Consider the following 144,179-nt stretch of genomic DNA (forward strand, 5'->3'; position numbering starts at 1 on the left):
AGAAAGGCAATCAGAAAGGAAAACAGACAGACAGGGCTTTTCTACACAAGGCTTTTTTCCTGCAGCTCTCTCTCACCTTCTTCTGGATTCTTTGCAAGATTTTTTTTTTTTTTTACTGCCAGATTTATTTTTATTGCATAACACTACCTGCCATTTGCACTGATGAGTGGAGCCTGGCTGGATGTTATCAGATGCCAGTAGCATTGTACACCCACTGTCCACCTCTTCTGGGGTAGTCCCTCCCCACTCCTGGCATGAACTTTTCCACTTCAACTTCCTTGCCTCCCCTTGTCACATCGGCTGGCTTCAGCTCTGATCTCTACAACGGCAACTTCTATATACAATCCACAGTACTTTTGCGACTTCAAAAGCCTACTCTTCCCCCGCCCCCATGTGTGCAAGACCGTATTGTTCTTTTAAAAGCAAGCAGTAGCATTTTTCTCGTTTGAGAAAATGACAGAGGGGATTGAGTGGAAAGGGGTTGCATGCGTCCGTATATGCCTGCATCATGTAGGGGGCACAGCAATCCCCGCCCTTCCCACTGCTGCCCATCTGCTGAGGCAACTCTGAGTCATGGAGCTGACCACGGGTTGGCTTCATTTCGCTCCTGTCATTCGCATGCTGCCAATTTGCTCCCTTGCTCCCGCCTGCCTGCCTTCCACCTCCATAGCCGATTTGCCTGGAAGCAGCAACTGCAGAGCGGAGTGAAGCATCAGCTATTGTAAAGCACTGCTGGGCCCACAAGGGGAAATTCTTTGGGAGGACGTGGTAGGCTTAGGTGGTAGAGGTGGGAGCAGGCAAGAAGGAGAAATGGAGGAGAAATAGAGGAGGAGGGGAAAGCAGCTGCAGCTGAAGTGCCTGATGGGGGAGGCGGTGGACGGACACTCCCACCGCTTCCCCATTGTTGACATCACACCCACACAGAGCAGATCTAAGTGCAATGGCAGAAGTCCATGGGCAGGCAGTTGCGGCGCCATTGCGCAACTGCAGAAAATACCATATTTCCCCCATTCAGAAATAACATGGGGTAAAGGTAGGGGGATATGGATCGGTGGCTGAAGGACAACGATGTCATGTAAAATACATGGAAAATATCACGATGGAAGAACGACGATCACACACACACACAAAAGCATGTGAAGAAGCCCACCATCAGACAGACAGACAGAAAGACACTTCTCTATTTCTTTAGCAATTCCTATATTTAAACACTTCACCCAGCACAGTTGATCCAGCTTAAATCTGGCTCCAGCCCCTGCATTGTACCATAAGAGATATTTGCTCACTTAGAACAAGGATAGACAACCTCGTACCTTCCTGCTGGACTACAACTCTCATCATCCAGTACCATTGGCCACATTGGCTGAGGCTTATGGGAGTTGTAGTCTAAAACATCCACAAGTTGCCCTTGTTTTAGAATATGGCAAGAAGTTGTAGGTCAGTGGAATAACACATACTTTGCACTTATAAGATTGTAGATTCAACCCACAACATCCATAGCTAAAAGATCTGAGGTAATAGAACTCAGAAGATCCTTGTCTGAGGCCTAGGAAAGCCACTACTCTCAGAATAGTCTATGCATGCTGAATGGACTAACTGTTTGATTTGGAATGAACTTCATACATTCAGTAACACTGCTGCTTGATAACAAGAGTCAGTTTGCAAATTTTGATCAGCCATCTTACAAGACTTTGGAGCACACAGTATAAGATAGCAACATTTTCCCATTTTAATTTGTTGCCAACATATTTCCACCTAAGAAGGGGGAGAGGGGGGCAGTTGTAGAATGCCTTTCTAGCAATTGCAAGGATTTATTTATAGATATAATTTCTCAAAAGACTGTTCCATGTGTAAGAATGGAATTGCTAGAAAACGTTGGCAATTATTTTGCAAGCTGTGGTTCTCCCTTGCATGGCACTACAGCTTATTTGCATACTGTATGATTGAAAATGAAACTCTGACACACAGAATTTCACAAATATCAAGTGGGGGGGGGGAACTGCTAACAGATACAACAAATAAATACTGCCACTTATAGATCAAAGACAGTGTTGCAACTGCTAACAGTTGCAATGGGTTAAAGCTGCATTTGAATTTTTGATATTCACATTTAATTTATTTATTTATTTTAAAAAACCCAACCTATTTTTAGCATATAGATAGCAGAGAAAGGATAATCTTGGTAAACCACATAATGGGCTGATTCCAAAGGTGACTTTTCACATGTCTTTTCACATCTTCTGCTCAGAGTTCTTTGGATCCAGGGTAATCTTACCTTCTCTTCCCCGAATACTTATTCCATCCACCAGCTTCTCCATTTAGGCCTCTAATATGGTAAAAAATAATAATCACATTTTCTACCAGCATCACTTAAAGACCGCCCCCCACTGAAAACAAATGGCAACATTACATCAAATGTGAATTCACATATGCAAGGAACACAGTCCGCTGGCCTTTTGCATCTTCCCCACTGCCTCCAATGCGCACTGCCCTGCACGAAGGTGTTTTTCTGCATCTGATCACCTCTTCCCAACCAACAGATGACTTCCTGTGAGCTCAGAGCTGAGATCCTGAGGCAGCCATGCATGCCAAAGGGCCAAACAAGATGTGATGTTAATTGTGTGGATACAATAAACGTGCACATTGTTATGCAAATATCACCTGCCTGGAAGCTTAAACAGAAGGTGGGTGATGGGAGGGAGCAGTTTGATGCTTTCTCTCCTTAAAAAACACCTCCTCTCTGGCCATAGCTAGACGGGGCTTTATCCTGGGGTGATCCCTGGGATTGTCCCTGTGCATCCACATGATGCACAGGGGATCCCGGGATCAGGGAGGGATCATGCCTCCGTTGCCCCAGGGTCTCGCCCTCCCCTTCAGCCCTGGTTTTTCCGCAGTCCCAGGCTGAGCCCGAGACCATAGAATGTGTGGCTGGATGCCGCGGGTTGACCCGGCTCCACGCAATTCTTTGTGAGGAGCTGGGAGCCGTGCATTATTATTATTATTATTATTATTATTATTATTATTATTATTAATTTATTTATATAGCACCATCAATGTACATGGTGCTGTACAGAGTAAAACAGTAAATAGCAATACCCTGCCACATAGGCTTACAATCTGCGCCCATTGGGGGTAGGGTGAGGGGAGTGGGGAAAGTAATTTAAATTTAAAAAAAACCCACTTACCTTATGCTCACGAGCGTTCATGCTCTGCTGGCCCTTTAAGTTTTTTTTTTTAAAAAAATGGCGGGCGCGATGCCTCTCCTTCTGAGGTTGTCGCGCGTTGCGTGTAAACAAAGGAGGGATCTCGCGTTAAATACAATGCGAGATCTTCCCTCCTCTGTCGCGGGCCATCAGGTAGGTCTAGCTAAGGCCTCTGAAGCTGCTACGGGCATTTCAAGGGAAGCTAATGGTGGCTTCTCTTGAAATGGTGCCAATGTTGCTTTGTTTTCAACATCTGCTCAAGACATGTTTTTATTTATACAAACTTTTCCTGAATGACCAGCCACAGTTTTTCATTGGTACAACTTGATTTCAAATAGTTTGATTCTTTTGGCTTGAGATTCTTTTTCTGTACTTTTCTCTTCTTTAGATATAGCGTGGTTTGTAAATTTTATAAATCAATCAATGCAAATAGCAACTTCAGAGAGACCATTTTTGTCAGATCATGGCAGGGGGTGGGAGTGGGACACAGAAATAGAGTGAGTTAAATTTCCCATCCCTACCATCCATGAATGCTGCTGTTTGCATACAAAAGTCACTTGTTCACGTCCACGCAATTAACCCTATTCATAAAACAGAAGGATTCATCTATATCAGATGGTTTTTGAACTATCGTTAGGGTAAAAACTCCAACCAGAAGGGAGGGAACAGGAAAACCAGACAAGTCCAGATGCAGTGACCATTTCTTTATTGAACTACACATGTAGGAGGAAACTCACCCTCGATGGATCAAAGACGAGGTTCTCTACCCATCATCCACAACCAACATCTTTTATAACATTCCATGCCCCTCCTGATGATCTCAAGGCTCATCCCTCCTCCCATCCGTTATTGATTGCAGTGTTATACATTTTCCATAAATGAAACTATTTCTAACAGCTAACAATACATAATATTGTGACAACTATTTTATTTTATTTTATTTATTTATTACATTTTTATACCGCCCAATAGCTGAAGCTCTCTGGGCGGTTCACAAAAATTAAAACCATCATAAAACAACCAACAAGTTAAAAACACAAATACAAAATACAATATAAAAAGCGCAACCAGGATAAAAACCACGCAGCAAAATTGATATAAGGTTAAAATACAGAGTTAAAACAGTATAATTTAAATTTAAGTTAAAATTAAGTGTTAAAATACTGAGTGAATAAAAAGGTCTTCAGCTGGCGACGAAAGAAGTACAGTGTAGGCGCCAGGCGGACCTCTCTGGGGAGATCATTCCACAACCGGGGTGCCACAGCGGAGAAAGCCCTCCTCCTAGTAGCCACCTGCCTCACTTCCTTTGGCAGGGGCTCACGGAGAAGGGCCCCTGTAGATGATCTTAAGATCCGGGTAGGTACATATGGGAGGAGGCGTTCCCTCAAATAACCTGGCCCCAAACCGTTTAGGGCTTTAAATGTCAATACCAGCACTTTGAATCGGGCCCGGACCTGGACTGGCAGCCAATGAAGTTGTAAAAGGACTGGCGTAATGTGATCTCGCCAGCCAGTCCCTGTTAGTAAACGGGCTGCCCTGTTTTGTACCAGCTGAAGCTTCCGGACCGTTTTCAAAGGCAGCCCCACGTATAACGCATTGCAGTAATCCAAACGAGAGGTTATCAGAGCATGGATAACTGTAGCTAGGCTATCACTGTCCAGATAAGGGCGCAGTTGGTATATCAGCCTAAGCTGATAAAAGGTGCTCTTTGCCACTGAGTTCACCTGTGCCTCAAGTGACAGTTCTGGATCCAAGAGCACCCCCAAACTACGGACCTGATCCTTTAGGGAGAGTGCAACCCCGTCCAGGACAGGGCAAACATCACCTCGCCGGACAAATGAACCACCCGCTAACAGTACCTCCGTCTTGTCTGGATTGAGTCTCAGTTTGTTAGCCCTCATCCAGTCCATTACCGTGCCCAGGCACTGGTTCAGAACAGTCACTGCCTCACCTGGGTTTGATGAAAAGGAAAGGTAGAGCTGGGTATCATCTGCATATTGATGACACCTCAGTCCACATCTCCGGATAACCTCCCCCAGCGGCTTCATGTATATGTTAAACAGCATAGGCATATGTTAAACTATGCCCTGTTTATGTAACGTACTGTACCAGATAATCCCCCCATGCAAGGGCGGGCGAAGCTAACTTTGCTGACCATTGTGGTGGTTTTCATGAGAACAAGGAGCAAGTGCGCCAAGGTGTCTGGCAGAATGAAGGCTTGAATCTGGGGTCCAATTGTGGTATAGGAAGCTGCTACATTTGACCGGGAAGATTAGGGGCATTTCCTGCGGGTGTAGGAAGTTCAAAGCAAGCTTGAGCAACTGGCTAACTGCATTCTGATGACTCTTTATTAATTAAAGGGGGAAGGGAAGGGTCTGGTGGCAGAAGCTTGAGTGCTTGGTGTACACTTTCCCCCCAGAAAGGGGGGCTTTTGACCACCTCAACACTATAATGAAGCATCTTCATATATGAAGTGTGCATTTTATTTCGTGCCTCTTCTATAAAACTTTTAACATGGGATTAGCAACTGAACTTGATCACAAAGGAGTAATCACACAATGGATTTTTCCACTGCATTTAATATACCATTCTAGCAAGTTCCTAAATTTTTGCGAAGGTGATGCGTTGTGAAAGAATTAAAATTCTCCACTGATATCTAGTAAACATAATTTGTAAACTGACTTTCTTCTGTTATTTAAATAGGATCCACCTCTATAACATCTTCTGCATGTATAAAGAATAGCAGAAACTGTTATGATAGTATCTGTTCAATGGGCCTTACTTAAGTGTGCATAGGATTTCAACCTTAGGGTACAATCCTATGCATGTTTAGACAGAAAAAGGTCCTGCAACTCCCAGCATTGTCCAGCCAGTATTATTGGCTGAAAAATGCTGGCAGTAGTAGGACTTTTTTTCTGTCTAAACATGCATAGGATTGCATCTTTAATGGCCTAACATCTGATATCATTACACACAGTTTTGGATCCATCATTTCACATTTCCAGACAGCTAGCTAAAGAAAGGGGGTGTATAGCTTAGTGGTAGAGCATATGGAAGGTCCCATGCTTGGCCTCTCAAGGTGGGACTCAAAACAACCCTCCTTAAACCCTTGAGAGTCACTGCCAACAATACTGCGCTAGATGGACCAATAGTCAGATTCAATAAATAGCAGCTTCCTGTGTTCCTAGTACCAAACAATGTGACATTGCCAAAATGGGGGGGAATCAAGATGGGTTAAACTAATGTTAAAAGATTTAATTGTAGCTCTACAGTGTCATATTTTGAGAAGGGATTTCACAAAAATGTGTTAGTTATGCTCGATGGATGGTTATCAGGGAATTTTCCATTTCAATAAGTGGATGGATGCTGGTTATAAACTTCTACACTCGGTGGTGAAATGACATGATCTTGTTATGTTTTGCTTCCGTTAATTACACAATAGAGGTGTTTTCAGGCAATGCATGATTTATCATGCCACTCCAGGAAGAGACTGGACAAATATTTCCATGACTCCTCCCCATCCCCATTGGCTATGCTGGCTGGGGTTGATGGGAGTTAAGCCAAAACATCTAGAGAGCAACATATTCCCAATCCTGCTCTGTAACATTAACTGAGTGAAGGATCTCTCTCCATGTTGGGCAAGGGGTACTGATAAAGTATAATATAACTATGCTACTTTCCCTGCCCACCCCCAGCATAGATTTGGCATTTATTTATTATTTAGCTATTTAAAAGATTTGTAAACTGCCTTTTAGGGTAAACCTTCCTAGGGTGGTATGCAACACAATTTAAGACCTCAAAACACAATAAAACCACCATGTGTACCATTTTGGTGGAAAAGCAAGACATAGTTTCAATAAACAGAAATAATGGAAATAAAACGATAACAACCAGATTTTTAAAATAAATTAAATAAATCATAATTAGCAGTTAAAACAAGAGAGCACCACATACAGAATGGCACCCAATAAAGTCCTGACTCATAGGTGTGTGTACAGGGTGTGCCAGGTGTGCCCAGGCACATTCTAATGTCTCTGGAGCCTCCAGAAAGTGTATATTTCTCCTCGCCTTGCTAATAGCAGCTGCGCACTGCTCCAATCAGGACCTTAAAAGTAAAAAAATAAAAATTCCCTGGGTGCACACCTTAATGAAATTTATGGTGCATGCCTATGTACTGATTCAATTATAGGCCAAACTAAACAGGCAAGTCTTTTGGGTCCACTTGAAGGCTTGTCATGACTAGGGGTGTGCAAACCAGAAAAACATGAGCTTGTCAAAGTTCTCCGAATTCCATCTCAAAATTCATTCTAACTCAAGTCTCTATAAAATTGTGAGGTTTATTTTTCTTTTCACATGAAAATCTGTATATTATAGTTTCATGCACATCAATTATGCACATCTTTGAAATGTACTCAATCTTTACCCATTGATTAAAGCATAGTGTGCACATTCCCCCCCCCCAAAAAAAATAAGTACGCATGCTTTCAAATTCATTTTGGGGTGGTTGGGTGGGTCTGTGAATCACTTGGCAAACTCAGAAAGGTACGGACCTCGACCACAGATTGCAACTGAGAATGTGTTCATCCACAAGGTACACACTGGGTAAATCTTGATCAAAAATGAATTAAAATGAATTTTTTTATGATGGGGCCTGGCGGACATCAAATGGAACAGAGTTCTAGAGTTGTAGGGTGGGAGGCGGTGCCAAGAGGGCCCTGTCATTTTATTCATAGTCTGGGTGCAGCTTATTGATATGACAATGAGTTCTCTAGGATACTAATGGTGCAACAACCCCAATCCTGGGGCCATAGTAAGGCTCTACACCTGTTTGAACATTGTGGAGAGAGGGCAGGGAAAGGAGTCTTGCTGCAGGAGGTATAAGTCTGCTAAGGCGGAAAACTTAATCACCCCTTTAACTCCCACTCACTTCAAACATGCACATACACACACACAAGCAACGATAAAAATCAAAACTAGATGGGATTTTCAAAAAATGAAACTCATTTTTTGAAATGGAAAAGAATTAGGATCTGACATGCACATACACTTGCCTTACATCCCGGAAAACCAGGAATGTCCCTGATTTCAGGGAATTCTGAAATGTCCCAGCCAGTTGGTCAAGAATCCCAGATTCCTGGTCCAGCCACCTGGCTCCATCTCTCAGGCCTTCAGCACCATCTTCCCACCCTTCAAGCAGCCACAGAGGGAGGCAAAGATGTGCTTTTTCCATTCTGCAAACAAACTGCAAAGTCCCAGTTGAGCCCACTAAGACTACGGAGCCCATCATGCTTTGCGCTGCAAGAAAAAGTCACACCGGGTGGCAAGGAGTTCCTAACCCATGCAGAGCCAACCCTATCCTGACCCCTTCCTTCCTAAAAACAACTAGCAAGGTGCTACTTTAATTTGTTGCAAGAGGGAGCACTCACAATCGCCCACTTGCTATCCCCACCTATCAGTGCTGTGCTCGAGCAGCCGCTCTCCCACCCAGCGCAGTTTGTTCACCACCACCGCTGCCATCCAGATGCAATCAAATGCCCAGCAAATATTACCCAAGAAACCCATCTCTGTTTGCATGGGCTCCAGCAGCGGCTGTTGCTGCTACTACTTCTGCTGCAGCAGAAGTACTGGATGACATGGACAACGTCATCTGAGTCTTTTGCATACTATGCATGGCGACGGCGTGTTATAAAGCTGGTGTGATGGCCACACAGAGAGATCTGTTGAGTTTAAACAGTTGAGTATTTTCTTCTGGTCTGCCCCCAGTGCATTTCATGTTAACAACGACTCTCTTGCAATGAATGCTCTGTCGTGAGGCATTTTGGGAGTTGCAGTCTTTTTTCTTCAAGGGCACTGGATCCCCCCCCCCTTTTCCCATTTTGTAGTGGTCAGTGGGAACTTGCAGCAAAAATAAATAAATTTGTCCCGGTTTTGTGGATTCAGAATATGGCAACCCTACATGCACAAGAAGATAGACGTTTTGTTTTGTTTTTAAAGGAATATACACACACATTCCAGCCTCGGAATGCTTAGCTTTCGTCACTACACTTGGTTGAAGAAGTAAGATTTGCAAGAGGTGTGTGTGCAAGGGAGGGGAGGAGAATGTTTCCATTTTATTTATTTTTATTTATTTATTTATTTATTTATTTCATTTTTATACCGCCCAATAGCCGAAGCTCTCTGGGCGGTTCACAAAAATTAAAACCATAATAAAACAACCAACAGCCTAAAAACACAAATACAAAATACAGTATAAAAAGCACAACCAGGATAAAACCACGCAGCAAAATTGATATAAGATTAAAATACAGAGTTAGAACAGTTAAATTTAAATTTAAGTTAAAATTAAGTGTTAAAATACTGAGAGAATAAAAATAGGACTTAGTCTCTCCCTGCTATTTCTCCCTAGAATTAATAATTTCCACTAGAGATCATAATGAAATGAGAGGAATCAGGGCAGATTCCAGAACCTTTATAAAATGGCATTTCTCTGAAGACAACTCATATGTTTGAAATAACAATTTTGTGTGGACATCAGATGCAGTTTCAATACAAATGTACAGTAAAAACATAAAAGTGACAGCTGCATCTAAATAATGGGTGGGGTGGGGGGGAACCCACATGTGACAAACTGGTTACACAACAAATAGAAGATAGTCAACCTGCACTGTAACGATGCTCTCTGTCTTGCCATCACAAAGAAATACCCTCTGCTCTGTAAAATTATGTATATTACACTTGGAGAACCTGCAAGGTGTGATACTGTGCTCCAGCAATCTGTATTAAATTAACTCAAACCATTTTGGTGACAATTGAAATAACTAAGTAAGCAACAAAATTTAGGAAATATAAAGTTGGCGGCGCTGTATACATTTTTCAAATTTATCGATATTAATTGTAGTATATTGTTTAAGCTGCCTGCAATGAGATGCAAAGCCTCATTTAGCTTTTGCCCAGAAAGAAAATACCATTGAAAGTAATTCATGCACAAACTGAAGACAAACATATTAGTCAGCAAAATATTCAGAAACTCATCAGAACCAATTACAGAAATTGTAATGCTTTCGGTCTTGCTAACTAAACAAACCGCATAGGTCAGTGGTTTTTAGATGGTGTATAGTTCTCCCCCTCCCCCAGACATTGATAATTGGTGATATACTTGGCGGCCTCAGATTCCACAGCAGTTGGACGAAGAACATTAGTACATGGAACTGCTATTTCTAATGTTTAGATCTCTTTGTCAAGTCTAGCAACGAAGATTAGGCCAGTCTTTCACGTACACCCTCTATGCTTATTTACACAAAGAATGTCTCCTCCGAGCTCTGTGATTCAAACTAATTGAGAAGACTATGTATATGTGTATATATATTTATGTTTCTTGCCAATGTTCTCATATGGGCTTGAGGATAACATTTGGCATCACGTGCCTTTTCAAATGGCATATACTGTTAGGGAGCAATAAACGATATTAATTATGTCATTTGTGTTGGAAAATACAGACTGAACCTTAAAAGAAGTAGCTCTGACTCTGCTCCTGAAGAAATTGTCCGTTGGTCCAAATGATTTTGGCCAATTATCAATAGACTGCAGTTCTCCCCTTCTTGGGCAATATGCTTGAGTGAGTGAAGGTGACAGTCCAAATCCACATATTTCTGGAGGACATTGGTTATGTGCATTCATTTCAGTTGGCCTTCTGGCCCAATTTTGGGACTCCCTTGATGACCTCTATAGAATACCTGCACTGCGAGAGAGCCTGGAGGCAGTGCAGTGATGAAAGAAAAATAGAGAGAGCAGAAGATGAGAGGTGGGGGAGGATAGTAGACTTTGGTGTGTGTGGTCTCCAGACACCAAACCAGGAGATCAAGGGTTAAGTGTGGATGAAAAGATGGTGTAGTCTTTAACTCCAGGATATGAGGAGAAAGGTGTTGGCTAGGAGGAAGAAGGAGAGCAGAGAGGAAAAGAAAGATGACTGCAGGAAGAGAAGAATGGGAAAGTGCAAGACTGAGGCCCTGGACCAAGAGTAGAATTCTTGGCAAAGATGAGCAGGTGTCATCACTAGTGGAGCTAAAGTAAAGAGACATAGCTGGCATGAGAAGAGGCATAGACAGCTACTCATGGAGTAGCCAAAGATGAAAGTAAAAGAAACCAGGTGCCATGTCATGCCTCCCTGGAGGACTCTTCCTCATCTGATGAAGAGAGCTTACCAGAACAGGATCCAGAGGGGCAGATCCAGGAGATACCATGCCAACCTCACAATGAGCAGCCATGTGTCTCTGGAGAACATCTGAACAGGAGCAGCCCTTCCAGTTCCTGGTCTGGTAAGCTCTCTTTGTCAGATGAGGAAGAGTCTTCTTAGGGAGGCGTGACATGCCAGACTGCCCAGGCTTCGAGAGAACCTCAACACTCTAAACAGTGGCACCACTAGGGCTCGACTAGAGGGTGGAGGCCTGAGCCCTGGAGCTCTTAGGGCTCCCAAATACATACCACACATAGTGCTTGACTCATCTCCCGTACCCATGCTCCCCCCCATTGGTGTTCCACTTGCTCTGCCCCCTGGGCTTCACTCAATCCCCCTACAACCAGGGCTCACAGCCAGAGGCACCTTTCTCTCTCTTCTCTTCCCCCTTCCCCAGTTTTTAAAACAAGCCAAGCATCTTCCGAAGGAAGCTGCAGTCTCCCAAGGCATCTTAGGCCATAGCTAGACCTAAGGTTTATCCCAGGATCATCCCGGGTTCGTTCCTACCTGAGCACTGGATGCCCTGTGTGGCACTTAGATGAACAGGTTTGACCCCAGGACAATCCTGGGATAAACCTTAGGTCTAGCTACGGCCTTAGTTTCTCCAGATGGCCATGTGGTCTCATAGGCACACTGGAGAAATGAACTTGCTGAGCACAACTGCAATTTACTCTGCACGTGCCCCACCTGGGCCCCTCCTACAAGGTGCCCCACAAGGTGCTGGAAAAGGAGGAAAAGAGAAAGAGCACCAGTGTCTGGGGCGGGGGAAGAAAGGTTTCACAAGGCTCCATCTGGTTCCTCATGCTATTAAAAGGTGCACAAAGAGTTGGAATGAGTTGACTGAATTGTTCTCATGATGGGGCTACATTCTCCCTTAAGGGCCAGGCTCCTGGCTTGGGGATACTCTAAGGCCTTAGCTAGACCTAAGGTTTATCCCGGGATCGTCCCAGAGTCAACCCTGTTCATGTAAATGACACACAGGGGATCCCAGGAGCAGGCAGGAACAACCCTGGGATGATCCCGGGATATACCTTAGGTCTAGCTAAGGCCTTAGATTCAACTTTGCCTATAGACACCCAATTGGTGACTGCGGCATGGAGTGCCTTCAGCCAGTTTAGCCAGCTGGCCCTGTCCTGAAGAGACATAATCTTGCCTAAGAAACACCCAGGTTAGACTGCTGCAATGGTAAACTTGCTATGGAGATTTTCCCCTCTAGCAAGATTTTTAAACCAACACATGCTCGTTTCTGGGAGAAAGAAATCTTGCTACTGATTTCATCCTTCCATGAATTAATTACCTAAGCAAACATCCAGACTCAAATGCTTGCTTCACCATGATGCTCACTGCGTGCCATTGGACAAATAACTGGTTTTTTTCTGGCTTAACCTGTCTCTAACCAGCCTAAACTACCACAGGTGAGAAAAAACTACATCATGACCCATGAAGACGTTCCCTCATTCTTTGGAATAAGCTGGGAGAGAAATCTATATCAATCAGTAAACAGAGATGAAGGTATATATTTTATGTATTTTATTGGTGTAAGCTTTTCCCAGCCTGGTACCTTCCAGAGGGTTTGGTATACAGTTCTCAGAGTCATGCTGGCTGGGGCTGATGGAAGTCGAAGTCCAACGCATGTGGAGGTCTGCAATGAATAAACATTACAAAAACGCCATACATCTCCAGCGTTTTCTTTCTCATTCTAAGGAAACCAAACTGTAGCACTGCATGTGGACTTCTTGCCATTCGGGGAAGTAAGGAGCACTTCACGATGTCTTCCTTTGCGCCATTCCTCTTCTTCCTCTGCAATCTCTTGAACAAAAGACATCTTATTCATACTTAATACATTACGCAGGCGAGGCGGGCAGGGGGAGATCCCTGTTGAGAAAACAAGTTGAGGACATTACCATGGCAACAACAACAGCACCAGTGAGGGCACCATGGCTACACGTGAATCTCATTGTAATGAAGGCGACGGGGGAAACGAACAGAGCTGTTTTCCGGAGAGCCTAGTTCTTCAGACGGAGGAGTGGGAAAACACTTATTGATAAGGCAGCTGGTCTAGTTCTTGCTGAAGTTTTCTGTTCTGAATCAGAGAAATGGGGCAATTTGCTCAGTCCTAATATGTACCAAGGGGATACTTTAAAGCTAGTGGGAGAATGTTAAAGTGAAAACTTTAATCTGAGCAGAAAAGGGGGAAAAGAAAGAATAATATTGCCTGTTGTGAAGCCCGTGCCTTCTAAGGTGGAAAGCTAGAAGGCAGAAAGGACAAAAAGTAAAAGAGCACAAATGTTGGCTTAATGTAGTTGGCTTAATGTAGCAATAGAAAACTGGCAGGCTTGGGTGGTGGGGAGGTGGGCAACCATCAGGTTTTCTATTGGGCTTCCATCATAGACCCCAATGATGCTGACCTCTGAAGCTGGCCCTGCAAGTCCACCACTCTTATGGCTACTCCCACTTTGCTAAAGTTGTGCATAAAATCCCTGCCTGTGTGGTTTGGGGAGCTTGTGTTGTTCTAAATCAGGGATGGGCAGAAGGTAGATCTCCAGCTGTTTTGCATTTCGACTCCCATAAGCCCCTCCTAGCAGGGCCAATGATCAGGAATGCTGGGAGTCAAAGTCTAAAACATCTGGAGATCTACTTTCTGCCGCTCCCTGTTCCAAATGGCTCATTTGTGAATACTGGCAAAAGTGAGCAGGCAGCTGACATGCACAAGGGGAGAATTTCCCAAAGTCACTGTTGAAGTTCACACACTATGGAGCAGAGAGTTAAAACACACTTCACCTGTAGCCTGGAATGGTTGAGGTAAACATAAAGTGGGGATTTCTGCAGAGGGATTCTCTACATTGAAACAAAAGTCCGACACCCTTGCGGGGCTTCACCTTCCAGAGTCTTTGCAGGGTCACGATCAGCACAATTCACATGCTTCATTTCCCTTCCCCACTATTTCTTTCATGAGCAAGTTTCATGTTTCATTTATGCAGCAAGTAGATGGCATTGTGATATTGCACGATTCCATAAGTACACAACATCTTTGATGGCGGTTTATATTTATTATCACATTTTTGGCCATTCATAAAATGGTGGAATAAAGCTTTAAAACGACAGGAGCGGCAGTGGAGGTTGACAATGTCATGAAAAGGACCCACAAACTTCCCTGAGTGAACAATCACAAGAACACAATAAATGCCTTGGGTAGAAATGGCCACAGCCTCTAGTCTGTTGCATTCAGACTAGAATGGAGGAAAGGTCAAAACTGTCTCTGTGTTGAGGTAAACTGCTGAGGTGCATAAGTAAACAGGAGTGTTCTGCCAAAAGCTTCACACTGGGAGGGGTGGGGGAGTGATATGAAGAGCCACTTTGCCTTTTTCTCTGCTCTTCATGTGAAAAAACTGTCTTCTAAAAGGTGCTTTTTGCAATAGTATTCCCCATTTATCCCAATGTGGGATTTTCTCCTAGAAGGATTTTCTTCAGGAAAAGGCTTAATTCCCTCTCCGTGTCGTCTGTGATCCCGTTCCCCTGCCCCAGTTTATGCAACTTTCTTAAAACTTGAATAACAGATGCAAAGATATATTCAACAACATGTTTAGTTTGCTCCTAAATAATAACCTATTCTTATGAAAACTGCCCCTTTGAATTTTATGGATGTTTTTAATGTGGATCTGTTCAGAACAGGAGCTAGTATTAAGGTATACCTTTATGACAGGCGGTCCCATCCTGGCAGAGATGGGATTTGAACCTGGGGCTCAGCCTAACACTCTATTGACTCTTGGGCTGGGTTTACACGACACACTATGCCATGGTGGGTAACTTCTGGGAATGACCCATGAGGGGTTAGCGTTTCCCTGCCCATGGGGGGTTAAGTTCCCTCATTAAGTTACACCGGTAGTCCACACTATACCAAAGGGTTTAGGCGCTCTGCAGTGGCTTGCCATGTTGTCTGGCGAGCATGCCTGGCTAATAGGGACCTACTACAGAGAGGCGCACCTAGAGCAGCTGAAAACGCCACCATCGCTTTGCTCCACTTGACAGATCTCTATGGCTGAGATCAGCCAAGTGGCAGCTGGCACAGCCACTGGAACCCTTTTCCGCCTCAGAGGCTGCATGGCCTGGAGAACTCCAGCGGGTGGGTTGGGGGTGCTTCAGGAGGAGTGTGTGAACTTGTGTGTGCTTGGGCAGTCTGGTGTCAGGAGGGTGGCCCATTCTTACGGTAGCCTTCTCCGCAGGGTGGCTTCAGAGACCCCTTGACCCTCATGTGATCCAAACACACTCAATCTCTCTGAAGCCAAGGCAGGGAGAAAGAGGGGTCTAGTATTCTTTCCACGATATATGGTGGAGCTTCAGGGCCCTTTCTCCCCACCCTTCTCCATGACTATCCAAAGACGTTTGTATGGTTGTGGTGGTGGTGGGCATACAAATGTCCAAATATATGAAAAATATGCAGAATTGTAACAGGCTGTTGTTGTTGTTTTTAAAGCCTTTTTGGTCCAGAATGGGACACAAAATTGTAACTTTTTTTTTCTTGTTTAAAGAAGTGTAGAGTACCTCAAACTTCAGAGATACTAAGGTGTTTTGATTCTGGGTTGTCTTAAACCAACTGCATTTGCTCATGCCTGCAAAACGCGAGGGATTTCTTGGATTTGGATTTGCTGTTGTTATTAATGGTGTATTCGATTTTTTTAAAAAATAATAATCCCAGTAAAAACAGTAAAACCTTCCCCCTTCCTGCGCTTTCCCCGCCCCCAGCACTCCATTCCCTCCCCTTTGGGTTCCCCCCTGAATTCTTTATATCATCCTGTTTTTAAAGAAAAAAAGGCTTTATATATATATATATAAGTAAAATCATTTAGCAAAAATAGGACAAATAGTCACATAGAAAATAAATAAAATGTTTGTATCACGTACAGTACATCTTTTTGCTGGCCTACAATGGTTTTGTGGGAGATAATATTACTCTGCAGAATTTCTGAATTCAGCGTATCCAGTCTTGGCTGAGCCTTCTCTCATGGTAGATGAGGATAAAAGTAAACCAGAGTTCAGTCCAAACAACCTGTTGGTGTTGGATTTTTCTACCACGTTGTACCCTCTTCTTTGCAGGGGTAATCCGTATGTGTGTGACTTTTCCTATACTTTTGCTTCGGTAGCAAAACACGAAATCAGGAGCCTGTGCACTTTTTTAAGGAAACCGCTTAGCAAAATTCTCATTCTCTGTCAGATATTGAAATAACTCAGGTAGCACATTTTAAAGGCATAAGTAATTGGATAATTTTCATTATGGCCCAAGTTTGTTTTGCTGTTCCACTATTCTCATAATTCTGGCCAAATATTCTAGCACATGTAATGCTTAATGGCAAAATAAAACATCTTCATAGACTAAGAACTTTTACACATGATTGGCCAGAGCAACTGATTAATAACTTTTACAGCTAGTTATGAAAATGAGATTACAATACTTGTAAAATTAACACTGCATTTCTAATTCTTCTGCCTGTGGACAATTTGCACAACAAGCAATTCAGCCGTTCATAATTAACTAGCACATTTCAGTCTCCAGTTTAATTTTCAGTGGTGCATCTTTCTGATTCATATATTAAAGCTGTACCATTAAACCAAGCACTGAAGTTGTATTTATTTGTATTATTCTCCCCCCCCCCCACTTCCCCTTAATGGTTTGGCAAAATTTATAAAATAATTTCTGCTACTGCTTCTAAAATGAAGAACAGGAACACCGCTGCTTTTTACAACAGCTTGAATAAATAATTTCCACTGATGTGTTGAAGTGCTACTTCTAGAGACACAGATCATATGATGTTTTATGGCTCAATGCTATGAATCCGTAACTTGAGAATCTATATCAGGTTGGATCACATGTTTGGTATACAACTCTGTGCAACCAGTCTAATCAGCCCCACTCTCCATACTGGCTGTTACATTACAGTGCTCATTCATAGAGTTTGTCAGGAGGTGCAGAGGAGCTTCCACAATACATTTACAGTGCAATCCTGTACAGATCTACTCAGAAGTAACTCCTCCAATTCCTATTCTCTCTTCTTCTTCTTCTTCTTCACTAATGTTGATCCATCGGACTCTACTGATGTTGTCTTCAAAACTCCCCACATTCCTTTATAGTTATATCCATATTTGCCTCATCCTAACTGGCATGATTTTATATATTAATATAAGAAACCAAGCTGCAGGTAAGAAAAGAGCCTTTTCTTAGAAGCTAAGAAAGTACAAGAGATGGTGTGTACCTTCTGGGGTAATACACATTTAAAATGTTCTTAAATATTTGATTTAGGAACTGGAGATGGTTGCCTAAGACTGAAACTATTCTATATATTTTTAAACGGACTATAAATTGTTTCCACTTGCATGAGCTGATGCAGTTAAGCGTCTTAACCATTTGCACATTTAAGCATCCTATCGCAACTGTTGAAATCATTATGCTGTGTTTGCTCACATCTTCCAAAGCTGCACCCCTTTCCAGTTTCTGTTGCAATTATACTATTTTCTCTGTTTTTATGTGTAGAACAACCTTCTCTGTAGTGGATGTGGTCATTTAATTAGCACTATGTTGATGATACATGGAATTTGCAACAAAAATACTATTTCTGGATGTGTGTTTCCATGCTCTAACGAAGTAGGTCAGTGGACAGATGAAGGCAATTGCACTACAGGAACCTTGATCTCTTTGGTCATCTTGGCATGCAGATAGTACATGCCTGACATGAAATTGGCTTCCAGAAGGATCATATCTTCCATATTGGGGGTTAGAAAACCTTACCAATCTACTGCAAATCACCTAGATAACTATAGGTAGTTGCAGTCTAACTTCTACCAACGCCCTGATAGTGCTGCCTTCCCCAACCTGGTGCCCTCCAGATGTGTTGGACTACAACTCCCATAATTCCTAGCCAGCATGGCATTAAGGCTGCTCTAGAAATTAGTATTGATTGTGGAAATGAGAGAAGGTAGGATTTGCACCCCTGCTCTGCACACGAATAGCCAGGAAGTCTCATGCCCTTGTTTGAAGGGAGAAAGTTGTCTCAACAGGAATTACGTTGCCTGTGAAAACTAGCAGCGAATTTCCAGCGCGACTTTTAAGCAACTGTGGCGTTCAAAAAGGAGGCGGGGGAAGAGATTTCCTCCCTCAATAGCGCCTTGCTACTACCAGGAAATGCGGTTTCGTTCCTACCTCTTCCAACAGAGATAGGAACAGACTACAGCCCAAACCTCTGCACATTTCCTCAAAAGAAAATCCCACAGATGGGGCGTTCTCCCCAGTAAGTCGCACCCTCCAGTCACACACCGTTGCAGTCCGCATTGGCATCTACGATGCCTTGTTTATTGGCATCGACTTGCTCGTTGGCAGTCTAACATCGAAATGGCTTTCTTTCATTTTAATTCCCCATGCAAAGTATTCCTCAGTTCACCACCACCACCTCCACCGTACAGATGGTGAGATGCAACGCCGCTTTGCACCCATAGGCAATCCTGGCTCAAACTGTTGATTGCTCCGTGTTCTCAGCACGCCACCTGTGTACGTCTTTACTCTACTTTTCTATCTCTGCGGATTTACTTATTGGCGACTGCAAAGGCGAACTCCGAATTAGCCGTTGTTCTAACTACAATTGGCAGGATGCGTACTACTAGCGCCCACTCACAAAGATTGAGACGCACAACCTTACACTCAATTAATACTTCCGCTATGAGTTGCACGTGGGGCAACCGATGCCAAGAAATAAGGAAGCGTAGGGGTAGAACTGGTTAGAGCGGGTGCTTCACATTCGGCATTATGTTCCTACCCGGCCTATGGCAGCGCTCAAACAGAAACCCGAATTGCGCGGTGCGCGTAACTCTTCTCTTCTACCTCTATGGAACTCCTCCTCCGTCCTAAGACATCACTTGGCGTCGTAGCCTAGACAGTAGAGGCTGGTGGCTCCGATATCAGTGGGGCTGTGAATCCGCGCTGAGTTTCAGTAAGAACTAGCCAGAACTCTAAAGGAGCTATCTAAGGTGCTGAACTCAAACTGAAAATAGATTCAGCATCTTGAATAGTTCCATTAGGACTCTATTTAAAACCGAGAGCGGATTCATAGCCCCACCGATATCGGAGCCACCAGCCTCCACTGATCCTAGAGTTAAGAAAAGCCCTTTGAGACCTCCTGAACTACACGCTGATCGTCAATTGAACGTAGCCATGTGCGGGGCAAACAGGAGAGAGAGAAGAGGGGATGTTTAAAGTAGCTCCTTCCGTTATATTTGCACGAGAGTTGGTTCTATTGAATTTTATAGGGCTTACTTATGAGAAAGCATGCCTAGCATGGCCCTGTTGGTGCGTTATGCTCTCACGCCAAATATGGCTGCTCCAGAAGTGTAGAGCTACGATGTATCCTCTATCTCTTTGGACGAAGGCACTTTCTTGTCCGTCTAGGAGAGAAAGGCAGACAAGTGCAGCTCCCGGTGAATGCCGGGACAGCCTTACGTTGGCCTTCGCGCAGGGCACGCCGGGATCATGAGGAAGGCTGCGGGTGGCGGCGCTGCTGCTGCTGAGGGAGGAGTTGCACGCAGCCGTCGTCGCGGGGCGTTTGGCTGCTTCCGGGCTGGGGGAGCGCGAAGCCGGCTGTTATTCACGCGAAGCCGCCCGCGATGTATCACAGCAGCACTCAGAGGCGACGCTGGACTTTCCGCAGCGAAGAGGAGTTGAGCCGGCGCCGGGCCGACGCCAACCGCAAGTTCCGCTGCAAAGCGGTGGCCAATGGCAAGGTAGGGGCGGGGGCTGCCCGAATGCCAGGCCGGAGCGTGGAGCGCCCGCTGGGCTCGCTCGCCAGGGTCCAGCCCGGTCTGAAGGCCAGGTCGGGCTCGCCGAGTGGCTTCCCCGCAGCAGAACTCTGCCTCGGCGCTGTCCTCCTGCTGCTGCGCCGTTAACAGGCCTCTTCCTCCTCCTCCGCCAGGTCCAACAGACCGACCCGTTTCTTCTGGAGCCGCGCGACGAGCTGACAATTTGCAAATACTACGAGAAAAGGTTATTGGATTTCTGCTCTGTATTCAAGCCGACAATGCCCAGATCTGTGGTGGTGAGTTGCTTATGCTGGGTTCTCCAACATTTGTTTTAGAGAAAGCCGTGCCTTGGTATTTTTCCTGTTTTGATAGGGGGGGGGGGATACTTATCCTTACTTTCCCCCTTACTTTTTTTTAACTTTGTTTTATTTAATTAGAACTTATAATCAACAAATACAATAACAGTCAATGACCTATTAGTTAGAACGAGTTGGGTGGATGCAGAAGCTCCAAATTAAAGTAATTGCTCACAAGGTGGGCAAAAGCATGGCATTAACCAGGTCATTAACCAACTTTGAATCTTTGTGTCTTTCCTTTTTAAATCTTACTCTGCTTTCTGGGGCCGTCACTTCTGAACATATAAGAAGAGCTCTGCTGGATCAGGCCAAACACCTTCCCTTTGCACAGTAGCTACCAGATCTGCCTATGGGAAGCACACAAGCAGGACATGAGTATAAGAGCACCCTCTCACTCATGGGTCCCCAGAACAACTGATATGGAGAGGTATACTGCGTCTCATCCTGGGGGGGTGGGGGTAGCAACATAGTATGTATGTTGCCACCTCCTACATGCATACTATGTATGTTGTATGTATGTACTATGTATGTACTACATAATACTACATAGTATGTACTATGTATGTTGCCATCTAGTCATACATGACTAGATACATAGTATGTATCTAGTCATGTATGACTAGAGCCCCTCAGAGCCTTAGCCTCCATGAATTTGTCTAATCTGCCTTTAAACCCATCAAAGTTGAATTCTACTTTTTAACTATGCGCTGTGTGCAGAAATGCTTTTACTTCTCTCTCTGAGTGAAATCTCTCATACTTTAGCTTCATTGGATGACCATCATTGATTGTAAGAAATATTATATGAGAGGAAGAAAAACTGCTTTGCATCTGCTTTTCCCACACAGTGCATGATTCTATATCTCTCTGACATGTTCTTCCTTACCCCTTTTCTAAGCTTGTAACCTGTTCCTCATAGAGGAGTTGTTCCAGTCCTTTCATTTGTCCTTTTTCTGCGCCGGCTCTACAAAATTCTTGAGATGCGACCAGACCTGTATAGAGTATTCCAAGTGGGATTGCACCACAGGCATTGTGAGACTGTCTGTTCTGTTTCCAGTTCTTTTTCTAATGATCTCAAACATGAAATTCCATGAAATTTGCTTTATCCATAGTAGCTGCAGACTGGATTGATGTTACCCACCACTCTTGCCACTTTACCTTGTCAGTCACTGCCAGCTCAGGCCACATCAGTGTGCATGTGGCTAGATTTTTTTTTACCTCAGTGTGCATCATGTTAAATTGTTTACACTGAATCACGTTTGCCATTTTAATGCCCATTTCTGCAATTTGGAGAGATCCTTCTGGAACTCTTCACAGTCCATTTTTGTTTTAACCGACCTAAATGATTTGATGCCATCAGCAAACCTGGCCACCTCACTGCTTGCTCCTAACTCTAAATAATTTAAGAAAAAGTTGAAAAGCCTTGGTCCCAGTAAAGATTCTTGGGATCCCATTGCAAAAACTTGTTGCTTTCTGTTCTTTTACCAGTTATTGATCCATGAGAGGACCTCTCCTTTTAACCCAAGGCTACTGCATTTGGTCAGGAGTCTCTTGTGAGGGACTGGGTCAAAAGCATTTTGGAAGTCCAAGCAAACAATGTCTACTGGATCCCCCCTATCTACATGCTTGTTGACACTCTCAAAGAACTCAGAAAGGTTACCAGGACTTACCTTTACAGAAGTCCTATTCAAGAAGACTTGTCTTTGTTTATGCTTGATAATCTTATCTTTAATAATGTTTTCCACCAGTTTACCTGGAATAAATATTAAGCTAACCAGCCTGTAACTTTCTGGTTCCCCTTTTTAAAAAAATGATGCTACATTGGCATCATTTCCAGTCCTCTGGGATATGGTACAAACATGTTACATATTTTTGTTAGAAAATCAGCAATTCCACATTTGAGTTTTTTTAGAACTCTCAGACTGATACTGTTTGGATCTGGTTGATTGTTTATTTTCAGTTTGTCAGTAAGGTCTATAAGTTCGTCGCTTGTTTCCACTATTTGTTTCAGTTCCTCAGACTTCCTTACTGTGTCAGTTTAAGCACAGGTATCTACATCTTTTACAGTGAAGACAGCTGCGAAGAATTCATCCATCCATTAGTCCGCCCACTTCTCTAGTTGGTTTCTTCTGCTGTATTTAAAGGATGTTGTATTGCTGGTTATAATGTTGCTAGCGATATGCTCCTCAGAATCCTTCTTTGCTTATTGTCTGCTTACATTTCTTTTTTTGTGCAATTTTGTGTACTTTTTTATCCTCCTTATTTGGACAACACTTCCATTTTCTGACAGAAGTCTTCTTTTCTGTAATAGCATCCTTGATACTGCTCATTAAACATTCTGATGACCACTTATATTTAGTGCCACCTAGACTGACCTGCATTACACACTAGCTGGTCTTCTTCTATGGTGATATTGTGGCTTTCTGGATGTAGAATCCTGGATTTGAATTTCTCACCAGTTAGTAATAATGTTTATATACAATGATGCAAAAAGGCTTCTGAGCATGTGCAGAATACCTTTTCTTTACAACTGAAGAACTGTTGTCTGCCTAGAGGCACACAAAGTTAAAGGGTATGGATGAGCATTCTAGGGCAGATGGGATTATCCCCATGCAGGCTAAGTTCTGCCACTTCTTGCCCTCTAACTATCTTCCTTACCAGCATTTTGTACGGTGGAAGCCAGGGATAGTGAGCACATATGGCAACTCCAGTCATATGGTTGAAAACTTGGGGGAAGAATTTCACTGTTTGGGGAAAGAATTCCACAAATTCAGTGGGAATTTCACAAACTCAGCCCGGCAGAGCTGGGTACTTCCCAAGGAGAGATCAATTTCAGGCAAGTAGCAAAGAGGCATAAAACAGTTCCTCTAAACCAGTAGCAGCAAGCGTCGTTGCAGCAGAAGCCCAGGAGGTGGGTATTGGAAATGGTAACTGGGATCAGGAAGGCTAATTCTTGTCATCCTGTTGATCTCCACCAAAGGAGACCTCAGCTCTTCTGGGATCCAGTGATGCACAACATGGAATTCCATGCCACCAGCTCTGGAGAAATACAGATGTGAAGAATCCAACATATATGAGATCACAACAAAATATGTGTGCCTTTCTTGCACTTGACACTTCTCAGCAGTATGCCAGTTTTAAGTCAGAGAAGGGCGAGAACACTGATGCAAATATGCTGCTTAGAGAAGATATTCTAGCCACTATTTCCTCTCAGATTGTCTCCTTTAATAAATAGCATTTTGGATATTTATGGAGATTGGGTAGATTAGCTAGCACTCCAATTGGCAATGGCCCAAGTCTTTCCCTCCTCTGCTTGTTCCTTCCCATCATGTCTTGCAGAAACTTCCTATTTGGTTCTGTTAAACTCAGATTTTCTTCTGAATAAACATGCCTAGGCTTGATCTGCACATTACTTAGGTTTCCATTGAATTTCCTGATGTGTCCTGCATTATTTATTTATTTACGTATCATATTGACAGCAGTGAATAACAAGTGCTGTCACATGAACCAACTTTCTGACTTTAGTTTCCTTTTAGGGATCGGCCTGTATGTACTTCAAACGTTTTTACCTCAATAACTCAGTGATGGAGTATCATCCTCGCATAATTATGTGAGTAACTGATACCTTTTGTGTCTTCAATTAAATGTTTGCTAATAGTTTGCAGATTTTAAGTACTACAAGGCACTAATCAGGACTGATTTTCATTTTAGAGGGGAAATGTTTCGGTTTAGGATTTAGGTGAGAGTGTGCTACATATACTTTCAAAACATGCACACACACACACACACACACACTAACTGGCTTGGAACTAAGTGTCTTTTCTGTTTATTTTCAAGGTTGACGTGTGCATTCTTGGCATGTAAAGTTGATGAATTTAATGTGTCTAGTGCACAGTTTGTTGGTAATCTTCGTGAAAGCCCAGTTGGACAGGAAAAGGCTCTGGAACAGATCTTGGAATATGAATTGTTACTTATTCAGCAACTGAACTTCCATCTTATAGTGCACAACCCTTACAGACCATTTGAAGGCTTCTTGATTGATCTGAAGGTATTATTATTATTATTTTGCTTAACAAACATACTTTGGAGTATACCTGAGAGCGCGCCTTCTCCCTTACCAACCTGCCCGGTCACTGAGGTCATCCGAGGGCCTACTCCTGGTGGTTCCACCTAGATCCATCCTCTGATTGGAATCCACCAGGGGAAGAGCCTTCAGCATGGTGGCGCCCCTCCTGTGGAGTTCCCTGCCTCTGGAGGTCAGGCAGGCTCCAACCTTGTACTCCTTTCGGCGCCTCCTGAAAACATCTTTATTCCAAGAAGCCTTTCTTTAACATGCAGCCTTGGATTTCTGATTTTTGCTTCTTTCAAATGTTTTAACTGTTTTATTCTGTTTTTATTTTCATTTTACCTTGTACACTGCTCTGAAATTTTTCAATGGGGAGCGGTATATAAATATTCTAAATAAATAAATAAATAAACTATTGTAAAGGGTTGAAATAAGAATGAACATTATGCTGCTAAGTTAATTTTTTTGAGGTAAAGTATTTTTTGGTTGCTACAATATGTAAGAACTAAGGAGCTTTTCTAGTATTCACAGTCTGTCAGTTCAATGGGCCTTTATTTTGCCTGGCTTTGTAAATCTTTAGACATGTTTCTCAGCTAGTTTTCAATATAAACAAAAATTACTAAGTGGTGCATATACATTTAAGTGGCAAAATGAAAATCAGTGAATTAACACATCTATCATAAAAGGCAGAATTGTCTGTGCTCCCTTTTTGTGGTGTTGCTTAGCTGTATTGAGCAGCATGGACATAACTCATGCTTCTTTCATGAAGGCATGGTTTTTAACACCATCCTTATTGAAGATTGAAGTAAGGGTTATGGGTGGTATGGAGAAGAGAAAAATGTTATTGCAGCTCTCTGCTGTAGTTCCTTCTCTGCCACCTGCCCTAAGCCAGGGATGCAGAATTGTTTTGTAGTGGGAGGCTGGATTGTCCCACACCCCATGGGCTGGACAATGTCTTGTCAGGAGCGTATCCCTGTCTCATGTCACCCCCTTTTTCTTTGTTGGTGTCATATGTGGCAGAAGTTCTGGCACAAATACTGACTAGCAGCACATGAAAGATTGTGTTTCCCATTGTCTATTTGTGTTGTAACCTCAGTTTTAAGAATGAGGTAGAAGACAGTGTCAGATGACAATCCTATGGCTCCTACGAGGGTATCCCAGCCACCATAGGAAACGTAGGATCTTGGACTGAGAGGTCTGATCTCGGTTCCATGCCCCCATCCTCCACAGCCCGTGTGGAAAGTTTTGCAGCACTCACTTCCATAAAGTCAGAGCTCTGGGTGGATCAGGGAATATGGCATGGGTGAATTGCAGGTAACCTTGGATCCAAAGTTCTCTAGGTTCCTGAATAAAACTCCCAACATGGAGGAAAATGTATGCCACCAAACACAATGGGAGGCAAATCGTTTGAACACTCAAGACAGATGGGAGAATTTCTGCCCTGCCAATATTTTGGGTCACTCCAACCTTGGAATGTTCTGACTAGGGAGGTAGGATTACCCTGTCTGTTTATTAGATCGTTGGCATCATTAAAACTTTGGTAATGTACATTCTAGATGGTGTTGATGTGGGTTGGAAGGGTGATGATAGATAGGTTTACTTGATCCTTCTGCCTAAGGTCTGTTATCATTTTAGCCTATTTTAAAACAAAAGGCTCATCTACACCTTAGGGGGTAGCAGGAGGGAGGATCACGGACTTCCTTGCTTCCGCGATCCTCCCCAGTGTCTGTACGGCCATGTGACATCCTGGAAGGGAAGAGGGATGTCGCAGGCACCATTTTTTTTGAGGAGGAGTTGCGCATGGCAAAAAAGTAATGAACTCCTGCCAAACTCCATGCCCAAGCTCCCCGCCATCCCAGGGATGGTGTAATTGCTTCCCACCCCCACCCCAGTGGGCATGGAGGCACCCCACCCAGCTCCATGCCTGTTTGACGACCTGGGAGGCTGTGCCACACCAGCTACAGTCCTCAGGGTTGTCCCAGGACTGCGGAAAAACTGGGACATTCCCGGTTTCAGTTATCCTGTGGATTGTCTGTGGTCTTCCCCGGTTGATCCCAGGATCCCCTGTGCGGCATTTTGGACACACAGGGATGACCTAGAGATAACCCTGGGATAACTGCCTGGTGTAGACATGCCTAAAAATAATATTCAGTTGAAGCCTGTCCTGAATTCTGAAAGACACAGCAAAATGCAATGTGAAAGCGTTAACTTTTGGATGCTTATTTTCTAGACTCGTTATCCATTGCTTGAGAATCCTGAGACATTGAGGAAGACAGCAGATGACTTCCTCAATCGGGTCGCTTTGACAGATGCTTGCCTTCTCTATACACCTTCTCAGATAGCTCTCACTGCCATCTTGTCCAGTGCATCTAGGGCAGGAATTAATATGGAAAGGTAGATAATATTCTGAATATTTAAGATACAGTTGTTATGCGTAGTTGTGCCAAGTCTATATAAGGAACTAGCCATTTTTAGGCAGCTGTGGAAGGGTGTATCTGTTGTCCTAATAAGACATTGCCAGAACACAGATGAAGAGTTGCTTGCAAGTTACTGTTCTTCAAGAATTATCCACATAAATTCCTCCCTGAGTAGCCAACCTGATCAGCCGCTTACATACAGCTGTGTGTGGCACTGCTCAGAGAATAATCATTGTATATTGCATCCCTGTATTTGACTATCTGAGTAACTGCATGTAGGGTTTTTGAAAGTATTATATCTTTTGTTCCTTCATTTTGTCATATGTCAGATGCTGCCTGTAAAATGATTGCTTCTGCAGCGTTGTAAAATGTCTGTCTTACATTATCAAAATAAGTGAATGTTTCTAGACTACTACTTCATGTCAGAATGCCATTGTTTTTGCTTTTGGAAGGTTATGGTTGATTCATTGAGGGGTATAGGGTTTTGGAAATGAAAGAAATTGCTGTAGAGAGTTCTAATCATCATTAGTTTAACATTTTTGACATTGGCTTTTGTCTTGTATTGTTACTTTTTATAGTGTGTGCATATGTGTGTGTTGTTTTTCAACACAGTTGAAAAAAACCTTTTCCATCGCCTACCATGATACATTAGCTAAATTGAATTCTCTTTATGGGGTGTATGTTAATTTAAATGTTCTTCATAGCTCTTGTTCACTTCTCTTTGCATCCAGACAGTGGCATTGGGATCTAATTTTCACAATCTTTTGACAGTTACTTGTCAGAAAGCCTAATGCTGAAAGAGAACAAAGCTTCCCTCTCTCAGTTACTGGATGGGATGAAATGTAAGTAAAGATGCTGAGAACTAGGCAGTGTGTACTAGGCAGATGCATTTTTAAGTGTGCTGCATACTACAGAAGAACAGCCTTTGGAAAAGGCTTGATAGCCATTTGAAAGAATGTAGAGGCATTAGTTTTTGATGTTTCTAAATGATCACTAGGATGCATGTTGGGGGGAAAAATCACTTGTCCCCAGCTGATGACAAAAGAATCCCTAGTGTATGTCATTTATCTCTCCCACTACCCAAGCTACATGCATAAAAAGACAAAGCAATGGAAAGATGTCTTAGTGCAATGATATTCCTACTTGTAGTAAATTAGGCTCTAAATTTGCAAAATAAGGTTGTTTTACTAAGATGTTTTGCCTCTTAATTAAGTTTCCAGTGTTTCCAGTTAATGGAGATTATAGAAATGATTGGAAGGAACTAACAAGTTCATCTCTGGCCACCTAAGGACAGTCCCAACTTGCACATAATCCCACCCAGTGTCAGCCACAACCAGAGAGCAGGTGTATAATTGAAAAGATCTATAGAGGAAACAATTTCCAGTAACTCAAGCCAGTGGTTGTCTACCTAAACAAGAGGTTCTATTTTGGCGGTAATTTATATTTCTAGGCCACATTTCCAATCCATGGCCTAAAAATACTTAAAATCCAAATTGGCAATCAAAATAAGTAAAAAATGTCCAATGCAGAGCATCAACAAAACAGTCTCCATCTGTAAGTGGATGTACAGCAGGAATTCAGTATGTGTGCACTTGCAGTGTTTCTCCATTTTACTGAAGGAGAAACTTGTAGACTGCTACCTTGTCTACTAGGGGGGATAACGTAAAGCTGCCTTGAAGATATTATATTTTGACAAAGGGCATAATGGGCACATTGGCATGAGATGCAGTCCCACAATGGGTATGCACAGAGGATTGGGTCCACCACCCACAGTGTAGCTTGTTTCTCTCCCCTTCCCCCCTCCCCCCAGTTGGTTCCACCTGGCATCCCAGGGGACTTGGCGGCCGAACCCGTCTTGTCCGCTGCCAAGCTCTCCTGTCCCCACTCAGATTGTGATTATGGCTGAAGCCGCCCCCCCCCCCCCCGCCCTCCTTCCCGGGCTTTTTCACATTTTCCCAGACCTATTTTATGTGTGCAAATGGCCCCTTTATCTGTGGAGACTGGTGGCTTCAACTTCAGTGGGGATGTGAATCCTAAGTTTCAGTCAGAATTAGCTACAACTCTAAAGGAGCTGTTCCAAGGTGCTGAATCTATTTTGGGGGTTGTGTTCAGCACCATGGATCACTCCTTTAGAATTCTGATGAGTTCTGGCTGAAACCCAGAATGGATTCACAGCCCCACCGAAATCAGAACCACCAGTCTCCACAGCCCTTTATTTAATTTTTTTATTATTACTTTGGTTATTCGTAGTTGCACAATGGCAGGTATCCAAAAATATAGGGGCTTGCCTTTGCTCCTTGTTTGTATTTCAAGCATGCAAGGGAGCACTCAAAGCAACACTATAACAAGGCTCTTTTAGCAACCTTGCAGAGTTGACATGTGGGGGGTGAAGATTACCCCCTTCCCACTGGCTGATTTTATGGTTTGCTGATTTTGATCTGTTTTTAGAGTTTAGTCATTTTGTGCTGTGTTTTCTGACGTTTTTAATGCTGTAAACCACCCTGAGCATTTAATCTGGGTTCATGTGGTAGGATAATTTTCTTTTTTAAAAAAAAGTATTAGGAGAAAGTTAGAAAACATGCCTTAAAATTAAGGTCGATACTAATTTACAGTTCGCTACCATTTTTGCTTTCATGTCAGTGGGTACTGTCTAGTGGAGTCCTTTCATTCACTGAAGGCTTTTTTTTTTAATTCATTGGAAGCTTCTGCAAATGGAATGGGGGAGGGAGGCTGTTTTTTCTTATTCCCTTTTTTCCCTGTAGCTGCATGCACCCAAATTCTGCCCTAAAAGGATGGGGGACCTCTGGAACAGTGTGGCAGGTGTTGTGGGTGTCTGCAAGAGCAATGGGGAATTGCCAAAAATCACTCCCACCTCTCATTGATAGCTTTGCTAGATCAAAGAGCCTTCTATGAATGGAAGAACAGCACTGGATAGAACCCAGTGACTTCTAGATTAAGTGGCTCCTAAATTTTCAATGAAGTAAGGATGAAGCCTTTAAGTTAAAAACAAAACAAATTTTGGGCACTGTTATTTGGCACCATAAGGGAGTAGAAGAGGTTATTTGATTCCCTCTCCCTAGCCTCCATTTTGCAGGACGCACAAAAAAATGTCAAAATAATTGCACTCATTTTTTCAGTAAATTGGTGCTTACTAGACTGTCCTTGATATGGCTTTTATGCTTGCATCAAAGACAGCAAAGCCTTCAGTTGATTTATATTTTGAAGGCTTGATATGCAAAATGTGCCTTGTCTTTGACAGTTTCCCTGGGACAGTAGTGCTAACTCTGCATTATCCATTAGCCTCAAGAAAATCCAAAAACATAATGTGAACATCTAGTTCAGTATAGTTCTTCACTTCACACTTACGCTATGTCTTGACATTACTTAGAATAAATCCTCTGATATAAGATGACAGCTAAGGGTCTTACAAGTGTAATCTTAGCTTCTGTAAAGGGGCAAAGAGTGTTACGTGGCAAATTTAAGCCAAGACTTTGTCTGGAAAACTATTTGAAAGAAGTTGGAGCACTTCTCAGTTGTCTAATGCTTGCTCTGACAAGAGGACTGGCTTTTAATTTGATTGAAAACCTACTATCTGCACTACACTGTGGCTTCTTGAGATCTGGACTATGTACGCTTTTGTCAGATGAGAGAAAACGAGGGCAACCCTTGAAATATGTCTTACCCACTATTACAAGGGGCTTAATCCACCTGCGAGAGGAAGGCTCTTTTTGCTCAGTCAGCATTAGCCGTTTTCATCACTGCCTTCTTTCCTACCTTTGCACCAGTAATCCTGTGTGCTGGGGGCTACAGCTGGTGAAATATAGTATAGTTTGGATAAAGCATTCCTCAGCTTTATTGGATCTTGGAGCAATTAAAGTTCTTCAGATTAGATCCCACTTAGCCGAATATACAGTGTTTCTACTGTTGCACCATAAAACTCCCAAGCCACCTATCTTTTTTGCCAGGTCTGTGGAATTAAAACAGGTTGGGTTTCACAAAATGGACTGGAATGCACAGTGCCATACCTAACCTATAGGGCTTGAGCAGGAGGGTGGGCATGGGATCCAGGATACCTGTATTTCTGGAGTTTTCTTGGGTCTACTCTTGCATCTCTGAAGATGAACATATCTCACAGGGATTCTAATTATAGTATTTTGATAAGCTTTTTTATTTCTCTTACACAGGCATGAAAAATTTGGTTAAAAAATATGAACTACCACATCCAGAAGAGGTTGGTGTTCTAAAACAGAAGTTAGAGAAATGTCACAGCCCAGAACTTGCTCTTAATACTAATGTGTAAGTAGCAATTTAAAGATGCACAATGACTTCCTCAATGTTAGCTTGAAATGATGGGCAACATATCTTGCAAGAAGACCACTAGATATAACTGATGTTTTAAAAGTCTGACTTCTTGAAAATGCTGTGCAAAACCTTATGATAAAGTCCCTTAATCTATCAGAAGCTTGAAACCGGGGCCTAGGCCAGGTGCTGATCAATATTTTACTCTTAGACAGGTTTTGGCTTGCATGCAAAGAACTGAGTGGATGGAGAAACTGTATTAGTGCCGTTCTGTGAGCGGGAGAGGCGTTTCACTAGCAGAACGGTACCTTTGGATTTAAGTCATTTTCTGTACCTGAAAAATCCCACCTTTACAGATCTTTTGGGCATAAGTTTTTGGAGACTGGAGTTCACTTCATCAGATACATGAAGTGTGTTATCCTTACTTGCAGGAGTACGTGCACATATGGGTTGTAGAATGGGGGCAGGAAATGTAAAGTCTAGCTCAGATGGAAATGATTGATAAAATTATATAGTCCTTTATATAGTAATTTTATAGTAAAATTATATAGTAATTATATAGTTTCATTACTTTAAAGGTTAAATGTATGCAATGTGCTCACTTTGCATGCATATAATATCTACCTATAGAGCTGAAAATATGTATGTGTGTTTGTACTTCCTGATGAGGTAGAAGCTTGAAATTTTCAACACTGATAGGTCTTCGTGTAGAAAGTCTAAAAAAAACTTAAATCAAGGTGGGTTTTTTTGCAATTTAACTGTTTTTTAATTATTTAAAACATAGCTTAGGCTGATGCCTGCAACTCCCAGCAACTGAAGGCATGCTGGGAGGTATAAGGCATAACAAAGACCTCAGTGGATTGCGCATGGCCATATGGGTGATTTTGGGAGATTTCTGTAATGGATACAGAGCCCAGCATGCCTTTGCCAGAGCTGCCCACATCAGTGAGAGGAGGGAATCACCCACCAAAGGCATGGTGGGAGGCGTAGACATTTCAAAGATTTTAGTGGATCATGCATGGTCACATGGGCGATCCCCTGCGCAGCTCTCACGGCTGCTGCCAGCTGATAGTTGGTTGCCCAGCTGTGACTGCTGCCCGCTACCACTGCCTTAGGAGCCAGGCCGAGGAGAGAAAACGGAACTGAGGAAGCAGGTGCCGGCTGCCAGCCCACAGGCGGCCAATCTCAATGGCGCAATTATGGATGGCAGAGCAGCAGTGGCAGGGCAAGCCGCTGTGGAGAGAGGCGGTGGTCCTGGTCTGATGCAGAGACCTACCTGCTTAGTGTCAGTAGTGGGGGCTGATGGCAGCGGTGGCGGCAGCAAGCGTGGAGACGTTGGAACAGGTGAGGGAGAAGGACATGAGGACTGAGGGGATGGGAGCACTTTTCTGGGACCCAAGCAATACCGGTTATATCAGCTAGTTTTTACTGTAATTGCCACAAAGTGATGCATATTACATTGCATCTGATTAGTTTAAATTGCACCCTTCGCCTACCCATGTGTATATGCCTTCCAACTGAGGATAACACTTCAGGCATCTCATGAAATGGACTCCAGTCCCAGTAAAGCTATTCAGATGTTTAAATTGCCACAAGATTCTTGGTTTGATAGAAAATCGTTCCGTTTATCAATTGCTTTAAGTTCCTCTGGTGTTGCATTTAAACAGTTCATTTCAAATGCCAGTGAAATCCTTGTTGCTTTGTTAAGATTCTCTTCCAATTTCCTTTAATATAAAAAATGAAGGGATTGAAGAAAAATAATTTCGAGCTGGAACAATACTAGAACCTGAGGTCATCCCATGAAGCTGATTGATGGGAGATTCAGGACAAATAAAAGGAAGGACTTCTTCACCTAGTTAAGAACCTGTGAATTCCATAGCATAGTTAAGCTATGGAATTCACAGCCACAAGATGTAGAAATGGCCACCAATTTAGATGGCTTTAAAAGGGGGATGCAGGAGAAGGCTATCAAGGGCTACTAGTCGTAATGGCTATCTGCTACTTCCAGTATCCGAGGCAGTAAGCCTATATGCACCAGTTGCTGGGGAACATGGGTGGGAGGTTGCTGTTGCACTGTGTCCTGCTTGTGGTTCCCTGATGGACAGCTGGTTGGCCACTGTGAACAGAGTGCTAGACTGGATGGACATCCCTGGTCTGATCCAGCATGGCTCTTCTTATGTTCTAAAACACGTGATCTAACTTTTCTGAATTATGAACTTGATGTTAGAAAGAAGAGAAAAGGCTATGAAGAGGATGAATACATTACAAAGAAATCCAAAATGGAGGTTAGTAGATTTTTATATGCTTTTTCTTTTGAAGAGCTGTCACCCAATTAAAGAAATTTTAATTGAACTAAATGGATTAATCGAATCGACACTTAATTATAAATCTGCATATAAAATATTTCTAAAGAAAACCACACACACGCAGTACTACTCTTTTAGAGTAAGGAATCCTAGTTAAAGGCTTAATCTTGGTTAATCTTTTTTTTAAAAAAAACCATTTTGATCGAGAGATTTACTGAACCATGTAGCACTTCTGCCCCTGCTTGTGTTGGTCAGTTCTCTGACCATCTGTACTGGTTGCCGTGGCTCATACAAATTGGAACATGGGTGTCAATACTGAAACTGGAATTCATAAGCAGCCTTTGTGCTTTTCACTAGTATTTTCCCCTGGCCCCTGCACGCCACTGCACTGCTGTGTCAAGATAAACGTTAGGGTCACCTTGCAGCCTGTTTGCGTGGCATCTTGTGTGAATTCTTTGGCTCAGAGGCATCATAGAGGCTAATGCAGACGTGTCAGTAACCAACTCAAACCTTCTGGTTATGCAGCGGATCAAGGTTTCACTTAACTTGTGAATGACATTGCTTACACCATTGCAGGCAGTAATACACAAAATTCAGCTGTTTTTTATAAAATTTACTAAAGGCTCACATCATCTGTTTATATAATATGCAGCAGTCTGTTTTTGGAGTCTGCTGAGAATCCTAAAGTGGGAAATTTCTTCTTCGAGCACAACACCTTATGTTCGTGTCTATTCTGCCTTAAATCCAAGTCTCAGTGCAAGAAATTACTTGAATCTTGAGGTATAATAACAAGGGCAAATGGAGAAGCTTAAAGTGTTTTAAGCTTTTTGTAAACCGCCCAGAGAGCTTCGGCTATTGGGCGGTATAGAAATGCAATAAATAAATAAATAAATGCTGCATGAATGCTATTAGATATTTGTACTTTGGCACACTGGTTCTATCTTCCATCACCCAAACTTAGTTTATGGATGACATGTGCCAAAACCTGTAAGGCAAAGCAGGACATGAACTAGTCTAAACCGTCAGAGGATGTTGTTAACATGCCCACACCCATCTTTTAGCATTTGCTATATGAAAATATGAAGTTGTTCTATTGGTCCATTCCAAACAGAAATAGTTTTCTGTGTTCTGAAGTGAAGCACTTCCAAGTCCTCTCTGATCTCCTTTTAACTGAAGATGCCTTGTTCTGAACTTGGTTGGAACCGGATGCATATACTATAGCCTCCCCGTTTACTTTATACAGTATTGAAGCTCCCTTCTTTTCATTTTTTTCTAGTCATGCCTTAATTGAAATTACACATGCATTTTTCACATAGGAATGACAACATATATAGAACTTGCTTTCCTTTTTCAAAATAGGCTAGTTTGGATTCTTGTTACGTCTAGAGCAATGTGTGTTAAAGCTGGTATGATTTACTCCCTTCCTTTTTTCTAGTGAATTGCACATCCTTATTCCAATTAACCAGTTTACTAGAGAAATTCTATTTATACAACGTAAAAGAAAAAAATCTTGTGCTGTTAACTAATTGGATAAAATAATGTCATGTTCGTGTTGTGGTAGTCTGGGTCTGTTTCTTTTGCTGCTTATTTTCTTTGTCCTCCCTCTATTTTAGGATGAATGGACAGATGAGGATTTCATAGATTGACTTTACAGTTTACAGTTGAAATTCTGAATACTTAAAATGGAATGTAGAGCCTGAGAACATGTTGCAGAACTTCCTCCTTGCTGTGAAAAATAAGATATTGCTAATGTAATAAATAGTTACTTTTCAAAGTGACTAGAATACTTGAAATTATTTAAATGTGTGTGACATTCTACTGCTGGTCAAGAACCATGACTGCTCATTTAGGTGTTAATCAGTAATAACTTCAGCTTTTTCTGAAATACAGAAATGGCTGTAAACCAAAAACTGCTAAAGCCATGTCAGACAAGGCATGGCTGTCCTTAAAAGTCTCTACAAAAATGCCCTGCAGTACGACCACAATCCATAGATTGAGTAAAGGTTAATATAGATGTACAGCTTTATAACTTGTATAAGAGGAAAGAGTCATGTTTATTATTCTGATTACTAAGTCAGAATTGGTCAGGATCTTCATAGTGCCCTGTCAGGCAAGCTGCCAAAGATGAAATCATCACTGTACCATTAAGGCTATTAAGGAATTATTTTCACACAGTGCCACAGAATGGTTCCCTCCTCACCTTCTGGTTGGCTTGCAGTCAGATAAGACAATCCCAATTGTTTATAATCCTAGCCAGTATGTACAACCAGTAATCTACCCAGAGTTGTTTCTGATTATTGAGGAGGAAGGCTCGCCTTCTAAATGATCCTCTTGAGCTTAGAAGGGGTACCTTGGCCTATTTTTCAGACTGTGCTGGAAATCCTTATTTGCAGGAGCGGGTTGTGGGCAATGATTGTATTCTAACCTGTGGAAATAATTGGATACATCTTCAATAAGTTTGAGGACAGCAGAATCTGATTTTCATCAACAGCCGTCCTCTACCAGTTGTTTCAGAAGAAGGGGTGTCACAGCAAGGCTCCTTCCAGTGCTTGTCTAAGACCAATGGCCAGTAAGTTCCTCCACTTCTGCAACTCTCCTCCACTGGCTACTTTACCTGACAATTACATAATATCTAAAAATTCTTATTTTCCTCTTCCCTTTCTGCCCCTCCTTTTTATACTGCATCTATTTGAGTGTAAGCCAGTTTAGATTACGAACTGTTTTGAGTACATGCACAGAAAGGCTATAAATGTATCAGAAACCCCACCCACCCCCTCCCAGCAGCATTCAAATTTAGATTATAGTTCTCTCGCGCCTTGAGATCAACATCTCTGAATTTTTCTAATAGTGACTGTTTCAGGCAGAAGAGTGACAGAGCTAACTGTGCTTTGTGTAGAGGAGTTTATGTAAAGAAAAAGGGGCGGGGAAGACGTAAGCCTGAACTGGATCCAGGATAATTCTAGTTCATAAAAAATGAGCTAATCCTACCCCAGTTCCCCAACCACTATAAGATACGGTGTCTCAAAGTGGATATTCACTGATTAAGAATGCCAGTGTAGAACTAAAATCCAAAATATGCCGTTGACCACTGCCTTAAGACCAACCAAAATGCCACAAATAGTTAACTTTGAAGTTTCCAAAGTCTTTATCAGGCTTGGTGGTAAAAACAATAACCAAGGAATGGGGGAAGAACAGAAAAGTCGAACATTAGGCTAGATGTTGTGACAATGAGGTCTGCAGTTTAACATGGAAATTATAGAATGTATCAGGTTACCCTCAGCATTCTGGGACCACAGCAATGGCTGACACCCCCATTTCTGAAAGCAAAGGCTAGCTACAACTCATATGTGTTACTCTGGGCAAGACTAGGTAGGCAGAGAGCAGAAGCAAAGCCAGAGATTAATTTTAAGTGGTCCATTAGGTAAAAAGTAAAGAGAAGCCAAACTAATATTTAGTGGTTGAAGGGAATAAAACCTTCAGAATGCAAAGAAAATAATTTTCCTCTAGTGGTGGGATCTGCATTGCAGCAGTGTGGGGGTAAGGTGTTTCCAGCCTCAGTGGTGCAATGGATCACAACATATATTGCTGAGGCCAACAGGATGCTGGCCAGATACACTTCTTGTAGGAGCTCATATCTATGGCAGTCCAGGCTAAAAGATAGTGGAAGCTGCCTTATGCCAAGTCAGACTGTTAGGTTCATCTAGCTTTTTATTGTCCACGGACTGGCAGTGGCTCTGCTGGAGATGCCAGGGACTGAACCGGAGACTTTCTGCCTGCAAAGCATGTGCGCTACTGCCATTCCCAGCTAGTGGTGTTTCAGTACTGTATCCAACTGGTTTAACCACTGAAGGGGTTTGATTGGTCTGCGAGGGGAAGAGTAGTCTGGGAAGGAAATGTGTGTGGAGGAAAGAATTCCAGTCCATACATAGAATAACCAGTCTGGATCACTTCTCAGGGAAGAGAAGAACTTGAAGGTTAAGATAAACTCTTCTCCAGTCCTTACCTATAAAAGCACTGCATGTTTGTTCGTTAATAATGAAGTTTGAGTCATTACACAGAAACAGCCATATGTATGCTATAAAAGTGTTTAATGAATGCATGCATGCCTGATACAATAATCAATAAATTTACTGAATTCAAATTATTTACTATTGTAAACATTTTACAAAAAAGCTTTGTGATTTATCTGGATATACAGTCCTTGATGGAAAAATTATTCAAAATAAATGGCACATTTAAAAAAACAAAGCTGACAAAACCCAGTCTGCATATTCTTTCAGTACAACTCTAAACAAGAGGAATAGAATGGTATAAAAAGTGTACAGCAAAGGTTTCCTATCAAAGTCTGGAAGCTGTAAATACAAATTAAAATGGTTGAACAGTCCTAGTAGTTGTTGTAACCAGTCAAATTACAGTAAGAAGTGATTTCTATCCAGTTATACTTTGCTGTCAAAACATTTCCTTGGCAGTTGACTATAGTTTTTCCAAAAGATAGCAAGACTTTGGCAACCGGAAGTGTTGAAATAAAATTAAAGTTCAAGAGACAGTCACAGCATTTTCTTTGTGGAAGGTGATCTGTACACCAAGGCTCAGAGGTTGTGAAAATTGGTTCCAAGTGGAAGAAAGTGCAAGTGTCCTGCACAGATAGCTTAAAGCTGCTGGTACAGCCAGTCACCAACAGGTTCTTTGTTTTTGTTTTTTTTGCATAGTTCACACATCACTGGAAATGTGAAATGTGTGTGCTATTTTTGGCAAGAGCAAGGAGGAAGTGATATTGGTGAAAGTTGTGTAGGATCATGCAGAAAGCTGCTACCTGATGTTGTTAGACACTGAATACTGATTTTGCTTTTGTTGAAGCAGTTCTGTAATTGCCAGCAGCTTCTTTAGCACATGCTGTTAAAAAAAAGTAGATAATTAAGGCAATAGCAACACCTTCCTATATATAATTTAAAATAACTGCAGTTTTCTTGATCCCTAGCTTTTCTGGAAGCTTTAAAGGATCAAATCATGTATTTGCTTTACGTCTTTAGAATGCTTTTGAATTGTGACTATGAAATGAATGTAAAAGCCATATTGTGTGTCTTAAATTTACCAGAATGCAATTGGCTCCATAGCTTTAATAAATTTAAAGTATAGTTAAAATTTGCAATTTATTATGAAAACATATATAGAGGTAAGTCTGGCAGTGTCTTATGCATAATGGATATAATTTGAGTAACTGCACTTGAGATGCAGTAGGTTGGATCGAACCCTTGCTGTTCCACAAACAGAAGGGCATGTTCCATTCATGAAAGCAAGTCAGATCCAGTGGAAGCTCCAGCTTGAGGAAGGGTGGTAAAAGGTGGATTTTGCCAATTTTCCCTTTCCCCAGTGCTGTTCAAGGGTCTTCCGAACCCTTCAGAGCAGATTTTCAGGGGAGGGGGAAATTGGCAAAATTTGCATCCTCCCTCTGCCACCCACAGGATCGTCCAGTAGCAGAGTTCCACTCTGGGCAAGTCTGGATCCAAGTCACTATCTACAATATGCTTTTCCAGTATGCTGTTTTACAGAAGCTCTTACATGCAAAACAGCTTCTTAAATATTGAAAGGGAAATACTAATTCTAAAAATAAGTTAAGAATTCCAAGCGCAAAATGTACAGTCAAACCTGTGAATATAACTACTTAAAGCATATCCCAGGGTAAGTAAAATCTCTACCAAAATTGGATGAATAATGAGTTAAGATAACATGATTTGGCAACGCATAATAGTTGAGCAATTTTTCATAAGCTAGATCTAGAAACGTCTGGTATTAAATTTGATATAGGCCCAAACCAAAATGATGAATCGGAAAGTAGATTTTTCTTTATATACTTAGTGTTAAGCACCAATTGCAGACATCTGAAATGTATAGATGTAGCTGTGTGGTGGAGGTGCTGGGAGACAGGCTCCAACTTTCCGAACCTCCATTTAGATAGAGACTGAAAAGCAGAGTCTCTGTCGTAAACATCATACTCTCAAGGCATGAAAATGCACCAGATCAAAACAAAGTAAATCCTACTTTTGTGATCTCTGAAAGGTGAATTTGTCACCTCTATGACAGGTCTTACCTGCATTGCCCCTCGCTCATTACTGAGTGTTCGAAGCTCGTCTGAATGTGCCACACAAATCTCATGGAGGGCAGCTAGATCACGTGACAAGTCAGTTCTGGAGGGCTCTGTAGTTTCTGGAAGTTCAGGTATATTCTTGAACAAGAAGTATAAAAATGTTTAGAACCATCTTTCATTAAACAGTACAAAAGAAATAATGCCACTTTTTTTTTACCATCTACAGCAAGCATTTCCTACTTCCTACCATAACTTGTCGTTTCTGCCCATACAGACAATGCGTACAGCGACTAACACTCTTTTCCCACAGGAAATGTAAAGTCTGAATGGCAGATTGAATGCTTGTTTTGAATACATAAGAAGCACAGGGGTGAAAATTATCTTAACTGAACTTCAAAATGGCAGTTGTGGCAGGAAGAGAGAGCTGACCAAGTGGCTGATATGCAGTGTTACATGAAAGAGATCACCCAGGAGTTAACCCTTCACATCATGCCATCCTTCGATCAGAGTGAATATTCTACTTTTTCAATACACGTAGGTTGAATTGGGATTCTCACCTACATCAGTGATAGCATAGTGATTAGATTATGTGCCTTATGTGCTTTGGAAGGGGTACATATCTAGACAACAAGAACAGTGCAATCAAAGAGCTGAGAAGGAGGTGGAATACACAGAAATAGCAAAGATAGGAATAAGCAGACAGCAGAACCGTAAGAACCACTGAATGTTACTACTTGGTGGCATTGGAGAGCTACAAAGGCCCTCTTACAATTATTTGTAATTTCTTAAGTGGTTAACTAGGATATATGTTTACAAAATGAAGACAGATGGTAGAAAAGTGTTCTTACCCCAAGTTCATCTAAAAACATGATCATCCGGTGTTTGTTACTCTTGATAAAAGGATTTACACCTTCCATATAGGGCTCCTAAAATTAAAGTTACTGAGTTGATAAGTGAAGCATGTGATGGGTTTTGATGTGTACATTAATAAGTGCCAGAACTGCTTCTACTATATTAAGGTATTTTACATCCCTTTCCCACAGTGCTCATGCTAAAACCAATTATCAATGTTTTAAGTAACAATAATAAAGAAGATCAAAGCTTCCACCAAAAAGTTAAATCCTGTCCTAAAGGCTTGGTGAAATATAAATGTCTTACAGCTTTTCTAAAATGACAACAATGCCGATACTTTTCTAACCCCCTCTGTGGAGAAGTTCCAAAGGTTTGAGGCTACTTCTAAAACAGCCCAGTCCCAGCACTGCCATTCAAACCTGCCTGTCATGTAGAAGGAACAGACAGGCCAAGTGACTGGACGTCAACTGCAGAGGGTTCATATGGGGAGTGGTGCTCCTTCAGGCAGGACAGTTCCAGACTATTGGTCCGGATATTGGGCGGTACAGAAATGTAATGTAATTAATTAATTAATAAATAAATATTTAATGGCTAAAACCAGCACTTTGAATTTGGCATGGAACAGGTTTACGATCTACCTGAAGCCAAGCATACATAATGAGGCATTCAAGTAATTATCAAGCAAAGTCCCAAACACAACACATTGCAGTGATCAAGCCTGGAAGTAGTGGGATCATATTTTTATCTATTTGGCTTTTATTCGCTCTTATTTTTGAAATTCCAGAACAGCTGTCTATTAAAAACCTAAGTCCCACCCCCCCCACACCAAAAAAAAATTCATGTCTGGTATTAGTTACTATTTCAAAGTATGAGCATTGACCTATTGTACAGCTGTTAACCTATTTCTTCGATTCTAAGATGCACTTTTTTCCCATATAAACATCTCTAAAAATGGGGTGCGTCTTAGAATCGCGGGTGTGTTTTAGGGTTTTTTTTTCAGTTGGTGGTACTGAAATTAGTGTGCGTCTTACAATCGATGGTGTCTTACAATTTAAGAAATACGGTATCATACTACACTATGTTCCTTGTTCTCTCCGGTAGCTGTCGCTCTTCTCCAGTCAGCCAGGAAGAAGAGCAACTACTTCTAGAAAGCACAAGGACAGCAGCTGGTACAGCAGGTGTGGCAGATTCTCTCAATCTCTTTGCCAGGAATGGGGGTACAACGAAGGCTCAAATCTATTGTCTGTACTTGTTTGACTAACATTGAGGGAGACACAGTTGCTTCATACCAAGTCAAACCATGGTCCATCTAGCCCAGTAGTGTCTACTCCAACTGGCGGTGATGTCTTTCTTACTCAACTGCTTGAAATCCTTTTCACTGGTGATGCCAGGGACTGAATTTGGGACCTTTTGTATGCAAGGCATATGCTCTACTACTTGTCCTATGGCAACTCCGCTTATTTCATAGGCCAGTACAGGGGACAGGGACTGGATTACAAACGATCCCTCATTGAGAGCATAACATGTGATTTAACCTCAACTTCACACATGCTTAAAGACACATATTTACCTTAGCTCCAAACTCAACTAGATTTGCCAAATTCTGCACAGACTTGGCGACCAGCGTCAGTGTTCTTGCAGCAGTAGGAGAAGGAGAATCTGAGATAAACAGTTTGAAAATTACAATGATATTACATTACAGTACAGTAGTTGATAGCAAGCCAATCTAGCGCAGAACATATATGTAAGCAGTGAGATTGCAAACTGGGCATCTAGGAAACATACAGTGGGCTTGTAGCAACACAGCCTTCCCTTTGAAGAGTTAGAGTGAAAAATTCTTCTTAAACATTAAAGAGGCCCAAGTGTACAGTGAACCCCCTAGCAGGTACTTGTTAAGTTCTAACCTCCCAAGTTAGATTACTGCAATGCACTCTATGTGGGGCTGCCTTTGAAAACCATTCAGAAGATGCAGCTTGTGCAAAATTCAGTTGCCAGATTGGTATCAGGGACAAGAAGGTCTGAAAACATTACACCGAATCTGGTCCACTTGCAATGGCTGCCTGTAAGTTTCCAAGCCTGATTCAAGGTGCTGGTATTGACCTATAAAGATATACACAGCTCAGGACCACAATTCCTGATGGAGCACCTCTCCTGGCATTAACCTACTCGAACACTACACTCATCATCTAAGGCCCTCTTCCAGGTGCCTCTTTGGAGGGTGGCTCAGAAGGCGGCAACAACGCAGAGAGCTCTCTCGGTGGCAGCCTCCTGATTATGGAATGAACTCTCCAGTGAGGCCTGGCTAGGGCCAACGTTATCTTAGGTGCCAAGTTAAGACTTTCCTTTACTCTCAGGCATTTGGAAGCAGCATATAAAGTTTATAATCAGGTCATGGGTTTTCTTATTGTGGAGGTAGTCTGATGTCTGTTTATATATTGTATATAAACTCTTCTGTATTATGTACAATATTCTACTTAAGGCTTTTAATCTCTGTAAACTGCTCAGAGAGCTTTGGCTATTAGGCAGTATAGAAATGTAATAAATGAAATACAAATATTAAGACTGCTATATCTGGGTGTTTCTTATATATGGATACTTTTTACTTTCTGGTATCTGAGTCACTGCATCAAGTTGAATTAATATTTACATTTTATCGAACTAACTGCACAAAGCTATGCTTAAAAATATTTTTTAAAAAATTCAGTCACTGCAAACAAGAGCCACAGGGAGGTTTAGCAGTGAGTTGAGGAACATAGCTGATGGGCCATGTGAGGCCCAACCCCTCCATTATACTTCTTCTCCAAGCCTCCCAACAATGAACACTTTCCATCTATACCAAGCAACCAAAACTTATTATTTCTGTATCAAGGGCTAAATACACATATCTTGTTATCCTAACGGTAAGTATTCAACACTAAAGCACTTACCTGAGATGATATTAAACATTCTTGGATTTAGAATGGCTGGGCAGATCAGCCGAAGGAAAACAAAGCCACTGAAAGAGGGAAAACAACAACATGTCTTGATTCAGTATTTGCACGAAAACAAAAATATTCATGAAAATATATTTTTCAAGATACCACTAATTAATAAGAATTTCATACTGATCTCATAGCTGTCCTCATATGTTGGTGATATCTCCTTTTCCATCTGAAAATGTGGCAAACAGAGGACTGCCTCTACCTACTTGGCAGGACAATACTAAAAGGCCCAACAAATGTACAGAAAAGCCATGTTTGGTCATCACTTTAGTCAATGATGGCTTGAAAAACTATGCACAGTAGCTTATTTTGGAAGCAGTCCATGATGTCCTCCACATGATTGGGCTGATAAGCTGCTCTGCCCCACTGCAGTCTTACTGCCTGAGCAGTGGTACTATTTCATCATTCAGAACATCACAGCCGGTGGTGCAAGGAGTGAAATCATAGTGTGCACCAATCATACGAGTGGAAAACCTGAGAGCACCAAAAAGAGGGTGGATGCTGTAGACTCTTGGAAGCCAACAGGATTGGGACTAAACATCATACAGGGTCTGCCCTGGTCTGGAGGCACCCTATTCACCTTCCAAACCCTGCGCACTTACACACAGAGAAGGGAAAATCCAAGGTGCATCCCAAAATAAACCTCTGTAAGGTTGCAGGATCAGGACCAAACTTCATCTGCAGCCTCCCCTAGTCAGCCATTTGCTCCTTCACAGTTTCATACTCTGCAATATAGGAACTGTTTTTTTTCCTTTTTACAATATATCAGTATAGCATATTAGCACTATGTGAGGGAACCACTGTTTCACCCATTCACTGCTTTGCAGTTGCACTCTTCAGCAACTGGGCAAGTGGCATTTTAAAAAACAAAACTGTATTTCAATATAGCACATTAGCACTATATGGAGCTGTTTTTTTCTCTATCCATTAGAGAGTTGTGCTGAAGGAATCTGAACCACTCTTGCTGCACAACTATGGAAGCCAGCAATTTAACCACGGTGCCTGACAGATGACATGATAGCTCATGGTGGGTTAAAAGATCCCTAGTGCAGACTGTTGGTTATGACAGCGTTATTTCAAGCAAATAAGCCAGTGGGTTAAAAAAAAATCCACCAGACAACACAATAACTATGTATTAAATGATCCATGATGGTTATCACATCGTCCAAACCCAGTCATTGACAGCTCTTTCAGGACAGAGTAGTTTGATAATCAATCATCAAGGACTATGTTTTCTATCCATTCAGTTTATTAAATGAATAGTACAATGATAATCTGTAATCTCTATCCACCCAAAAACTCAGTTTACTATTTATTTATTTATTTATTTATTTAGAATATTTCTATACCGCTCCCCATTGAAAAATTTCAGAGCGGTGTACAAGGTAAAATGAAAATAAAAACAGAATAAAACAGTTAAAACAAAATTTAAAAAGAAGCAAAAATCAGAAATCCAAGGCTGCATGTTAAAGAAAGGCTTCTTGGAATAAAGACGTTTTCAGGAGGCGCCAAAAGGAGTACAAGGTCAGAGCCTGCCTGACCTCCAGAGGCAGCTGCATGCACTGTAGTAAATTCACACCTTGACAAATAGTCAAATCTACCTATCCTGTCTTCTGGGGTAAGAATCAAATAGTTAGAACCCACCAAGTTTAATAATCTCCTATTTGTGCCTTCCTGACACTTAATATCTTCTGATGAGGCCCTGCTTCAGATTCCATTTTATAAGGAGGCTAAATTAGCCTTCCACCAAGAGCAGGGCCTTTTCTGCTGCTGCTGCCTGACTGCTGTAGAATTCTTCTAAGGTTGTACCACCTTCTCCCTGTTGGCTTTTTGAAGACAAGTAATTAAAACTTAAGTCTTTGTTTTTCTACACTGTTTTTATTGTATTGGTATGTGTGTGTATGTTTTGTTTAATACTTTAGTGTTTCATTTTAATTTTGTATATTGCTGTGAAATATGTTTATGAACAATGGTATCTATTCTATGTTAGTTGTGAAAGCTTTAATCTCTAAAGCATATAGTTAGAAATCAGTCAAACCAGCTATGAAAATACATCATTACTTCAAAGCTGAGCATTTTAAGCTACTGTATCTAAAGAAAAAAACAAAAACAAGGAAACCTTACCTAACCACTCTTGTTCTCATGGTTGTATTAGCTGGCCACTTGTTCTGAACAGATTTTTGTAAACATCCATAAATATACCTCAATGTCCTGTCAAAAACAATACAGTAAAAAAACCTTAGTAAACTAAAATAATGTAATTTATAATTATTATTTGTTATGAGTAGCACATGAAGCCATCCTGAACTCAAAAATTTGAGGTGAATTTAATATCACAGATATTATTCATTCTGTGAAATGAAAGCATCACTTTGAATTAGGAGTTTTAGTCAGAAACAGAAAAAAATAATTAAATGAAAGACAATGAAGACTCTTGTGTCACCTTAAAGAATAACAAATGTCTTCTGGCATAAGCTTTCATGGATACTGCATCTGATAAAGTGGACAGTGTCCATAAAAAGCCTATGCCCAAATATATTTGTTAGTCTTTAAAATGACACAAGACTCTTTGTTGTTTCTTCTGCAGCCAACTAATATGTATATCCCTCTAAAAATTAATGAAAGGACACATCTGAATTCACAACCATGTCGAAGACATGTATTAGCAAAGTACTCAAGCTTACACAAGTTCTACTTCATATGTATCAATGCACTAACAGAAAGGCGTAGCACTATAGCAGCTATGTATGGGGAAATGTAATTTTAGAAAGACTTTAGGTCATGCTTTACTAAATGCATCACTTGAACTTCCATATATCTTTTAAAAATTCTAAATAGCTTGTGAGAGTGAGAGGTATAATCAGGATCGAAACAACAGTACATATGGAGAGGGGTTATCTGTTTATTCCCTGCTGCAGCCTTGCTAAACATTGCTCCTCAAAAGCTGTTATTAACCCTGGGAAGGAAACTCCCACTGGCTTATTACTGTGTGTTGTTTGGCCCTTAATTTATGCATGTTATAATAAGAAAAAGTTTTTGTGTGTGTGCTTATGTAGAATAATTGAATTAACTTCCAACCCATCAGACAAGCAAAAATTGCCTCCCTTTTTACACCAGTGGAAGATTTCTGACCAGAATCCAAAGTAGAATAAAATTCTGGTCCAACTTAATTTCATTGATATACACTTGTATATTCAGAATATTGGGATGGATCCAGATTTAGGCTCATGCAATTGGATGGTGGAAGCAGACTTCAAGTCCCATCCTCCCCATGGCAGCCCCTCCCGAACCCTGAAAATGTTACATACAGTGTTGGGGGATCCTGGTGAATGGGGTGAACTTTGATGGAGAGAGAACTCCCCCAAAATTTGGCAGAAGCACCTTCTGTGAGCAGTGCACTTCCGTCCACAGAAGAAAGATCTTGGACTCAATCAATTGTGAAGATCTGGCCAAACAATAAAGCTTGTTTTGAAGTAATTGTATCAGGACAACAAGTGAGTATAGTGTATAGATCTAGGATGGAACTGGAAAAAAGCAGGGAGTTCTAAATAGTTGTTTAAATGTTGTTGATGAACTTACGGAGGCAATATTTCTGCAGCCATGAATATTTTCTCCACCAGCTCTGAAAGAATGCTCAGCAAATGTGCTAAATTAGTATTTACATCTTCATTTTTTTCTAACTTTGAAGGATTTAACTGGAAAAAAACATTAGTAAGCTGAAATAAGATTTATATTCAAAATATAACCAGCAAAATGTATCCAAAGTAAGAAGAAACTTCTCTAAGGTTAGGGCCATTGGCAGCACATTGGATTCCAGGATTAAGTGAGGTTCAGGGGACTTCTATGCTATCATTCGGACTGCCCCAAAGCCTCTTCAGTGTGGTCTGGCATGTCTGTAACACCTAGTAAGGCCTGAAAACAGAGTGATATCCACTAAACCCTTTTGCTGATGGAAGGGCATCCTTCAAGGGAAAAGGGATGGGGGGGTGACCTCTTCCATAGCTCCCCGCACACCCTCAAACTCTGTTCCAGAGGGATGGAGGACGCCCCTCCGCCCCGGGGCAGGTTTTGTGGAAAGGAAGGAACAGGGGATTGCAGGGGAGAGGAGATAAAACTCCCGTTGTACAAGCAGAAATCTGTTCATACAACATTAGATTTCACCCTTAGATGCCTCATTCCTATGTTTAGCCAAATATATTTCTTAATAGACTACTAATTAAGTGTAATCTCCATTTTATTTCAAACATTTCTAACATTTTCAACATCAACATAGAAAGCTGACAAAAAAGATACAAGATCATCGTAACCACCCAATTCAAAGGAGCAGTATTACAGCAAACAGAGTATTGGGTTTACAAGAGGAATCCAGGTTTAAATCCATTCTCAGCCATGAAACTTCCTGAGCAGCCTGACCTACCTCCTAGGGTTACACTGTGGCTAAAATGCTGCTCTAAGAACAGGATATACATGTCACAAAGAATTTGCCCCCACAAAAATGAAAGTGGTCATGATGTAGTTAAGTTAGACATAGCTTTACCTCACAAGACTGCTTGCTTTCCATTATCTTTAAAATAGAGTCCTTCAGAGCATGGTGAACAAAACGCGTGGCTGTAGCTTTCATATACTGCTCCATAAGTGTACTTGCCAGTGTGGTTGCACGGAATAATGTAGTAGCTTCATCTGCACAAAAACAAGTAGTAAAACTGGATGTAATCAAGGCTGTGCCTCTCCACTCATTCTGTTGTGCCCATGGGACTGACCACTGGCTCAATAGGAAGTTAGCCGTTCCTAAAGCAACCCCCAAAACTAACCAAAACGCTCATTTCCAGAACAGGATAAGTCAGTGCAGCTCCCTTCTGTGAGCTCTGCTGACCTGCTGCCTTCCAGAAATTAGTATTTCAGCTTGTTTCTAGTTTCTTTAGGAACTGTTAGCTTCCCATGGCACTAGTGCTGGGTTCCACTGGTGTGCTGGCAGCATTGGATACTGCCGTAAGCTTGCAGTTCTTTTAAGTTTTAAGAGTGGCTAATAGTGAAAAATAATTTTTGGAAGCAAGAGTGTGGGTGTTTAGAATGGAGAAGGGGATGGCCAGAAAAATAACTTTCAGTAATCTAAATTAATATATTCATACTGTACCTTCCATGCATATTTCTCTGTCATTTAGTGTTCGTAACAATAATGCTTCCAGTTTTTCATGAAGAAAAATCTTCAATAAAATGCTAGCCAACAACGTTCGATCCTGTCCACACACGTGTGATAAGGCATAGACCACATGCAGCTCTTTTTGCAGTATCAACTGAAAAACATAGATGGCAAAGCTCTAAGTTGACAATAATTATGGAAATAGTCCAACAGCTTACCGTGAAATAAGTGTGCCATTGTTTCCAGAAGTATCGAAGTATTTTTATTTTTCAGGACTATGTAATTTATTTGGGACACAAATCCCCATTGCTTATCTCCTATGTGCCATATTTAAATTAATGACAGCTGTACAAGAACACTGGTACTTTAGAAGACCAAAATACCCTAACCTTCATATACTGACAGGCAAGTTTTTAAGTGTTAATACTTTTTCAAGGCACTTTCAATATATAATTAAAATATATTAACACAATACCTCTTTAAATTCACTGTACTCTTCTTCTGGCATTATTTTCTCCATAGAATACCGTGCTCGGACACGCAAAGAGCCTGGTTCAATACCTTTTAGAGGTATATGTGAACTGAGCTGAAACCATTCATCTGTTGCCTGTCCTTTCTGTAGTCGGCTCAGTTGGCATCGCATAAACACTTGAAATAAAAAGATTCATAGCTGAGTTAATCTTCAATTAAATCACTTCTATCCTTTATTCAGATTCAGAATATTGCATTGGTTAAGAATTCACTATTAAACTAAAAGTTTAAACAAGTGACAACACAAAAGAATCATTCCTTTCTATCCACAATAAAATAGCTTTCATTTTAAACAGGAAACGTTAAAAGTCTTGAAACTATGACTTGATAATTTGTTGAACTAATTAATCCATTATCCTGTAGGATACAGAACAGATAGTATACTTTAACAAGTATTCCACCATTCCCTCCAACCTTCTCAAAATACAGAAAAATACAAGAGGGCTATGAGTCAGAACTAAAAACCTAAGAATGACTGATGAAATAAAAACAATTTATCTGACAGTGCAAGCCAAAGGCGTTGCCAGGCACTTAGAAGATCTGGGGCGCAGACTTAAAAGACACAAATCTGCATACAATGTGCACATGCCAATTTTTAACATACAAATTTATAAATAATAAGTAGGGTTTAAATTTCCCAGAAGGCAAGGTCAGATATTTCCCAACCAATTCACCCCTAATAAAATCAATTGTTCAATTAATTGGCATCTAACCCAAATCAGTGGTTTCTCTTCAATTTGCAATGGCTATGAACAGGAATGGGGGGGGGGGGAATGTACAAGAGTAGTTGGTAGGGAATTTTCATGAGCCGTTTTACACACATCCTAAAAACGGAAACTTGGCACAAAACTGCAGTTTCAAAAGTTTAGCAGATCACTAATGCTAAAGCAAACCAAAAATCAATGACCTTGTCACCCACAATTAGTTTTCCAGTTCTCACCAAATTTAATCAATACCCCTTTGATTAAGTACCCCCAAATAAAATAGTGGTGTATGATTTGTGGGTGTGTCAAAATGCTGGACAGGTCGTGGGAGAAGTGAAGGACGAAGCTTCTAAATGACATGCGCCAATGAAAGTGGGTGTGGGGTAGAGAAGAAAAATGGCTCTCAGGTAAAACCAAGGTAATTATCTAAGCATGAGAAGAATCTATCCATATAACTTAAGACCCCCCATTTGTTTTGTTTTACAACTAGGAATGTCAGAGAAATATGCAATGGAACAAAATGAGTTTGGATTTTTATGAATCTGACCCACGATTCCACAGCAGACTGCCCTCTCCCCTATCGAGCAGATTCTGCAGAGGTGCAACATGGTTTTTTAACATTAGGGAATTATGCACAAATTTCTAAATAGAAAAATAGGCCAAAAAAGCCCTGGTCAAAAATGTGTATTTCCCCATAGGCTAAAGCATGAAAATGCACATTTTGGGGGAATTTCCAGAAATGCAAATTTGCGCAAATTCTAAAATAATATATATCTGATTTTGTCAATAGGCAGACGATGGAATGAAAGGTGCCTGACAGACCACAAAACAGACAGGACAGATTTTACACAATCCCTACTTACAACTCCCATGATCCCTCACTACTGGCTATGCTGACTAGGACTAATGGGAGTTCTTCAATCCTTTATGTGGAGGGTCAGAAATTGCTCCTCCCTGATTTCTAGTAATGAGCAATCTAAAGGCTCCCTGAGCAGTCCATCAAATATTTTCTGGTGGTATCTGGACCCTCTTTGACGAAATACTTGATAGAACAATGCAAGCGCTTCTAAGAACTTGAAAAATACAGCAATATTTTTTTCCTCATGTTTTAAAAAGTGTGACAAATCTGTAAAAAAAGAAATATGTGCTACTATTTTCATGTTATTTTTCTTTCAAAAAGAAAACTTACATATATCTGGATCTTTACTCTTCTTTGTTTTGTTACTAAGACTTATTTCAAATCTATTGATATCAGATGAAAGATCACTAGGAAAAAATACAGAAAAATATCTGATTCACATTTGTATTCCTATTTTGATACTGTAAAATAAAATAATACAAGAGGAATTGTATTTCTTTTAAATTTAGGGCCTTGCTAGACCTACCTGAGAATCCATGTGGGAGGAGGGGCCAGCCCACGCTGGAAGTAGCGCTGGCTGTTGCTCCTTTCCAAACGTCAGACGCGATAGGCTGCACAGAAGTCCCGTCGCGTCTGCCATTTTCTTTTAGGTTTAAAGGAGCCAGATGTGCAGGAGCGCACCACAGAGTCAGGTAAGTTTTTTTTAAAAAAAGGGTTCCCCGCTCCCCCCGGGTTCCGATTCCCCCCCCCCGGCTTCGTTTTCCGTTCCCCCTTGGTTCCGATTCCCCCCATCCCCCGCGATCTCTGATTTCCCCCCCCCAATCTCCGATTCCCCCCATCCCCCGCGATATCCGATTCCCCCCATCCCCCCCTGGCTCCGGTTTTCCCTCCATCCCCCCCCCCCGGCTCCAGTTTCTCCCCTATCTCCCCACCCTGCCCTGATGGTTGCAGCGCTCCTGTGGAGCGCTGCACGCTGCATTTCCTGGCTACTCACGAGTAATTGTGGTAGCCAGGAAAAGCGGCGGAACGGGCTACACACCCGCAGTTTTGAGCCACAACTGGTGCCGGTTATCCCGGGCCAAGGGAGGGTTACCCCTGCCTGAGCCCGTGATCCCGTGTGTGTCATCCGGACACACAGGGACGAGCCCGGGCCTCGCACTGGGCTAAACCCTGGTCTAGCAATGGCCTTAGTTTCATCATATAAAGCCAAAAATGAAAGGCAGTCACTTGCTATTCAATTGTACAATTGCACACTCATTTCAAAGTAATTATTTAAAAATGTTAATTTACTATTGGTAAAAACAAGGGAAGCTGAAAATACATTCTGTATTTATATTCTTAAGTGTAACAGCACAAGACTTACTCAAACACAAATTCCTCTGACCACACAGGATTCTGTCCTTCTCGCACATGTGTTTTTGCTACCTGTACACTGTTCAGATAGATATTACAATAAGGACTAGTAAAATGCTTTGCTGGAAGTGTATGGGCTTCTTCAACATGTAGTATGAGACTGCTGACCTAGAAAAAATACAGAAAATAGATTTTTAAACATTGTTTTACATACCCCTAAAGTATAATGAGACCAGGGATGTATTTTGCCTGCTTTTATAAACCTGAACTGTCTTCTCCAGCCAAAAATGAAGCCAGTCTCATGTTTCTGCTGAAAAATGAATAGTTTGAATGAAAACATACATCCGTCTACTGTGGACAAGTCTCTTAAGAGTCATGATAGTATCAATGTAGTCCCCAGATTAGGTGGTTTTTTTAAAAAAATAAAGTAAAATAATAAAAATAACACATGTAACATTCCATACCTCCACAAATTTAAATAGTTCTGCTCATCAGCCTCAAAATTAACTTATCTTTAATTTCAGTGTTGTAAATTACACATGGTTGCCTTAAAATATGAACTACATTTTGTGGATAGAGAAGAATCTCCAGTGCCTCAACCACTGACAAGGATCTCTTAAGGAGAACACCTTTTTTAAAAATGGCCTATGGCCTAGTTCTCACTGAGATGGAAGATCTTTATGTGGGCTGTTCCACTTCAGACTATAGGTAGATCACATGACTGAGTGTTTGTACATTCAAAAAGATCCACCAGATAGAAAACTATGTCTGAAAGAAGGGTTCCAAGCTTAGTCTTTTCCCAAATATGCTAGTTTTCTATATGGATTTGTATAGAGAAGTCTTTAGTCATGCAAGCCCCCACCTGCAATCTGAAGTCCTAAATACAGGCTTACAATTTGTAGAACTAGGCCTATTACATCTGTGCATATAAACTCAGATTATTACTTTCAAATGTTAGTTTTCATTTAAAAAGCAACAACCTGCATCTCTAAATCACAGAGAGTTTACCCAGAGAAATCTGCCCATATTTTTAGTCAAGTATTTTTTTTAATCTTACTAAAGTTAATGTCCAAATGTTAACTGCTAATCAAATCGTTTGTCATTGTTATCTATTGACGCAGCATTTTGTGTATACCCATTGTTAACTTTAATAATGAAGTGAATTGATTACACTTTCAGTTTCCTATCTTTTATATCATGATTCTACATACCAGGACTAGCATCCATTATATGCTTTTGTAATTATGGCACCATCCATATATATATATATATATATATATATAATATATATATATATAAATATAATATAATATATATATATATATATATATACACACACACACACACACACACACACACACACACACACATATGGCAGCCATTACATTTAAATAAGTGCCAGTGCAGCATCATAAGCATTTAGGTGATCCCTTACAATTAGCATTTAGGCACATCCCTTACAATTTGGCTGTTGGTCAGTACCAGATTTATAACCTATATTCTGTGACCTAATTACAGTAAGATGAAGCAATGCCCATCCTAATCAAGAAATGAGCATTTCTAATCATTTCCGGTTCCTATTTGAAGCACTAAATCTCCACGGTACACGTGATGGTTCACACTGAAGCTTGGGAGGTGTTGGATACCGCCCAGTCTCTATGTTTACAACAACTATTACTTTATAGCATTTTTAGTTCACTATCTAAACTAGCGTGGTAATAAAAATGTCACAATTTTAACAACATACATTACCTGACGTAGACGTTTATTAGATGTTCCTGGACTAGTTTTTCGTAAATTGCAAAATGTCTGCAAAGATTTCATCCAGTCCTAAAAAGTAATAGACTCTCTCATCAGTAGTTTCCATTAATTGACAGTGCAAACCTATACATGTCTACTTAAAATTAAGCCATATTAAGTTTCAAGTTAAGTGTGTATAAGATTGTAGTCTACACCAGTTATTAAATTGTGTCTAGTTATTTAACACATTTCAAACCCATTTACTTTTTTGTTTTAATATGTCTCATTTTCATTCTCTCTTTAATGAAACTGCTCTCATGAAGTTTCTTTGAATAAAGGAGACCATATATTTTCAGTTGCACTACATGGCTTCCCCTCAAAAGTGAACTTTCTGTGAGATTATTTTAGCTCCATCAGAAACTACAATGTGCAGGATTACTTTTGGGGAAAACATGATAAAAACATAATGCGTTAAGATTTTAAAGCCCTGATTCTTTATGGCACCACACAAAGGCTTGGATCCAAAAGTGGAATTGCGCAAGTGGAAAGCACTATGTGCAGAGGTGGAGGTCCTCTGTTTCTACTGTTTGCCCTCACCTACTGCAGCCCCTCGGGGCGGGTGGGGAGCAAGTGGGGTTGCAACATGAAGGTGGAGGTGGAAAAGCTCTGTTCTGTATACAAAAATTTATTCACAGAAGTTTAGATTCAAAACATTATATCTAGTGAGGACTTAAAATAATATAAACTGGAAAGTTTATCTTAGTACATAAAAAGTAAGTCAACATATTATTTAGGACAATATATCATGTTGATGTCTTAAGAGTGTTAATTTAAGGGAGAGGAAAAAAACTTACCTGTGCTTGTTCTGGAGTTTCTCCTGCAAAGTAAAAGATGTAATGCTCTTCACTAAAGTGCTGAACTACTATCTGAAAACAGTTTGGCCTATTTAAAGATAAGAAAAAAGAAAAGAAAAGAATATTATTAACAGAATGGCAAGTGCATCTTATTCTTATGGCACACAGCTGTCTTCTAAAAAATGCATATATGTGCAGCATTAATACTCTACTGCTGCAAACCTACACAGTTATTCGAGAGTAAGCACCATTGAAGTCAATGAGACTTCCAACTAAATATGCATAGAACTCTCATGTTCTAAAAGTAATTTTAAATCAAGCACATCTTGTAAATTTGCGACCAGTTGATTACCAAGCTATTAGCTCCACAGGTATATGTATCAGTTCAGCAAGAATCTCATATATATATATATTCTTGTTACTGTTAGCTGAGCAGAGCAAGTGCATGAAGTCAAACCATTCTGCATTCTCTAGATGTTACAGATAATCTGAAAAAAATGAACATAACTGCCTGCTCAATGTGCACAGCTTCTGAGTTATGCAAGATATCCAACTAACAAGAGATTATTTCACACACTTCGTGCTATGTACATTAAGCAGCCATTGTGTGCAATATTGATGACCAGCGTGTCTTACAACAGGGATGGGCAACTTGTAGGCCCCCAAAAATCTGGAGGGCCACAACTTGCATCAGCCCTAACCAGCATAGCCAATGGTGAGTAATGATAGGAGTTGTAGGGCCACAAGTTGTCAAAGCCTGTATTAGAGGTTATGCATACTACCAGGCAGTACCGTATTTCTTCGATTTTAGACGCCATCGATTCTAAGACACACCCCATTTTTAGAGACGTTTGAGAAAAAAGGGCATCTTAGAATCAAAGAAATACTTCCCTCACCGCCCAGCCAACCTCCCCCCCCCGCGCTTTCTTCTAATGGCTGTGTCCTTTTCTTTTTTCCCTCTGTGAGAGAAGAAACTGCCGTTTGCGCGGGAAGAAGGGGGGGCGTTGAAACAAAGAGTAAACTTAACTCTCCAGTCCCGCTCTTCACTTGTCTGTGCACCAGGGGACGACGACACGCGAGTAAGTCCCATGGAAATCGATGAGACTTACGAATAAATTTGCCTAACAAAAAACCAGGCGCTTACCCAACCAGCTCCTCGCTCGCATGGCTCGAGGCTGCTGCAGGAGCTTCCTCTTTTCCTCTTACCGTATTGCTTCGATTCTAAGACACCATCGATTCTAAGACGCAGTCCATTTTTAGAGCTCTTTATTTAGGGAAAAAAGTGCGTCTTAGAATCGAAGAAATACGGTATATTAAATCCCCTCTCCATTGCCCCAATATCTCCATAATGCACAATTGATGTTTTTTATACACATTCTTCTGAACTCACCTTAACTCTATCGCTTTATCCCAGTTTGTGAATGTTGGTGCTGACTGAAAGAAACCACACTGTTTGCACATCACAAGGAATGCTGATTTGGGATAATGTAAAAACACTGATAGTGTACAATCCCCAAGCCTTCCTAGCCATTTTTTTGGGGAGAAGATTTTGGGAAATCAAGACACTTTCAAAAAGCCACCTCGTATATTGACACACCAACCCCTAATATAAGGCCTAAAGTTAGCACATTTATAGTTTATGTACAACTAGTGTTTTGTTTAATTCTGAGGAACAGACAAAGGATATATTTTTAAAGTCTAAATGTTTCAATGGATTTTCACAGAATACTGATACTGAAACATTTTCAAATTTCAGAGAATATGAGAGATTGAGGAGAGAGTACTCTGGCTTTAAGAAAACTATTTTCCTAAATAATCTAAAAAACTAAACACAGCAAATAGCATCCTTTCATATTAGCAACATCTACGTGATATGTAAGTGAAGGTAGAGGGTACATTTTATACACAAAAATCTGAAACCACGTCACTGAAAAGGATGACAGGAATGTATTGGGGGGGAAAACCTCTCCAAAGATTAAACAAAGTTTATTTGCATGCACGGCTGGCATAAGGAAGGTGTTACGTGTTCGGACTTAAGGCCTTACTTTTTTTCAGCTTCATGGAATCTGAAGATTCCATAGATTTGTAAGGGATCTCATAGGCCACTTAGCCCACTCCCAAGCCAATGCAGAAAATCCACTGCTACAGCTTCAGTTATAGGTGGCCATCCAGCCTCTGGGTGAGTGTCTCAAAGGAAAATCTACCACCTTCTGAAGCAGTCTGTTCTGATGTGAAAAGCTTGTCTAGTTGAAATTCCTCTTATAATTTGAACCAATTGGTTTGTTCCAACCCTCTGGAACAATAAATCTGTGCCATCATTTATGATCCATCATCACCTCTGTGATAACCCTTCAGATATATGAAAATAGCTATCATATAACCTATCATATAATTAAATATAGTAGCTATTACCTTACCTGCCAAACAGACTATCATGAACACCATAGACAGAACATACACTAAGATCTATCAGTCCTTTGGGTTTAGTGGCACGTTTTTCACTTTCAAAATAAATAAGTTGAGCATCATTCCCCTCTAAAATAAAGTACAAGTTCTTCCATCGCTTTCCTTTACCTGAAAAACAACCATACATATTTGGTGAAAGACGAATGAAGTTGTCGATTCCACTCATTTCTTCCCAACATTAAGTTTATACTTTTTCCTGCATCAGTCTGCAGTTTAAGTATTTTCGTGCACATTTCTCCTATTATATGCATTTTATATGCACTTTTCCAAATATATGCATATTTTGTAGATGGTTTTTCCCTATGTCAATGCCACTGTGTGCACTTTCCCTTAATATAGACATTTTCTCAACTGCATCACAAAATTTGAAAAAGCTCAAATACCACAATGTAACTGTGCTCCAGTTTCTATGTAGGTTCAGGAAGTGTGAATTTGATTGGAATTGCAATAAAAATTCTCACCCATCCCTAATCACTGGCTGTCAAATTCAGATTTCTAAGACTTAGGGGATGAAGTTGCTAGACTATTATACGTTTTGCTCTATTACCATATAAAACCCAATACAGTTGAAAGCAATCCAATTTGCTTTATCATACTAATCAGAATAATGTGTGTTCATATTACCAATACCAATTCAAAATGAATTGCAACAATTCAGAACACTGCATAAAACAAGCATGTGGTCAATTTCAAATTTAGCTCCTCATAGGGAGAACTGTATGGGGCAGGGGTGGGGAGAGAAGAGATGTCTTATCTTCCTGGTAGTTTTGTTGGTATTATGGCTTTGCCTGTAGGTAAGATTTCAGGCTGTGTTTCAGTAAACAGAAGACAAATCACAGGTTGACTGTAGAAGAATGTTGTCTATCCTGCATGTGCCTGTGTGTGAGACAGACACGCACACACATTACTAGACGTGCATGAAAGTGATTAGAGCTCTTTGCCACAGGGCTCCTCAAGCATAGCAAAATTCGTTCAGGCGGCAGAAATCCACAGCTATTCCAAGCAAACTCAGTTGTGCACTATACTTACTTTTTTTCAGAAGATACCCTTTTTTAACAATGTTTTTATAGAATGCATCCTTAGTTTTACGACGAATTGTATTGTAAATTTCTTTTCCATCCACTGCATCATTAAGCACCTGTCCTTGATGCTGGCAGAGGAAACAAGCATACATTAGTTTTCCAATTTGAAATGCAAACATTTGCAATTACTACAGCAGCATCTGTATACATTTTGCATCACTTAAAAACAGGATTTTTTTTTTAGTCATCCACCCCACACCATCAAACTACAAGATCAAAATAGCATTGAACTGAAGACTGCATGAGCCTATCCAGATCCAAAGAACTTCCTCCGAGACTGTTCCATGGGTCCCTCTGCCATCAAAGAAAGGCAAGACTCAAGATAAGGGAATTTTCAGAGGTGGCATCCTGCCTTTGGAATGCTCTTCCCAAAGAGGCTCATCTAGAATTGACAGTGTTATCATTTTGGGGGCAGGCGTTTTAGGTATCTTATATAATACGGCAGTGTAAGCGTGATTGATTTTGCTCATTTTTGTTTTATAATGAGACTTGAGCAGTGCCAATGTGCAGAATATTTTTGAAGAAGTTCAGATCTTGAGCTTTAATAGCAACTATTTTACTCCACACCAAACAGGCAGAGCAGCCCCTCCACCAGTGGGATGAACAGCCCTGCTCAGCCAATCAGTGTGGCGGAAAGGCAGGCCCTGTGTGCAGCTGCCTCATTTTGTCTGTCGCTGCTAGCAGGGAGGAGGAAGGTGACAGAGGCAGCCAATCCATGGGCACCTGTTTCGTGGGAGCTTTATTGTACTTTTGCAAACCTTGGGGTTTGCAAAAATCTGCTGATACCTCTCCCCTTGTGTGTGGATTATACCGTTTTGGCTACATCACTGGTGCTTTGAGAATGAGTTGACAGATTACTGTTTTACAGATTTTATTGTTTTAAAATTTAGATCTGGGAGCTGCCCTCCGGGATTGAAAAGTGGGATAAAAATGCATGAAATAAAATAAAAAAGGGCCATGAAATCAAAATATAGTTACAGATAATAGGGATTTAAGTGGTCTGAGAAATAAAATAATCTTTATTGTGACAGCAATCAGCTTTACCATTGATAACATTAATATCAATCTATGAGATTCTCTAAAACCAGATCACCATACAATATCTACTTTTATCAACATGCATGCAATTGTGAGGCCAAATACATATCCTCAACTGTGGATTATAAATCAACAGACATGATCTGCCCTCCTGTTTGTACAAATCCCCCTTTGACATTATCTCTCTCAATTACAAGTGATTTATTGTTAAGATTAGATTGCATGCAATGACTCACCTGCATTGGAACAGGATCTTTAAGATAGTATCCTTCAACAATTTGTTCTTTTCTATAGTGCTCAATGATGTCAGCAATACTGTTAAAAACAATAACAACCAGGGATTTCTGAATAAATTTTACGCTACTTTATAAAACTGAACATGAAATGACAATCCTAAACTTAGATACATTTAATAAAGAAATACAATCACTGCAAGAATGTGCGTTTAGACTGATATACCTAAAAGTGTTTTTGCCCAAAATGTAAAACTCCAATTCTGAAAAACATATTTGTCTTGATATATCCAAATTCAGACCAAAAAACATGAGAATCCAAAATATCAACACTAAGAACATAGGCCTAAATCCAACAAAAAAAGCATGCCTATATCTGTATTGGATTTAGGTCCCAGTAACTCTAATATAGGTTGAACCAAATTTAGTCAACACATAGAGTAGGCCCACTAAAAGTAACAGAATGTTTTAATCATCATTGACTCGTCACATTGATTTTAATATGTCTCATCTAATTATATCCAAGTGTGGATCCAAACCATTGACAGAGTTTAAAGGAATATTCAGAAGTTCAAACTGACACCATTTCCCCCCATGTTTAAGTAAAGGGAAAAAATATCCCCACCTTTCCAGCCAGGCTGAAAACTAATTTTATTACAGTATTTTTCCAAATTTCCCTGCAACTGGGGAAGAGGAATAGTTGTCACTTTAGCATGCAAAGCAATTTATTTCTAGGAGAGTGGGAATATGAAACAGAGAAACCCCTTAAGAGATTATGCAAACTGCACTTTGAAATCATCGAGTTATCATGTAAACTTTATTCAATTAGCTTAGTTATTTTACAGGTGGGGAAATTACATTCTAATTACCATATATGACTAGGTTCCACAGGATTGGAAAAGTTATGGAAGAAACCTGATATTCTATACATTTTATTTATTGATATGTTATTCTTATCAGCCTAGTTCACTCGTCACAATGTCCTAGAATTTTTTCAACTCTGACTTGTCAAGGAAGAGACAAGCCAGAGTTCCTGGTTCACACATGACAAAGCATCCCTGGTTGTTTAGCAATAGCCCAGAATTTTTTTAAAAAATCAGGGTTGTTCTGACATATGAACTCGGCTATTGAAACACATTTGAATAAAGTTAGTGAGCATAACCAACAAACGCCCCAAAAGTCTGTTTTTACATTTTCAATATCAACCTAACATGTAATAAAACTTGTAACAGATTTTAAAAGTACATTGAACAGAAATGTTAACAAAGCATACATAGCAAGACTCTTGTGGCTCAAGTGACACTTTCACAAATTTGTTATCCATATTCACAAAAATAATAACAGATGGATTGTCATTTTGGGAAGTCAGAAGGTAATTCAAAAGCTGCTTCCAATACTTCTACAGACTTCGCTCAATAAAAATAATATATTTTAATACCCCACAATGCCCTAGAGGGAAATTACATTGTGGTAAATTAAAATGGTGGCTAAAAAATAGAAGAGGGGTCCAAGAAAGGCATCAGTCATGCACCCTAGTAGTTTATAGAATAACAGGTGCCAACACCAGCCTTTCCCTCCTCCCCCTCCAAAGCAAGCTAGTAACTGTTGGCTTACTTAAAAGGCTGCTATAAAGCATTTGAGCATAACTCTGAGAAAAGTGCTACATTGCGGGCGCCAGTGGTAGGGGCCAGTTACACATGCACTACCACCAGCAGACCTGGGGCACCAAGACAAGAATCCTATTGAATCCAACCCAATGTTCCTATGAAATGCTAAATACTGCTATTTTAGATTTAAGAGTTTTATTTTACCTATTCGTAAAGAAACTGTAAACTGAACTTTACAAGCTCAGATTATACACACAAATGAAGCAGACAATTACAAATGTGATGAACATGTGAAAACACAAAACTGCAAAACAGAGTTCGGAGGGGAGTGGCTTATGGCTGGAGGACAAATAGCGAAACTGTATTTAAACTTGCTGTAATCCACACCCCCCCCAGAAAAGTCAGAAAGAAACTTTTAATTAAAAAATGTGAAAATACAAAGCAACATCTTGCCATGAAGCTTTCAGATAACAAACTTCAATGAATGCTGAAAAAAAATCATAATTTTCACAAATCTACCGGTCATTAGCCTTTTAAAAAAATGAGCATTCCCCCAACCTAAAGAACAAACAAACAAAACACCTGTGGATATAACTCAATATAGATTGCATCGGTATATAATCTCCATGCTGTGTCTTATAAAACTTTAAATAAAGCTAAATAACCTATCTATTGCAAGAATATATTCCCAGTGCATTTTCTGAGGTGGAGGGTTTGAATTACATGGTAAATGTGCTAAAGTGGCAGGAATTGAACTGGATCTAAAAGGTTTTTTTCCATAGTCTCCTGGCTAGCACTAATTCTTGCAAAATGTAGCCCAGAAAGCTATTTCTAGCCTTTCACAGCAAATCATGCTTCCTACTGGTAGGGAAACAATCCCTATGTTGAAGTTACCAGCTAACAGCTAACAGAAGAGATGATGCCATCAGGAAAGTTAGCAATTAGCATGTGTTTGGCTCTACTATACAGTAAAGAGAACTTTTGGAAGAAGAATTTAAAGCTGACACAGTGTTTAATGAAGTTTCACAGTATATTAAATTAGTAAGGCAGGAATAGTAAGTTGGATTGAAGCAAGTGAAAATTGATTCAAAGAGTTAACAGGAATTTATCTGCATTTGCAGAGCAACTGATTTGTAATATGAAGTACTATGAAAAGGCAAATATAGTAGTTGGGATCTGTAGTACCCAAGAGGTTGCCACTGCCCAGTGATCTTTGACTTAAAAAGAATTAGAATAGTAGATTCTACCACAAACTCCCTTTGAAACTCTTAATTTTAACAGCAGTTTACTATGTGACAGAGGTCTTGCTCCAGAAGCATAAGTTCAAAGCCTGGTGTAGACTAGGAACCCATCTTCTTGTTAACAAGACAGAGGCTTGTCTAGACTTCACTAGGGTTGGTGACCCAAGAGGAGATAGTCCAGGTATAAATAAACGTGAATAAGCTTATGTTGGTGATGAGCCATCACTGATATCATGTGGGCTGAGACCAGGCCAAATGGCAAGGCCATTTATTAGTAGTCTGGTTTTTGGTAAGCAAACCAGAGGTATCCTTTGTTGCCAGGCAACAAGCATATGCAAGTAGGCCTCCATGAGGCCAATGGAGATGAGATATTAATCCACGTGGAGGGCCTCCTTTATTGTATGGAAGCTTTCCATCCAAAAGGTGTGGTACGTCACAATGTTGTTGAGATACTTCAGTTCTTCGGAACAATAAAGTTCAAGTAGAACCCTGATATTTTGTCAATGGCAGGGAGAAATTTGACGGCTCCTATCTCAAGCAAATGCTGCATGATTTCCCTAACAATTTCTTGCTTGGTTTGAGAACTGGAGGCTTGGGAAAGCAAAACCTTTCCTTTGGTTTGCACAGGGACTCTGCAGAATAGCCCTACTTGACAAGATTGACACCCCAGAGGTCTGTGAACACCCAGGTTGTTAGGAAGCACCGGAGTCTCCCTCCTAAATAAGAGATTAATGGTGTCAGAATTGTTGACTGTCATCTTTGATGGGCTGGAATGCTATGGGTCTGAAGAAGCCAGTAGAGCAAATTCTAGTCTGGTTGGTTTGGAATTCCTGTAATCCCTAGGATGAAAGAAACTCTGGAATGCATTCATTAGTTTGAACGGCAAGATAGATCTGTCTAAAAGACCTTTCCTTGTCTTTCTTGTATGGAGGAGGTATGATCTTTTTGTATCTAGTCTCCACTATAACATCTTTGACTGTCTCCTCCCAAAAAATGTGTGTACCCTTGAAGGGCACTGTGGCTTAAGTTTCTCCTGGAAGAAGCATCCACATTCCAATGCTTCAACAAAGTAAACTTCTGTTGACCATAATGGCTACTATGGATCTAGATGCAAACAAAATGGTATCCACAAAGTAGTATATTTTAATCAATTTAACAACCTTACTGGAAGGATGGAGAGGGGGAAATAATGGCTTCGATCCACAGTTGACTGAGTGAAACTCTACTTATCCAATGGGGCTTTCCAACTCCCTCTCCCACTGCAGCTTCCTATGCTCCCAAGAACTGCTCCTGAGGGTCAGGGGAAGATGGGCATAAGAAGCTGCATCTAGAGGGTGTTGGATCCTGGAATGGATCCTGGTTATGTTTTCCATTGATTTGTTAATTGCTGAGGATCTGGAAGAACAGAAGACTCAGCAGAAACTTAAAGGTCAACTCTACACCTGGACATTGAGTGTCATAATTGAATAATTGTCTAACTGATTGTCTTCAATTAAGGGTTGCAAGGAGTTGCATCATTGTACAGGTTGTCTATAAAAGTAAATGTGTTTTCATGTTCACCCTACTTCCATGTCCCTTACCCACTTGATGTGAGCTGTATTGACTGACCGTTTGTAAGTATTTGTATCTGTACTGCCATAACTAAATTATATATTTATTTGCCAGTAAAAGGTTTATTTTAACCTACATGAATCTTTGTCTTAATTAACGTCTTTGCTGACTTGGCTGAGAACCGCTGCAATCTCTGCTAGTCTCTGGAAGGCCCAGACAGAGACTTAACACAAAAGGTTATGTGCCAGAAACCCAGTCTGTGCCATAACTCAACAGAGGGGACAATTAGCGGAAGCTGGGGGAGGGGCGCTTTGCATACCCAGAAGTCCCTTTCCGCCCATGCAATGTAAGCCAACGTTTTCAATATCTGATAAAGACACTATCACTGGTGAGAAAAAAGTTAAGACTTGAGTTCCATAATGATATGTAACAACACCTTCAGGTTCATAAATAACTGAAGTCCCCGGATATCTATACAGCATAATTCAAACAGGATACAGCAGAGAATGTTTTATTTCTTTTTCTTTTCTTTTTTACCCTTCTCTCACTAAGGGTATGTCTACACCAGGGGAGGATCTCGCTATATGGTGATCACGAGATCCTCCCCCTCAGTCCACATGCGGCATGCAGCTCCCTGGAAGGAAGGAGGACGTTGCGGACGTCTTTTTTTTTTTTTTTTTTAAGATGAGCACACGAACACTCCAATGAAAAGGTAATCTTATTTTTTTAAAAAAAACAAATCTGCTTCCCCCACCCTACCCCCAATGGGCAGAGAGCGCCTGAGGAGTTCCGTGCCCAGTTCCCGGCTCCTCACGTTTACTCACGAGGAGCCAGGACAGCTGCCCACACCTCCCACGGTCTTGGGACGATCCCGAGACCGCGGGAAAAACCAGGCTAAAAGCCATCCTGTAATCCCGGGGAAATGGAGGGATCATTCCTCCCTGCCCCTGGGATCCCCTGTGCTTCATGTGGATGCACAGAGATGATCCCGGAGCAATCCCTGGGATAAAGCATGGTCGACATACCCTAAGTCAACTTACAAATCCAATCCTATGGAAAATAGGGGTTTTATTGAATAATGAAACAAAATGTCAGAATCCTGTTCCATACATGTCAAGGTTTTCAAATGGAAGACTTCTACTGCTATACTCCTAATAAACTAGACAACTAGAGAATGGGCAAAAGACAGTTTACCTTTACAAAGGCTGAAATTGCTGCTAGCTGGATTTTCAATGAGGATGTCTGGAGGCCAGACAGATTTAATGAAGAAGGTACTCAAGTAGCTTGTATGTGGTTTATGCAAAAGGATCCAATTGTTTAGCCTCATATCATCTTCCACTTGAAGTCCTATGACAGTCCAATGAACTTCTCAGCTAGGAGAACTTGATACTTTCTTAGTCACACCAGCTGCAGGATCTCTAACCACTCAGAAGCCAAGCTGGAAGCGAGAGAAATTCTCGGTTGGGATGGATATAAATTCCCTGGTTCAGGTTTGGCAAATTCCATCATCTGTGGGTTAGGGAAATGTCCATCTTCTTTGGAAGAGGGAGCTAACTCATCACTACTAAGAAGAGCTGATCAAACACATTAAGGTCTAGATTGTCATGTCTTTTAGAACTTGAAAGTAAGATTTATTTAAAGGTAATCGTATCAGTGAGAAACACTATCCATCCAAAATTTCCTCTCATGCTTAAAGTTAAATTCTATACCCAGAAGGTATTTCTGTTATCCACTAAGCAAGTTCAATGTGTGTGTTTTTTAAAGAAACATGGGGCTATTTTTTCCTAGCATATCTGCTCTTATGTCAGACCAAGCCTTTTCATATTCCTAAAAATCTCAGAAAGAACATATATCCTTGTTTATTTTTTAAGACACATACACAGTTTCTATTTCGCCTGTTCCATACATGTTGAATTCTGAATCTCTAGAATTCATGATTAAGAACCATCTGCAAATTCAGTGTTCGAATTTCAAAGCAACAGCATATATCAACCCAACAACACAGAACACAGCTTATAAATAGGCCTTAATATTCTAGAACATACCTGTTATAGTACCTGCCCCCCATCATAAACTGGTTGTTTGGCGTTGGGCATATTTTAAAACGCTGTATATTCTCACTGGTTCGGAAGTAGAGAGAGTAATCTCCAGGTGTATTATCAGAAGGTCTCACAAGAAAACTTGACACCTGACCAACTAATAGCAAAAGAATAAAGAAAAAGCACTTCACTCCTCACTTTATTTAATTTTACTATCGCAGTGTTAGTCTAATAGCTTTATTCAACTCATCTGGAATTTGTCAGGTACAAAGGGAAATTCAGACAAGTGCAAAAAGTCAATGACTTCATTCACACAACACAATATGCCAGGGTGGGTTGTGAGCCATGTTTGTTTCCGAGTGGCTTGTTCTTTTGTTCAAACTTGGCCAGAATGGCTTGTTCGTGGTTGACAAACTATGCTGCCAGATTCAGACAACATGGCACACTTCTCATCATGGCTTATTGTATTGTGCAAACCCAGTCATTCTATCTGTTAATCAATGCCATTCACGAATCCTTCCTAAAAGAGCCCAAGCTAACTCTATATGAAAATTATTCCTCCAACATCCTCCAACATGTACTGTAAGTTAGAAATAAAACCTTTGCTGACAGAATATACTTTTATAGTAGACCATGCAAACAATTACTAGAATACATGGCTTTTTACTTGCATTAGGCAGGGTTTTTTTTAATCACTTTATGCCCCATAATAAAAACTCTTAACATCCCCCCACTACAAATCAAGTAGTATAGTCAATACAAAAGTAGTGTATAGATACTATATTCTATTAATTATATTTACACAAGTACCTGTCATCAGCAAATTGTAAGCCTCTTGTTTGGAGATTTTCCCATGGAACCATCTTAAATATGAGGAATTAGAAAATATTACAACACATACCAGTTTGCTTTAGACAATATTATATATCACCTAGGAATGACTGAAGCATCTATATTTTACAGCTCAAAGTTCACAAAGAGATAGATCTAGCACACAAATATTTGGATTCAGATCACTTTTATGGTATAATTTTGTTTACGAAACCATGATTTACAGAATTTAAGTAATAACCATTTTCTGTCACACCGGCTGGATTAAATTTCAGCAAAACATTTGGTAGGCAACAATGCAAAAGCTGTAATTCTTTCCCATATGAAATAGAACTAAAATTGCTTTCAGCATCTTGCTCTACCACTGAACTGTTCAGGAAATATTTCAAAACCACAGGCATATCTCCACTGCTCTTCTTTTATCCAGATTAAAATAACCCATTCATATCAAAGGATTTGTGTTCTAGACATTTTATCATCTTCATAGAAATCCTCTCAATTTGTCCACGTACATTTTAAATACTGTGGCCAATGCTGAACAGAGCAATAAAGTTAAGACTTACCAGCTCAGATTAGAGTGGTACGTTTCCTTCACAATTTTTGGAAACAATTCTCTTTGCACTCTAAAAGTAACACTGGACTTTTGTGACACATATCTTTTTATAGTATCTTACTTTCTATGTATATCACTTAACACCTTAATATTAGGACAGAATATCCGTTCTGTTCCCTGGAACTTCAGCCTTAGCATATTAAGAATTCTAGAATTTGAATTCTAGAAAGTACACTTACATTTTTCCTTCATGTGGATCTTCTTCTCGTCCCTAATGAAAACAAGCCACAAAAATTGCAAACATGACAAAGCCATACAAGTAAACAAACAATAAAGCATTTATAAACTAAGCAGAACTAAAATAATTTTGAAACTTGAACCATTTGAGTTATCTGAAATTAACAGTGCAATCCTAGGCATATTTTCATCAAGCACTGTATTTGATGGGGCTTATGCCAGGGAAGTGTTCACAGCATTACAGCCAGAGACACGCAAATATTTTACGTCTGCCCCAGAAAACAAACCACACAGCTAAGAAAGGATTGCTTTTGTCTTCCGCAACAACTATAAATATGGTCTAATGTTTATCGATCCAATAACAGTGAGATCATGGCCTAACTTTATTGACTCAATAACAGCATGCCAAGCCTTACATAGCAGGATTATGCCAACATTGTGTGCTGGGAAATAAAATGCAATTGGCTCAGCCACAAAGGTAAAGAAAGACTTCATTTGAAAATGTAAAATATATTGGGGCACTCAATTGTAACCCCTCACCCAAACTAGCCCTTCATATCTGCATTCTATCTTATAGGAATGTAGAAAACTACTTCACCCTGGAAGCAGTGACAATATAGACCTTTTTAATAGTACCCAAATGGTAATGATGAGCAGTACCTTACTGAATTTTTTTGTACTTTACTGACCCCCTACTGAAGGGTTTTTTAACACACCTATAACACACAAAACAAGCTCAATTTTTCAGGATTTCTTTACAAAAATTTCAGACAATCCACACTGTAGTAACTATTTTGGTTACACTGATTCAGTTCATAGCGTCAATTTGCATGCACAGCCAAGCCATGCTTTCACATTACAGAAATGAGCCCTGCATTCATATGCACTCTGCTTAGTTATTTCCTGATTTGTGGCAAACCACAGATTATTGTTACATCTGAACCAGAAAACTATAGTTTTCACCAGCTCTGAAAACCGGAATTCCTAGCTTGTATAGGTAACAGAAATTGTAATTTATTGGTTAGAACGCATAGATGGAACTAGCTTACTAAGCAAATTTTGCAAGGGGACATTTTGTGAACACAAAGCTATGTGTTCACATCTGAACTAATCCACAGCTAGGAATGAAGAAGAAATCTGTATCATTTGCTTTCAATGACTAATGAAAAATTGGAAAATTAGTTGCATTTGTTTAGGTTACCTGCCTATTTTATATTTTTACTGTTATTTTTAAAATTTCAGTGCCTAAATACTCCTTGATTAGCATAACTTACCACTTCTTCCACTAGGTCTTCTACTATAAGGCCTTGCTCATCTGTACGTAGGTTTGTAACCCACATCCATCCATCTTCTAATTCATTGTGGACAATAAACATATCTCCTTTGAGGAAGCTGCAGGTAATTAAGGTTATGAAACAGATTCTATTTAGACCAAAAGGCTGACAAGCTGTGTTATACAATTATCATCCTGATAAAACTTCTTCTATGTCCCTGGAAATCAACTGCACTTTAAAAAAATGCACCATCTACCACCAACTGCCCTGCAGGAAGTCCTGATTACTTAATATATGCTGTTATTTATTGTGTTCTTGGGGGGGGGGGGGAGTAATGTTACATGTAAACTGGCTTGTTCAAATTATCACATTCTGAAGTGTATTTCATAAGTTTTTTTAAAAAAATGAAGAGATGCTAAGACAAAATGAGATATATTACAGCATTGATTCCTACATGGATTTTTTTTTATCAGTGAACCTCATCTTTGTATACGTGAAAATTTGTGGCTAGCACTTAGGACCATCAGTTCTAGCATTTTTGTTGCAGCAGTGGCAAGTGAGATGACTCTGAAGAGTCCTATACCAATTTAATGGCCAACACATTTATTGTTGCATTAGCTTTTGTGGACCAAAGACCATTTCCTCAAGGGAGTGAAATGTTATCCTCAATTGGTAGGCATATAAATGCACATGGATTCAGAGAGAAAAAATGTGAACAGAGGGCCCAAAAAGTTTGACACATTTCTAGTGTAGAGCCAAATAGATCTTAGCTTCTACACACTTGTATCTCTATAAAAGCACGGCAGATGTACCACTACCCTGTCCATGTCATGGCCTTTTATGTTCATTTGTTTATGTCTTTCCTCTGTACACATTTATTCACACACAAGATTCAGTGTGACATTTCATACATCTGATGAAGACCACAAAAGGTTGCACTTCAGCAACTTCCCCAACCTGGTACCTTCCAGATGTGTTGTGGAAGACTGCATTACAGTAAATGTGTTAGCCTTTAAAATACCACAGGAGACTTCTGTTGTTGTTTAGGGTGCCCATATGAAAAGGAGGACAGGGCTCCTGTACCCTTAACATTTATATTGAAAAAGGAATTTCAGCAGGTGTCATCTGTATGCATGCAGCACATGGTGAAATTTCCTCTTCATCACAACAGTTAAAGCTCCAGCAGCCCTGTCCTCTTTCTATCTGGTCAAGAGGACAGGGCTCCTGCACCTTTAACTGTTGCAATGAAGAGGGAATTTCACAAGGTGCTGCATGCATACAAATGACACCTGTGGTCCTCCTTTTCATATGGTCACCCTATATGTTGTTACTACAGACTACCGCTCTAGAACTAGAGAAGTTTGATGTTCACAAGCAGAACATTACAGAGACAGCCATTCTGTTTTGTCTTCAGTATGCAATATTTAAAATATGCCACTTCATTCCCGATATCTCATTCAAATATCCTAACTACTAATCTTTTATAGATCTCCATAACATTGCCTAATCCTTTTGAAAGGCATATGAACTGTTAGCTATCACCACAAATTATACACAATGTTAATAATGTACTATGTGAAGTACTTGGCTTCACCTTTTCTGACCCTATCGCTAATCAACTTTATTAGGTGCTGCCAAATTCTATTATTTTGAGATTACCCATCTGTAATTTCATAAAATTCTTTCATGTCCTTCTTCATCATTTTTTTAAAAAATCCACAGCGTCAAGCTTCCAGGAACCTCTTTTTGTCTTTATAGCACTAAGCTCATTCTTAAATTAACAATAAAACCATAGCTCAAAACCTTTTTACAAGGGCCATATTCAAGCACCAGGTGTAGTGGATGAAGGGGAATAGTTGGCTGTAACTGACAGCTTGATTTTGCCAACATTCTTAAATCATAAGCCTGCCTTTTAAAATAGTTTCAGTGGCTAACAGGGCAATACTATATACATCTATTCAAACATAAATACAACCAAATTCAATAGAGCTTACTCCCAGGTACTGATATATTTTAGGAACTATCCTGGGTTATTAACAGTACAATCCTAAGCATGTCTACTCAGAAGTAAGTCCCACTAGCTCAATAACTCTTACTGCCAGTAAAGTGTAAAGGACTGTAGCCTTAAGCCTAAACTGGACCTTACACTGCTCTAAATTTTATGATAATACACCATTTCCACTAGTTAGGCAGAGTTCTCTCCGCACTTTATCATCAACCACCTTGCTATTTATTTTTATATTCTTCACCAAGGTGCTAGGTCCTAGGGCTTATTTTCTGCCCCCAAAAGCAATCCTTACATTGAAACAGAAAAACTATGAAAACCATGAAATTCAACCAGTTCTCAAACCACTTAAAAGAGAAAAAACAGCTCACCATTCTCAATAACTCTAATATAAATATTACCAAATGTGTTCTTAAACACAAACGTAGCTTATTGTTGCACCCATTATCACCACATGCAGTATTGATAATTCTTACAAACTATACCTTATTTCATCCGTTTCTGGCACTTTAGTGTATGGTAGAATAGCTCGGACTCTCCTGCGGTCCTCAACTGGCTATAAAAAACAAAAATGGTCTGCTATTAGGCAAGACTTCAAATCTTGACTGCAATGTGAGCAATGTGGGTTCAAGACAAAGGATCCAATACACTAGACTAGATCCTGAATATGTACAGCTGATTTATAGACAAGCGCTCCCTAGACTACTGATTCCTTTAGTAAGACAGTATCTAAAGTCAGCTAGAGGTTAAATGTTTTTTAAAGTCACAATATTTGTTGACAATATTTTGTCAAAGTCAACAGAAAGACGAAATGCTCATTCAGCCTTCAGAAGTGTAAAACATTTATCAGAACTAAAAAAAAGCTCAAATCCAAACTAACAATGAAACAAGAAAAATTGAATTTCTTTCGAGCTTTGATCATATTAAGCAGCTTCCTGGGTTAAGTCTTTTGTAACTCAAGCAAACAAAATATTTGCATTATTTGTGTTATATACTCCCATGAATTAGTTCAAGTAGTAGCCAGCATATTCACTAGCCTCATGGACAAATTATTTTGCCATATGAAAATAAGCAGAGTACTGCATTTAGCTACTTCACTACAGCGTATTTTATATTACTAGGGGGGTTCAAACTGGGGTACCACAGAAGTCCCACCAATATGAAGTTTAAACTTTATTAGAAGGGCAAATGTGATCTATTGTGACTCCCATTTTACTATTTTCCACTTGTTGATGTGGTCAAAGTACCCAAGAGACAGCAGTAAAAGCACAGGGAACTATAGCACCATATGGCTTCTTCTTTATTAATGCTAGTATCAGGCACAGTGGGCCTTTCCACTCTTTCAGTCCCATAACATTCCAATGGAGTGAGATGAAGTGATAGGAGAGGAAGGCCCTGAGCTGTAATCCTGTTGAGATCTTAGAGGTTCTCTACAATGCCTGTCTTCTCACAGAGGGAGAGACAGGAAGGGAGGGGAGCTGATCCCCAATGCTGTTTGGCCCCAGCAGGATGAAGCTTTTCCTCCTCTGCTTCCTATCTTCATCCATGCAGGAAGGGAAGCAAGCAGATTTGTTTCAGAACTTTCTGAACCGAGTATTTAATCTTATTTTTCCTACCATGCAGGATGAATCATAGCACCAGAATATTTTTCTAGCACAGCAAAAGAAGGATTTTTTGAAAGCAGTCATGTCCATCACTGAATATTTCTATAGTACCCAGTTACCTGCTAATATATACAAAGCCACTGTACATTCCTTGTGATGTAAAGTTTATAGAAATGTTGAAGCCATGGGGAGAAAAAACAAGATTTCCCCCCCAAAAAAATGCAGGTTTGGGGGAAAATGGAAAAATATGCAAAACTTTTTTTAGCGCTCTTCAGAGATCTACAGTCATTTTGTTACTTTAGAAACAAAAAAAGTATTACATGTAACTAGGTTTTCCCAAAACATTAACGTTAAAAATAAACACTTAAAAGTAAATTCAGCAAAATTTGTAATTACTGTCTGAATGAACTATACTTTTAAGTTTAATATACTAAACATGATGGTTTGCTCATAAAATTAAGTTACATGTAATACATTTTAGCTTATTTCATGTCTGATCAGAGGAAACACCTAAATCATCCTAGAAGCCAGAAGAACCAGGAAATACTAGAGGCAGTCAAAGACTGGTCTATGCAACTGTTCACGAATAATTGGTTGGGGTAGAATTTAGGCAAATCTGGTCTGAAGGAATCACTACTAATAGTTAAATAAACTATGGAAGACTCTTACCTATTAGGAGTGGTAACCAAGCATATTTAAGTTAAGGATTTTTGAGCAATCTCAAACTGTTATTTGAAGAGTGATAAGTAATTCCCATTAATAAACCTATTACTTTTTGTTCTTTTTGAAAGGTTGTCTCTGGTGGTGATGTCAATCCCATGCCTACACCACCGGAACCAGGCTACTGTGCTTTTTTTTAACGATTTATTTTGTTGACAACAGTTAGTTTTTATCACTGAGGAAGCATTTTACAAAAGTAAGGTCTAATTATCAACTTTATTAAAGACCATAGCAACGAGTTTCACAGACCCAAACCTCAAAGGTCTTTTAAAAAAGAAACTAAGAAACACAGGTGGGATAATCCACACATTGTTCTATTGCTTGTAGTGGAGGTGGCAGATAACCCACAATGTTTGTTTTACATGCAGGTTTTAGAACTACTTTCAATGACTGCTACAGCGTCTAATCAGAACAGGCCCAGAAACAGAAGACTCTATACACCCAAACCCTAAATCCGTCAAGAATGCACATTTTCTTCACATATATTTTGACTCTTGTCATTATTGTAAAACTGAGCATGACTTGGAGCACTAAATGTCTATCAGTAAAAGACACATTAGATCAATTTAATAAGGAATGGAATAACTACGTTAAGAATCTTATAGATACGATTAAAAATCCATCTTCCCCTCTGGCTTCCAAAGTTCCAGAATTGTTAGATCTCTAGTCTTATGTAAAGGTCTTCCTATTTCATACTTTTTAGGAATTCGTTGGATGGAGGGGAGGCCATGCAGCAATATAAGAACACCTTGTCATTAACACTTTATTCTAAAATGAAGTACTTTATAATCCAAAATTATATTTTGGGGTGTGGGGGTGTGTATGTGTGTGAAAACCTGATTCTTGGGGGGAAACTCTCTCCTCCACCTCCCATTTTTCCTGTGTGTTTTTTTTCCTGGGCCTTCATTCCTATACACATTTTTAGAGCAAAATGGGTGTATTTGTAAACATTTCAGGAAAAAGCCAAACATTCCTTTAAAAAAAACAAAACACATACCTCTGGAGGTGCTACAGGAGACATCAACTTTTCCCCCTTAAGCAAACAAGATACATGGCTGTAATAACCTATTAGGTCAGAAAGTGAAGAAAACCGTCGTCCGCCAATGTAATAGTCACCACACATTGCAATAATCCTGGGAGAGAAATTTTTAACGGTCACTGTTAGTAGAATATTTAATAAGTTTACACAAATAAATTCAAAAATATATACTTTCACACTGCTTCAGTCTTTGTTGAACAGTAAGTTTTGAAAATGTTAAAGCAATGTCCCCAACCTGGTGCCCTCCAGATGTGCCCACCATCATCCCTGACAGTATTCCAAAACATCAGGGGATGTGAGGAGAATTCTGCTTTAAAGCATACATCTAACACTATGGCCCAGTTCACACACAATGACAACCCAAGGTTGTCTTTTTTAAAATATGACTTGTTTGAACGAGCCAATGTGAACAAGCCAACATGCTACTCACCACAGCTTGGCTCCTCCTGCCAGTGGAGCAGCAAAACAACCCAGGGACACACTATCCCTGAGTTGTTTATCATGACTTAAAAACTTGGAACTCTGGTTTATCTGAGGAGGGTTGTATTGTTTAGCTGTTCCCACTGGTAGGAGGAGCCAAGCAGGAGCGCTCGAGCTATGGTAACAAGTATGCCAGCTTGTTCATGACAACCCAGTTTTTTGTTGTTTTTTAAAGCCTTAGGCTGTTACTGCATATGAACCCGCCCTACACATGCATGCATTCAGAAACTTAAGAGTGAGATAGGTGTCTGTGTGTATACAAAGCTATATTAAAGTTTACTTAATGGTTCCATGTAGCAGAGAATAGATATGAAAGAACCCCATGCTAAAATTCTGAACCCTTATCTGGAACAACCCCTCCCTCCTCATAAAGAATCCCTTTACTTCCACCTACAGATACACAAAATTAATACATGGTAGGAAACCTCAGAAAAAGTGGAGAGCTTTCCTTCCTCAAAATTTGACAACTATTTTAAGGAGTTACAAGCCTCATTTTGATAAGATTTAATACACTTAAGCTTAAGAATTTAATTCATCCACTACACCTAGCACTATTTACCTATTTATCTGAGGCATTCAACAACTACCATTAGCAAACAGATCAAGTTGTGGTTTTCATACTGTGTTTCTTAGAACCCTTGCCCATCTACTAATCTTTCCCTGCAGTGCATATGCAGACCATGGTGGATGTGTCAGGCTTGCAACCAGTTACTGTTGGTTAACTATGGAGAGTAAGAATTGCACCCAGGAAATCAGATGAGTCCCTATCCTCCCATCTAGCCTTAAAAAAAAAAAAAAACTACTACTACTTAGATGGCTAGAAAGCTACTGATCAAAGATTCTCCCACCTCTTTCTAGAAGGTGGGGAAAGAACAACTCTTGAGCCCAACCTCCAGAATACAGGTATACATTCAAGACAGAGAGAAGAGACAGCTGTGGAGCATGTGGATAGTGCCTAGGCAGTTGCCAGTCTCCAAACAGCTGGAGCAGCCTTGCCTGATTCTCTCCCTATTTGCAAATTAAGGCTAGAAAGCCCAAGCTCCCTAATCTGAAATTACAGAGAGTGCCAAGCAGGGCCACCATGGTTGCTTAGATATTAGCAGCCACTCAAACATCTCACAGTTTGGTCCACATATATGTTTTCCCCCTCTGCAGATAGAGGAAAACGATGGCTACAGAGCACACAGCAGGACTACTAGTCCAGAGGAGACGTCTCAGGCTACTAGAACATTTCATCAGAGTAATAATTTATTATTTATTTATTTATTTATTGCATTTCTATACCTCCCAATAGCCGGAGCTCTCTGGGTGGTAATAAGGGATAGGAAAGGGGCAAAGCCCTAGCAAATGAAACATGATGAGCAATCAACCCTTGCAATATTATTTGAATTGCTTATGTATTTTCCAGGACACATTCTCAGTTCTTTCAGGGAATCAATGAGGTCCTGTGGACCTGACCCATGCATGAACTGAACATGTATCCTCAAACATGCTCCAGAATTCTCCACCATACATAGAGATTCCTTGGCAATCAATATGCAAAGAGTCTTCTGAAAGACAAAAACATGAAAAACACCAAGTTAAATGCATCACATCACTGTCCTCCAATACAGCTTCCTCCCCTCCCACTAGTACAACTATTGCACTCATTGCCTTCCCCCTCTCCATGTTGCTTCCTCTGCTGATTCTGTCCTCTGAAGTCTTGAATCAGGAAAAACAAAAGTCTCCAAATGACACATAGAGGCTTTGCTAAGCTTCAAAAGTGTATCTGTATAAACAATCAGCTTTTTCAAAAACATATCATATAAAATACTCACCTAAAGTGATTAACAACATTGGTTTTACTAAGAAATGAAAGCACAAATGATCCAGGCCTTCGATCACTCTCTCGAATAAGGTAACTTCCAGATTTCCCTGCTTGTCGAAGGCGTTCTTCTGCAATAGTTCTGTCAAGCTTTCCATGATACCACCTGGAAAACAAAGCATAAAGACATTGTATGTTAACTTCAACCCATTTGATAAAATGAAAGCATGTGAGCATGGAGTGGTTTAAATCTCCTATAGCCATCAGATACCGCAGCATAGTCACAAGTGTTTAAAGAGACGGGGGGTGGGGGGCTTAACTGAAGGCCTTGCAGAAGGCCTGCAGTGACTGCTATTACAATAAGCCAACTTTCCAGTGCTTTATGTTCTTTTTGGTAGTCATGAACAGAAGCAGCAGCACAGCAATGACTTATCCAAATAGCAGCAGAGAGGCTACAACTCTGTAAAATTCAGTAGGCCTTCAGTGTATAGCTATGTGTTGCATAATACTGAAGAGATGGCTGCTGTCAGCCTTCATGGTATTAATTCCTTGTTGATCACCAGTCTCCGCCCTGGTGATCAGTACTGTGAATGGTGTCAGGCATTATACTCATTACTGACCTAGAATCCTGCACAGACTCAGGAGATGGATGCAGGTATCAAGCTGGGGGAACTGCATACATAATTTTACTGTAAAAACTTCTAGAAACAAATTCTTCTGTGGGAAAATGTTCCTGCAAGCATACACAGGTAGAATATAAGGTGACCTGCCTCACACCTGGCCAAACCCACACTTCAGCTTGTGGGGCATAAACCCAACACCAGCTGGAACTATGAGACCAAATAGTAAAGAAGTGGTATTTGTTGCACTGCCTAGTAAGGCCACTGGCCACATACCACCACGGTGACATAAGTGCTAAACACTTAAACTATTTCTTCTGTGGCTGATAGAACTGGATATCTTTCTTGTACCTCCTCCAATCCGTTTCCACAGAGCTGGCCCATGACCTGATGATGGCAAGAATTAAGAATATGCACTGATCACCCATTGCTTGCCTCATTCTTGCCAAGCCCAGGTATAGTTTTGAAAGCCACTTGCTTTCATGGAAAATGTTTTCTATTTAAAAGTTAGAATTAAATATGTAGTGGGGGTGATTGTTTATCCTCATGACCGCCAATCCAAAGATCTCAGACACAGCCATATGCTATGTAATATAAAAAAGATGCTGCTGTGTTCGGCCTTCATAGCATCAATTACTTGTTGGAGGGCAAATGGTGTCATGCACTATGTTCGCTTTATTGCACTAGAATCCTGAAAGATGCACATGCTCAGGTGATGAACGGATCAAGCTGGGGGAACTGCATGCATAATTTTAGTGCAGGAAGGCTCTCTTCCAGAAACAAATCCAGCTGTAGAAAGATATTCCTGCATTGCAAGCAGATCACCACTGTTTGATAAGGCTGCTGATGTTTTGCAGAAGAATCTATAGCCAATGTAACAAGAAGTGTATGACGCTCCTTAAGAACTGGGATGGTAAGCAAGATTCATCACTCTGAAGTCAGTTCCCTGGCCATTGCCTTCTCTCTATTTTAATTTCTTTTAAAACCAAAAATATATAGGCTTAGGCCCTTTTTGGAGAGGGGCAATAATTAACTAAAATACCTTAAGAAAAATACTCAGGCTGGCTGGTCTATTTCTCTAAACTAATAATAAAAAACACAAAATCCTGATGAATTGGTGGTGAATTGGTTATATTTATATGTTTCTTAATGAAACATTTATATGTTTCATTAATCTTACTTCGGCATAATTTTGGCTAACAATAAATGAAAAAGTGGAACAGACCATGGAAGTAGGTCACACTTTGCAAACATGGCAGTAAACTGTTCTAATGAATATCCTGAGGAAACTCCTGTAGATAATACACCTCTAGAAAACAGGATACACACTAAAATGCCAGCCTTTGAAACAGTTCCGTATTTTTCTTGGGGTGGAGGTAAGCAAGTGGCAGCTTGATTCCTGGTAGATCAAAGTTATACTATAGTGCTCAAAAGCTACAAAGAAAATGATCTTGTAACTGTTTTTCCTCAGACCTATACCCTTCTCCCCAAACACTTTTTTGTAACATTGCTTTTGGGTAGCGTGTTGGCAGATGAAAAGATCTGGAGATCTCAAAAGTTTACACATTTCTTGTGTTCTTTAGGTTGGCCTAATAATGATTTTATACTGTTTGTTTTATACTTTGAATGGTTTTAGATTTTGTGAACCGCCCAGGGAGCTTCGACTATTGGGCGGTATAAAAATGCAATAAATAAATAAATATCAACACAGGTACCTTTATTTTGTTTTAGCTTGGAAAGAGGTCCTTCAGTGGTATTTATGTCCAAGCAAAGTACCATTCCAAACCTATCAACAGGAATTTAGGTGCAAATCTTATAAAAGTATTGGAATTTGATAGATGTTTAAATATGTTTTCTTATCATTATGTGGAGTGGAAAATTTCCTGATGTAATATTTTTCTGAAGATTTTAGAAATGTGTTTCATAAAATTAATTAGTAACATAAGAAATGGATACAATACCCATCAAAACATGCAACTGGAACAGATACAATACAGTCAAATTTAAAATCAGAAGTTGTAATTAACTTTTTCAGACAACTATCCTTAGGAAACACAAGGTGGGTTTGTATGTCACAACAACCCAGTTTGTTTTTTGTAAACAAGCAGGAATAAATGAGGGTGCTGGCTTCTACCACCCAATCATTCCTGCTAAAGGTAGGCAGAGCTAAGCAACTCAGGGATACTAAGTCCCCGAGTTGTTCAGCATGCTGTTTGGAACAGGAATTCAGGGTTGTTTGGGGAGAGACAGCCCAGAGTTAGAACAATCAGGCAGTGGGAACAAGCACACTCATTCACAACAATCCAGTTTTTTCCAAAACTGGATTGTTGTGACATGCAAACCATGTAATAGTGCCCTGGTTTGCCATACTTTAGGACTGTGCACTCAATCTATTTAGGCCAGTGAACAATTTTCTGGAAAATCCATATCAATGCATACTTGATTCCACAAATCTGGCTGCTACTGATGACCACCCCTGTTGATGTACACTCAGTTTTCCACAAATTTCAGGACCACAAGAGGGTTCCCTACCCTACCCTACCCCACCCCCAAGCCTTCTACCAAATGCAGGTAACTTGAGGAAAGAGCTATCAACTTCTCATATGCTAAATTCTGAAGCAGCAGCACAAGAGACTTTCACCCCATTTTCTCTCTCTGAAATCTGGCACAAAGAGAGAGGAAAGGACACTTCCTTCCTCAAGTGCTGTGACTGGGCATGACAAGGACAAGTGTTGTGTCTCACTTCAGACTGGGCTTTGGAGAAGGCAGAACAGCACAAGTCTCCCTTGCTGCTCTGAAGTCCAGTGTAAAGATAAAGAAGACCACTCCATTCCACCAAGATCTCTGCACATGGCAGAAGACTTGGGGAAAGGATCAGGTCAATGGCAATAATAAATAATTGTTGAACAGTAAAGCTAAGTTAAATTTTGTAAACTCCTGATCTCCCTTTTCTCTTAATTGACCAGGTTGGAGCATGCTGTTACACTTGGGGTCAGTTATTTCACCTCTTCCTTCAAACAACTGGAACACACTATGCATGCTTACTGGAGCAAGCTTACTTTTGAGGATTGCACAGGATTGCTCTGTAAATTTCATAAATATGCCAAATAGTACCATTTTATATAACACATTATGATATATTTTACATGGTTAAAACAGCAATGTAGCTAGGCTATCTCTGTCCAGATAAGGGCGTAGTTGGTATATCAACCTAAGCTGATAAAAGGTGCTCTTTGCCACTGAGTTCACCTGTGCCTCAAGTGACAGTTCTGGATCCAAGAGCACCCACAAACTACAGACCCGATCCTTTAGGGAGAGTGCAACCCCGTCCAGGACAGGGCAAACTTCACCTCGCCGGACAGATGAACCACCCGCTAACAGTATCTCCGTCTTGTCTGGATTGAGTCTCAGTTTGTTAGCCCTCATCCAGTCCATTACCGTGCCCAGGCATTGGTTCAGAACAGTCACTGCCTCACCTGGATTTGATGAAAAGGAAAGGTAGAGCTGGGTATTATCCGCATATTGATGACACCTCAGTCCACATTTCCGGATAACCTCCCCCAGTGGCTTCATGTATATGTTAAACAGCATAGGGGATAAGATAGAGCCCTGCGGAACCCCATGGCTTAGGAGCCACGGCACAGAGCAATAATCCCCCAGCACCACCTTCTGGAATCGGCCATCCAAGTAGGAGCAGAACCACTGCAGCGCAGTACCTCCAACTCCCAGCTCAGACAACCTATCCAGAAGGATACCATGGTCAATGGTATCGAAGGCCGCTGAGAGGTCCAGGAGAACCAACAGGGTCGCACTCCCCCTGTCTCTCTCCCGACAGAGGTCATCCCACAGGGCGACCAAGGCAGTTTCCATTCCAAAACCAGCCCTGAAACTCGATTGAAATGGATCTAGATAATCCGTTTCATTCAAGAGTGCCTGGAGTTGTCCTGCAACCACCCGCTCAAGCACCTTGCCCAGGAAGGGGATATTAGCCACCGGCCTGTAGTTGTTAACATCCTCCGGGTCCAGGTTAGGCTTCTTCAGGAGTGGTCTAATTACTGCCTCTTTTAAAGAGGCCGGCACCACTCCCTCTCTCAAGGAGGCATTTACAACCTCCTGGACCCAGCCGGCGATCCCCTCCTTATTTGATGTAATGAGCCACGAAGGGCAAGGGTCAAGCACACAGGTGGTCGACCGGACGTGGCCAAGCACCTTGTCCACATCCTCGGGCCTCACTAATTGAAACTCATCCAATAAAGCTGAACCGGACGGCGCTCTGAACGCCTCTACTAGTGGAGCTGCATTAAGTGTGCAGTACATTGATGGTGCTATATAAATAAATAATAATAATAAAAATAATAATAATAAGTGTGGTGTCCAATTCATGACGAATCTGAGCGACTTTATCTTCAAAGTGCCGTGCAAACTCGTCACAACATGCTACCGAGGGTTCAACTATCTCTCGCCCTGGCCCAGAGTGTAACAGGCCACGAACCAATACTGTTTTAAAAAACGGAGGGGGAGAAATGCCTAGTACACTTATATTACATATGACTCAGGAGGTGTCAATCACTTTACAGTAATATTTTTCAAATCCTCTGCACAAAGGGAATCAAACAAATTTACTTTTTCTGATGGGGGAGAAGATAGAGTTTAGATAAAAGCCTCATTAGTCAGTGTGTCTACAAACACTAGTTTTCAGGGCTTTCTAAATCTATTACTTGCTCAACAAAGTAAGAATATCTCTGCTGTGGAAAAGCATTATTTTCTCACAATGCTCTGGAAAACATCTAAAAGTTTTCAATAATTTAAACAAGACCTTCTTATGGTACAATAATAAAACAAATTAAACATGTAATGTAATAACCTTAAACACACCAACTACTGAGGTAAGATTCAGTCACTTTATATTACAGGTTTAAAAGCCTGCCCCTCATAATTTAACTTAAATTTAAAAAGGATTCACAGTGATTAACTTAGAATTTATTCACACAAGTTTGTAGCATATACAGTATTTGAGAATCTTCAGTTCTTGCCAAACAGCCTTCACTACTCCCTTATTAAATTACTTCTGAAGGACATTAGCAAGTAGTGGCATGCCCTAGGCAGGTGAGGAAGGGCATTTAAAACAAAGATGTTGAAACAAACACTTGACTCTGGAATCATGGTTCCCCAGAACACTGATTATTTTGCAAACAGATATGTTTTATCCTTGTGCTTAGTAAATTACGGAGTGAATTGGAGTGTATAAGAGAAGAGAGGAAGCACAAAAGCCAAGTCTTCCGCTGACATCTTTGCACAGTTTGCTGCTACATCTGAAGGGGGCAAGTTGAGGGAGAAATAGGCGGGGGAGCCCAAGGCTCAGATCAAACCATGGTTTGTTATTATTTATTTATGGCCCCGTTTGAATAGTTATATACAAAACTAAAGAAAAGATGTATTATTACTGCCCGATACCCTATGTGTTTCAAACAAAACTTTATTTCATTTCTATTTCATGCATGGTCCCCAAATACAAAAGACCACTGTCAATCTGCCACCTGGGATTATATTTATGGGGCTGCCCTAAACGAAGATCACATTTCACTTAACGGCATGTACTTTCTAGCTATAACTTATTACTCGTATATAAGATGACAAGCAGCAATTGAAGCAGCCTGAGAATTTGCTTATTCCACATCAAAGACTAAACTCATGCTACAATAGACCTATTATTAGACAATATGTTAACCATATAACTGAATCAACATGTCTGATACATTCTTTTAAGTAGCCATAGGGCCCTCCACGACAGTTCCTTATACCACAGTCATGATCAAAATCACCCCTCACCCCCCTAAAAAAACCTGCTATACCCCAAGAAGGGAAACTGCCGTTGGAGCCAATGACAACTTCCCTCCCACGGACAGCAACGTGTGGGCGGGGTGAATTTCACCGGGGTGATTTTCACCATTGGGGCAAATAGCTACACTCCTCCTCCTCCTCCAATGCTGTAATCTTGATTGGGAGCTGCAGCTAGGTGGTGTGTGGTTTTTTTGGCATGGTTCTCATGTAACAAGCCAGAATATAGGTTGTTGCTGAATTGTGGGTTGTCATTAAATGTGAATCATGCACTATGAATTAACTATGGGTTGTTAACCACGAACAACCCAAAGTTCACAATCCAACAACAAACTATGGGTTCTCTTCCTGATGTGGTCATGGTTAGCAACCCATAGTTAAACCATACTGCAGGATTCACACATAACGACAAGCCATGATTCACCCCATGCTGAGTTGTCATTACATGCAAACCAAGTCATTACATACAGTCATATAGTAATAGTTTGGCCCTTAGTCCCTTGTGCATTCACACTGGTTTGTTCTGGTTTTCCTTTTCTTGTTTTCATTTCCAGATGAAATCCTGTCTCATATGATACTTCCAATCAAGCCAATAAAATAAGCTGCTCCAGCATCAACATAGGCACAATTATCACCAATGATTAAAGTGTTGGCAGAACTGTTTCATGCTGAGAAGTAACACAAGCGTACTTCAAACTTCATATAAACATAAAACATTAAAAAGTTAATTTGAATTCAAGCATGAATATCACATCAAATCTAAAACTGAACATTAGTTACCCATTCCTAATAAGCTATCAAAGTCTAAAAATACTAATATTTTAGTCAAGATTGTACTGTGGCTACATCCTAGGATCAGTTTGCAAATCTCACTTGCGTTTAAAAGCATGTATTAAAACACACACAGTTTATTTCAGTTTTACATACTCCCACATATATACAAAGTAAGTTCCAGTAAAACCAAGGAGATATCCTTATGCAAATATGAATCAAGGCTTAGAAAGGAAGTGTTAGCCTTGGACTTCCTTTTTTAAACACTGACTGCTCTACAATTTTGGAGCAGAGATAAATTTAACACTCAATCCTTGCAGATCTCAAAAGTATTTGCTTCAGATATTTTATTAGTATAATGGACTGGAACAAACTTTGTCATTCCACCAGCAGAGGGTCCCCCAATTCTCTGGAGCAGAAAGCTGCAAGCAATACTCCAGCAGTATCCATTTCACTAGTGGAACTATGAAGTTGGATCTAACCCAATATTAGAACATTAAGATTCCCATATGTATAGAAACCATATATTACCACAAATATTTGTGCAACTTTGTATGGTTCACTCTAAAGAGACTAAAGAAGTACTGCAAAGGGAAAACACGATACATCTTTAAAACTTAACACTACTAAGATCAATGAAAGTTGGGGTGAGAAAACTGTCATTTTCTATATACATCATGCATTATTTAAGGAACATGTTTTTCTGTGAAGTACTTTTTAAAAGTCTCTTAATAACCACATATAATTTATACCATCAAACACTGAAAACCTACAAATGGTCTTCCCATATATATTGAATGTACTGTACCACTGTTCTACAGAGAATCTTATTTCTCCCCAGGAAAAAAAATCAGAAAAATACACCTTTACCTACTAAAGGACATTTTTACTCTACCAATATAGAAAGCTGAATCTAACTCCAAAGACATCCCAGTGATTTGTTTTGGACTTCTTCAGATTATATGTATTATACAAGGATCGTAGTATTGTTTGTTTTTATTTATATCCCACCCATTACAAAGCACTTGGGGTAACTTATATGTAAAAACAAGACAAAAATATACAGTAGAATATATGAAGAAAGAATTACATAATTTTGCAAAGATAAATAACCAGTTTAGTACATATAGAATCATAGAATAGCAGAGTTGGAAGGGGCCTACAAGACCATCGAGTCCAACCCCCTGCTCAATGCAGGAATCCACCCTAAAGCATCCCTGACAGATGGTTGTCCAGCTGCCTCTTGAAAGCCTCTAGTGTGGGAGAGCCCACAACCTCCCTAGGTAACTGATTCCATTGTCGTACTGCTCTAACAGTCAGGAAGTTTTTCCTGATGTCCAGCTGGAATCTGGCTTCCTTTAACTTGAGCCCGTTATTCCGTGTCCTGCACTTGGGGAGGATCGAGAAGAGATCCTGGCCCTCCTCTGTGTGACAACCTTTTAAGTATCTGAAGAGTTTTCCACTATAGGGTGGCATCCAAGACTAGACCTTTTCCTACCTGCAGAAAGGGAGATCTGCGACATCCTATAGCCCCCAGGAATTGTAACATTACAGCTTTAAAAAGATCTCATTTCTTAGAGCCATGTTTACCAATCCTGTCTACAGTTTAACTGAATATCCAATACAAAAAATCCAGAAGCCCATATTATGGCCTAAAAGCCTCCTCTTAACATAGCAGGAAGTTCTTCAAAAAGCCTGTTGCTAAGGCCGAAACAGGTTACCCACTACACTACACACCCACAAGGTTGTGTTTATCTATTTCTGCCATCACACCTATTAAGTTCCTATTTCCTGATATTTAGTATTTAATTCTGGAGAGTTTATTCCAAATGGAAATAATAAAGCCACATACATGAATGCATTATTATGTTGCATACATAATGACTAGTTGAGCCCTGGGGCAAATAAATATCTCCTTGCTAGAGGATGGGGGTGTTTCCATTCACCTTGAAAAAGGTGGTTGTACAGCCACTACTGGAGAACACAACACATTGGACCCAAAGGATCAAACTGTATGGAAATGTTTTTAGATCTAACCTTAGCTTTGGGAGCCAAATTGCCTCTGTGGCTCAGACATCTCACCAGGCAAGGCTAGTGAGACAGCTATGATCCCTCCTAGATAAATCAAGCCTAGCCACAAATTATCTAAGCTCTCATAACATCTCATCTAGACTACTGCAATGCCCTGTATGTGGGACAGCCCCTGATGTCTATTTGGAACCTACAGTTAGTAACATAGGATTGCATTTTGAAGCAACTGCAGCTGAGTGCGTGAAGCACACTGTAGTGCTGGTTTTAACCTTTAAAGCCCTAAATGGCTTGGAAGCCGGATACCTAAAGGATCACAGCCTGTCCAGACATCGTCTGAGTCCCTTCTCCAAGTACCTCCATCATCAAAAGACCTAACCTTGGAATTCCCTCTCCAAGGAGGTTTACTTAGCACTATCGCTGTTGTTGTTGTTGTTTTTTGCACCAAAACCAACAAAACCAACCACTATTTCTTTGTCCAGACATTTCAGATCTGTTGGTCTTAGATATTGATGCCAGAATTTTGCTGCTGCTCTGCTTCACTGTGTTTTACTGTACTGCTTATTCTACATTTGAATAAATTTGTTGAAAGCCACTTAGCTGGCTGAAGAGCAGTTAATAGATAATTAACACACACACTATCCATGTAACCTGCAGCACAGTTAATAAGAATAATGAATTTATTTCTTACCCGCCTCTCCCTTTGGATCGAGGTGGGGAACAACATTAGTACAGAATCAATACATCTTAAAGATTCTTGATTTTACATTGATCTGGATAGGCCTGCCGGAAAAGGCTAGTCTTTAAAGCTGCTTTAAAACCACACATAGAGTTAATTTTACGAATCTTCTTCGGCAGCCCATTCCACAATCTGGGGGTGATAGAAGAAAAGGTCCTCTGGGAAACTGATGTCAGCCTAGTTTTAACTGACTGAAGTAAGTTCACCCCAGAGGACCTGAGTGTGCGGGACAGACTGTTTGACCAACATGTTCCCCAAAACACATGAATGGAGATCATGTGGCCCTTCAGAGATTCTTGGATGGCAACTCCCATCATCCCTCACTATGTGGGCTAGGGCTGCAAGAGTTGTAGTACAACAGCATCTGACGGCCATACATTCCCAAAACCTGCCATAGTGGAATGCCACTAGAAGAGGCCATCATTACTAAAGATTCCCTTTCCACACTTCATAAGAGAGCTTTTATGCAAAAAGAACATAGAAAGCTGGAGTTTATGGGAATTAGCAGACTTGCAGTAATTCACTTCCTATAGTAGTTCAGGACACTATATAGAACTGCACTCCATCTCTTTGCAGAGAAAGTTCAGATATATTTTCCCTCTATGGAGGTACACCTACCAAGCAAGTGTCATGAACAGGCTTTGATGTATGACTATGTTAATTCTCTGTTGAGTATTAACAAGCAACCAGCCTTCTTTCAACTCTGAAGCTGCAGAGGTGAGTGGGGATTGTCCCCTCAGCTGCATGGTGATCTTCTTTTCAGCTCCAAGGTTGGGAGGAAGGATGGGGGTGATTGGAGAGTTTAATGGCCAAGGTGCCTTGAGTGTTTTAAATATACAAGGTCAAACCACCAAACCATGCACGCCACCCTTTCCTGCTGCAAAGTGTGACAGGGGCTTATCCAGCTACTGCTCAGCAGCACTCAATAGTGCAGCCCAACATTGGCTGAAGTCAGCACTCTCTCACCATTCTTTCAGGTGGACTTAAGCCACTATTCAGCAGTGTGATTCCAAATTCTGTGCTGAGCAGTGGCTAAAACCAGCACATGCTCCCTGCTTTTCTCTCCTGTAGGAAAGATGTGGGGGGGGGGGAGAGAGAATCTCCCTTGGCTGCTACTGGGCAGTCTCTATCAAGCAGGTAAAGGGGACAGAAAGGAACCTGGCAACAATATTAGTCTTCACTAACTTATCCAGCCAGAAAATTGCAGACTTCTGGTCATGAATAGAATTTTGCTTACTCTAACTAAGGACTACTTCCTGAAAAAAATCTAGGTGGTTTTTCATACTAACGTAAGCATTTTCTACAGTTACACCTCTGTGTAGAAAACATACCAGGATCAACACATTTTGTTCTACGGAAAAGTATCATCTCTAGGGCCTCTATGCCACATAAAGTCAAATGCTAGTTTGACTATATTAAAATAACTTACACTCCTGATTTCCACATGACACTCACAAACCTTAATTCTATGCATGTTTTCTCTGAAATAAATCCTACTAAATTCAATGTGACAATCTTCCAAGCAAACAGGCCTGCCACCTAAAACACAATGAAACCCCACCTTCTACCATACAGCATTTGAATCACCTCCCTTATGAATACTTCTGAATAGTTGTTGGGTGCGAAGAGGTTAACTAACCATGCAAAACTATCTTCTGTGCCTCTTTCAAACGAAGTTACTGTATTCCCATTTATTTATTTATTTAAAAAACCAAGCATTTATTTATAATACATTTGAGCTTTGATTGTGAGAAAAGTGTCTGGTAAGAAGTGGTAGGTCAAGATTCCCAAGAAGATTTTGCTATGACCTGAGGTGAGTCCCCCACCACTATTTTTATTGCTTTTTAAAGAGAAGACACTTAAAACAGTGAAGGCTGACCAGATAGCAATAAAAGCCAGCATTCCTTTGTATTTAACATCTATGTCAAAGAGGTTTGAATAGATGCAAGGTTGTTTACATCTTACATGATGAGTAACACCTGCAAAAGTTCTTTCTTTAGCTTGACCAACTCAGTGGCAAGAGCATATGCTCTGCAGCAGAAGAAAGTCCCAGATTCAATCCCTGGCATCTCCAAATAGGGCAGGGAAAGGTAGGAAACCCTGCAGATCTTGAAGGGGTAGGGTAAATAAAACTCCTACGTGGTAAATAAAAGTCGCATTCACACTCAGAAACACCTCACACTGAGGTTTAGAATTACTGAGAAGTCCTGAACACACACAAAATGCTGAAGCTTGCTAAGAGAAAATGGTAGCTTGGTTTGCGAAAAATATGGCCCAGCTTTTGCAAAATACATACTTCGGGACGCTTTGGAGGAAAAGCTTTCAGATTTGTGCCGAGGAAGGTTTTAAGAAGCTTTTATTTAAAACGAGGGAAACTTAATCCCGGGTTCTCCATTTTTTCCCCAGGCAGGCAGGTAGGTAGCTGCCTAAACCAATTAAGGCTTCTTCCAACGGGATGCGGGAGGAGAAAGAGGCGGGCGCAAAGAAACTTTCACGAGTTGCCCGGAGTTTGACACACACCCAGCATTCCCACTGGGTGCGGTGCTGGAATGGGAAGCCGGGGCGCCGGGACAGAACCAGCCGGGTCCCCATGGCAGGGATGAATGGGGGCGGGTAGGTCGGAGGCGATACTCACTGGTTGGTGGGGGGCGCATTCAAAGGGATGGCCACCTCCTCCTCTTCGTATTCGGGCCCGTCCAGCGAGTCGCCTTCATCCACTGTGCTCAGCCCCCCGGCCGGAAGCGGTGGTTGAGGAGGCGGCGGCAGCGGGGGGAAAACCCCCGCGGCAGTGAAGGTGCCGCCGCCGCCGCCGCCCGCCTCGGGAAGCGGGAGGGCCGGCGGCGACGGGCCCTTGGACATCTCCGCAGGGGCAGGCCTGGTGGAGCCCAGCGACTGGAACCCGGGCACGGGGGAGCCCCCCAAAAGGACCGCAGCGGTGGCGCTTTTGCTGCTGCTGCTCCGGGCGTTGGCGGCTGGAGGGCTGTGTCCCTCCGGCTCCCCGGCCGCTCCCGAGCCGCCCTCTTCGCCTCCAGCCTCGGCCGCCGCCATCATGCTGCTCCGGTTCGCCCCACCCCTTCCCCGCCCCTACTGGGGCAGAGCGCGGCCGGGAGGAGGCGACAAAGAGACGGAGGGGAGAGAAGGAGCGATTTCGCCCGCCTTTACCTCAGCGGGGAAGGAGGAGCCTAGGTGGACCCGCCGCCTGAGGCGGTGAATGGGAACAATGGGGGAGAGCGAGAGAGAGCGAGAGCCGCCCAGAGGCTCAGTCAGTTCCCGTGTGGTGAGGTAACCCGGTGGCGAGCGTGACGCTTCACCGCCTTCCTTCTCTCCCCTCCCTCTCTGCCGAGTCGCCTCCTCAGCAGCAGCTTCACGCGTTTCCTCAGTCAGTCTCGCTTGAGCTCAGGTTGGCTGCTGGTGAAGAAGCGGCACCTCCCACTCCCTTCTTTCTCTACTGCTGCTGCTGCTGCCGCCGCCCTCCCCCTTTTTCACCCCTGCCTCCTCGGGGTGCGCATGCGCATTCCGTCTGCCGCCGACGCCTACCACACACCCCCCTCCCCAAAATCAACCTTCTGAGGAGGTGATTCCGTTAGGTAGGAGCCGTGCTAAAAGGCGGTTAAACCTGCATCATGTTGGCGCCAGCGCCCCACCACCGGCTTACTAAGGCCTAGCCACGGTTCTCGTCCCCAAATGCCACAGCCGGAAGGCAAGAACTGGTGGCGGTGGACGTGTGTTGCAGGAAAAGACTACAATGCGTCTTAACGCTTCCCTGGGAGTAAATCCCATTGAACCCAGTGGGATGGACTTCTAAGTGTGCTAGGGGTAGGATTGCACTATTCAGGATGCAACAGGATCGTAAACCCCTCGGATGCCTGGAGTGGGATTTAGTCCACAACATCTTATTCCACAATATACATATATCTGTTAAGTCTTTAAGATGCCACACGTCTTTGTTGCAACTAAGCTCAGATGAAACAGAGAATTCTGAGGGGGGTGGCAGATGACATCAGCGACCCTGCTAATCAAGAAGTGCCTGTGCAGTGTAGGATTTTGAAAGGGCGGGGTGGGGGCTTCCGCACTGCTTCTGTCTTGTTTCTTACCTTTTTTAAAAAAAAAGTCTGTTAAGATGGAAAAGATAAAATAACTGCACAATGTCTTTTGATTGGTAATGCCAGTAGCCTTCCACCCAGAGGCACCCTCAGTATTCATCTCCATTCAGTAAGGGGGGAAATATAACTTTATAAGTGTTGCACTTTAAAAGGATGGGTCTTTGCTGGCTGTTTGGAGCAGTTTAGCAGTTTCTTTTCCTAGACTATGGCCTATCTACAAACAAACAAAACAACCTATCCTGAAAATCTCAGCATTGTAACTGTTGGTGCAAAGAAAGCTTGCTTCTTCCTTCTCCACATTTTCTTGGCCTAATATACAGTTGCAATTTCTAGGGTGGCATTTATTTTCAAGGAGTTGTATCCAATAATGGCTTGCACTAGTTGAAAGCACTTTCACTTCAGTAACACACGGCACCTGATTTTTCCCAATTCCCCCACTGCAGCCCCTGTGTCTCCTGAAAAGTTGTTTCTAATTGTTGGGATCTTATGGAACAGTGCAAGATATTGCCTGGAGGGTTCCAGTATGTAGGGTGACTAGCAAAAATCCTGTGTCTTGCCATGTGCAAGCAGAAACACTTTCCACTAGTGCAAAACCACTATTGATACATACATCTTTTATATTAGTAGCCACAGCATTCCAGCCATTGGGCCTGAAGTCAGGGCAGCCTATGTGCCCATAGGTCTCATCTCCAGAGGCAAAGAGATTAGCCTAAATAATTATAACACAGTTGCTTCAAAATTAGATCAAACCCCATGAATAGTTTGGATTGTTATGTTAAAAAGGAAGAAAGGGCTCCTGTATCTTTAATGGTTGTATAGAAAAGGGAATTTCAGCAGGTGTCATTTGTATGCATGCAGCTGCTGCAGCCCTGCCCTCTTTTGTAGCTAGTCACTCCAGATACAAAAAGTATAGAAATCAGGAAAGTTTTATAGCATCCCTAACCTATGATGGATATACAATGCAATTTAAAGCTGTGGTTTGCAAATATTGGCATCTCCTGGAAGAAATCTCACAATACAGAAGTAATCCTGCACGTAGTTTGAGAATGAAATTGATTCATTGTACTTTAAAGGCTCCTCTACCTTTGGTATCTTCTAGTATTGGTTATAGAAAGATTACTGGTAATTACTCCTGGGGCCATTGCAGCGTATGGCCCCAGGAGTAATTACCAGTATTTAATTGTAATTAAGCAATTTTGGGTCCAATGTTTAGACAGAAAAAAAGTCCAAAACTCCCAGCATTCACCAGCCAGCAGGACTTTTTTCTGTCTAAACATGCATAGGATTGCACGGTTACAAACCCTTCTGCTAATTAGTATCACTGCATTAAGAAGATTGAATTGCAATGCTAAATGAGTAATCTATGCTATTAAATGTCCTTGCAATATTAAAAGAAAGAAATCTTATGGATACATGCTTTAAAGACAGTGCATCTTCATGGACTACATGTAAATGGATGCCAGTCTTGTATTGTACATACAACTTGCCATTGTTTTATTTTCATCTTTGCTAAGTGTTAATTTATGGTTCTACACTTGTTTGAGGAAACAAAATCATTGTATTAATTGTGAAGAGCAGTTAACTTTATCCCTTATTTATTTATTTATTTAACTACATTTATATACCGCCCCACAGCCAAAGCTCTCTGGGCAGTTCACAAAAGCTAAAAACAGTAAACATTAAAAGCATACAAAATTTAAAAACCATCAGAGATATAAAAACAGCAGCATATTTAAAGCTTAAGAGTTTGTGTCTAGGGCTCTGAGAACAACTTAAACCAGTAATAGTTAATTACGAATAATCCTTCCAAATTTATTTGATAACACACCTGCATTGAGATTTGGTTTACAGTATCAGTGTCTAAGCCCTCTTTGGGAGTTACTTCTTGTGTTTGTTTTCAAACAAAATGTTTTGAACAAAGCTGTTTTGTTAATCTTGATTTTGGTAAATGTCTGCCACAGGCACAATGGATTTATCATCTTGGTAAGAATGCCATAAGCTTTTTTTATTTTTGGTCAGTCTCTGGGTTCTTTATATTAATTTTTACATCATGGTCTAGTTATATGGTAGACATACCTAGGAGTTCACCATTGAAATTTAACTTACAGGGCAATCCTGTGCATGTTTAAACAGAAAAAAGTCCTAAAACTCCCAGCATTCCCCAGGGAGTGGTAGGGCTTTTGGTAAGTTGTAGGACATTTTTCCTGTCTAAATATGCATAGGATTGCACTCTTAGGGTTTTTTAAAATATATTTTGCAGAATTTAGGAACGAATGTCCACTCCACTGTTTCTTATATGGGTTGAATGGTGTTGATCTCAGTTTCTGTATATTAACTACTGGTAAATATATAGTAAATTATGTATTTATTTGACTATTAGGTATGCCAGCTTGCTTTTCAGATTATAATTATTATTATTATTATTTACATTTATATACCTCCCCATATCCGAAGCTCTCTGGGTGGTTTACGGGTTCCATGTAGGAATGTGAATCTTAGCTCAGCAATGCTTATAATGATTGTTCGTTATTTATTTATTTATTTATTGAATTTATATACCACCCTATAGCCGAAGGTCTCTGAGTGGTTTACAAAAGTTAAAAACAGTAAACATTAAAAACAAATATACAAAGTTTAAAAACAAATATACAAAGTTCATTACTTCTGCATCACTAAAGCTATGGGCCAATAAGCCAAATATTTGTAGCTTTATTTAGATGCAGCAATTTATAAAATTATATTTAATAGCTGTACATTCTGATGAATAAGTTGTGGTTTACAACAAGTTTATTTTGTATCGTGTTTGTACTCTGACTCCTGAATACCTGAGTGATACAGTCATACAAAGGAAAGCATGAAAACATGTTCACATGTGCAAAGCAAACTGTGGTACTTAGGTGGCTACAATACATTAATGTGGTTCTTTCTTCACTGCCTCCTTATTGTGTGATAGATGCTGTCAACCTAAGTAGTGTTAGATTTTATGACAGATGTCAGATTAGGTTAGTTGGTGCTCTGCTTAGTCAACAAAGTAGTTCTCAGTTTACAAAAGCAGCAGGAGTGGATTTAGCAAGTGCTGAGTAAAATGCATAGGATGGTGAGCTACAAATTCATCTAGCATTATGGTTATATCACACACGCAAGGTGACATTTAATGTTTTCCCAGTATCAACATCTGTTATTAAATAGAAGAGAGGATTGATATACATAGAATATGCAGGAATACCATCTTTGAATATCCCTGCTTCTTTTGAATTCAGTGATGACAACTGTGTGTAAGCTCTGCATGATAAATATCCAGAAGAAACTGGAAGTTCCTCTATATGGAGGTGGACTAGATAGCTACTTATAGAATGTCCAGACTTAGAGCCAGCATCAAGGGGTACCGGCCAAGGGCCCACAGCTCACCAGGGACTCACTGACAAGACCCCTAGAGATGCTCCTCTTCATTGCTGCAACCTGCATGTTCACCTGCCTCTTGCTGTGGCCCAGACAATGGTGGTGATGAGAAGATGCCACTGTCTATTTGTTCACTGGCTGTCTTCCTGTCAAGCAAGCGAGTAGTAGTATTGATGAGAAAGAGGATGAGGAGCAATAGGAGCTGGTGAAAATGTTGGTGAGAAGGTAAACACACTGCGTGGGTGTCTTGCCCAAGGACCCTCAAAATACTGGAGCTGGCACACCCCAGGCCTCTTCTGTGCATATTTAGATATAATTAGCTTAGTAAACTTTCATTGTCAATAATGCTGTAGAGACTAAATTTTGAAGTGTTTGTTTCTACTTTCAGACAATTAAAAGAAACTTGAAAATATGTATTTTAAACTTCGATACACTGTTATAGAAGTTTAAAATACTGGAAATAACACTCACTAAACACAGGCCTTACTTCTGAGATGATATGCATAGGATTGCGCTGTGAGAAACTCTTTGTGAAAACTGCAAAGGAACTATAATTGTAAGTACACAACAGTGTGCACACACCATTGTCCATAAGTACAACAGCTCTTCCCTCTTCCCATTGTAACTCAGTAGAACATAAAAAGTTACTTGTGGATTCAGCTGAGGAGGTTGTTGAAGGAAATCTTTTCAAGATGCTGATATATAGACCTGGTGTGTGCACATGCTCACACATACATATCCATTGGTGACATGCAACTCATAGACTTTTCTCAGAAAGAGTATGGCTAATAATGCTCCATAACAAACACTGATACTCCGTAAGTAGCACTCTTGGAAATTCATGGTACCTTTGCACATTAGACTATGGAAGCTTTTGAGACTCCATAATTTATATATATATATATATATATATATATATATATATATATATCCCAACAGTTCCTACTTTTCCTGTTTTTCCCCTAACTTTGGCCAGTCTCTTTCAAGAGCTGTCTTTAGAATGTGTAAAATATCTCTGAATTGCCTGTTAAGCCATGCCTTGATCTTTAACAATATAAACACTCTGATTTACGAAGATGCATTATATGCCTTTAGGCTTATTTTTCTTTTCTTCCTTTGGTTTCATGTAAAATATTAATGCACAGAGCATTATATTTAATCGTACTCCCACAGTGCCATTAAACTTTTAAAGCACCAAACACTTGTGAGATGTTATTAATTATGTTACACTTAAGTTGTGGTCCATTTACTGTTCTCCAGAGATCCAAAATGGCTGTTGTCACATGACTTCCAATATATAATGTAGAGTGTCTGAATAGTCAATTCAGGTGGAGCAAAACTACAGTATAGCTGGGAATGAATTCTTCATGAGAAGCTATTTTAAGATACAATATGCCAGGGCTGCCTCAATCTGTAATGTCGGCTTTACAGACCGAACTTTGGAAATATAAGAGAAAGTAAAACGAAAAATATAACAAACATGGAAAATTGCAAAAGAAATACTAGAAAGTATATAATGCAGGAATACCAGAGTTTGAAAAGCTAAACAATATAAAATGACTTCCTGAATATTGTGACTAATATGTGCATTAGACCACTTATTGGATAGGATTCAAATAACTGCGACTGCCTTAGGTTTGAAAGAAGACCATTTCGCATGACTCTGACACCCTGCTTTTGAAAGTGAGAACAATTTCAAAAGCAGATTGGGATAAGGTATGGGGTTTTGTGCCTCAAGAATAAGTACCTTCTAGGATTCCACATGTTAATCTGTAGCCCTCTCACTCAGATATTATACAATATTTAATTGCTCTCCCTTATTTTCACCGCCCCACCCCAGTTTTTGTCATTGCCATTTCCAAAAACCTTTCAGATATTTATGGGTACTTACTTTCTGTAGAATGCTGATGGAAGTAGATAGATCCCAAAGAAGAGAGAAGTTTAATTACCAGACACGAAGGTGATATTCTTATTGTCTTGGCACACAAGCAAAAGGAGAATGCTTCTTTCCAAATACCACTGTGTGACAGCTGTGACTGTCCTTAATGAGTGTTTTAGTTAAAATAGACAGAAACTGGGAAGGCTTAAATGGGCATGATACCAAGAAAACAGACTAACCAGGCAGATGGTGTATCTTTCCTAGGGGTGGGGTGGAGAACTGTGAAAGAGTCAAATCACAGCAATTAACAGAAAATAAAGAGACATGTGAGAACGCTTATTATACTTTTGCAAAAGGCTCTTGCTTTCCATCATCCTACATATTTATATGCATGCATGTGTAATTGTATCTGTCAGACAGGTTGAATGCTTTGGGGTATGTAAGCTACGTTTGTCATTCAGAACCAATTTTTATCTTTCATTTGAAGTCTGATTCTGTGTTCCTCAACATAATATAAATTCTACACTGTGATGTGTATTTAGAATGAAATAGAGGAAAATTTTGAAAAGTGAACACTTTTTGCCAATCAAATAACACCTGACCTCTTTTAAAATAATATTTAAATGTTGTTCTGACCTGGCTTTCCAATTTCACTTTTACATTCAACGCAAAATACTTGTTTCTACATTCAGAGGGGTATCTACTCCAGCCCCAAGTCAATCATGTCAGATGACGCATGCCCCTCTCCATAGCTAGCGCGGCACATCTTGCCCTAAATCCGTTTTCTCCCAAACTTATTTTGTGATGGATTTTCCTAAACTTATTTTGTGACAGATTTGACCGTCCATGTGACTACAGCTGGCTTTGGCCTGGGCTGGTGGAAGCTGTGCTGATTGGCTGAAGGGAAAGTTGCATGGGCTGTGGGCTAAACATGGCTACTCAGAAGTAACTCATTGCCTTCCATTCGACTTTGCCGAGTACAGGAGGGGAGAGGGGAGAGGAGCCAGCCCTGCTGCTTTGAAACTGCACTGTTATGAATGTGGGTTCAATCGCTGCCTTTCAACATAGACAACTCCAGAATCTACCATGACACTCATCTTTGCTCCCCGCTCCCTCATCTCTTATAGCTTTCTGAAGGTCTTATAGAAATTTGGAGTTGTGAAATTCATGCCAAATGTGTTTTGTTTAAAAGACTGCATGATTCAAAAATTGTATGACATGGCATTCCTGCTGATTAAAGACAGGAGAAATTCAAATAGTGTCTTAATTCATTGGCACTTCACACAGGCAGTGCGTTCTTTTAATAGCAGTTAACTGCCTCACATTTAAAAATAACGTTAATTATGTCTGACATTTAAATTGCATCTTAGATTACTGATTTTGCCAACCTGGGCCTGTTACAAACTCTCATTTGTTTTCAGAATTCTGTTTCCACCAAAATACTTCTGCAAAGTTGAAACTCTCTTGAAATTATAAACATTGCTGCTAAATATTTCATGCCTTACATATAAATGACAAAAGTGGCATTGGAATAATCTAAAACACTTCACTCTAAGTTTATAGTTGTGAAATGAATGCCAACAGCAATGACTTGAGCATAATCTAAAACTGAACTAGCTAGAGAACTCTGTACTACTTCCTAGAAGAGACCTGTAGTCTCCAGTTGTTTTATTTTAATATTCATTTATTACATTTATATTCCTCCTTTTTTCCCCTTGCAAGGAACCCAGCAACTTACATCCATTGTATCCTCATTACAACCCTGTGAGGTAGGTTGGGCTGAGAATCAGTGACTGGTCCAAAATCACCCAGTGAGCTCCCAGTCCAACACTCTAACCACTACCCCACTCTGGCTCTAACACATGGCACATGCAGCTTGGTAATGACTTCTATCGTTCCAATGGGACAAAATAGTCCAGATTAATCTGTTGGTTAGGGAGCCAGTTTATAGAAGTAGCTTCTGAAACCCAGACCTCTTTAGCTCTCAACTCACCATTCATTACCACTGATTACAAAACTTTTACACCAGTCCTGCCATCCCTTACCGGAGAACAAAATTCCATATCTTATTAATCCTTATAAAAACCCTGTGAGGTGGGTCACATTTATCCCCATTTTACAGGTGGAAAGTAGAGGCCAAGATAATGATATTCTTACACAAGTCTCTAAGGTCTAAACTCAATTTCCAATTCTGGATTATGCACAATTTATAATTAATCACATGTGGCCATCATTGTATATGTTGGTTACTTATGTGATGTTCACAGTATTATAAACAATTAGCTTCTTTCACTAATGGTTAACATGGTTTAATTCCTGTTCTGTGCAGGAGATATATAGCCAAGGCAAGCCTGTAAAACTAAGCAGATATAAATCTGGTTAGGCTCTGGTTTGGGGCCAACTGTGCAAGATGTATATAGACTTCTTGCCTGTGTATCAACTAGACTTTTGTGCACACACACACCCAAGCCACCCTCAAGTTTATGTTCTGGATTTTAAAAATAGATAGATAGATAGATAGATAGATAGATAGATAGATAGATAGATAGATATGAGATAATTGCAGTAAAGTGTATGGGATGAAGAAGCTTAAGATGAGGCAGTGTTGAATCAAGCATCACAAAAAGTAAAGTTGCTGTGAGCATGATCTTCGTTTCTTTGTAAAACTGGATCTTTAGCTACTCAAACCGCAAGCCTTTGCATGCATTGAATTTAATTACAATTTGTACAATTGTTTCTAAATAAGCTTTCCAAAAGAACATGATCTCTTGCAAACATGTTTCTAAAGACAAAGAAAGATTTAGATATTTTCAAAGGAAACTATTATTTTTGTTATTGCATTTATATCCCACCTTTTTTCCTCCAAGGAACCCAAGGCGGCATACATAATCTTCTCCACTTTATCCTCACAATGACAGCCTTGTGAGCTAGGTTGGGCTGAGAGTCTGTGACTGGCCCAAAGATACCCAGTGGGTTTCCGTGGCTGAGTGGGGACTAGAACCTGGATCTCCAGGATCCTAGCCCAGAACTTTAGCCACTACACCACACTGGCTCTCAATTGAAGGTAGATATCTTTTTGTAGTTTTTCAGCTGGACCATAGTGGTAGAGCACACACTTTGCATGCAGAAGGACCCAGATTTAATCCCTAGCATCTCCAGGTAGGGCTCGGAAAGAATCCTGCCTGAAACACTTGAAGAGTCTTTGCAAGATGTATGCGTGATTGGCTTACTTATTTGAATGTAAGCAAACATGGCCCCTATTCCGATGGGAACCATAGCAGAAAGTGGCTCAGGAAACCATAAGAACCGTGAGCTCACCAGATGAACCCAAGTCATATTGTATTCTCTTTAAATATCTAATGGAACAATCACGTTGGATACAATCGCTGCATGAATATCATAGCCTGCTGATATATTAGTAACCTAACACTAAACAAGCACTGAATGTCTAAAGCCTCATTAGGCATTGAGAGCTCTGCATCCAGATTATCCGCTGCACACACCTGTGCAAGGGAAAGATCCTCAGGTCCCAACATTTAGCAGTAGTTTTGTCCCTGCTGCTGTGCTCATCTAGACCCCTCTCTCATATATCTTCTTCCCAGTTGGAAGGGAAGTAAAGAAAATCCCTTCTTCTGTTCAGTATGCCTACCAATCCCTGGATTTCATCAGAGTACGAGCCACATCCTACTAAATTCAATTACAGGAACTAGCCAATTGATTTTTAAAGTGTTGGCTTGCTTCCTAACTTTAGCTGTGACATGAGCTCTGAAAGGAAACAGTCTATTTGATCAGATACATGATGAGGACAAAGAACGTGGTATTTACTCCCATGGAAGTACAGTGGTGTACTTGAAATATATATATATATATATATATATATATATATATATATATACACACACACACACACCACGTATAACGTTTAAAGGCAGTTTTATGTGGGGAATGACCTGCAAAGTTCAAAGGATGGGGCGAAACTGCTTGCATTTTCTAAAATTCAAGAAACCAGGTATTAATTATTGAAACGTTCTTAGATGTGTCTTTACATCTAATCTTTTAGCTGGCAGGTCATGTCCCTTCTCGTAAAACATCATTCTGTTCTCTCTCCCTGTGTCCAAGAGCAGTAATCATGAGGACGACATAAGTCATATGAATTCACTGTTGAAGGAAATGAAAACGAGTGGAGCCTTGGGCATTTCATTCACAGTCTGTGTCTTTCATTCTCCCATCAATGCATTGAGGTGACAATTGGTAAAGTCATCGTAGGTGTACTTTGAGCATGGGTATATAGCTCTTGACATTTGCACTGTTTAAAATTTCACTTTCTCTAACTCACAGGATGAAAAATAATAAAAAAAGATACATAAGAAATGAAACAAGTCATTTCATAGTTTTACATCTTTATTGAGGGTGCAATAACATATTGTACAACCATAGCCAGAGTAAGGCATTATTTTTTCAAGTAATTCCAACATGTAAGTGGGGATCGTGGGTGCACTAAGTAGTTCTGCCCCCCCCCCCATGTGGTGTGCATCAAGTAGCCCCTTCCCTGCCATCCATGCATGCAGTGGAAACACATGCAGGGAGGGAGCCTTTGCTGAATGTGCAAAGGCTTCCACTTGACCTGGAACTCTGCTCGATCAGGCATCCAGGTTGTGTGAAAGCTGTATGGAATTGGCATGGCCCTGCTCTCTGTTCGCATGTTGGAATTACTTGAAAAAAATAATGATTGAGTAGGACTCTTTGGCCCATTCTACACTTAAGGATTATCCCAGGAAAATGGAGGGATCGTCCCTGCCTGCTCCCGGGATCCCCTGTGTGGATGCAGAGGGATGATCCCGGGGGGTGGGGGGGGTGGAATGCAGGTGTAGAAATGGCCCTTGTTTCTTTTGTGAAGTGGAATGAATAGTAAACTTGATTCTGCCTGAGAATTGCGAATATATGCTATAAATCACCTAGAGCTTTTCTACATGAGGCATTTATTGTGAACTATTTATGGTTCCTTAGACCAGTGGTCTTCAACTGGTGGGTCGCAACCCAAAAGTAGGTCACGAGAGCAGTTCAAACAGCTTTGAGACAAAGTTGTTGCCACCTTCTTGTGAAAGTGGGCCCCATGTTGCAGGATGAGAGTCCCAACGTGATCTTGGGTCTGCACCAGTTGAAGACCACTGCTTTAGACAATGTTGTGATCCTCCACTTTTGCTTCTGTTTTTTTATGAGCATTTTTCTAGGTTTTTTTTTTTTTTTTTTTTTTTTTTTTTTTAAGAGTGGAATGCCAAACCTCAAGCCCATAGACCAAATTCATGAATCCTTTTTATGATCACTTATTGTTCTCAGCTTGCATGTGTGTATGGGGGTTGGAGGGTTTGATTTATTCTAAAAGGATGAAATGTTTTGTTACCAGCAGCAAAAACTATCACCTAAATCTATCATCTAAAATATGCTGGTATTTATTTATTTATACCCCATCCTTCTACCCAAAGAAAATAACAAAAAAAGAATGTCACACAAAGCAGCTTTAGGGTATTTGGGGCCTGCCCCTTTCACCTTCATCCCCACCTACCACAAGAATGTGGCCCACAAGAGCTTCTCTGCAATTGAATTCAGCTTCCCAGCTGAAAGAAGTTTGACACCCCTGGCTTAGAGTATACCTTGAGAGCCGAACTAATCATTCTGCTGATAGGCTTACTTACTTGAGTGTAAGCACACATAGCCCCAATTTGGATCAGAACCATGGAAATTCAGGAAGGGGGATTTAAGCTTTCACAGCTCACGTTTCCATTCCAAGCCCTCCCAGCGCCACTGATTCCAAGGAAGATTTTTTTTCTTCTTTTTAAGCTCCCAAGTAGAATTTCAAGATGTAAATGGGACAAGGGGGAAGCTTAAATCTCTCCCTCCCAGAGCACCATGGTCCTGATTCGAATCAGGGGCATGCATGTTTACACTAAAGTAAATAATCCAATCATGCATATTTCCACTGTGTGTGATTGGACAAACATTTAGTTTGATCCTCCTGACTTAGAGTATTGTTTACCATTGTGTGTCCAAATAAATATTAGCTTAGATGGGGGCGGGAGACCTGGGTATAGTCTTCTTTTTGCTCTCAAGAACCCTTCTTCCTAGCACAATTGTAGATTTTGTCAGAGGAATGTACATAATTATCAGTTCCCTGGATTTATCCTCACAACAGCCCTGTGAGGTAGGTTTGGGTGAGATATAGTGACTATCCCAGGTCACTCAATGGGGATTTGCGCTTTGGTCTGTCTCTCCAACCCTAGTCCAACATACTAACTACTGCACAGTACTGTTCAAGGAGATGGAAGTACTGATAACACAAGTATGCAGATCAACTTCCTTTGCTACCATATAGGACATTGCAACAGATCAAGTGATTTATTAGACTGGGTTTGGTAGAAAAGAAAGTAGTTAATCTTGCTAGTCTACATACCTAAGGATCAGATGAGTTCGGTCAAAAATTATTCATCCTTCTTGATATCAGGTGTCATTTATGATCAGGAAGACTCTGTGTTTATATGTGTGGAGTGTAATAACTGAATGTGCTATAGAAGTGCATACAGTCAGTCAAATAAGCAATGTATAGTGAGCCCTAAGTCACAAAGCAGTGCTGTCCCATTTTCTGCAACAGCTATATGAAATATTGTTGATATTTACAATGTATTTAGGGGGGGAACCCTAAGTTCTTTTATTTTTTGCTATGCTCTCCTTTATAGTAACAAGATTTTTTTTAATCCCAGTTATATTTTGATATGATGTTACAAGTGCATTTTATAAAAACTAATTCCTGTTAGCACAGAATCAATATTAAATCTACCCTAAAACAATATTTGGTGTATGCTTGGTTTGAAGTGTTTATTTGAAATCTGAATCCAAAAGCTTCCTAAATACCTGAACTATAGATTGATAACACTCAGCAAAGGCCAAATCTGTAACCCAATTAGGTGTCAACTGCAAAGGATATGAGCGATGATGTTTATTGCTACATTCGGGCCTTCCATCTCATCTGGTTCCTTTTCTCCTCTCTTGTTAAGAAGGACCAAAACTTAATGTTCAGTTTTGCTAAGTGCATAGTAGTGAAATGGTTGTATATGTTGAACTAATTAAAAAAACTGGGTTTTTGTTTGTTGGGTTTTGTTTGTTTGTTTGTTTGTTTGTTTACAGATCTCCACCTCTGGGTGACTGTCGAAACTTACCTGCAGAGGAAAATATTGGTCTTGTGGACCAGCTACTGGTTCTTTAAGCATCTCTCCTGGGGAAAGTTGTTGTTGGCCCCGTTCAGACAACGCGCTAAACCATGCTGCTTAACCACAGAACAGTTAATGCATTCCGTTAACCATTTTGGGGTTAAGCAGCATGGTTTAGCGTGTTGTCTGAATGGGGCCGTTGTGTTGTTGTTGCATTTTACCCTGCTGTGTTGAGTTGGGTTCTGGTTCTGCCAGGTCCAAGTCATCGATCAGGTTCTTTTGGTTATCAAGATGAAACAAGCCACATGTGCAAAAAGATGACAGTCTATTGATAGAAAATGGATGCAGAACACATACATGCAAAGGAATTTAGCATCTCTTTCCAGCTAATCTAGTTCTCATAGCTGGGGTGTCTATGGGGGAGGGGGGAATGAAGCCGTCCCGTTAAGCCTAAGCAGGTTCTCCAGGCCGGTAGCACGTGCAGTTCCTCTTGAAGCAAAGCCAGAGCGTGAGGCCTGTGCATTGGATTTTATAGGCTCCTCTGCTCAGGAGCTGACAGACTGCATCCCTCCCCACTCTCAGAAGGAGCAGTGGGGGCTCCCTCTTGGAGGTTTCCAAAGCGTCGAAGCTGGGAAACTAATTGCCTTCCTTGGTGCCTCATTAGGAGTGAAAACCTCCCAGCTCATTTAGAGATAAAACTATGAGAAAAGGGTGACATAACTGAGAGTCCCATCCAGGGAATGAGGCTTGCTCTTGTCAGCTAAAGCCTGCTAAAATCTACTCAACATGTTAAGCTAGACAGGACTCTCAGCAGTGTTTTGGAACGCTGTGAAGTCCATATTTCTGCTTACTAACAAACTCACTACACCTGCTCTCCAGCCAAAAGAAGGCTCCTAGAGCAACTTACCAAGAGGCTCACATCCTAAAAGGCATGGCACAAAATGAAAAGGGATTGGGAGGGAGGGGAGAAAACAAACACCAAACTCAGGCACTAGTTCTTGGTTACAAAGTTCTTAGACGTTTTCCTTCTTGCAGGAAAGAGGGAAGCAAGCTTCCAGCATCTGCTCCTACTCTGACCAACGGATAAGACCAGGCTGGTCTTTCTCTTGTCAAAATGTTCTTCTTGGTAGGCAGGGGGGAAAGTCTCCCACAGGGCCTTTGTCCCCCATCCTTTGCCAGAAGCCAAAATGTGCTGCCCTTCAGTTCTGCAGTCCCAGAACAACTCTACCAAATCTACCTTCACCCTCACATATCCCCAGTACAAATATTTATGCTCATTCATTTCTCCTCTGCAGAATGGGGAAATGCCAGCAGATTCCTATCTATTATTTCAACTTGGTTTTAGAGTAAGTGCTTTCAATGAGCAGGCAATTCTAAATCCCCCTGGGATTGTATTCAGCATTTTAAATATTTAACTATGTTCTCATTTCAAATATTCAGTGCACTTTTGCCAATAAAAATATGAATTCCGAGAATAGTGAGAAGAAATTGATTCCCAGTTCAGATTCTTCCTCCACCCCCTATTCATTTAATGCACAGTCCGATGGTGAATTCTCTTGCAAAAACCCTTGAGAAATGAAGAGGAGCAATATGCAGCAATACTGTTCTGCACACAGATGAGAACTTTTTTTTGGCTACAGAAGCCACATGTTAACACATAAGTTGGCCTACAAACAGTAACAAAAGGTACCTTGCACATAATATCGTTTTCTAAAATAAACATCATTCAATCTATATATTATACTGGGAAGAAATGAGACAATCAAGGTTCAGGCTACAGCCGTGCCAAAATTTTTGGCACAGCCTTTTTCACTGAAATTTTTTGGGGGTCAGAGCCAACTCAGCTTTGTGCTCAGTCTTTTGGGCAGGTCACATCATTTACAGACCCTGCAAGCTGGAAATGATGAGCACACGATAAATCCCTTGTGTAGAAAAGCCCAAAGTGAGGATGTAGCCACCTTTCAGAGTCCCATTGACCAAGGCAGGCCACTATCTTCCCATCACTGCCACCATCCCTCTCAATTGACACAGTCATGATGCAGAGAAGAGGTAGGCAACCCTTTTGGGTCATGAGCACATTTGGCCATTTGAAGAACTGTCCTGGTTACCATCACAAAATGGATGGTAATGAGGCTGCAGAAGTGAGGTGGCCCAGTTTTGGCTCAGACAGATTTATCAAGAGCACATTCCTATGCATGTTTAGACAGAAAAAAAGTCCTCCATCTCCCAGCATTCCCCAACCTGTCATGTCTGTCTAAACATCTAATATATACAGAGGGCCCAAAGAACACAACTACAAGATATACATACAGTACCCTACACTCTACTCTTTTCATCGCCAAATGAAGACCTTTTTATTCTCTCAGTATTTTAACATTTAATTTTAACTTAAATTTAAATTTTACTGTTCTAACTGTATTTTAATCTTATATCAATTTTGCTGCGTGGTTTTATCCTGGTTTTTCTATTTATACTCTATTTTGTATTTGTGCTTTTAACCTGTTGGTTGTTTTATTATGGTTTTGATTTTTGTGAACCGCCCAGAGAGCTTAGGCTATTGGGTGGTATAAAAATGTAATAAATAAATAAATAAATAATTCAAGGATGGACAGTGATAATTAAACTTGTTTATTCACAGATATGATTGTTGTAGCTGATGCATCCCCTGCATGACGAAATAACATGGTCATCAATGGCAAACTGCTGGTTGGCTAACAAAACTGTACATGAAAATTACTCCTAATACAATGATCTCCACATTTTTATAATAATAATTTCTAATGCATGATGTACATAAATTGAAACCACAGTCACAGTTTATAGTTCAATACTGTGGTGGTGATGACATTGTTATAGTAACCTTATAAACTATGTTTATAATATGAGGTTCTGTTTATTGTTTTCTTTTTCTTATCAGCATTGTAAACTTTATTGTGTTTTTGTTTTCTTGTTCTTATCAGGGTTATAATTTTTTAACAGGCCCCCGGTTTGTTTGTCCTGTTTGCGCAGTAGCTTTTTTTTAAAAAAAAAAAACGCAACGACGAATCGGCTGAAACCCATAGAATATTGTGGGGTTAATAAAAGTTTTATTAAAGTGCCAGGTGCCTACGCATTTCAAACGCGGTTGCGTTCTTCCTCTTCCTTGCGTCTCTTTTCCCTATATATCTCACTTCTTTCTGTATCATGCTAGCCTAGCAGCTTCTGCAGACAACTGCACTAACGTTATAAAGCCCTGAGGAAGAACGCAAACACGTTCGAAACACATAGGCACCTGGCACTTTAATAAAACTTTTACTAATAATATTATTGTAGAAGATTACTTGGTTCCACCCTTGCCTTTGGCTATTTTTTACTCCCCTACGGGGTTTTCCTTGCTTTTGCACCAATAATAATTTGGGGACGTGGGAAGAGAGGACAATGGTTTTTAAAAGAACTTTGTGGTATGTCTCAGTTCTCCCTGAATTACAGAAGCCTCTTGAACAGTCATTTCAACTGCTTGCAGAGTCATTAACACACCACCTGGCAGTCTCCATGAGGTTTTTCAAAGTTCATTGTGCTGCTCTTTCTACAACTGTTAGCAGTTAAAGAACTATTGCTTTACTTAGCTGTAAGGAGCCTCTTTAAGAATGGCAAGTCTGGGAGGCCACAACCATTGACCCTATTCAGATGACACGCTAAGCCACGGTGGTTAAGCATTTTGAGTTAAACATTATGGCTTAGCATGTTATGTGAACCATTCCTAACCATGGTGGCTATATAACCACAGTTTAAACACATTCGCTAATCGTTTGCTGCAAAAGGGTTAACTGCCTAACTATGGCTTAGTGTGTTGCCTGAACAGGCCCATTGAATAGTTGAGCAACTAATGGCCCAGTTACGCCCTATTGAATATTTGGACCTCTCCAGAATTGTGTAATTGTTGCAGCCCAAAACAATACTATTGTGACTGTGCAAATAATCTTGCACGTCTATCCTCCACGTGGAGGCACTGTTTCTCAGAAACAGAATCGCCATGTGAGTGGAGCCTTACTGAGACCCCGCCAGGAGTCTTTTGCACTTCCAAGGTGTCCTTCTTGTTCTCCAGATGGAAATGGGCTGGATTCTGATGCTGTGGGAGTCCTGAGGGTGTCAAAAGAGTGCCAGATTTCAATGGGACTGTGTATTCATTCTGGGCCAGGCCAGGCCAGGCCTACTATTAGTGTTATGGAAAAATAACTGATTTTCCACTACTCCCTTTGCCCATCTCTTCTCTCCCGTCCTTCTTCCAAGATCCCTCATTTCCCTTTCCCAAAATGCCATCCTTGGGTGATTTCTAAGTAATTTAGATGAGTAGAATAGACCCTCTAGTCCCAGGTAGGAGAGGAAAGTCCCATTTACCTATTTGGGTAAGGTCACTTACTCAGGTGTAAAGGACGAGCCCTAGCCGCTGGTTAAATCGCCAGGCGCTTGCTTGCGCAGCTGGCATACACCCACACCCCTCTTATTTCCCTTCCCCACAGCTCAGCGGGAAACCAGGGAGAGAAATAAGAGGTGGGAAGCTCGCCCATCAAAAGGAATGTCAGGCGCCATCTTGAGGGCTGGGGGCTTCTTCACCTTCCTTTCCACACGATCCGGCGGGAAGGTGAAGCGGGGAGGTTTCTGCCACATAGGCAAGGTGGGACAGGAATGTCCCAGGGGACATTGCGAAGTGGGGGGGGGGAAACCGGGGAGGGAGTGGTGGACAGGGATTAGTTAAAGACAATGGAATACGTGACAGGAAGGTCCCAGGATTCATTACTAAGGGAATCATGTGATAATGGAGTTTTGCAAGGTCAACAGGGTCTCTCCCCATCTGGGCATGTCAAGGAAACAGGGAGGAGGATCAGCTGTGACGATTTGAGCTAGCAACCAATTATTTGTGTACAATGTTTTCCCCTGTATAAAATGAAACGTAAACTTCTGTTCTGGGCCTTTTCCTTTACATTGGCAAGGGAAAGGGACCTTTGTACAAAGAGATTTTTGGTACCTGAGGTGGAAAATAAACTTTCCTTTTGAAACTGCATCCGGATGCCTTTTTATTTGTAATCCACAATTTTTCTAACATTAGGCAGAGTGAGGTGGTTGCCTCAGGTAACAGATAATGGGAGGCAGCAGCTGGGTGTTAGGTGAGAAATCTCTGTGCTCCATGGCCTGCCCCCCTCCCCGATCACTAAGTTAGCCCAGTCCAATTCTCTTGTGTACATGGAATAGGAGGGGGGTGCCATCTTGTTCTTCACCTCAGGCAGTAAAATGTCTTTGGCTGTACCTGATTCTGGGTTTCAGTCAGAACCTGCTAGAACTCTGAAGGAGCTATCCAAAGTGATGAACCCTATCCCTAACTTCAGCATGTTGGATACCTCCTTTAGCATTCTGGCTGGTTCTGATTGAAACCGAGAATGGACCACAGACCCACTAAAATTAGAGTCACCAGACTCCACTGCATGAAAGACAAAAAGTGTGTGTACTTATTTATTTATTACATTTTTAATCTGCCCAATAACTAATGTTCTCTGAGCAGATTACAAACAGGTTTTTTTTTTTAAAAAAACACCTAAAATACCATATATGTATTTATTTACTGCAGAGTTTCATTTCTTGATTGTGCAGGGAGGCATATCTCAGTGGTAGAGCACCTGCTTTGCCTGCACTTGTTCTTGGTCCAGTCCCTGGAATTACCAGTTAAAGTATTTAAGGTGGTAGGACCTCATCCAGAGACCTTAGAGAGCTATTATCAGATATAGTAGAAAATGCTGGGCTAAAGGGTTTAAGGAGCAAGGAAGCAGCAAGAGAACTGAGGTGGCATGGATTGGGAGAGACAAACCAATGGGCAGTGGCCATAGTTGGAAGGAGAAGGAAAAGATGGCCCTGCTCAGAGAAGAGGCCCACCGGGAGCATCTTACCCAAAGGTGTCCCAAAACTGGAATTTACACTGATGCACAGCATGACAATGGGAATTTCCCAGGGGCTGGGTCCAGATTTCAGGGGCTGGAGCATCTCCCCTATGAGGGAAAGTTACATCAACTGGGATTGTTTAGCTTGGAAAAGAGGAGGCTAAGGGGAGACATGATAGAGGTGTACAAAAGTATGCATGGTATGGAGAATGTGGCTAGGGAGACCTTTTTCTCCCTCTCTCAAAATACTAGAACCCGGGGTCATCCCATGAAGCTGATTGGTGGGAGATCCAGGGCAAATAAAAGGAAGTACTTCTTCACACAGCACGTAATTAAATTATGGAAGTCACGACTGCAAGATGTACTGATGGCCACCAATCTGGATGGCTTTAAAGGGGGGTTGGATAAATTCCTGGAGGCAAAGGCTATCAATGGCTACTAGCCTGATAGTTGTGTGCTGTCTCCAGTATTTGAGGCAGTAAGCCTGTGTGCACCAGTTGCTGGGGAACATGAGTGGGAGGGTGCTGTTGCACCATGTCCTGCTTGTTCATCCCTGGCCAATGGCTAGTTGGTCACTGTGTGAACATCTTACCCAGAGTGCTGGACTAGATGGACCCTTGGTTTGATCCAGCATGACACTTCTTATGTTCTTAAGATGCCTTCTTGACCTCGCATACCACTCTAGTGGGGCTCCCTAGTAAACGTCCCAGTTGGTGGTGGGCAGAGGTCCCTTTTTCTTTGCTTCCCCCCCCCCACCATTTTTACTAGCAGTAGACATGCTCTGAAGCAAAGCACCGGCTGAGGATTCAGCTACTCGTCATCATCTTTCCCCAGAATAATGTCTGGACTCTAGCATAGTGGGGCCTAGAGGCCTCCTGGTCAAATGAAGATGGTAGACGGCTTCAGGCTTGGCCAGTGCCTCGAAAGAGCTTTTCTTCATGAGTTTGTTAATCACTGTAACAATTAAAATGGGAAAACTCTCTTAAAAACAGAGGCAAAACTGGAGGATCATGACATCTCCTAAAGAACCTGTAAACAACTGTTAGTAAGGAATCACAAGTGCACAATAAATGTGTTGTGTAGAAAAGCTCTGAGTGTTGTTGTTTTCTTTTGTTTTGGGTTTTTTAGGAAAGAAAAAGTGATGTCAGTAACTGTTGTCCACCACAGTGAGCCTTTTGGGGGCCCAGTATTTGCCCAACCATGCTAGCTGCTGGTGCCAAGCCTCATCTGTCGAATAGGCATACTTCTGATTTCTCATAATGGATTATGGCGAAGCTGGATTAGAATTGTAATGCACTATTTTTTTTAAGCACACATAAGGATTATGGAATGATGTTACTGTGAAGTAGTTAAAGGCCTTAAGCCATGATTGGTTTTCAGAATTCCCAACCTTCTGATCTGGAAGTCTTTTCCCAAACATCTATGAAGTCTCAAACCTGAAGAGTACGTATTATGATGAATCCTACATGTAAGAATGAAAAAATATGGAAACCGAAAAAGCAGCCAGAAAAAGACACTGAGTAGTATCCAGCATTAATTCCTACTCAAGAGTAGACCCATTGAAATAAATGGGCCTTAAGCTAGTCAAACTTAAGCCTCATTCATTTCAATGGGTCTACTCTGAGTAGGACTAACATGCGATACTACTCACTCTTGTCAAAGGCAGTGTTTGGCATTGTAAAGAGAATAGCCAGACATGCCCTCAATGAGATCGCATTCTAAATTCATGGTATCCTTTAAAAATGTCCAGCAAATATTGTATGTTAGGCTTCACTGCCTTAAAATATTTAAATAGAAGCACCTGTGTAAAGGACATCAGAGAATGTCAACCATGAGAACTTCGCTGCATAAAAACGAAGTGGATTAAGGGCAGAGAATTTTCTATTATTAATGAAATAGGTTGCTCTGAGGAAATGTAAATTGACAAGAGTAATAGCAAAGTCATGAATTAAACAGTGGCTTAAAAGCAGGAGTCACCCAGCTCTACAACGCACGACGCCTTGCTACTAAAGTTTATTCACCTGGGAGTTTTAAGACAATGATCACTGATTTAAAAGAGGATGAAATCAGGAGAAAATTATCTCATACTGAAGAAGCATTATGGGAAGTGACATCCAGAACACTGCTACAATATCAACTTGAGAAATTGGACCTGGAGAGGTCTTTTCTTGACACGTTGATTAACTTAAATGACTATTAGTTTTAATTCATAAGAGATTCTTCACCTCCCTAAATCTGGATGACACACTATGTTAGTGTTCCTCACTGGGTAATATTCATTCATAACATTCTTATTTAATAATATAGGAGTAAATTTAACCCTGTATAAAATCTTGGCTCATTACCATATCTGGTGCTTTCAGAATGGTGCATTTTATTGCACCACAAGTCTATTTTATGCATCAGAATTTTAGGCAACAACCTCTTGGATGTGCAAGGAACCTCTTTTTGTGTGTATATATTAGGAACGACAGAGTTATAAAACAATGTAACCGCCCAGAGAGCCCTGGCTATGGGAGCGGTATATAAGTGTAATAAAATAAATAAATAAATAAATGTTTTAGCAAGGGTGAGCTCTACACTACAACAGATTCTTCTGCACACAAATCCTCTTTGATATGAGGCCCTGGGTAACCTAAAGGTGTTGAGAAGACAGGACACCACATCCAGCAGCTGCAGCTGCATACACCCCTCAACAAAAGGTCAGAATTGCCAGCCCTTATGTGTGGCATGGAATATCGGATTCAAAACACCATTCTCCTTCTGGGTGATCAATGTTGACAAAAACTACAATGCTGACCCTGTGTTCAGTTGTTAGACTCTCACATAACAGTAGTTCAGAGACACACATGGCAAAATTTTGATGGTATATACATTTCCCCCTATATGGAGACTGGAAGAATATACGTTATGCCCACTGCCCATCATGGAGGTGGAAGGACATCCCTATGGCAAGTTCTTTCCATACTTGCTGTTATGTTTAAGTATCCTCACCATGTGACACAGACTCACCACGTTCCTTCTCCATTTCCACCAGCGACAGCCAGTTGCATGGAGTGGGCTTGCGATGAGACTGTGTTGACATGGTGACTACTTCTGGGCACAGGTGGGAGAAGAAAACCCAGACTACTGAGTTCGATCCCAGCGGAAGCTGGTTTCAGGCAGCCGGCTCGGGTCGACTCAGCCTTCCATCCTCCCGAGGTCGGTAAAATGAGTACCCAGTTAGCTGGGGGAAAGGTAATCACGGCCGGGGAAGGCAACGGCAAACCACCCCGCTATAAGGCCTGCCAAGAAAACGTCAGCGAAAGCTGGCGTCCCTCCAAGAGTCAGTAATGACTCAGTGCTTGCACGAGAGGTTCCTTTCCTTTCCTCAGGCTAATTAAGTCAACTGGAAAAAAAAGAAAAGTGGGATGGTTTTCGTCTGAAAAGAAGTGGGATGGTGTACCATGCCATCTCACTCCACTTCGAACACTGCCTAGGCATGATGACAGGTGCACAACCATGCCTACCATGGCAATGTGTTACCTATGAAGTGGGCCTCAATGCCTCCCCACCCCAATTTTTATTGTTTTTTAAAAAGCTTTTATAGGATCACACGTCTCTGTTGCTTCATATTTTTGCAGACTGAGAAGATGAGGGGGAATTCAACTGTCTTTTTATTATTAAAGATCCACAATTCAGTTTGTGAGACCTTTATGGATAGGGAGGAAATGAACTAAACATTAGTTGGATATATACAAGCATCTATTAGTCTACACTACACAGTGGAGGTTGGTGGCTGTGATTTCAGTGGGGCTGTGATTCCATTCTGGGTTTCAGTCAGAACCAGCCAGAACTCTAAAGGAAATATCCAGGGTACTGACCTCTATTCCCAAAATGGGTTCAGCAACTTGGATAGCCCCTTTAGAGTTCTGGCTGGTTCGGATTGAAACCCTGAATGGATTCACAGCCCACTTCAGCTGGTACAAAACAGGGCAACACATTTGTTAATAGGGACTGGCCAATGAGACTACATCATGCCAGTCCTTTTCCAGTTTCACTGGCTGTCAGACCAGGTCTGGGCCCAATTCAAAGTGCTGGTATTAAAGCCCTAAACGGCTTGGGGCCAGGTTATCTGAAGGAACACCTCCTCCCATATGTGCCTTCCTGACACTTCACTATTAGGTTATATTTGACAACCTACTCTCTCTAGCATAAATTAAACAATCATTTGAAAGAAAGGGTTTGTCACTTTTCTAGCTGTTGAGAATAACTGCAAATAGGAAGTTCCTGGAAGTTTTTTCCCTTTGTCATCATGGTCTTTTATCTTTATTATTGGTTATCAGCTGATTGGAGTCATTTTGCTATAATTTCCTCTTCTTAGAGAGCATCCCATTTTTATTTTTATTTTTATTTATTTATTTTCAATTAGTTGCAACACCTAGTAAAGGCTGTTCCATCTTTGATGGAAAATGATGTCTTCTGTGAAACAGCTCTTTGCAGAAGATACATGAAACTTCGTTCTTGGGCTTTTCTGACAAGCAGGCTGACACTGTGTAAGGGAAATGAAAGCAATTCAATATGAAATGTAAAGCAAACGAAAAAATTCTAAGTCCTTTCTAGGGTAGGCTAGAAACATCTAGGATTATATTATTATTATTATTATTATTATTATTATTATTATTATTATTATTATTATTATTATTCCAGGCCACTGGATGCACCAGCCCCATGGGAATACAACATATTCCCTTCAGCTCACTATTCCCTCTCCTAAAAATAAAACGAAAATGACATGTCGTTCTATTTGTCATATGAATGATATGCTGCTTTGTCTTTTCAATAGTTCTTCTAGTCTTTGTCTCCATTATGTAGGGACATCTATATACGAGTGTGGGCTTGTCATTTAATTCCTTGTCTCCTTTTTTACATATAATATTTACTTTTGAAATATTTTTATTTGCAAACAGAAGAACACCACCAAAGAAAGGTGGACAGAGTCACAAAAGAAAAAAAAGGAAGAACATATTCTAAAACCTACTCATACACAATAATCATTTAATTAGAAAGAAAAGAAAGAAAGGGGTGGGGACAGTTTTGACACGTCTATTTCAATGTATACATTTATATAGACATACTCTATATCTAAGCATCCAGATGAAATTGATGACTGTAAGATAAACGTTCAAACACAGCAAGAACAATAAGATCTTCTTGAATGATAGGTAGAGTTTATTCTTACAAACTTGAAGTATAAGTCTCTTTGCAACTGTAAGGGCTCTCAGTGTCTACTTTTGCTGACCATCTGTTAATCTTCACATCACAGGAATATCATTTAAAAGCAGATGGAGATCTGCTGTTATCACAGATTTTTCAAGAACAAAATTTATATGTATTATATCCGCTGTGGATTCAACTATGGTTCTGGACATGTACTAATGCTGTAAATTGTAGACCCGGATCCAAACCTGTGGCTTTTACTGTGCCCCTCCCCCCCCCCGGCCAAATCCTTCTCCCAGCTGAACTTCCTGGCAGGATCTCTGGGTTTTGTGTGTGTATGTATGTGAGTATGAATGTGTATGCGTGTATATATGTGTGTATATGTCTGTGTTTGCATCTCTGTACATGTGTTTGGGCACAAGCTGTTTAAGGGAACAACAGACATTCACTGAGTGTGGTGGAGCTGGAAGAGCAACAGGCATGGATAGCAATAGATTAGGTAATGAGGTCTTCACTCAGTATACTGGGAGAGTAAGACCAGGATAGTGCCAGGTTGAGGGGGCTTTGGGCAAAGTGCCATCTGGAAACCACCACCCTAGTGGCCCAATAAGTCTACTAGGTGACCACAGCAGTCTTTCTTTCTTTCTAAATGTTCCCAAAAACGTCTAGAGTAACTGTGCTGCAAAACACCAGCCAAAGCCACAGCCGCCTGCCATCTTCTTCCCTTGGGGCCTTGACATAGTGGGTCCCAAAGGCATTCTGGGAAAATGAAGATGGCAGGTGAGGTGCCTGCATTCTCATCCCACATTTTGCTTTGCAGCATGCCCACTACTCAAGGAACAATGTTAAAACCAAAAATAAAAGGAAGAAAAAGGGATGCTAGCAACTAGCTATGACCCAGGGGACTTACATAATAAGGAGAATTTAAATGCTAGGCCCCCTGAGTAGGAGATAATATAGGCCCAGGTTAGCATTCTGTGGATAACACTAGTACTGTATGTCCTTTAATTCCTGTAAACTCTACAACAGCTCTTGATTTTTCTTTAAAAATATATTGTTCAGTGAAGCATGAAAAATAAGAGACAGTGAACAGCACAGTACATTGACAATGATTTACAATATCTCCACCTCTCAAGGACTGAAAAGTAGGAGCATTTTGGCCTTAATTCATGCTTGTAGATGAAATCTGAATGGAAATATGCCAAAATGAGATGGGGATTTATGTATGATATTGGAAAAGTAAGTCGTTTTGGAATTGTCTGTTGTTGTGATCGCTAGGGGGAGGGGGGATCCTTCCCAAATGATAGAACTTCCTTAGACAAGAAGTGACTCTGTGTGTGTGTGTTCTTTTCTCTCATTTGGAAACATACCCACCTACTATATCACACTGTTTGATTTTATCCCCAGTGACCTGCTTGACTCCCTAAGGGTAGCCTGGATAGGGACAGAAGACTGGAAAGTAATAGTGTAGTAGCAACAACATAGAGTTTGGGTATGGGAAACTCAGGTCCATGTCCTCATGTAGAAAAGTTCCTGTACTGCAGTGGAATCTTACTGAAAAGGCATTGTGGAGTCCAACAAACCTGAAACATTTATTTTATTTTTATTTTTATTTTTTTGCTGAATAAGATGTAGCCTAAGGTCCATAGAAGCTTCAGATACGGATGATAGAGCAACAGTCCATTGATTAGGCAGAATAGGACATTCCAATTTTCTATTCCAATCCTGTCTTAAACTGTGAGTCTTGTATTTATTTACTCGTATTTATTTATTCATCTCTGTAGTACTTTTATAACCTCTGTCAGGTTAACCCACTTAAGGCTGGGGACAGGAGCAGGCCTGAGCTAGGTGTGAATGGCAGAGACAGGCTGAAGGACACAGGGACCAATGTGTCATGGCCAGCCAAGCCAAAGGCTGCAGTGCTATCGGCTGAGGAGCTGGACCAGGTTCCTGGCCCTGAGTCAAGGCTGGTGACTAAGAGTCCATAGAAAATGTGGCTGGTAGGGGACCGCTGAACTAGGGTAACCAACTGAAAAGGAGGACAGGGCTTCTGTATCTTTAACAGTTTTATTGAAAAGGGAAATTCAGCAGGGGTCATTTGTATGCATGCCATGCAGCACCTGTTGAAATTCCCTCTTCATCACAAAAGTTAAAGCCGCAGGAGCCCTGTCTAGCATGACCAGATACAAAAGAAGGCAGGGCTCCCACAGCTTTAACTGTTGTGATGAAGAGGGAATTTCACCAGGTGCTGTATGCATACAAATGACCCCTGCTGAAATTCCTTTTTCAATATAAATGTTAAGGGTATAGGAGCCCTGTCCTCCCTTTCATATAGTCACCCTAGCTGAACTGGATCACACAGCACTTGGGCCAGTATCTTTATGGGTGCCTTTGCCTGAGTCCGAGGAACCAAGTTCCTCCCACGCTACCTTGCTAGACCAATAATACAGGGAGAGCACCAGGCAGGAAGGAGAAGCACCCATCTTCAGGCATGGTCCTTTAGGAGTTCTACAACAATAAGTTCTACAACAGTGGAAGCAGAGCATACAGGAAGTGGACTGGAGGACGTTTTGCTGCCTGAGGCAAAGCACAAGATGGAACCCCCTCTTTCATTCCATGTTCAGAAGTTGACTGGATTGGCAACAGCAGTGCATCCTTAACCACACTTGATGCAGCAGGCTAGTTTTGGGGGTGTAAGGTGTGCAGCATACATGGCTGTAATCATCCAAGAGAGGGGAATGTCCCAGGGGCTCAGGACTACTTGGGGCAGGGGAACTGGCACTGCCCAAGCATCGACTGCCCAAGGCAGTTGCCTCACTCTGCCTAATAGTAGGACTGGCTCTGTGGAAGCAGAAGAGCAAAACAGCTCAATTCACTTCTAGCCCCCATTGTAGCAAATGGTTCACTCAGAAATATCTGTGGTGATCTCTTGTTGGGGCCAGAACAGGATACTACACTGAACAATATTCTGTCACTGAACAATATTCTGTCCCCCTACACCCCTGAATCCCATATCTATAAGGTAGGGTTTGTTAGGGTGACCATATGAAAAGGAGGACAGGGCTCCTGTATCTTTAACATTTGTATTGAAAAGGAAATTTCAGCAGGTGTCATTTGTATATAAGGGGAACCTGTTGAAATTCCCTCTTCATCACAACAGTTAAAGGTGCAGGAGCTATACTAGAGTGACCAGATTCAAAAGAGGGCAGGGCACCTGCAGCTTTAACTGTTGTGATAAAGAGGAAGTTTTACCAGGTTCCCCATATATACAAATGACACCTGCTGAAATTTCCTTTTCAATTCAAATGTTAAAGATACAGGAGCCCTGTCCTCCTTTTCATATGGTCACCCTAGGGTTTGTGCTTTCATTCATATGTAATAGTTGGCAAAGAAAAGTGCTTCCATTTGATTGAAGTAAGGCTTTAGTTGATTGACAAACAGAGTAATCTGTTCAAGGTTGCGGCCCTATGATTGATGAATGAACATAACAATCTTAAATGGGCATTTAGAGTTCATTCTTGTTAACAAGTCAAATAGACCTGATATGGGATCATAGGTTTTTTGATGGAAATGACCCCAGCTGTGACCCTTCTTTAAAGTATTTCTTTGACACTGCTTTTTATTAAGATTTTGAAGTACTAAATATGGTCCATTATCTAACTGTTTTAATGTATTCTGTGACCTATGGTCTGTGCATTAATAGATGAACTGACCTATTATGATGCAGATTAAAGTAGTCCCAAAAGTGGTTTTCCTACCACCCAAAACAGGCTGTGATTGCAATCCTGTCAGCTGGGATGCTTAAACTCCATGTAAGTTAATGAGACAGTGTATAGGATTGTAGCCAGGAAAATCAGCATCCCCAAATTATTTGCTTTAAAGCACCAAAGTAAGCCAGCAAATGGATGTAGAAACATTCAATTTTCACTTTCAAGTTTCAGAAGATTCCCCCATAAATTTAAATATTCATAGCTTCACTTCAGCCTCCTGCAACAAACTGCAATCATATGAAAGAAAATGTGATGTGTTTCTAAAGGATTTTTGCATGGAAAGCGTTCATCCTATCACAACGTTAAAATGCTGTCTTTAGGACGGATGAGCACTTCAGAGCTAACCATAGTATGGATAACTCTGAGGCTGTTTAGAAACTTTTAGCAGCTTCAGCCTTCACAGCAGGAGAGAGAGAGAGAGAAAAAAAATAGCTTATTCGGTTCATGCCTGTACTTAAAGAGGCAGAAATAATGTGATTGCTGCTGCTAGATTGAGTGATAACATTCAGCTTGAAAGTGGAAATATTTTGAGTTTTCTGAGAAGTGCAGGCACTAGACTATGACATCAATCTAAAGATATGCTGAAAGGTTAGCTCTTAACAGTTTTGAAGATGTATGCACAAAATGAGCATATCTTGTTCTCACCATATACATATATGATTCTCTACATGCAGCCTGGCATTCTATTTCTCCCACTTTGAACAAAACTCCATATTTGAAGATCGTTTCTCCATCTTTTATCTTTGCACTCTTATGCCCCCAACTTTCAGCCAGTTCCTAAGCAGTTATAGATTTTTGGCTGTCCAGGAGCCCAGCTTGCTAGAGAAGAGTAAAAGGCTTTGCTACATAGCTCAGCCCGTGTGAAAATGGATTGGCCTTGTGCAATACATTTGGCTAATTAGTGCTTGCTGTGTTGCAAAATGCACTACGCACTGAACATTACACAGGCCAGATCTATTGTTTATTTCTAAACTCCAGGCATCTATTCCTGCTTTGATGGAATTGATTAATACCTTTGGTGATCTTTCTGGTTACTCAATTAATTAGTCAAAGTCCGAGTTGACGCCAATTGGAGATAGTATATTTCCCAGTATGTCAGCTAATGGCTAATGGCCAATTATGGTGGTGCCCTGATTCTTTTACCTATCTGGGGATACTCATTCCAAGAGATATATCTCAGTTGAACAAAATAAACTTAAACAAACTGATTAGTGAGATTACACGAGACATTACACAGATGGGCACTGTTAAAGTTGAGTTTGTGGGGTAAAGTCAACACACTTAAAATGAACCTTATACCTTGAATTCTTTATGTTATGCATGGGATTCTTTTACTTATACCTGGCAAATACTTTCAACAACTTAACACTTTGTTTCATAATTTTTTCTGGTGTTCTTCCCCACCTTGAATACATTGAAATGGATGCAGCTTCCAATTAAAGAAGGTGGGTTTGGTTTTACTGACCTAGCCTTGTACCATTGGGTTACCTATTGGCTTGTACTAAGTTTTGGTCTTCTTCTGCTACCTCAGAATTGCCACCATGGTCAGTTCTGGAAGCCTTATGGTTAGAACCTCTTCCCGAATGGATAGCACTTGGCTCTTGTCATGTCAGAATAAGTCACCCCCCTCTTACAGTTTTGGCAGCTAGAGAGATGTGACATATAACATCACATCAATTACAGTTCGATCCACTCTCCCATGCAAACTTGACTTTATGGGGAAACCCAGATCTAAGAATTGGAAGAAAAGCATTTTTGTGGAGAACATGGACTGATAAGATGACTTTTACTTTGGATCAATTAATAGGCCCAGATGACGAGTTCTTGTCCTTTTCAGTCTTGTGTGTTAGATATAATTTACCTGCTACAGCTCAATGGCAATACTTGCAATTGCAACACCTGCTGGAATCTAGGGTTCAGTTACTTTTAGAGCTTCAGAGCCTCCAGCACTGTTAGAAACACTTATAACAGCTGAACTGACAAATCGATCCATAACCCATATATATATATTTAGGAGCAGTAAATAAATATGTGACTCACAGTTTAAGACAGGATTGGAATAGAAAATTGGAATGTCCTATTTTGCCTAATCAATGGACTGTTGCTCTAGTATCCGTATCTGAAGCTTCTATGGACCTTAGGCTACATCTTATTCAGCAAAAAAAAAAAAATGTTTCGGGTTTATTGGACTCCGCAATGTCTTTTCAATAAGATTCCACTGCAGTACAGGAACTTTTCTACATGAGGCATCTATTGTGCACTTGTGATTCCTTGCTCATGGTTGTTTACAGATTCTTTAGGTGATGTTGTGATGCTGTTTTATTTCTGATTTTTAAGAGCACTTTTCCGGAGGGGAGGGGGCTACAGAGCAAATGAAGTATTATTTCTGAAAGCAAAAGGATATTTTCCTACTTGTGTGTTTGCAATATTTCACTATAGCACAGCACCACCTAGAGGTTATGTAGCAGAAAAGCAGGAAAGGAAAAGCTCTTTGTATAGAGCTCAGATCTCAATTCTGTGACAAAATGGAAAGTAGATTCAGCAATTAATGGCCTTGGCTAGAAAATCTCCAGGTTCAGTCAGAAGTAGGTCTTGTGGAGTTCAGTGCTGCATTCAGTACTGAACTCGCTAGATCTCTCGTCTGACCTAGCAAGGAAGTGATTATGTTTGTTTGTTTTAATCTGTGGCAAATTCACTGAGAAACTCTGCTTATAACCTCTGAGTACAAAGCACTTGTTTCTTATAATGGGAGGAAGTAGATCTCCACTTTAGAAAAGGAGAAGTGGTGAACCGCATTTGAAAAGGCTTAATTTTATATTTCCGGAATGCTCTATAGGTACAACTGTGGTTTCTATTAGTGCTGAACCAAATGTTTGTGGTGTTTGATTTTTTCTGTGAAAGTTGCCATTGTTCAGGGCAAATCCTTTGCTGAAATATTGCATTTCACGTCAAACAATGTGATGACCCCAAGCCTAGCGGAAGCTGTTCTTGTTAGAGATATTGCTAAGCCTCATACTGACTAGGACTTACTTCTGAGTACATGTGCATAGGATAAATGAGTACATAAATAAATGAATTAATAGGGGAATTTTATACATGTCTATTCAGAACTAAGCTCTGCTGAGTTCAATGGAACTTACTTTCAGCTAAGTGCATATAGGACACAGGTTCCTGCATTATTCCATTAAAAACAACCACATACCTATGTTCTTTTATATACCGCCATACAGGCATGTCAGCATTTTAAAATAATGGAAATCCAATAATTTCTACTACGGCATCCCCCCTTTCATGAATGCAGATCTATAATTACCTATTTGAGATCCTCATGATTAATTGCATAATTGGATTTAGACTGTGACATCTTGTTTATTAAATGATTTTTAAAAAGTTACAGGAGTAAAATATAGTATGTTGCTGGTTTTGGACTGCAAAAATAAATTAGAAACTGAGCTGGTCAATAAGACATATAGATTTTGCTTCAGCTTGGGAAATATGACTGTGAAAACCGCATGGCTGTGCCTGGGGCCTGCCTTTGAGCCTCACTGATTGGCTAAGCAGGACTGTCTGTCATCCCGTTGGCAGAGGGGTTGCCCTGCCTGTTTAGCATGGAGGAAATGAATTGCTATTAAAGCTCGATCTTTAAACATTTCAGAACTTTCAAAATTTCTGCTCATCTACACTGCTCAAGCTTCAGTATAAATAAAAAGGAGCAAAATCAGTCTGGTAGAACTTGAGTAATAAGCCTTACACGACTGTATTCTTATATAGACTAGTGTAAATCTTGTGCCATCACAGGGACTAGAGGTCTGAGAATGATTGGATAAAATGATGTTTCTGTTTCCCCTGTGACTGGAACAACTTTACACTTTTAAAATAAATGTACTACAGATAAACCGGCAAAAGTGAAAACAAAAGAAAGATGTTCTTTTTAAAAAGTTTTTTGAAGTTTCAGATAAAAAACACATGATGTAAGATTTTTCTCCCTCTTCTCCCTCTGGTGTTCTTGCATCTCTTTCTTCTTAGCTTCTTTTCTCCTTCTCTAACTATCACCAACAGACTTTTCTTCAGCCCCTTTCCCAACATTCTGTACCTATCCTTTCATTGGCCCAGCATTCTGAGAGCTCACTGGAGTAAGTATGTACATACACACACTGTGTCACATATTACATTACATGCACACTGTGGGGCATATGCATTAACCTTCCCTTTGCTTCATCCTTCTCCCTTCCTGAGCTGCCCAAAGTTTGAGTTTTGAACTTTTTCAAAGCTTCAAGTTTTTCTGCACACCTTAGACTGCTAAAGTTTTAGTTTAAAACAAAAATGAGCAAATTCAGTCTGGTTGTTGTTTATTCGTTCAGTCGCTTCCGACTCTTCGTGACTTCATGGACCAGCCCACGCCCGAGCTTTCTGTCGGCTGTCGCCACCCCTAGCTCCCCCAAGGTCAAGTCCGTCACTTCCAGAATATCATCCATCCATCTTGCCCTTGGTCGGCCCCTCTTCCTTTTGCCTTCCACCTTCCTTAGCATCAGCATCTTCTCCAGGGTGTCCTGTCTTCTCATTATGTGGCCAAAGTACTTCAGTTTTGTCTTTAATATCATTCCCTCAAGTCTGGTAGATCTCTAGTAATAAGCCTTAGACTGTTATATAAGATTGTTGTTTTGATGCCATTGTATTTATGTTCACCACTCTGATACCTCTGTGGAAAGTGGTATATAATTTTGAATCATAAAAGAATAAATAAAGGTGAGCCCTACCTCTGAGAAACTATTGAAGATTTTCTCCTCCCCATGGAGAAATTTGGTGAAACGGTATCCCCAATTTCTGTGTCCGGAAATAAGATGCAAAGGTTTGAGAGGCCATTTCGTACACAATGATAGTTCTAATCCATGCCACCAGTTGTGCTCATTTGGCCTACATTTTAGACTCTGGGTTTGAAATAAGATGGTGAAGAGTAATGGATATCGGCTTGAAAGCTTGCAGCATTTTAAAGAATGAGTGGTCCAAAAAAAACCAATGTCAGGCCCCAAACTATACTGTCCTATAAATGGACTTCCCTTTGGCTTGGAGTGGCCTAATTGCTGGTAGGGAACAATGGTTACTTTCATGGGCAGCTGGCTGTTCAAAGCACTTGGGAGGGTGAGAATTCAAAGCAGCGTTGCCTAGTTTATGTTCCTGTGGTCACCCTTCCCTGACCTGGTGTCTCCAGATGTGTTGGACTACAACTCTGGTCGTTCCCAGCCAGCATGGTCATTAGCCATGTATTTGGGGATGATGGGAGTGTTAACTGATATCTCTGGAGGACACTAGGCCAGGATCTACAACACTGCTTTATAACAGTTTATAACAGTATTGACAACTGTTGGGGCCCAGGACACATGCCATATACTGTTTTCAAACCACTTTCAACTTGTTATATCCTGCATGGTGTAGATCTGGTCCTGGTTGGAGAAGGCCTGAAAGGTTTACATTGAATAATGATACATTTCATTGGGGGCAGTGAGGAGAACACCAGAAAGGTATTCTCTCCCACACTAGAGGCATTCAAGAGGCAGCTGAACAACCATCTGTCAGGTATGCTTTAGGGTGGATTCCTGCATTGAGCAGGGGGTTGGACTCGATAGCCTTGTAGGCCCCTTCCAGCTCTGCTATTCTATGATTCTATTATTCTAAGGCTTATCAAAATAACAATCTCATATAGCATTCATATAGTTCAGATGCAGGACATCTTGTTTTCCTTTAGAATTTGTCCAACAGAAAAGGCTGGTAAAAATCACCAATGGTTTCAAGAGTCCGGTGGTGGTGCAGTAATACCTCTAGCCAATCCCTCATAGACTTGAATGAGAATTAAGATTAAAGATTGCCCCCACAAAAGCAGTCTTAGGAGCAGAATTCTTGAAATAAAACGACATTTCTAATTTTACAACTAGCCTGCTTCACAATGACAAGAAGGCAGCAGCCATGATTTGGACAGCACAGGTCAAGGTAAAGACCCAGATGAGAGAAAATGCATTTCAAAAGCTTTCTGCAAGCTGACATTCATAGCCCCGCATTGAGTATCTCCACTTCTTGTTCTTTATAGCAGATTGATACAGAGGGACTGCAGAAATGAATGAAATTGCATGTCAGTTCTAATAACTCACAGCACACCACTAAAAGTTCAGAAATCATTCCCCGAACAAGGGCAGAAGAAGGGAAAGTAGAAATTTATTTTAGAACCAAATTAAACTTGCTTGCACTGAGTTGGGCGTTTAAAATAAAATAAAGTCCCTGGAGCTGCAGTATTACAAAAAAAAAGGTAGTTTTCTTTGTCATGTGACAGGGATATGTATCATTATATAAAAGTCACTGATGATCTAGTGGCCAGGGCCTCGAACCAGCCTTCGACTGATTGCCTGTGGATACCTTGCAACTTTTGTATTGACAAAGCTGAGCGAAGTTTTCAGTTTGGTTATTGTGCGTTAAAGTACATACAAAACTGGATTACAATCTGGAATACTTGAGTTCAATTTTCAATTCAGGCATGAACATCCAGGATAGATTTGGGCTAGTCAATATCAACTCCAGTTCCAAGTGATTAAAATATATACGAAAAGAATGGGCACCAACTGTTAGCATTTCGAGGTATACCCCTTATATGTTACAATCAATGGTGTAGAGTTACATTCTGAAGCGCAGACGCTCATCGAGGTAGTCCCAATAGCTATGGCCCCAAAGTCCCATTATGATGAGTTTTAGTGGTTGTTCTGAGTATGTTGAGCAAAATCTGCCTCCATATTGTCTGGGTTTTGCATCTTCCTAAGAAAATGTACAGAGCCCTGCTGAACGGAAGCAAAGGTCATAGAATCATAGAGTTGGAAGGGGCCATTAAGGCCATCGAGTCCAACCCCTTGCTCAATGAAGGAATCCACCTTAAAGCATCCCTGACAGATGGTTGTCCAGCTGCCACTTGAATGCCTCTAGTGTGGGAGAGCCCACAACCTCCCTAGGTAACTGGTTCCATTGTCATACTGCTCTAACAGTCAGGAAGTTTTTCCTGATGTTCTGCCGGAATCTGGCTTCCTGTAACTTGAGCCCATTATTCTGTGTCCTGCACTGTGGGATGATCAAGAAGAGATCCTGGCCCTCCTCTGTATGACCATGACCATCCAGTTGTCTCTGGGAAGCTTACACATGGGGCTGGAAGGCAACAGTGCTCCCTTGTTATTCCTGCCTTGTTGCTGAAATATCCGACTATGCTACAGAACTGCCTAACACATTTGGGACATGTGAAGACCAGATTGAGGCAGCAGCTCAGAGCATGAAGTTCCTAACACTGGAACAAGAGGAGCAGGTCTGGCTCCAGGTCTGAGGGGCCCTTTGATATAGTGCCCTCTGGTGGGCCTCCTCCTACGTTGGTGGGTCTTAGCAGGCTTATCTGGTGGTGGCAGTAACAATGGCAGATTGGCATCCACCAAGAGCAGGGCTCTGAATCAGTGCTGAATCAAGCCGCCAATTTTATTTACTATAATGATCCTGAGGTAGCATTGCACCATGGTGCAATGGCAAATTAAAATGGCAATTCCAGGACTAAGCCACTTTTTGAAAGGGGGGGCAGGGCAGGCATGAGCATTGAGGCTCTAGCAGTTGCTTAAAGATGTTGCATTCTGATGCTGGTCTTGTTTTTCTCCACTTGTGAAAAGGACAGATTACACTTCATCTACAGAGGCTCAAGCTGTTGACCTAAAAAACCAAGCTACTGGTGGTAGGACAAAGTGTCCATGAGCCTTTCATGTATTCCACTGCATGCATGCTGAGCATCCATATATATAATTTTAAGCATTTTATCCCACTCTTTATTATTATTACTATTATTATTTATTTATATAGCACCATCGATGTACATGGTGCTGTACAGATAACACAGTAAATAGTAGGGATGTGCTCCGCTCCGATTAGGAGCGTAGAAGCAGTAGCGGATTGGCCTGCTCCGCCTTACCCAGAGGCGGAGTAGGAGCGGACCGCGGACCCCCTAGAAGCAAGGCGAAGAGAAGCGCCCATTTTTCGGAGCTCCAAGTTCAGGCGGAGCGCTCCGGTCGCCATCTTGAAAACATTTCGCCATAGGATTGCATTGCGGCAAATAATCGCGCATAACTACGTTGTTTTTGAAGCTATCATTCTGAAAATTCTTGTGCACAGAGAGTCGTGGATGGGGGTCATTTTGAGACCACTCTCACCTCTCTGTGTTGTCTGGGTCGCGGGCTATATTTTTGTGAAAATCGGGTCAACCGCGCGGCTCAAACTGCGTTTTCGGCTTTTCGCCCATAGGATTGCATTGAGGGAAAGAATCGGGGATAACTGGGGGGGGTTTTAAGCTATCGTTCTGAAAATTCTTGTGCACAGAGAGTCGTGGATGGGGGTCATTTTGAGACCACTCTCAACTTTCTGCATCGTACGGGTCGCGGGCTAGAAGTTTTTAAAAAATCGGCGGGAAAAATACCTTTTTCAAAGGGCTGAGGGGCAGAGTCAGCTCCCGGTCATGATGATCCCAAAGTTGGAGGAGGGCATAGGCAAAACAGGTAACTTGGGATTCTGGGAAACTTCTCTTTCTTCATCTGAACGGGCTTTTCCCCGTGTTTTTTAAAACAGTAGCCCCACCAAATGCACAAACACAACCTGAAATCATATACTAAGCCAAGAATAAGAGATAGAAACACAGCACTGCTCCCCACCCTAACCTTGGTGAACAACTGAATCGATGTGGTGCAAGGGGATGAGCTCCCCTAGGGCATCTCATCGTGGACATGCCCCCACTCTCTCCTGCACTGGAAGGCCATTAGAGCCTTCCAAAGAGAGTAAAACGGTGGAGCAATGCCTATCATGAGTTGAAGTGAATGGTCACTTTTCAGTGGTAGAGCAATGCCTGTTATGAGTTGAAGTGAGCGTTTTACTTCTTCTCAGAGCTGTTGGTGGCTGTCAGTGTCTTGAACTGGCAGCTACTTCCCCCTCCCCCGGGCACGTCCCCCTATTGCTGGTAAAAGACAGATATAGCCTTTTTAAAAAAATTCTTCTTGCTGTTTATTGAGCAACACTGCTGCTTTTAATTCCACCCCTCCTTTGTTTATTGATTGATTTATTCCATTTTATATGCATTACTGGCTTATCCTTGGCTCACTTCCTTATGCCCCCAGAAATGCCAGCTGCATGCCTGCCTGCCTTCCCTCCCTCCTCCCCTGCCCACCTCGCAGGGATGTTGTGTGTGGGGTGCCCGATTTTCAAAAATTCGCCAAAAATCAGGGGATGATGGGATTGCTTTGAAACTTGGCATGCGTGTGTATATCCCCATGAGGTGTCATGGTGCCAAACATGAGTTTTCTAACTTGAACAGTTGTTATACAATACAATCATTATACACTTTCTGGATATTGGCATGCATGTATTTTGGTCAACCTAATTTCTGAAGGTTTTCTATAAAAAAAAAAGATGTGATGCTGGTGACTGATGTGACTAACGGAATAATTGTAACTTTTTCCTGTTGCCATAGTTCTTTAACTTTCATAGCCGCCAGTGATGTATATTTTTTCTCTGTTGTCTTTTTCCTTTTCTACAACATTTTTGTCATTAGGCATTGCTATATTAATGAGGTAGGGGTGTTTTTCTTTGTTGTTTTTGACTGTTATGTCTGGTTGAAGTTGAAACAAGCTAAGAGGTGCTAGCCTTTAGTCCATTTTGTTCCTTGGCTAATGTTTGCAGGGTAAGAGTATTTTGTACTCTTTCTGAATGCTTGGCTGCTTGTTTGTTGTACTAGATTTTTCTGTACTTGTCAACCTCTTCATTTGTTCAGTGGTAGGAGTATGCTGAATGTGTGAGTATGGATATGAGAAAGGAGATGGTGAGTGTTACATGTTAGGAAAGGTGAGACTATGGTCACCCAGTGAAGGATTTGCAGACAGAAAAGATATTTGAGGGAAGGGGAGGCTGTATCACACAGAGTATAGCAGAAGCTTCAAAGTACTGCAAAAGCTACAAAAGTAGGACTGAGTGAAGTTAATTTCAGATACATTGAATGTCTCACTTGTTCTTTATTCCAGTGATTTTAACATTGTTATGTAGAACTGGTTTGTCTTAATTGTGTGCTGTGAAATCAGACATGTGACCAAGGCCATGTTTGGGTGGGCACGCCCCCTTGGGGGCTGGACATGTTGGTGGGCATACCCCTGTGGGAGCAGCCATGTTGTCTTCCTTTTTGGTTTCCAAAATATGGTCACCATACAAAAATCAGGTGTTGCTGTTTTAACTCTTATTTGCTGCTGTGAGTGCATAACATCGCAACTACATTGTACTGACATTTTGGTGGTCTTAGCATACTTAGACCATGGAACTTCATTTCTTGTCTCATTACAGAACTTTGCAGCAATCATATTCTTATGGAAAGGAGTAATTGTGATAATTTTCTTTTATTCACTCTAATAACTGCCTTAATTTATTTGCATGATAATAATTCAGCAGTTTAAGAACTTCACATCCCTCCCCCTTCATACATTATTTTACTGTTAGCATTTTTTTTTTAAAAAAAGTATCATAGGAATTTATTCCGCCATTCAGATAATGTTTTATCTAACAAACCCACAGGAGGATTTTGAAAAAGTAAATTAACCTTTGGTAATATACTCATTTTAAAAGCATTTATCCTTCCCAAGAAGGAAATAGTTTCAGTTCGTGAGAAATGTAAATATCATCCTAAATTTTACATAATACTGGGGGGATGGGACTGTTCTTAAATCAGTTTATAGTTCTTCTCAATACATATTCCTAGTTACCTAATGGCGTGTGTTTTCTAGTTTAGTTATATAATTCAGTTGTAAAGATAGAGTATTTTTTTAAGTCATCATATTTTCTACATTAACTCTATTAGGGTGACCATATGAAAAGGAGGCCAGGGCTCCTGTAGATTGAAAAGGGAATTTCAGCATGTGTCATGTGTATATATGGGGAACCTGGTGAAATTTCCTCTTCATCACAAGAGTTAAAACTGCAGGTGCCCTGCCCTCTGTTAAATCTGGTCACAGTATAGCTGCAGTATAGCTCCTGCAGCTTTAACTGTTGTGATGAAGAGGAAATTTCACCAGGTGCTTCATGCATATAAATGACACCTGCTGAAATTCCCTTTTCTATGCAAGTGTTAAAGATACAGGAGCCCTGTCCTCCTTTTCATATGGTCACCCTAACTCTACAGAGTTGCAGAAAAATCAATATACCATGGGAGCATTCTTAATCTTAAGAGTCACAACAATCATCTTTTTGAGCATTTGCTTACTGCATGCAGAAACCCAAATCTCGCAAAATGATGGCTGCACAGAAACACCTGACCATGCTCAAAGAGCTGACATGCAGAAACTAAGATGTTATGGAATGATCCTATGCTCCAATTGTGTGCAGAGCAGAGGATCAGAACAGCCTCTACATCCTATACTGCAGGGGGAAAGGATCCTATACTGCAGAGGAGGTGAACTTCCAGTCCACACAGCTTTCCTGAATTCCTCCGGTAGCCAGAGCTTGCCATGGAAATCCTGCCTCCTAGAGGAATCTCCACTATTAACTCCGATTACAGATTGCAGATAACAGTAGGAGGTGTGGGCAGGGGAGAGATTCACCCACATGACACCTTTTCCATTGGGGAAGCCACTGCATGGCCAAAGCCGGCTCAGTCCTGGATGGTCCACCCACATGGCTGGTTCCACAAGCTGCATCATCAGGAAAGTGTCTGAGCTGGAAGAACACTCCTCCATGGTGGCTTCACTTGCTCTGTGACTCCAATGGGAGAAAGCACAGAGCAGAGAAGTAACTTCACTGCCCATACACCTTCTCCAAATGGGAGATAGCCCATGCACAGTGAAGCCGGTTTACCAGTGGATGTACCAGGAAGATCATTCTTTCGAAGTATCCGTCAGGGGCCAAACAAAGTCAAGTGAGGGGCCATGCACTCTTTGATTTCAGAGGGCATGGCCACACCCCACAACATCAGGAGAATGGTCACACCCACTTTGACATAATTTGGCATGCAGAGGGTTGGGGATGGGATCATCTGGCTTTCCCATGCAATTTTTATTGCCCACCAGCTCAATGGAGGGAAATTCTTTGCATCAGGTCTAGGTTTGGTGTCAATATGAGCTGTCAGTAGTGGCATGGCAGAGGTCTAGAGTTGCATAGGGTACAGTATAAGAGCTTTTCCACATGAGCGATTTATTGCATGCTTGTGATTGATCACTCATGGAAGTTTGCGGGTCCTTTTCATGACATCGTCAACTTCCAATTCCTCTCCTGCTGTTTTCAAGTGGGAAGCCATCAGTTTATAAACCCCTGAAAATGTAGTAAAGCACTATAAAACACCACCATCTGCTGGCCATAGAATGGAAACATTCTATGTTCAGAGGAGGGCAACCAGGATGATCAGGGGTCTGGAAACAAAGCCCTCTGAAGAGAGACTGAAAGAGCTGGGCATGTTTAGCCTGGAGAAGAGAAGATTGAGGGGAGACATGATAGCACTCTTCAAATACTTAAAAGGTTGTCACACAGAGGAGGGCCAGGATCTCTTCTCAATCATCCCAGAGTGCAGGACAAGGAATAACGGGCTGAAGTTACAGAAAGCCAGGTTCCGGCTGGACATCAGGAAAAACTTCCTCACTGTTAGAGCAGTACAACAATGGAACTAGTTACCTAGGGAGGTTTTGGGCTCTCCCACACTAGAGGCCTTCAAGAGGCAGCTGGACAACCATCTGTCAGGTATGCTTTAGGGTGGATTCCTGCATTGAGCAGGGGGTTGGACTCGATGGCCTTATAGGCCCCTTCCAACTCTGCTATTCTATGATTCTATGATATGGGAGGAACTGAAAAAAACAGAGGGGAGGGGAGCCCATGTATTGTGCCGATTGTTAAACCCACGAAGACTCCTGAAGGCAAGGTGCTGGTAAGGCTGCGGGATTTTTGCTGAATGTGGAGAAGCCCTAACTGTGCTCCTTCTGGCCCTGTCCTGCTCTGTCCAACACACTGCCTTGTTTTGGCCATTCTGCCTGCGTATCTTCACGAAATGTTTGCACTTTCCTTAATTTAATTGTTTAGGATTCTTCAGTGAATTACTCATGAGTAAGGATAAGCAGATGTGCAAATATTTGTAGAATCAGGTAGTGAAATGTCCGTTGAGGGATTGTTGTTTTTCCCATAACTGCTAGTTATTTTTGCATGATGGTCATTTTAGCCCACTTCCTCCAATTCCTGTGTCAATCACAGGCAGGCGATTCAGGTTGGCACATGGTACCTCCACTTGCCTTTCATTGGAGAGCACTTTGTCACTTTCCTGCTGATAAATCCATACTCTTCCTTTTTCCTGTTTTGAATTTTCATTGTAATAGGCAAAAAACAAGCCTCACACTTCACCATTTCCTTCTGTGGCCTTATAGTGACCATAATAAAACAGTCTTGTTATTGCCAAGTCTTGGAAGGAGATACAAGAAATGATATCATTTCTTCTCTAGAGGTTTGCACACGATCTTAGAGAAAATTAGAAGAGGCAGGAACATGAAGAAAAAAAATATGTACAATTGTTCATGGCATCTTTTCTTTGTGGAGATATCTTGAGCGTTGTTGTTGTTTTTAAAAAAAGACTTGTCCATGTTAGGACTTATTGATCAAATCAGGCTTCAGAGTCTGTAATCCATCTACTACACAAACAGGGAATTCTATGTTGAAGAAAAACAATATTGCACAATAAATGCAATTGTCTGTATCAAATTATTATTTCTCATGAGGCCCAAGGTGGGTTCCACATACATAAAACAAAGCAATTATCAATAAAGCCTTGAAATGTATATGAAGATAATATTGATCACCTCCGTAATCCTCTTTTGTGTACGTTGGAGATACTTATGTGGAAGGAACAGGGTCACATACACCAGAACCTACCGAATCCCATGCTGCAGTCTTGGCCCCATTTCTGGAGCCAATCAGCTGTGCCAGTTGGTTCCTTTGCAGGAGGCTGGGGCAAACAGAAAGGCAGCCTCAAGGCAGGCTGCCTTTCCCATGGCAATGTTGGTCGTTCAGTCACAATGTATGATAGCAGGAGTGGCAATTTACGGTCCTTCAGATTTTTGGCCTACTATACCTATTAGCCCTAGCAAACATAGCCAAGGGTGAAGGTTCATGGGAGTTGTAGGCCAAACATCTGGAGAGCCACAAGTTGCCCACCCCTGCACTATAGTTTTGTCACAACTGTTGTTGCAAGCACTGGAGGCATTGGGCCAGATGCATAGCAAGTGTAAGCTGGGCCGGACTTTTCGCTCCCCTTAAGGCATCTTAAGGAGTTGCTTAGGGGCCCAGGCCAGCTGAGCTGAGCTTAAGGGGCTGGCATGTCTCTTACATATCCACCTTGCAGGAATCGCATACAGCCTTGGTCCACACTGTGGCACTCCTAAGATTACTTCTACCCCTTAACTTTTTCCCAGCCGTGTTGAAGAAAGGTAGATTTATTAGGAAATAGTTATAGAATGTCAAATGTCTCTGCACGCTTATCTTTGACAGAAGTTCCCATGGGAGTAGCTTGTTCACAAGTTGCTTTGAATAGGCTTTAAATGCTGGTGCAAAGCTGAATGCAGAGTGAACTGCCCAGAGAGCTTCAGCTATTGGGCGGTATAAAAATGTAATAAATAAATAAATAAACAAATTTGCTAGGTTTCATTTCTCAATGCAAGGCCTGAAATCCCTCCTGCTTTGGGTTTCATCTCTGCTTGGGACTTTGAAAGCACTCTGCACGTGGACGCTTTGCTATTTGGACTTTGGAATTCTAAGTACTGTGAGGCTTTTCCTAGACTTGGACTTGCATTTGCTGTGGATGGCAAGAGAGCTTCCCCAGAGCTAACGTTACGTGAAGGGGAGTTCTTGTGCCTGAGATATTTCCCTTCCTTTTGATCATGCCTACCAGGGTCAGCTCAGTGTTCAGCAGGCTAGGATTGACTGTGTGTGATCTTTCTCTCTGCCTGACTCAGGTGGCAGGGAGTTGGCAGTGCTAAGCAGAAAGCATGGGACTCCTGTGCCTGGGTGCTTTACCCTACCTTTGCTCTTGTTTTGGCTTTAGTCATGTCCCCATGAGATACCAGCATATGCAGCGTCTGGAGAAACTCCCTTGGGATGGTTTGCTCAGGCTTTCAAGAACCACCCCATTTGTGATTGCCTGAAGCATGGGGCCTAAAGCCTTCTGACCATCATTCAGCTTTAAGTGTGTTTTGGAGAGTCTGTAACCATTAAGGCTGTTACTGTGAGATTTCCTCAATAAAAAGAAGTCTCACTGATTTGAGCGTCTTGTGTCAGTTTCCCAGCACGTGTGAATGCCAGAAGGAACGGGCACGCACACAACCTTTCCCCAGGGACAGACATCCGTGGTTGGAACTTTTCCCACCTCATGGGGAGGGGGCAAGTTGAGGGTGTGCCAATGGGAGGTTGCTGTGGATCCATCATCCTCTCAGCCCTTGACCATGCCCCCCCCCCCGCAACGTGGAGAAAACATTTAAACCAGCTCAAGACTACCTCCCATTTGATAGTTATTTTTCCTTTGTCCATGGGCAGAGGGGGGAAACACAGAGAGAGAGGAAACCCTGCTTTCTTCTACACTTCTGTCCAGTTGGTTCTTCCTAGCAGGGCATAGGAAAAATTGGCACCTCCGATATCGGAGGCTCTATTGAGAGAGCAATCTTGCTCGCTTAGGGTGTTCCCACACCTGATTTGCAATGACATAACATGGCCTGAACATCAGCTATGGTGACCTGACTCATTTTACAGTGCTGTGCAAAATGGAAGGAAAGTTTTTAAGTTCATTTTATATAGAACTGTTGTGAACATAGACAGAAATTCTGTAATGGTCATGTTCAGATTTCTATGTAGAAATATTCTCATATTTGAAATGTGTGTCTGAGTACAATTAACACCATCGAGATTATGCTGGTTTATGTTAGATATTGTTACAGATTTCTTTTTTCTTTTGGGTTATTTTTGAGGCTCTTTTAATGAACATGTATCTGATAATTTTTGTCCTCAATGTATTCCTTACTGGTACTAGTATTTATTTTAGATGTTGACTTTTATAGATGAATAGAAATAGAACTGGTCATTTCTAATCCCTCCCAAATTTATGCAGAACGAACCATAATTAGAAGAAAGCAGCAAGCAACTAGAATGGATAAAATAGGATAAAAAAGAGGATAAAAGTGGGTGGTGATTTGCATAACATTTGCATATGCTAATATATTTGCAAATTAGGAGATGATTATTATAATTTAAATAGAAATACAGTACATCTCACCAAAGGGGGATGATGGACTGACCAGGTAAGTTTTGTGCCTGTTGATGGACAAGAGTTCTTTGTCTTTAAACCAGAATTGGACTAGACAGCTTTTCAGATAGAGGACACCTTCAAATAGAGGATGGTCATCTGGCAGCTTTTCAAATAGTTGGGTGTTCTCTGTAAAAGAGGCCACCTTGCCTCCCTATCACCCACACAAAACCAGCATGAATGAGTCTTCTGCCAGGGGGCATTTAGACAGCAGGCTGGTGAGAGGAATTCTGCATGTTCCTAATAATCAAAACCCTCCCTGGACCTGAAACTCTGTTCTTCTCACCCTGCCCTCAGGGATCGTTTGAGAACCACTGGCATAATGATAAATCAGACCATTTTAGTCTATTATGAAGTATGAGCGATTGATTTACTAATTTTGTTACATTCTTCTGTGTAACTGATATTGGCTTTGTAATTAATATTTCTCTTTCACACAAAGCACAGAAACCTAATGAGTGGAAGGTAATATTGATGCAATTTGCCCATCAAACGCAAATTAATAGAGACTCTCCACAATTATAAAATATTCTTGTCCCCCAAGTTTCTCTGTAGCTTGATCTCGATCATGCTTTGTCCTAGGTGGCATTTGATGATCCCGGCTCTTTTAATTCTCTGTGTTTGGATGGAGAGGAGGTGTAGTGTAATGGTGAAGAGACCCAGCTATGAGGCCAAAAATCCCTGGCTTGTATCTTATATGTCATGAACTTGTTAGGTCAACTTGGGAATCCCATTCTCTCAGCTGCAGTATGGGAGATAATAAGGACTACAATTATTGAACACTTGAAAGCACTATTAGTAAGAGAGCAATTCCTTCGTCATCGCAAAAAGATACAGGAGCCCTGTCCTCCTTTCCATATGGTCACCCTACACAGAGCACACAAATAGGTAGAATTGCTTCTCGACTAGACACAACTGTTAAGCATGATATTGACAAGCTTTTATTTTTCAAATGTTTCTAAAGATGTTGCTCACCTTGAACCTTCATGAAAATGTGGACTTTCTCCTGTTCTTCCTTCTATTCTATATCTTTTAAACCCATTTTTTGTGTTGTGTAAAAGCCTTTTAGATGTACTGTGTTGTCTCAGCCCACTTGCTTTGTGTAGCTGTATGTAAGGCTTCCTCCATGTTCTTCTCCCTTCTAATTTATAGGAGGGCTACAAACCTAATTAAATTCAGTCATAAATATATTGACTGGATTGATTTTCTCAGTGTAAACGTGCGGGAATTTATAAACATCCAGATTTTAAAAAACAAAACAAAAGAACCCCTCTGTTCTCAGAAAAAGAAATGTATGCTGTAAAGTGGTCGGAAAGATGGAAATAGAGGCAAACAACTGACATATTCAATAGGAGATTACTTAGATATAATTTTAAGCAAATCCCATATCCTGCTATCTGACAGTCAGTTTTGAATGGATGTGGCAGCCGTTGCCTCTATAGTTATTGTGAAAGTACCTAGAAACCATACTGGATTCCATGCAATTTATTTCCATTTGCAGTTTTCGATTATTCTCTACAGGTAGAACAGTGGGAGATAGCCAAGCCTTATTGCGTGCAATCCAAATCTATTACGATCAAGGGTCATTTTGCTGCTGACTGCAACAGGATGTAGGTTACATCCACTGATCTCATTTATCGAAGAGTTACTTGGCATCAGCCACTGAGAATGTCTCCTGCACAAGCCATACTTAAAATTAATGAGAGTCATGCAACATCACAGCTGTATCCTTGTATAACTCCTATTCATTTAATGGTATTTGTGCAGGAGATGCTCCCACTGCCTCCCCCCCTTTCTAGTTCCAAATGAGACTCACTTTGGAATTACATTCCCCCCCCCACTTGTTACACACTGGGTAAGGCTGGGGGTCCCAACACCCCACTCAACCCCACCCCCTTGCTAGATGGATTCTCTGCTTTGTCTCTCCTCTTACCCTGCAGCAGGTTTATGATGGAAACTTGAGAGGGTCAGGCTAGAGTGAAAAATTACTAATACTGCCAGGTTTCTTTCATAGTGCAAAATTAGCCTTGTACTTGTGGGAAACCAGCAGGGTTAGTTTCAGATTTGAGAGAGCTCTTGTCCCATTTCTGGTGGGGCATGGAGGGGAGCAAGCCCCAGCAAAAGTTAGGAACCATGTGAAGGACAGAAGGTTGTCCAGGTCCAAGCAGGCAGAGTCTAAACAGAGAGCAAGCAGGTAGCAAGATAGCCAGGCTAGGTAAAATCCAAAGGCAGGTCTGAAGACGGTCCAAGGCTCTGTGCACAGCAAGAAGGTCTAGTAAAGACAACCAGGGCAGCCAGGGATTACACAAGTACAGATTGGGGTTGGTTTACAGACATTTCCCCAACACCAGTTGCTGGGGAACATGGGTGGAAGGGTGCTGTTGCACCATGTCCTGCTTGTTCATCCCTGGCCGATGGCTGGTTGGCCACTGAGTGAACAGAGTGCTGGACTAGATGGACCCTTGGTCTGATCCAGCATGGCACCTCTTATGTTCTTAACTCTCTGCCTGAGACTGAAAGCCTTTCTACATGGGGTATTTATTGTGTGCTTGTGATCCCTCACGCATGATATTTTGTGGGTGCTTTACATGACATCCACATCATCCTCCTCCCCCTCCTCCTCCTCCTCCTCCTCCCCCATACTTTGCAACCATTACAGTGTTTTCCCCCTTAAGGAAAGTCTGGGATTTCTGTGAATGGCAGCATGAAACCCTCATGTATTTCCACAATTACTCTATACAACATTGCCACCTATTGGTTCTATGATGCAATGTATAGAAATGCAGAGAAAGAAAAATCCCAGGGGGAAAAAACTGTTTAAAGGAGCCATTCTTAATCCCACAAAGAAGCTGGAAACAGAAGCCTCGACTAGTGACTAGTTAAAAGCCTCATGTAGAAAAGCCTGAAGGAGTTCAAGTCTGAGCTCCATGAGTCCTCAGCTGCAGATCATCAGAGGTACTCTGGACGACATCCTACTCATGAGGAAAGCCTTGCTCACAAGTTGCCCTTCACTCACAAGGAATTTTCTTTTGAAAGTGGGTACTTCTTTGCCTGACTGCCATGTTTGCCTCTGTCATTAGATGCCATCATTCCCCGAGGTTGGGCAGTAGTTTGACATCCACCTCCAAATTAGAAGTAGAAACACACACACAAATGGACCTCTTGAGGGGATGGAACCTATGGCATCTTTTCCAAAGACACAGATCCATGGTCAGCCCTAAGGTCTACTAAATTGGCCTTGTGCCCCAGAGACATCCAGCACATGGGTCTATAGATCAGGGCTGCAGAAACTCAGGCCTGGGGCCCAAATTCAGCCCACCTGGGGTTCCAGCCTGACTCTCTGGGGTTCCCCAGAAGGCCATGCGCCCTTGCCCTGGTCCCATCCCCTTTCCCTCAGCCACCAATGGTTTGGTGCTTTCCTGGATTTTATGCAGTTTGATCTAGTGAAGTGCCAAACCCCCACCTGCCCTTTCGCAACCTCTCCAGTCATTTTTCTGCCTCTTTCTCTGAGATGTTGAGCATTTCAGAGACATTTCTCGGGATGCAAGGCTCCAGTGCTTACCTTTTTCTACAACACAGTTTGCGCAAAATTCCCAAAGGTTAGAAAAAACGCTCCACAAGTCCATGGAATCTGCCTGACAGGAGAAAAGCCATCCACTGCAGAATCTGCAGGTTGGATTCATAAAAATTCAACCTCATTTGGTGCCTCTGCAGATTTCTCAGACATTGCTAGTTGTCTGCGTTGTCTGAAAAGCTTTCCAGAGTACTTAAACAGGGCCAGATCTACATCAAGCAGGATATAACACTATGAAAGTGGTATGAAAGCAGTATATGGTCTGTGTCAATGGGCCCCAACAGTTGTCAGTGCACTTCCATACCGCTATAAAGCAGTAGTGTGGCTCCTGCCTTTTATATACCACTTTCATGCCGCTTTCGTAGTGCTATATCCTGCTTGGTGTAGATCTGGCCCTGGACTTCCTCTCTTGGGACTTTCTGGTGCTGCTGCCTGCTGAGTGCCTGAAAGCTGAGAGAGGTGTTTTGGTTTCACTTTGTTATCAAAAATAATTTTGACAACTTTCAGGACCGCAGCAGGCAGCCGCAGAGAGCTACATGGGGCTGACTCTCAAGGCAGTGTGCTCAGTATTGCAGATTTAGACAAATGTTAGTTTCCAAGCTTTCAGCTTTAGAAAGAAAGAAATGTCCAGTGCAGTCCTATGCACGTCTACTCAGAAGTACCACTGAACGTAGAAAAGTAGGTATAGGATTGCAGGCTTAATCTATATATTCATGGTATTTTCCAAGCCCCAGTATTAATACTGATTTAACAGTAGGGTTATGCCAAAACGGTTTTCCATTTCTTCCACCAGAACTTGAATTATTCTGACATTGTCTGTTATTTAGAAATGTGAGGCAAGAGGAAGGAGGCCGCTTAAAACATACATTCTTTCACCACCTCACAAGAAAAGCTGTTTCAGCAGGTTGAAAACAAAAACAAAAAACAGAAGCGTCTGTGAAATGCTGATGCCTCATCCTATTTATAGGCATCCAACTTGAGAATGACTCATATGCAGATTCAGGTTGAATTCTGAAAGCAAAGCTGACCCAGATCTGATATAAAAAGAATTGCTCTCATGATTCATACAATTGTCTTTAAATTGAAGCAATTATATTAAAGTGTAGAAGATTCTATTGATTTTGAAGACAAGAGAAGTTTGGGATTTTTTTAAAAAAAAAATATATTTATATTTCCATTTAACCATAATTCATATGAATTTTTAAAGATTGTAATGAGTTAATATTCTGTTAGCTTAATTTATGACCTTAAATTGTTCCATAACACTTGATGAAAAGTGTTGTTAAAATAAAATAATAATAATAATAATTAAAAATCAGAATTATAAGAATCCTTTTTGGTGAAATAAATAAAGGAAAGGCAAAGAATCCTTCTTTGGTAACTTGTTTTGAGTAAGACAGAGGGCCCTTTTACTCCACCATTTTCCTGGGCATGGGAGCTGCTAGCTTGTGCTGATAGACAACCATATCGCTACCATGAGTGGAAGCAGTGCCTTAAGAGGCAATAATGTTGCATGAGGGAACTTGTATGTATTGAGATTCGGCATCCAACTGCAAACAGGTAGATTCTGGGGCATGGCATAGGCCAACTTCTCAAACTGACTGCTTCTACTTTTGGTAGCTGCATCTTGACCTTATCATGAATAAGCGGCAGCTATAGGATCTCAGAAAATCACATGAACAAGGCAAGAACGTAAATTAGAACTGTTTCCTCATGATAGGATCTCCACAAACATAAGGAGAAGAGCATTGCTGTGTTTGTTTTAACTAAGGCTGTGCACCACTTGGGTCTGAACCCCAAATCCGAACTGGATTGGGATGATTCGGACCCTCCCAAACTGGATCTGAACCAATTTGGGTGAAGTCCGAGGCGGCCCGTAGCTAAAGCCAATTGGCTCCGAAGCTTTGGGCTGGCTCGGCACTTCCGAGGTGGTCCCACCCCCAACCCCCACCAGTCTTCTTTCCTGCCTCCGCCTTCTGCTGCTGCCACCCTTGTGTCCAGCAGCCTCCACTGCCACTGCCACATAAGACAGGAAGTAGGCCGTGTCTACTTCCATGTCTTATGCGTCGGTGGCAGTGTAAGCCACTGAATGCAAAGAAGAAGGCAGCAGACAGCGGAGCGGGGAAGGAGGAGGGGGCTTACTTCTGGTCTTATATGTGGCCTACTTCCGGTCTTATGGGTCAGCGCAGTGGAAGCCGCCGGATGCAAAGACCGCAGCGGCAGTGGACGGCAGAGCAGGAAAGGGGGGAGGGGGCTTACCTGGTGCCTCCACCATCTATGGTGGTGGACGGCAGAGGCACCAAGTAAGTGGGGACAGTTTTGTGGGTGCCTCTATGGGCACAAACTACGGTGGCCATAGAGGTACTAATCAGCAGAGGACACGCGATATCTTAAAATCGCAAGGCCTACTCCCTTTTATTTCCGGCGGTGGCAGCACCGGAAGCTGCCAGAAGAAAGATGCCAGTGGGGACAGAGGCAGCAGGTAAGGAGACTGGTGGGGTGGGTGGGGAGGTGACTTCTGGGTGCACAGCCAGCATCAGAAAACTCTTAGTCGCCTTGAAGGGCCCGAATTTTGCCTCAGCTTCAGCACTGAGGCAGGTCGGGAACCACCAAGGCAGCCCCGGGGCTGCTTTGGAGGCTCCAGATCAGCCTCCGAGGCAGATTGGGGGGTCCCTGCACAGCCCTAGTTTTAACTATCCTTTGAAGTATCAACTTCATTTCTTTGACTTCAATAAAGAGGTTCATGATGTGTTGTTCTAGCAGTCAAGGCCAACTCTGTCATTGGACAAAGGGGAGAAAACCTCTTGGATACTATCTTGGCAACCACCTATCAGGCATAAAGATTGTTTCTTAGTCCAGAGAGCAGTGCCTTTTTGCAGTGAAGGCAGGGTAACATCTCTTGCTATATCAGCAAGAAGAAAGAGCAGCTCTGAGCAGAACTAATGCCTGGCAAAGCATGTTTGCTTACATTTTAGTGAGGGGCAACAGAACAGAACAGATGATTGTGAACCACACAAAGACTTTGGGCTATTGGGTGATATGGAAATATAAAATAAATAAATAAATAAATAAAAGAAGACATACCTCTGAAAACTACGTTCAACCCCTACCATGTGGTTTTTGAGACCACCTATATGAGGATGGCAACTTAAAATGCCAGCTCAAAATGGGATTTTATTTAGATTTGGGTGTGTGTGTGTGTGTTGTATTTAGTTTTGGGAGTGGGGACCACCAGAAATAGATTAGTTGGAATCTATGTAACAATAGAATAATCTCTACTGATGCCGCCGCCACCATTTTAAAAATATATCATTCCTCCACATGCTAGGAAGTATGCAATGCTCCCAATTCATTATCACACACCTTGATCCTGAGGGGTAGGCAGATTGCCCTCCTTACATATTCAGTGAAGGTGTAAGGAGGGATGGGGGAGTGGGATTGTGCCCAAAAGTCATGCCTCCTGTTTAGGGAAGGACAAATGTGTCAGTATTGCTTTCTCCTGTATTCACTTACCAATTTATTTATTTTTAAAAATCAGAATTTTGGTAAATTCTTACCTACAATGAACCGAAATGATATTCTCACCCATCTGCACCAGCCAGATTCAATAGTTGCAGTGATTTCCAGCATGGCAGGGAGCAGTGGCAACTAGAGATGTCTGGGTTTTGTGAATGCTGTCCTGCATATGCTTTGTGGGCTGTGCAGTGTTATTTCTTCCAGTGTCCATTCATAGTCAGATTTTTTTTTAAAAAAAAAATCCCATCAAGCAGAAAAATGCACAAGTAATTCCATAAGAAAGTTTGCAACATTTACATAATTTATGTTAGTACGTAACATTTAGCATATTGCCCTCCCATTCCTTTCTACTCCCCTCCCCCATGTATATTTTCCATCATGGCATATGCCTCAGCAGAAATTTGCATATTTTCCTGTGAATGAATTTGCATAAATTTCAAGAAAGTAAAACACACACGCACACACACAACATGGAAGTTGCGCACTCTATGTGGCCTGAGTAGACTGGTCCGACGTGGATTCGGCATGTTGGATTCTTAGAAATCCAAACTCATTTTAGTCTGTCTCAAATTTCTCCCTCATCAGTAGTGGTGACCCTAATCCAGCACTAACATGGATGGATACACAGGGATTCAAACATAGGTATTTGTGAACTCAGCACTCCAAACCTTCGGGCTGTCTGGATAAATCCTGAACTCCTGTTCCTTGTGTGTCATGTCTTTATTAGACTGTAAGCCTGAGGGCAGGGACTGTCTTTTTTGCTAAGTGTAAGTCGCTCCGAGAGCCTTTTTTGGCTGAGGAGCGGGGTATAAATATGATAAATAAATAAATAAATAAATCTGACAGTTGCACTTTCTTCTATATTTGATTTTTTAAAAAAACAAACAAAAAACAACTCAATTTCTTTCAATCCTGTTTATGAAGAAACGTGTGGATTTTGGTGAGTTCTAACCCAAATGAAATTCCCATGCATCTTTATTCATGACATTGATGCACTTACTGGCCATGCCTATTTACATTGTGCATTTGGCAATAGTGAGAAAGGGAGCTACAGATGTAAGAATGTAGGGTGTTTTCACATGAACAGGAGCCCCCATTATTCTGCCCCCCCCCCATGTATTCACTAAATGCAGGGAGAGGTCATTTTCATGGGGCTATACTTATGAGATAATCCCGTTGATTTTAAAATAACTTCCTAGCATCACTTCCTAGTACTATGAACTTGACAAACTTATGCAGAGGTGTGATTTATTGAAGAGAATGGGATAGGCTTCCAAGTAGATATATTTAAGATTTGAGATACAAGCCTTCTGCCACCAACTTGGCAGCAGTAACAAATAGTCCAATTATATTGAGACTTTGAACTGGATCAAAAAGTCAAAGTTGTAAAACAAGCCATGGATATAAACTACAGTGACAGTAAATCAGCAAAAGCAAATGCCTGCTTTTTAAGCAGTTCGTTTGGACACATGAGGGCTAAATGAATACTGTTGTTTTATACTGTTGGTTTTTTTATATATTTTTGATGGTTTTAAATTTTGTATACTTTTTAATGTTCACTGTTTTTAACTTTGTAAACTGCCCAGAGAGCTTCAGCTATGGGGCGGTATAAATAAATAAATAAATAAATAAATAAATAAATAAATAAGACCAGCCCTACCATTAGGCAAAGTGAGGCAGGCACTTCAGGTGGCAGATGCTGGGAGGTGGCAGCAAGGTGTTTGAAGAGAGGGTGGTGGGCCTTGCAGCTGCCCTGCACCTAGTCTAAGCTAGTCTGCTTTCTTCAGGTGTGATGGAGGATGCTGCCTCATTGCTAGTGATAATTGCCAATCCAGTTGGTGTTTGTACATAGAACAGAAGGGGCACCATTTTGTCCATCATCTCAGGCAGCAAAATGTCTTGGGCCAGCCCTGGCGCTAAACCTGGAGAGTGGGAGTTGAGGGAGCAGTGGCAAAATCCCAGGCATACATGGCCTTCTGGAAACCTTTCCATGTTGAGCAGAAAAGTCTGCATGTAGTTAGAAGCTTCTACTCAACGGGGAACTCCAATGAGACCTGACTCCCAATCACATGGAGGACTCTAGTTATGTTTATCAGAACATGGGTAGAAGCGCTTTGCTGATGTAATTTTTCACTCAACACAGGAAGATCTTTTGGGGGTGCAATGTTCAGGGCAGTTGCCTTCCAACTCAAAGCAGTTTGGGATGATACAGATTTTCTAGACCCATTTCAAAACAGCTTCAGAGCAGGATATGGAGTTGAGACCGCTATGGTCACCTTAGTGGATGATCTATGCCTGAGTATTGACTGGAGGACTGTGTCCCTGTTGGTACTTCTGAGCCTACTGAGATCTCCTACAAAACAAATCTTTTTTTATTTTATTTTTTTGCAGTGTTTGGGTTCACACAACGTGACAGGCCAGAGTATGGATTGAGTATGGCCCTGTTCAGAAGACACCTTAAACCATGGTTTAAGCACCATGTACATTGATGGTGCTATATAAATAAATTAATAATAATAATAATAATAATAATAATAATAATAATAATAATAATAATAAAAAACAGGGCCTATGGGTTGTCATTGAACCATGGGTTGTTCATGAATCATGGGTTCTTGTGTTGTGTGAACCCAGCCATGCTAACAAACCCCAGTTTGTTAACCATGAACAACTTCTGAAGAGAACCAATAGTTGTTGGGTTATGAACTGTGGGCTAT

General features: G+C 41.1%; 2 protein-coding genes across 4 annotated transcripts; one reads left to right on the top strand and one right to left on the bottom strand.

Moving 5' to 3' along the window:
* The first annotated feature begins 19,988 nt into the window (after nucleotides 1–19,988).
* CCNH (cyclin H) lies at nucleotides 19,989–35,433 on the top strand. The gene is made up of 9 exons (XM_063129641.1): nucleotides 19,989–20,199; nucleotides 20,388–20,510; nucleotides 24,104–24,177; nucleotides 24,405–24,615; nucleotides 26,864–27,027; nucleotides 27,822–27,892; nucleotides 31,235–31,346; nucleotides 33,577–33,634; nucleotides 35,269–35,433. The coding sequence occupies exons 1-9, from the start codon at nucleotides 20,083–20,085 to the stop codon at nucleotides 35,299–35,301; spliced, it is 963 nt and encodes a 320-aa protein (XP_062985711.1). The 5' UTR covers nucleotides 19,989–20,082; the 3' UTR covers nucleotides 35,302–35,433.
* A 2,293-nt stretch (nucleotides 35,434–37,726) lies between these two features.
* Nucleotides 37,727–89,605, bottom strand: RASA1 (RAS p21 protein activator 1). 3 transcript variants are annotated; one of them, XM_063129639.1, is made up of 25 exons: nucleotides 89,190–89,605; nucleotides 76,572–76,724; nucleotides 74,233–74,368; nucleotides 71,397–71,467; nucleotides 68,907–69,024; nucleotides 67,635–67,666; nucleotides 66,822–66,874; nucleotides 66,018–66,168; nucleotides 59,577–59,655; nucleotides 58,250–58,370; nucleotides 57,172–57,328; nucleotides 54,755–54,842; nucleotides 53,913–53,990; nucleotides 52,171–52,328; nucleotides 51,138–51,214; nucleotides 49,189–49,361; nucleotides 48,708–48,867; nucleotides 48,111–48,253; nucleotides 47,153–47,268; nucleotides 45,698–45,784; nucleotides 43,520–43,587; nucleotides 42,163–42,251; nucleotides 40,589–40,666; nucleotides 39,744–39,878; nucleotides 37,727–38,548 (listed from the first exon to the last, which is right to left on the bottom strand). In XM_063129639.1, exons 1-25 carry the CDS (start codon nucleotides 89,603–89,605, stop codon nucleotides 38,465–38,467), a joined length of 3,021 nt encoding a protein of 1,006 aa, XP_062985709.1. In that variant the 3' UTR covers nucleotides 37,727–38,464. The 3 variants fall into 3 exon arrangements, 2 of the variants coding, with proteins under 2 accessions (XP_062985709.1, XP_062985710.1); XM_063129640.1 differs by having other exon boundaries at nucleotides 49,189–49,367; nucleotides 89,190–89,502; XR_010025602.1 differs by lacking the exons at nucleotides 37,727–38,548; nucleotides 39,744–39,878 and adding an exon at nucleotides 41,665–41,736 and having other exon boundaries at nucleotides 49,189–49,367; nucleotides 89,190–89,502.
* Nucleotides 89,606–144,179: the final 54,574 nt, after the last annotated feature.

Source organism: Elgaria multicarinata, chromosome 6 (genome assembly GCF_023053635.1).
Source record: "Elgaria multicarinata webbii isolate HBS135686 ecotype San Diego chromosome 6, rElgMul1.1.pri, whole genome shotgun sequence".
NCBI lineage: Eukaryota > Metazoa > Chordata > Lepidosauria > Squamata > Anguidae > Elgaria > Elgaria multicarinata.

What these genes read in the sequence shown, in the direction of transcription:
- CCNH (XM_063129641.1), top strand. Translation starts at nt 20,083, where the DNA reads ATGTATCACAGCAGCACTCAGAGGCGACGCTGGACTTTCCGCAGCGAA. An exon ending in CTTGCTCTTAATACTAATGT is followed by an intron (nt 31,347 to 33,576) that starts GTAAGTAGCAAT and finishes ACTTGATGTTAG; the next exon opens with AAAGAAGAGAAAAGGCTATG. An exon ending in CAAAGAAATCCAAAATGGAG is followed by an intron (nt 33,635 to 35,268) that starts GTTAGTAGATTT and finishes CCTCTATTTTAG; the next exon opens with GATGAATGGACAGATGAGGA.
- RASA1 (XM_063129639.1), bottom strand. Translation starts at nt 89,605, where the DNA reads ATGATGGCGGCGGCCGAGGCTGGAGGCGAAGAGGGCGGCTCGGGAGCG. An exon ending in AAGATCCTGTTCCAATGCAG is followed by an intron (nt 58,371 to 59,576) that starts GTGAGTCATTGC and finishes TTCCTCTGCCAG; the next exon opens with CATCAAGGACAGGTGCTTAA. An exon ending in AGGGTATCTTCTGAAAAAAA is followed by an intron (nt 57,329 to 58,249) that starts GTAAGTATAGTG and finishes GTTGTTTTTCAG; the next exon opens with GTAAAGGAAAGCGATGGAAG.